Here is a 114,388-nt window from a genome sequence, read left to right as displayed (position 1 = left end):
CGTCCTCCTCAGCTCCGACAAGCCAACCAGCGGGCCCAGCCGCCCCCTCAGAAGCGGGCGGCGCCTGTCACCTCCCGGCGCTGAACGGAGACAGGAGGCGGAGCGGGAGGAGGAGGAGGCGGCGGCCCTCGAGCCTCCCTCCCGCCCCCTTCCCATGATGGCGGCGCGGCGGCGGCGGCGGCGGCCGGGCCAGCGAGCGAGGGAGGCGCGGCTGCGCAGAGGTGCCGCCCCCCTCGCCTCACACTTGAGCGAGCGCGCGAGCGGCCTCTGAGGCGGGCGACGGGCCGCCGCCGCCGCCTCTTTCCTCACACGACGACGACGACGACGACCACCGCGGCAGCCACGACGATGGCCGGAGCGGCGGGGCCGAGGACTTGGGCAGCGGCTGCGTTCCCCGGCCGAGCGGTACTGGCTCCCTCGCCCGTCGTTCTTCTGAGGGACTCGCCGCGGCGGAGGCAGCGCCGCCTCAGCGCCGGGCCCGCCCGCTGAAAGCGGGGAAAGGAGCGAGGGCGGCGGCGCGCTTTCGCCTACCCGGCCCCGCGCAGGGAAGCAGCCGAGCCTGAGAGGAAGCCCGACGGCGACGGCGAGGAAAGGCGGGCCATGGGCGCCAAGCAGAGCGGCCCGGCCGCCGCCAATGGCCGGACCCGGGCTTACTCCGGGGGGGACTTGCCTTCCAGTAGCGGCGGCGGCGGCGCGGCGAGGTACACGCACCTGGCCCCGGGCGGGCAGCACCACGCGGGGCCCGGCGGCTCGGCCAGCGGAGCGGCGGCGTCGGCGTCGTCGGCGGCGCCCCGGAGCAGGTCTCTAGGCGGGCCGGGCGCGTCCGGGGCTCGCGCGGCTCATTCTGCCTTCAACATCCCCAACAGCAGCGGCCTCTACGGCTCGCAGGACTCGGTCAGCAGCACCCCCGAGGAAGGGGGCAGGGAACGGGCCGCGGCCGGAGGAGGCGGCGGCGGCGGCGCTGGAAGAGGAGGACACGGCAGCGGCGGGCCCCGGCTCGTCATCGGCTCGCTGCCCGCCCACCTCTCGCCTCACCTGTTCGGAGGTAAAGAGAAGGCGGAGGAATGGCACACGTGTGGATGGGCGGATGCGTGAAAGAGAGGCGCGGAAAGGGGAGCCGCGGCGGACGGGGGTCGGGGCAGCGCGAGGCTCTGAAGGAGATCAGGGTCGTGGGTTCGAGCACATAGATGTTTGCATTGCAAAGGGGGGTTGGGCTGGATGACCCCCCGAGGTCCCTTCCGACTCCTACGATTCTTACAAAATGAGAGTTGACAGGATCGTAGAGTTGGACTGGACCCTGAGGATCAACTAGTCCAGTGTAGGAATATGCAGCTGCCCCGTACCGGGATCGAACCTGCAACCATGGATTTTTGTTGGGGGTGGGGCAGACCTTTGTTAGGAGTGCCAGAACCTCAGTTAGTTAAGGATTTTGTCTTGATTTGGGGGAGCAGCTGCCCCCCCCATGTTTGCAACCTTGGCTTCTCAGCACCATGCTCTAACCAACTGAACTAGTGCTTAGTCTAGACCAGTGGTTCCCAACCTTTTTTTGGCCACGCCCCACCTAAGCATCTCTAAAATCCTGATTGCCCCCCCCCCATATAATTCTTATTATTCTAAAAGTGTACTCCTATTCACGTGGAGGAAGCCTAAAAGGCCATTCACTGTTAATAACTCATTCTCAAATTGCCCCCCCCCCAAATCAAATTGCCACCCTGTGGGGCGTGTGTCCCATGTTGGGAACCAAGATTCTAGAGCGCCATTTCTCACCCACCCATGCCAAGATGTGCTTGATATTTGAGAGTGGGGGACTGCTAGTTTGGTGACTGTTAGTTAGGGCTTCCTGTGACTTTGTGCTTGCTGTTTTGACTCTACATCTTCTCTCTAAGCGCCACTGGTGGTAGAGCCACGCTACCCACATGTGTGTTGTAGTGGATAGAGTGCTGAAACATGGACACCCAGGTTGAAATCCTTGCTCAGCCGTGAAGCTCACTGGGTGACCTTGGGCTAGCCACTGACTCACCCCCAGACCTGCCACGCAGGGTTGTTGTGAGGAGGAAATGGAGAGGGGGAACCCCCTTGAGCTCTTGGAAGGAAAGGTGGGATATAAATGTAGCTGTCATAGGATTGTAGAGTTAGAAGGATCATCTAGTCCAGTTACAGATAGGTAGCCGTGTTGGTCTGCCATAGTCAAAACAAAATAAAAATTTTTTCTTCCAGTAGCACCTTAAAGACCAACTAAGTTAGTTCTTGGTATGAGCTTTCGTGTGCATGCACACTTCTTCAGATACACTGTGTATCTGAAGAAGTGTGCATGCACACGAAAGCTCATACCAAGAACTAACTTAGTTGGTCTTTAAGGTGCTACTGGAAGAAAAAAAAATTATTTTCCACCTGCAATGCAGGAATCTCAACCGAAGCATCCATGGCAGATGGTCACCCAGCCTCTGCTTAGAAACTTCCAAGGAAGGAGAGTTCACCACCTCCTCAGGGAGTCTGTCCCACTGTTGAACAGCTCTTACTGTCAGAAAGGTCTTCCTCGTGTTTAGTCGTAATCTCCTTTCTTCTAAAGTGAATCCGTTGGTTGGAGTTCCCAGCCTCCTAAGCAGAATAAAACAAGCTTACTCCCATCTTCCATGTGACAGCCCTTTAGATACTGGAAGGTGGTCACCTCTGTCTCCTCTTTATCATCTAAATGTATACAGAGGAGTTGTAAGTCCACTTGTCAAGCAGTAGCAAGGTTTCTATTGTGGGGGATAAAGCTGCTGCTGGTTCCATATATGGTTTGGAATAAAACCCACAGAAGTCAGTAGGGCTTGCTTCCTGTTAAGTTTGGCCAGGTCTGCTGACTTAACAGCAGCACAGCTCTATGCATGTCTGCTCTGAAGTTTCACTGAGTTGAGAGACACTCGCCCCCCAAGTAGGTGTGCCTAGGATTGCAGTTTAAGACAGTAATCCTTCGCATACATAGTAGGGAGCAAGGTCCATGGAATTTACTTCTCAGCAATGTGTGGAGCGTTGTTTGTGTTCTCACCTAATGGCAAGGTGCTTTGCATGGATTTTGCTTGCTAACTTCATCTGAAGAATGCTGCAAAGTTTCACTGTTTCATCGACTGATTTTCTCCTTTTTGTGCTTCACATATAACACAGCGTTACAAGGGTGGCAGGCAGGCAGGGGTGTATCTCACAGATTTTTGCTGCTTCCTGCTTCTTTGAAGTAACCACTGAGAAGTTTTTTCTTAAATTCAGCAGATTAGGAAAATTCTTTTGCTCTCTGACCAGTGTGTTCTTCTGCTTTGTTGGTTTGGATTTTAAAATGCCCTTGAAACAGGAACTGGAAAAACTAACTTTCAGCACTATACAATACCGCAAGTATTTATTTGGCCCACAACTTCAATAGCTGTTAGTAGTTCTATAAATTTTCCTGCCAGCCATTTATATAATTAGGACTTAATTGGATAATGTATTTGCACATCCATGCAGTGTATTTAAATCTGACCAAAGTCTCTATTGCTGATGCAAGAATAGAAGCAGTTTGTTTCTAATTTTATGTTAATGTTTTCGGAGGGTGTTTACAATTTTTTATTTTAAAAGGTTTTATTGGAGTTGCGGCAGATTTGAAACAAAGTTTCTGTTCATAGGCAAAAACATTCAGATGGGGTAAGAGCAGTTCTAGTAACAAAATTTGTACACAGATCTAATTCTGTAGTGTAATTATATAGAAGCGTAAACTATTGAAAAGAGGGTAAAATTGAAGATAGTGAAAGGTAAAAACTAATTGTGCCATTTTACAACAAAATCTTATGTGCATATATACGGTACTTGGAATGAAATCCAATTGAGTTCAGTAGGAATTCAGCTTAAAAATAATATTGGTTTTTAAAATTTACAAGGTAGCTTGTTATAATTAATATGACATGAATAAGAATAGGGCAAATTTTGGTTCCGAATTCATGCAGAAATACTACATTTTCTTGCAGCCCCATCTTTATAACAGTTCACCTAGCCTGGGGATGGGTAACATGTTGAACCAGTGAATCTCTATTTGGTTGTGTCTCTGGCTTTTAATGGTGCTGACCTGTGTGAGGTCTCTAAAACCATGATTGTGTGTTGAGGAGTCTGTGAGAAGCCTGTATGATAGCAGTCTTGTGTAGGCTTGCATAGGAGAAGCAGCAAGGTGCTTGTTTCATCTTGTGAGCAAATAGGATGATGTAAAATTCATGAGACATCCTTTTCAAAACTGTGGGGTTCCTAGGATAAATGATGGTAGGTGCAACTGGCTGGGTTAGTGTTGCAGCTATGTTTTAGGAGATACCCCTGATCAACATCCTAATGTCCAGAATGCTTTCTCTTTTTTTAGAAAGAGAAAATATAGAACCAGAAAATTAATAATATAATATAATATAATACTTAACCCACCAAAATTGGGCAATCTGTATAGGTAGGCAGTCTTGCTCTGTGCAGTGAGCTGCTTCGCATTGTAGTGCTTTGAGTTTCAAGGTTTCCCTTCTAATAAAACTTTGGAATGTAATTCTGTACATGTATATGCAGAAGTGCCATTTAATTCAATAGGACTTACTCTCAGGTAAGAGGTATAGGACTGCAGACCGAGGGTTGCTTATTTTAATGTAGTATATCCTGTGCTTTCCCTGTAGGCATAAAATAAACGATCAAAATGTAAGCGTTTCAATCAGCAGCTTTTATGCTTCTTAGCTATAATATAACTGTTTTTTTGTAGTTTTCTGGTGAATTGAACTGCTTTAATGATGTGTAAATAACTGCTTCTTAGGATATCTTGTTACTGGAGATATCCTTATTTTAAAGCTTTTGATAAGTGGAATAGGATTGTTCAAAAGTAGATCGGATGAAAAGCCTTTTCAACATCTGCTGACCACATACATGTGACATAGTTATTCAATAGATAGATTATAACGTTGGCTGCCTGGCTGTATGAAGACAAGCAATTTAGAATTCCACTTGCGACTGTGGTGGTACATGAAGGCTCCAATCTGATACTTAGGAATAGAATTCAAAGTAGAAGCCTCATTGAACTCAATGGGGCTTCTGAAGCAATGTGTTTAGGATCTTACTGTAAGCCTATGTTCGAAGGAGCAGTTTATACAAACCCTTCTATAATAAAGTGATAAGTGTGTAACTCATATTAGAGTGTTTCTGTCAGATTATTATTTTCTGCATTGAATAAAAGTTCTATAATTTTCCTCAATGTGTGTGGAGCAGCTTTGCCATGGAGGATTCCCCATTTCGAGGGATGAGTGTAAGGATGTTTGTTTTTAAATTTGAGCTGGGAATGGAAAGGGCAGGGGGCACTACTTCTGACTACTTAGAATCAGCAGTATCTTGTATCAAGGGAAGTTGTAGTGCTTTCCTACATATTCACAGGTATTGTGATTACTGTATGAGTATAATTGTGCAAGTACCACAAGCATATGCTCGTGCTTTTTATGGAACTTCACATCTTGCAATTTAGACGTTACTGCACCCATGTGAGCACTCTGAAAAGCACTTCCTTTTTGTGGAAACAGTAGCATTTTAATGAAACTGGTGCCCTAGTACTAATATTTGTACAATAGCATAGCAGTGCCTATTCCCTGCAAGGGAGTAAGAATGAAATAGGCCTTTAAGCCTTCCTTAAAGAGAGGAAATAATTGAAGTTATGCAGGGCTTTTGGAAGAAATAGAATTGGAAAATTTTCTAACGCCCCAAAGAATGATCTAATTTAGCATGCTTATTTTACTTGTATTTTATCAACAAAGGCTACAAAGTTTGAAACTGCTAAGCTTTCCTAAAATTTATTTGCAGTTGGCATCTATTCATTGTTGCTATTGAATATAAGAATCAGAAAATTTTCCACAGAAAAGTAAAGGACTGGAAAAAGTTTTCACTCCACCCGCCCACTCCACGTCACAGAAAAAATGTACCGGTATTCAAAATAGGATAAAACTGCAAGTTTTCCCAAAAAGTTTTAATTGAGTTCTTGTCATTCTAAAAAATAGTAGGATTTTAACTTTTTGTTCTAATTAAACAGTACCTTTATTAAACTTTTGTTCCCTTGTTTAAAGGAGATGTGAAAGAATCCTAATGGGAATAATGCATTTTACACTTGTTCTGAATGGGAGTATTAACCTATGGAATAATTTTCATCAATGTGTAAAATAAATCAGCACCTTATATCTCTTATTCTTTGGGACCAATACGATAAAAACAGTTTGTACTTTCAGTGAGTCAGAGGGCACAAGAGTGCTCTTTTAGTTAAGGTTCTGTCATCATAAGCCTCAAAATTCTATAGCTCATAAAAATGACATCTTGACGTAATAACTTGAAACTTGAAATATAGGGAATACCTGGTGAAGTGTACAAATGTGCCAAGGTTAAAACAGATCCAATAAAAATTTCCAGAGGTACAGCAAGTTTAAAGGTGCTGCAAACTGACAACTTACTGTTTACTCAAATTTTCAAACAGGCATATCATTTCTTTCCAATTTTGGTGAAAACTGCTGACATTCAGGGCACTGAGGGAAGCACACTATTTCATTGGTTTGGTCAGGTTATTAAGCTTTTCCTGCTCCATTAAACCTATGGCAGCAACTGCTGGCCAAGTTACAGTGCATGCTGAGATTAATTCTGAAGTGATTTCCCCCCCACCAGATTTCAGTGTTTGCAAACGGAGTCGTCTCTAGTGGATGCTATGTGCAATGCCTATTCTTTTATTTGTGGAGTGTGGCAAGGTGGTGCAGTGGTTAGACTGTAGTACACAAGGGATAGACTTCCTGGCTTGCTGGAGCTGCTGGACATGTTCATGATTCTTTCCCTGTTTTTAGTATACAGTGGTACCTCGGGTTAAGTACTTAATTCGTTCCAGAGGTCCGTTCTTAAGCTGAAACTGTTCTTAACCTGAAGCACCACTTTAGCGAATGGGGCCTCCAGCGGGTGCCACGCCGCTGGAGCACGATTTCTGTTCCCATCCTGAAGCAAAGTTCTTAACCAGAGGTACTATTTCTGGGTTAGCGGAGTCTGTAACCTGAAGCATATCTAACCTTAAGCGTATGTAACCGAGGTACCACTGTAACTGCAGGGATGGTGACTATGGCACTGTATCTCTCTGAGATGCATGCCATGCCTTTCATTGTGGGTTAAACCACAGAGCCTAGGGCTTGCCGATCGGAAGGTGGGCAGTTCGAATCCCCACGATGGGGTGAGCTCCCTTTGCTCAGTCCTTGCTCCTGCCAACCTAGCAGTTTGAAAGCACATCACAGTGCAAGTAGATAAATAGGTACTGCTCCGGTGGGAAGGTAAACGGCGTTTCCGTGTGCTGCTCTGGTTTGCCAGAAGCGGCTTAGTCATGCTGGCCACATGACCCAGAAGCTGTATGCCGGCTCCCTCGGCCAGTAAAGCGAGATGAGCACCGCAACCCCAGAGTCGGTCACGACTGGAGCTAACGGTCAGGGGTCTCTTTACCTTTAGAGCAGAATGAAGGCAGAAAGGGCAGCACAAAGTTTCAGGTCTCCAGGTTTGCTTTCCAGGAGGTGGGAGAAAAAAGTGGAGGGTTCATTGCCTTATACTGCCTTTCTGCAATGTAAGGGCTCTCATTCCACCCTATGTTTATGTTGGGGTAGGACAAGAAAGTATGGATTGGGGGCCTCATGCTGCCTTTCTGAAGGCATAAATGCAGTAAGTGCGCCCTGCTCACTGTTTCCTTCCACTGTGGTGGGGAAAACCCATGAAGGTCTTACACTTGGGCCTTACACTGTCAAGCTGTGATGCTCCATAAGGTGATACAGGACGAGGACAATGTGGAGCATCTTTGCTGGTCTCAGGCACTTGTACCTTCCCCCTTTGGATTTTGGCCAGAAAGACCAAGAAGTGGTTTGTGCATGGTGACTAAGTTGTAAGCAAGCAAGCACAGTTCTTGACATTGCCCATCATCATTGATGATGAGGGAGCAAGTCTGTTAAAGCATTGGCTTTAGCTTCTGATTTACCAGCTTTTGGGGGCTTGGCCAGTGTCAGATACACTTAACTCTGGGTTTAACTGACATATTTTTGAATGACATTAGGGCCTGTATCCTATGCTGTTCAGAAGAGCTTCACCTTTCTTTCGACTTGGCTATACCGCTCTGTGTGCCCCCCAGATTTTTGTGGGGGAGAAGTCTTGCTGAGCAAGCAGATGTCACAACATTGTACGTTGGATTCTACCCTGCATCTTTTGCTTTAATAATTGCTTTGGATTTGTGCTACAAGGTACCGAACAGTAATGTGCTATTCAGCAGAGGACTGCAGCTTTAGAAATTTCATTTTCTTTAAAATGGAAATGGCACTTGACTATTCAGACTTGAGTTTTTCTTATTTTTGTGTCATTCCCTACATTACCTTTGCACTACAATGTAAATAAGCAGTGTTGTAGTTTTAATCACAGGATTTTATTGTACTGCTTGTTTTTTACACATGAGCTCACAGTAATTCATATGGTAATAAAATTTGTCTTGGTGGTGAGTGAGTTGGAGGGCTGCTTTTAACTCACCCAAGCTTGACTAGGTGGGGCTTCCAGCAGTTGCCTTGCGTACTGTGAACATACTTCTGGTACATACTGTTTTTGCAAGCTGGAGTTTTAAATTAATTGTTCTTCTTATTTTTTTAAAAAGGCGTTATGCGACTTGGACTTTGATTCACATTGCAGCATTAAGTAAAAGGTTCGCTAATTAGACAGTTAACTTAAGTTGCTTATAGGGGTTGGTGCTGAATTAATTGTTCCTGCAGTTAATGTTGAGTTTGACTGCAGTTAATTTGTGGTTTACATTCTGTAATTACTGTATAAGAAAAAGATTTAAAAACCAATATTTAAGCCTATATGTAATTGAAACTATGATATGAGTAGCTACTTCTGTCATGAATCTACAATTATTTTCATTATATTTATAGGTTTTAAAAAAAATATAAACCGTACAATTATTCTTGTAACTTTATTTTATTTCTGCCTTGCCATGTTCTAAGACTTTAGGAGGATAACTACAGCACTATTTTAAAATGTGACTATTTCAAGTCCCCAAATGATTTGAGTTTTAAGTTTATGAGAAGATATGGATGGAAGACCTGGAGGAATCAAGCAAGATAGTATTCAAATTATAGCAGTGATCCAAAGCATTGCGGGAAGTGTGGTGCGTCCCTCCCCCTCACCTTTTTAAATTGAATTAAAAAAGGCAAAATAGACATGCTTGCACTAAGAGAGGAATTATTCTTGTTGACTTGGGGGAGAGTGTGATGTCTTCTTCACCTCCTCCATGTTCATATAAAGGGCAGCATGGCTACAGTGGCTAGATTCCCACTCAGCCCTAAAACTTGCTTAAAATGACCCCGGATAATGCTGAACTAGTCCACTATCTTTCAGCTTAATATACCTTTCAGAGCTGTTGGATAAAATAGGGGGCAATATATATGCTGCCTAGAGCTCCTTGGAGGAAAGGAAGGATATAAATTTAATAAGTTATTTTAAAACAAAATGAGTTAATGTTTTTCCTTTATTAAAATAGAGTCTTGATTTCATACATTGAGAGTGCTACTGTAGAAAGAGCTCCAGATGGATTTTGTCATATTGACTATCCTGGCTCTCATTCTAAGTGGCTTTGGCAGACCATGATGTGTTAAAAGATCTGTTAAGGTAACACTTTTCTCCTTTCACCAAATTTCCTGTTCTTCTCTTCCCCCTTAAAAAAAATATCCATGGATGCTAAATCTTCTTATTTCAAAAACTAAAAATTTCAGGAGGTGGAGACAGAAGCACTCCTAAAGTATTTTAAAATTTTATCTAATGGGATTTGAGTTACTTGGCAGTGCAGATATTTTGAGAAGTTAGAAGTGAACTACTTTCATCCCAATCAGATGAAATACAGGTGCCTATCTATGAGTGTGGGAAAAGTCATGGAGATGTTAGATTCTTCCCCAGTGGTTGCTATACAGGTGGTTGGGTTCATGTATGTGTAGGTATTACCTTCTGTGTTGGCCTAGAGTCTAAATTAGAGAAGAGTTCTAATAGAGTGGCAGCTTTGGGGAAATGCAAAAACCTCATAAGCTTGCCCTAGAGCATAAAAAAGCACATTTTCAGTTCTGGTGTCCTCTCTGTGGAATCAACCCTGCTCCGCCCTTGTATTAAGGCAAGCAATAACACTGAAATCATTTCTGTCCTTGCCAAAAACTCACTTATTTTTTTCAAGCCTTTGCTGGCCATTTAATACCAGTTTGTTAATGTCATGTCTGCCCTGGCCAATTGGCTGCTTTTTTGGTATTGTTTTTTTTTAAAACTGTTCACTGCCTTGTGATTTCAAATGAAAGGTTGTATATAGAATACACAAACACAAACGGATGTTGACACTATGTGTTTGTCTCTATTCCTGCCTTTTATTATATGAAATGAAAATAATAGAATACATAAATGCTGTTTCAAACAGTAAAATCACAATTTAAGATGGCAGCAAATGCTATCATACATACCTTGATCTAAAGAATGGAAGAATCCCTACCTACTCTCCAAAGCCTACAGAAGTGAGTGTAACAATTTTGCCAGCAGGACTCACACTAATTTAAGAAATGGAGATGCAGGGAGAAAGCATATACCTGTCTTTATGTGTGCCTGTTTGTTCCCTGTGAGCGATGAATGAAGGTCCTTGTTGGAGCTAGGAGTGCCACTTCCTTTATACTCAAATTTTAGGCTTCCTTTCTACTCGTTTGGTCAAGTCATGCCAATGGAGAGGGGAAGTGATAAGCAGCTAGTTTATTTCAGAATTCCCTGCCTGCTTTTCACCTCACCCATCTTGCAAATTAAGTGTTTGAATGAAAGTCATCCTAGTGGGCTGTGGCTGGACTGGCTATCTTGTGTCTTCTCTCTGCCTGACCATTACCTAGATGGGCCTCCATTTGCAAAACAAGAAATATCCTTCAACAAATAAGAACTTTCCATGTGCATACAAAGACTGAAGTTTGGAAATAAGTTATGTGAGGAAGAGGTTTTGTGCGTCTCCTTGCGAGTTTTCACACCAGTGTACTTGCCTATGTAGGAGACACTAATTCTCAGTTAGACGTTGAAGAAAAATCCTGCAATCTTTTAAAGTTGAAATGTTCCAGGATATTGTTCTGAGAACTCAAGACAGACCAATGAAGAAAAGGAGTGGAGCTGAAATTAAATTATTTAAATAGATAAGCAGATGTGTTAGGAATTCAGATAGATAAGACTATGTGTGGTAGAAAGGAAAGAGACAGGACCTTAGTTTTTAACTATGTAAGAATGTTATTTTTGCAGTTTGGCCTGGCTGTTTAAAGGCACAATTACATAAATCCTAATAAGTGAATTTATATTTTGTGAATATGTTATGTTTTAAAAAACATTGTGTATTGGGTGGAGTGGGACTGGAAACATGAAGGCCATGAAACCTTTGTTCATTTTTGACTTCTGGAATTCCTGATAAATTCTTTAAAATTAGGTTTTTTCCCTATTTAATGTTACTCCTTAAGACATGGTTGAAGACCCAAGCTAAATTCCTTTTAAATACATTTTTTTATCTCACTTGACATAAATTAGAATAATTCCCACAAAATTGTAGTTCATGAAAGAGCATTTAGCCTAATTTATGTCCAAAGTGCTTCATATTTTGCCTGTCACTGCTTTCAGCATATGCTCAATATGCTGTGCAGTTCTGAGTCACTATTTTTACAATACTGTATTTAAAGTTATTTTTTTCCTTCTATGGAAGCTTTTGTTGGAGACAATTAATTGAGTTGCTTTGGATAACTGTACTCCCAAACCATCAAATAGTAGATTATTGTCTTTGCACAAGAAAATCTGTTTCTAGTAAAAAATGATGTAATGAAAATATTAATATGGGCATGCTTAGGTTTCTATGGGCTCCTAGAACCTGTAAGACCTCACACTGGTTTGTCAGAAGCTTTCCTTAAATTAGTAAACGTTTGTGCCATTTACTTAAGCACATACAAAGAAGTTTGAGAAAAGCTAAAGTAAACCTGATTTGTAACCTAAATTGAAACACTGCTGCTGAAACCAGTATTTCTGGAAAAGACAGGAAATGTACTGGAAAATACTCTGGGGTGTGGGAGCTTTGATCCTAGGTTCCTCTTGTGTCAGATAGAAACTATTGCACCATATTTGAGTGCTTCATCTCTCCTGTCATCTTAGAAATGGACTTGCTTGGGAGTGGTTCTCTTCTTTCTTCCATATGCAGCCCAGATACCTGTTAAGTGTAAATAGGCTTTGGAGGGGTAGGAGCTCAACTTCCTTAAGGCCTTATGCGCATGTTGTTTTATAGGGTCCTCAAAACAGTAGTTATTATGATTATAACTGTCGTTAACATCAGTCTCTCTGAAGTTTCCATCAATTTCTCTAAGCTTTAAGATGCTTTTGCAGGGACCACTTTTATCCTTCACTGAGTTGTTAAATTCTTGTGTTTTAATATTGATCCTTCTGGGCTTTTGTTCTCACACCGGTAAAGAAGTATCAATTAAAAGAACTGTTCTCATACAACTTTCTGTCCTGGGGTGCACTCTTCTTAGACTAGTAAGAAAGAAGGATAGGTGTAGTTTAGGAGCCAAGAACTAATGTACCCATCTTTCTTTGTCTGCTGCTGTGGCTGATAGACTGCCAATGCCCATTTTGTGTTTCTGCTTCTTTCATATCTACTTTCTCCATACATACTGATCCCCATGCTGGAAAAGGGCAATAAGGCAGACTATCTATCCTACTGGGTTGTAGCAAAACTCCATGGATGTTGGAGACAGGGTGAGAGAGTTGGCTTTGGTCTCTTACTATCAGCAGTGTTGATTCCTGTCACTCTGTAGAAAGAAGGAGAAGTTTCTAATTTCAGAACCCAACATTTTTGCTATGTCCTGGCCGAAGGGAATCCTGCACACAGATCCTCCTCTCCCATTCTGGTATCTACCTTCATCGGGAACTGAAGTAAATATCATAAATAGTGTGTTATAGTGCTATATTTCAAACTGTTTGAATTCCTCCATGTGGATAAGGCAGAACATCACGTGCATACTTTCCGGTTACAACCTCTTTAACTGGTTCTTCACAGTACAGTAGGTCCACATCTTACACTTCTTTTTCTTACATAATCACAGTTTTAGATGAATCACAAATAAATACATAGTAAAGAGGAGGGAGGCCTTAGCTTATCGGGCTCTGGAGGCTCTCGCAAGATATTGCGGGGCCATCTGAAGGGTTTTCATTCACAGAAACAGCTTTTAAAGCCATGCGCCTTGCCTACGGGGCTCTCAAGTGGTAGTACAAGGCCCTCGTGGGGCTGTCCAAGACGTTGTGAGATCTTAAATGGCCGGGACGGTTCCTGGGTTCATTCTGGGTTCATTCTGACTTTGCATGCTTTTGCCCTTGTGGACCCCAGTGCTCTCCAGGTGTTGTTGGACTGAAGCTCCTGTTAGCTCCATCCAGCATGGTCCAGTGGTTAAGGATGGTGGAAGATACATAGTCCAACAACATCTGGGGCCCCCCACGATGGGGTGGTTGGTCTGCAGATTGAACTTGCAAGTCTTCTAAGCACCCTTGCAGCTATATTATGAGGAAGTCACTGTGGGCTGTATGTTTATGCATGGAATGTGGCAGAGGATAAGGATTGTGGAAAACATTCTGCATCTTGGGTTACCAGAGACCTAATGGTAATGAAACAAACTGGATGATAAGTAGAGTGCAGGATGTAGAAGATGTGCTGCAAAACTGACTGAACATGAGTGAGAACACAGAGCCGTGCCTACTGCATAACAGTGTAGATGGTGAAGAACACCCACTTTTCTGCTTTCTTTGCATCCTCAGTGGAATTTTGTTTTGTTTGTCTTTTTGTATTCTTTGGGGTCTGCTTACTTCTGATCCAGGCAGTGGAATTCTAGATCCTGTGGGATCCTGCTGTTATTTGTTTGCAAGACAATTTGAGGACTGCCCTTGAGGCTGACCCAGAAGCTGCAGTTATTGCAAAATGTGATGGCTCGACTGCTCACTGGAGTGGAATATCACCATCATATTACGCTACTGCTGAAAGAATTGCACTGGCTGTCATTTAGCTACCAGGCTATTCAAGGTGGCAACATTGGTGTACAAAGCCCTATGCAGCCTGGTACCAGAATATCTAAAAGATTATTTCATCCCCTACATACTCAACCTATCACTGTGTTCTGCAGGAGAGGGCATCCTTCAGATATCAGCCTTATCAAGAGGTCCATTCTGCACAATGTCTGAATCAGTGTGGGCACACCTACCTTCCTATTGTATATCAGACAGGTGATATGTCTCTTTGGTGCCTGCTAAATACCTTCCTCTTTCAAGAAAGCTTAAAAAACACCCAAGTTGGCATCTCTCTTGGATTTGAATTGATTTTATGTATGTGCTATTTCTAGTTCCATCTGTTTTGAATATGTTATACTGCCCTGCAAATTGCTGCTGAATGCCTCATGGGAAATGAGTAAAAAAATGAAATAATAAGGATTTGGCTCTATGACATTGTCAGTTTGGTTTCTGATTAGTTCCATTTATGCCTGGATAATGTGTAAAATGATCCATTATAAGAAAACTTTTTTTTTTAAAGCCAAACACAACAGAATAAGAATGTGTCATGTGCAAGAGAGTAAAGGATTAAGATGTGTGCTCTGATACAAGGGTTTGTCAGCATTAAGAGAAGAACTGCTTATTAAAATCTGCTGAAGGGCAGTACCACAGAAGTATTGAAGTAATTGCTTCTGCTAATGACTAAAATGAAAAGGAGAATAAATTTCTTCCTTTAGGATGTTTCATTTTGGGGGAGAGTTAAATATTTTTCCTGCTGTGAACAAGAGCAGACATAACTTCTTTGCAACCTCCAGCCCACCCTTCCCTCCAGTGCCACAAAGCATTTCCTTCCTCTACCATTTGCTTTGGTTGTGTTAGGGCTTTTGTGCTATCTATTTCATGACAACCACAATACCAGCTAGATTATTAAAAGTTCTGATTACGAATATCATTAGCCTTTTCTTTTGAATTGCGCACCTAGTGCTGTGTTCTCATCACATCGAAACTAAGGGAGCTGTATAACAGAACTGCCTTATTTCAAGAGAATGCCGTGAAACGTCTGAGTCCAGTTCCAGTCAACAGTAGAAGGGTGCATTGTCATTTTCCAGAATAGAGCCAAATCAAAAGAAAACTGAAAGTTTTAATTTGTGCAACTAGGAAAGTAAGGGAGGAAGCTGAAGCACTGGAAGTGGTGCGTGCAAGCTATCGACATATATTTCTGTCTGTCATGGCAGGAAGAATGAAAGCTGTCAAACAGAGTGGTATCACATACAGCAGTGGTGTCCAAACTTTTTTCAAAGAGGGCCAGATTTGATGAAGTGAAGGGCCGTGAGGGCTGACCAAGGGGCCGACCTTTTTTTAGGATTGAGGTTGTTGAGGGTTTTTTTAAGGATTTTACCCTAGGAGAAACACTGCAACGGGGCCGGATTAAACCGACCGGCAGGCCGGATTAGGCCTCCAAAATGGACTTTGGACATGCCTGACATACAGGGACTATATCTCCAGATGGCATAGAATCCCAGCCATGAAACAATGGTGCTGGACTGCTGTTTACATCTTATTGAAGCTAGGAGTGAATCGCTTATTCGGATTGCCCTAGAAAACATCCCAAATGCATTTGAAAGCATGGCAATTGGCGCAGATGGTCAGATGCAATCTAAAAAAAGTCACCACTTTTTTTGGCATAAGACGGAATAGCAAAGCAGAATAGTTGACTACAGTACGTGGAAGTTCCTTGTGTTTACACCTACAGAGACTACAATAAAGCTGAAGCGTAAATAATGCTAACCTCGGTTTGCTTCTGTTTATGGAGGAAGCTGTGTAACCTTGCTGAGTTTCTTATTCTACACTTTAAAAACCTGGAGATGATCTCCATTCATGTTCTGTTTTCCAAGCTTCATGAGTAAAATCCTTCCTAATTAAAATTACTGCTTTAGAAGGCTGATTTGGCATGATTCAGAATGGTGAGGTTTGTCCCTGTGCAATCCCTGCCTATTTAAAGCACTCTCACTCTTAGCTATACAAAACCTTACAGGGAAAAATGCAGACATAATTTTAAAAATAAAATTATTATACTGCATTTATATAGCTGTCCCTTAACAGTTTTGCTCTTCATTATTTTGTTCATTTTTGTAGGTCTTGTACTGATACATTTTCTTATTGTGTACTCTGGGGGGCGGGGGGGGGGAATCATCTTGTTGTTAAAACATATATACCCAAATGGTATGGAAAAATTGCACGTATGCAACGTTCTGGCCTGTCATTTTTTTGATTGAGGGGCATTGTTTTTCAAAATCTTTTCCTGCAGAAGCCCTCTTCTAATCCTACAAGTGCCCTACCCTTTTCATTTCATGCCTCCGCACGTTGACAAGGGAGTAACAAATAGTTTATACCACTCAAATTACATTTGACTAAGATTTCTTTTAGGCAAAAGTTTTGCAGCACAAAATATTTCTCATGCAAAATGCAGCACTGGAAGAAACTCAAGGGACAAGTGCTGACTCACTCTTTCTCTTCTCTCTCTCTCTCTCTCCTACCACTGAAGTTCATGTGTTCAAAGTCCAGTGGGGTTTACTGATCCGTAGAGCATAAACAGAAGGTGGAAAGCAGTCAATAAAGCACATCCTTAACCTGTAAGTCTTTAACTTTGTTTCGCAAGGAGTGCATCAGTTTTTTATACTACTGGCCTCAGTACGTATTTGCATTGGTGCTTTTCCAATAATACTGCTGTGCAGGTTCCACCTATGTTTATAAATAGTTACTGTAGGGAATGACTAGATAAAGCAGGTGCTCTGTTCCTGCATTTCAGATACTTGTGGTTGATTGACATATGTATGTTAGTTATTGGCCAGAAAGCCTGTAGCTGCAGGCACTGATGGAGACTGGCATGGGATGTGTGTTCCAGAAGCTGATTGTTTCATTGTATGTGATGAGAGGTGGTTTTGAGACTTCATGACCAAGTCGTACCTTGGAAGTCAAACCGAATCCATTCCGGAAGTCTGTTTGACTTCCAAAACATTCGGAAACCAAAGCTTCTGATTGGCTGCAAGATGCTTTTAGCTGCTTGGAAGCAGGTGAACTAGCAAGGTGTGTGGGGTTGTTGTTGTTGTTGTTGTTGTTGTTAGAATTAATACCACCCTATACCCAGAGGTCTTAGGGCCAGTTCACAGAACAGAGATAATTTCCCATTGGAAAGACTCCAAAGGACTCTGGTTATTTCTTGGTTGGATTGCTAGCTCCTGAAAGCACAAAATCTTGCTAATTCTATGTTCCACTTGCTTGCATTAGTTAAACTGGTCATTTTACCAGGCAGACAGAATATTCAACAATATCAAGTGGAACACTTTAAGAGGTGGAGAGGTGCCCCACTTAATGTCCCTTCTCCCCCCTAAAAAGTTGTGACATGGAGCTTTTCTGGTTGTCTTACACTTTAATAGGAAAATATATAAGCAGAACACACACACACACACACACACACACAGAGAGAGAGAGAGAGAGAGAGAATGTATCAATATATATTTTGAGATGAATTTTTAAAATCTGCACTTTGAGTCTACATTGGCTTACAAGGCTTTTTTTGTGTTTGTTCTGCTGCCCCACCCCCCATATAGCCTACCTGGCACTGAAATCAAAGCCAAGAAAACGTATTGTCACTCTATTTTGAACAGAATAGTTTCATGTATAGGATCTCTGACAGAGGTTTCCTCTGACTTCTATTTAAGATCTTTTAGTTGGTAATGTTAAGGACTGGTTCTGAAACCCCTTGGATGCCAAGCATAAGATTTTATCACTGAGGATTACGTGTGCTTGTCCTTCATAACAAGCTGCAGTAAGTTTGTGTGTCAACAAGGTACAAAACGTATTGTTCAAAATGGGCCTTTGGTGAAAGCCAGACTCTGGGTGTTTTCCTCAGAGGTCTGCCCTTTGCTTCTCTGTAGTGAGCTTCCAAGCACTAGAAAGTTTTCTGAAATGCATTTAATGGGTTCTGAACCAAGTTATTTCCAAGTATACTTTTCAGCTGATTGGGATAACTACTGATGTTACTTTTTCTCATGGCTAATTCTTCTGTGCTTGGGGAAAGCACATTATTAATGAAGTGTTGGTAAGATAGACCTCTTGAAAACCCAGTCAGATGCATTTGATGCTAAAGTCAGTTTAATGTATACATACTTTAATAAGAGTTAATTCCTCTCAATACAGGGGTATAGCTATACAAAAAAGTCCAATAGAATCTTCAGTGACCAAAGCGTTAAAAAAAAAATTCTTCCAAACATCAGAGGTCATCCTATGGGCCATCTGTATTCCAAAAATGCAGAAACTGTGTAAGGGCAGCTATAATATTGCAAAAGCAATGTTAAACTTTTGTCTGTTAATTTTTTTTCTCATGCTTCGTTGAGTTATGAAATCAGATGCATAAATTAGTTAAATAAGCAAATAAGAAATGGACACATTGTAAATTAAGCAGGAAAACACTCACAAATGGTTGAGAAGTTGAGCAGGTTAAAATACCACAAAATAATTTATGCTATCTATTTCTTCTTTTGACCTGAAATGGATTAAAATTCTGATTTCCCCCAGGAGCCAGTTCTTCAGCATTTTTAAAGTAGTTGTGTTGACACTCCTTAAGCACTTGTATGAGAAAATTAATTGATCCTTATATAGTACACGTCTGCCCCCCCCCCCCCCCGGCCAATAAATTTGGTCTCAAACTATTGTTATTGAAGATTGCATTTGCATTGGGTACCTGATGCTGTTTTCCTGCTTAGCATATGCCTTTAGCTCAGCGACAACCACAATATGAAGTAGGCCTTATTTGCATTTTGGCTCTGCTTCATTCAAAACTCCTTTACTCTGTGTTGTGCTTTACATATTCTGCACCAACGCACGTAACGAAATAGTGAATGTAAAGCGGTCAAGTGCTGCATTTTGTAGCTACTTCGTACCTTTGCTGATATAAAATGAAACATGCTAGCCTAAGGGCCAGCCTTACCATTCGTCATAGTGAGGCAATTACCAGTGTGCACAAAAATACAGGGCCGATCACCTGAACTCCTTGGCTATTCGCTTCTGTTAAAGATCAGAACTATGTGTGCCACGAGCTTGGCATGCACTCTCTGAGCTAGTCTGCTTCCCTTGGGTACACTGAAGGATGCTGTCCCATTGCCAGTGTTGAATCAAGATTCAGTTGCCAGCCCAGTCAGCTTCTGTCCATGGAATGGAAGGGGCAGCTTCGTTCTTTGCCTCAGGCAACCAAATGTTTTAGGCCAGCCCTGTGCAGCCAGACTGTTCTACTGCATGTAGTAATGAAGTGAAGTGGGATAACATTTCTTAAGAAATAAAGGTATAATGCTAAATACATTTTCAAGTGACCTTGGTTCTCTTTTATTTCTGAATAACTTTCAACAGAGTTTTGTGGTACCTTAAAACTAACAATTTCCCCCCCTGGTGTAAGCATTCATGGATTAGGGTCAATTTCATCAGACAAATATTTTGTTTGCTGCAGCAGACAAATAGAGCAGCCCCTCTGGTAAATAAATACAGTACTTTACCAACTTTCACTAGCGTATGTTTTTTCTTTGTTGTGTTAGCTAAAACTTGCTGCGGGCTCTGACAGTTCCGTTTCCTCTTTCCCTTTAGCGATCAAACTTGGTACAAAAACAACTGCTATCAGTGGAGATGCTTGATTCTTAACTGTCAGTTTTACTGTTGTTTGTTACAACTTACTTAAAAATAAACTATGTAGTGCTTGGTTGTAAGGGAACCTTAAAGTGGTTTACACAAAATACAAAATGAAACATTAAAATTATCAATAGACATTCAAAAGATGATTAAAATCAATAGTAACTGAAAAGAAATAAAACACATGAAACTTATAAATGTCTTCAATTTAAGCAAGGGCCAAAAAAAGAAAAGGAAAATACTGCAAAGGGGCTGCTTTCTGGGTGGAATGGGAGGAAACTAGTGGAAAAGCACTGTTAGGCCGATTTGTTCATTAGTTAGGGAGCTGTTTCCTAATAGGCTCGAGTAATGTGAGATCTGATTATCTGTAAGAGAAGCCATTTGGTGTGGGACCAGAGGGGGGGGGGAGAAGCTTCCATGCCATCCTGGTAATGCGTGATTACAGCTGTTCTTCCTTTACTCACCAGATAGAGAGTGCAAGTTGGCACTCTGTTGACTGTGCAATTCAAATGGATGAGTGTGCATCTTACCTTGTGTAGATGGTTTTCTCAGGTAACCCCATCTTCCCCCCCTTTTTGCCCCCTTTTTCTTCCTCAAGGTTCTTTCTTTAGAGACATCAGTATTGCCCTGATCCTCTGTTTCTGCTCTTCTTGTTTCTAGGCAGCATGCTGATGGACCATCTGTTTTTTGTTTGAGAACTATTCTCCCCCCCCCCCCTTGCATGACAGCTGTGGCTTTATGGTTAGACTGGCTTTTAGATACCTCACATTAAAGTAGATAACATATCTATTTTAGATACCAATATGGACCTTTGGGTAATTAAAGAATATTGGTTTGATTTACAAATAATTGCCAAGAAGGAGTGGGAAAGAAATGCATTATCATCTGTCTCACCTATGTGATCAGCTATGAAATATTGTGTTTTGATTCGACTTTAAAAGTAAGGTTAATTAAAGTTCTTGTTTAACCTACCCTATAGTTGTTGTTGGCATCTGTCTCGAGAGACTATGGATCACGCCTCCGGGGTGGGAGGTCAAAACTCTGGAGAATCACAGCGGCTGCTGTGACTGCAGAGACCCATAACTTGTAACTGGTGTGTCTCACATTATTTTTGCTGTATTAGCAGCACCAAAGTGACCCCTTTGGGCCATAAGCCTTGACAGTGTGTATGGAGGTTGGGGGCTGCCCAGACAACAAGATGCCCCCTAGCCTTGCTAATGTCCAAAAGAAAGCAGAGCAATACATTTGGGACCAGCTTGGCAACTATTGAAAAAGCCAACCCTGGAACAAGTAGATTGTAACAACTATCACCCAGTTGCAAATACATCCTTCCTGAGGAAGGGATTGAAAGAGTTGTGGCAGAACAACTGCAGACATACCTGCAGGAGACTGCCTATCTGGATCCATGCCAGTCTGGGTTCAGGCCTGGGTTTGGGGTCACATCTGCTTCGGTCACTCTGATGGATGACCTTTGATGGACAGTGGGAGTGCAATCCTGCTCCTCCTGCTCAATCTCTCAACTGTCTTTGATACCATGGTTGAAAACAGTATCCTTTTGGACTGACTCTGTGGGATGGATATTGGTCTCATGGTGCTACATTGGTTCCATTGCTAGCTGAAGGGTCATGAACAAAGTGTAGCATTGGGATACTGCTCTTCAGCCCCTTGATGTTTGCGCTCTGAGGTGTCGCAGGGCACTATTTTGTCCCCAATGCTATTCAACATCTGTATGAAGTCATTGGGAGCAGTCATGAGGAGCTTTGGAGCCAGGTATCAGCAGTATGCTGATGATACCCAACTCTACTTATCCATTTCATCTGAATCAGGAGAGGCTGGATTACTGTAACACACTTTTTGTGGGATTTCCCTTGTATCTGGTCCATAGACTAGTACAGAATGCATTAGCCAGGCTCCTCACAGGAGCAAATTACAGACAACATGTTACTCTACTACTGAGAGAACTGCACTGGTTGCCAATTTGCTATCAAACCAATTCCAAGGCTCCTTTGTGAATTCGCAAAGCCCTGAACAACTTAGGCATAAAGTACCACCTGATCTCTTGTACTCCACCTCAGTCACGGAGATCTTCTGGAGCTTTTCCATGACCTGGAAGTTTAGTTGGCCTTCATTAGGAACCAATCCTGTAGTGTGGCACATCCTTTTCAACAGGTTTTCACAATATGATTTTTTTCTTTTTAACCAACAGTATCTGTTGCTTTTTCATTGATGTTTTTAATATGTTCATTGATTATTATTTTTTGTATTTTATGATGTAAGCTGCCTTCATATATTATATGAATAGTCATAGTCAAAATTCAGCACGTTCCCTTCTAAACCAGAATTTGCAAACCCACTAAACAGTAGTTTCACATTTTTGTTAAGAAGCGAGTCTGGATGCTATTAATCATTTTTAGCATTGGTGCAGGTATAAGATTAAACTATGGTTAAATTGGACAAGGGGAGGAATTGCATGTTCCTGAGCATGATTTCTAACTCACAAACCCAAGTCTGCAGGAGCTAGCACTATTTCTGCACTAGGCCTGAAGCAAAAAGTTGCATCAGAACCTGACCTTCGCATTTATCTAACGGAAATTTCCATCACATATTTATGTATTACATTCTGACTTTTTTTGTCATTGATAAGGTTTTCCTTTCTTTCTTTATTGCTGCTGTGTTCCTCCAGGAACCATTAGCTACTGGTAAGTATTTCAATTAAATCAGATTTTACAAAGTTTTGCCTAGTGAGGACATTAGACCCTCGCTGACTTCAGTGAAAACTTTGTATCCGATGGACACGTCTGTTACCTTCAGTGCTTTCTCAGGTAGTTGCTATTACCCAGTTGAAGAAATTGTTGGAAGTAAGAATAATCAGGACACTGAAGTCTGTGTTTGGACTTCATGGTAGACCATGGTTTATTGTGAAGGGAACAAGCAGCACTGAGCTTTGGGCTTGCATGCTCCCCCATCCCCTCTCCTCCTTCAGTTCCTCTAGGTGTCCATTAGGAGAAGAGATTGGAAGCTTTTGCTTCCATTTTTTATTAACTTCAGTTTAGTATATATTTATGGAAACAGTACAAACAGTATTGTGAGCAGCTTAAATTATGCAAACTGTAGCTGAAGCCGTGGCAGAAATGGAAGGCTGTGCTATTTGTGTCAAGCTTTTCATAGTGAAAGGGGATGTCCTGCTTGATTCTCAGTAACAGTTTTCAAAGTACTTTTTAAACTATTTGTAGGGTGCTGAGAGTTCCCAAGCAGTGTTCACAACCAGCGTGTCCCCCCCCCCCCCCCCGTGGGATAGCAAAGCCAGTAACAGTGCATCCTAACTCATCTTTCTTTACCCCATATGCAGTGCAAAAGAAGCCAGTCTAGGCTATTGATAGAAAATTCTTGGCAAGCAAAGAGAGATAAAAATAGTAATTAATCCCTGAAGTCTCAAGAATCTCCATGTGTATAGTGTGTTTGTATGCTTTTCTCCTTTAGCATCCGACTGAAGGAAGTGATTTATTGTGGATTTTTCATCCCTGTGGCACTTTGGTGAATACTGGTGGCATGTTATGTGGTGAAGGCTGCAGTTACTTGTGTTTGAAATTGCACAAATGGCTTTACTTTCTCAATTAAACTCAACATCTTATATTTTATTCTGTGAACCACCCTGAGATCTTGTGACGAAGGGTGGTATACAAATTTAATAAATAAGATTGAAATAAGAATACTAACATAAACATACTGAATGCCTGAACATATCCATTAAACTTATTACATTCTTTTTTGTATTGCCACTTAATAAGCTTCTGGGTGAAGAGAGCAAATGGAGGTTATTAGGACGATCTGGAAACAAGATGTAGCCCATCTGTTGAGAAGGCCTGCACTTATATAATGCAAAACCATGGTTTGTTCAAGCCATAGTTTAACAAACCACAAGTTAACCATGAGTCAAAAAATGACTTTTCCCTCCATTTGCTTTATAGCTGCTCTTACCAGATGCCGTTATGGCTTGATGAACATTTGGGCTGGGATAGGCAACGGTCAGATGGCTGTTGCAGTTGCTCGAGAGTAATCAGGCAGGACTCCAACCTGTCTTTTACAGGCTTTATTTTGGTGCAAACTACTTATAGTGAAAAGCCCCAAAGCTCATGTCTGGCTCAATCACTAGCAGAATCCGGGAGTGGTCATCTTTTGGACCTCCCCCAACATAAGAGTTTCATTACCGCCAGCCTTCTCCTTCCCTCTTTGCAACTTAGACTACTGCGTAGGATGGGCAATGGCAAGGGCGTGTTTCCCTCCTGTCCGGCTTGCCCAGGAGTGGTGTTAAGGCTCCCACCAGCATCCTCTGGTCCTTGCACCTCTTCCCCACCGGAGGTGGGGCTTTCCTCCTCCCTGGAAGAGGAACTGCTTCACAAGATTTTCGGAGGCTCCCTGTAACACAACTGCCCTTCTATTTCTTGCCTCTGAGCCGATGGCAGTTCCCTGACAGCAATTAACAGTGGTTAAGGAAGAATGCTGTGTTAACTTGGCTTGTAAAACAGCAAACGGTGGCTCCAGAAAATGGTTTGTTGGCAATAAGCAAACTTTAGTTAAGCTGCTGTGCTCGGCTTGCATATAATGCTAAGCCACAGTATGGCTTAGTGGCTTAGTGTTTTTGTGAAAACCAGGCCATTCTTGCAAGTTTTTAGTTGTGTAAGTAGGAAGAACCACCTTTATAAACCACTTGGAGGTTTTATTCACAGTTAAGCAGTATACAGATTTTGTTAAAATAAAATAAAATGCTGCAATACATTCCTCAAAACTAGCTTTGACACTCTGCTCTCATCAGGTGTGTTCTGAACCAAATGAACCTTTGAAAACCAAGGGGTGAAATTTGAAGCTGAGTTTTTGAAGCAGCTAATGGGTCTGTTAGTGTGTGCGCGCACATGCCTGATCTCACTTTAACCATCTTCTGGTTTTTGGGTGAGCAGGATACACTGCTCTATATACCCCTCTTCTTCTTCTTCTTTTCTCTATAAGGGTTTAAACCTTCTCTTTTTAAATGAAAACTAAATTATCTAAATTGCCTGTGTAACTTTATCTAGAAGGCTTTTGTTTTATTGAAGGTACAGGATGGCCATATTCACACGTAATGCTAAGCCATACTACTGGCTCCAGGAGGAAGAATGTGCCCACTTTCCTCCTCCCGGGCCCCTTTAGCTCAGTGTGGTGTGGCAGGTTTGGTTCAGTGTGTTATCCAAACCCAGGGTTGTGCTTGAACTCTCTCCCTAACCACAATCTGTACTCAGGGTTTGTTTTTGAGTTCGCTGCCAAGATGCACTGCCTCTCCCCAAATGAACTGACTCAGACCCTGCAATCATCACCTGAGGCCCTTCTTCGTACGCCTCCTCTGAGAGAGGTCCGGATGGTGGCAGCACGAGCATGGGCCTTTTTGGTGGTGGCTCCCTGTTTTGGAATGCTCTCTCCATTGAGGCTCGCCTGGCGCCTTCATTATATATCTTTAGGTGCCAGGCAAAAACATTCCTCTTCTCTCAGGCCTTTTAAACTGTGTGTGCTCAAGTTATTGTTTTTGTTTATTATTATGATGTGTATTTTTGTGGTTTTATATTGTAAGCTACCATGTGATCCTTGGATGATGGGTTGTATAGAAATTTAACTGATGATGTTGATGATGATAGGACCAGGGAGTAGCAAGTTCCTCTCTGGGTTTAGCACATTTTCAGTAAGCCTACAGTTGTCAGCATGTAATAAATACTACTTCCCACTTTGAGTTTTGTTTGTATATTGCTTTGTTCTCATTCTGGTTCTGTTCCTATTACTAGTATAGAATAAGTATACTGGTCAAGTGATGTTCCTCTTTTGACAAGAAGGCTTTCTGGATTTGTTGGTTAGGCAAGGGGGCTGTTCACTTAAAGGAAATGTTGCCTTATTCTACCAGTTTTCAGATTAGGCATTCAGAAGACTTTGCCAATGTACACCTTCCTGCCCTATGTATCTTATGTGCCTGCTTGGTTTTTCCAAATGAAAAAGACACTTCCCTCTTTATTACATTGGACAAAATTGTGGGAGTTATTTTCATAAGCTAAACTAGAACAAAACTAGACGTCAATTCAAAACATCAAGGAGCTGGGTTCAGGAGATACTCAGGGGTCATTCTCTGCCATTTTTCACACATCATATCCCCCCCCCCGCCCCACAATACAGAACTTATATCATTGTATCATCATATCTGAACTACAACACAAGTAGATCAAAAAGCTATTGCAAGAACGTCCATGAATGTTCCCTTCAGCCAGGGATGGGGGAACATGTGGCCCTTCAGAGGTTGTGAAACCCCAATGAGCCCCAGCCAGCAGGACCAAAGGTCAGAGATGATGGGAGTTGTAGTCCGGCAACATCTAAAGGGCCCCAGGTTGCCCCGGCATCTTGGACTTTTTGTGTAAAATAAAATGCTCGTTTCTTCTTTTTCCTTCATGAAAAGTGGATTTGTTTAGAGTTCAGTAGCACGTTGCCTGAAACAAAATTAATTCCGGAGTAGTATTTTACTGTCTCTCATTCTGGTTTGTACTTTGTAGTTTCCTTGACCTCATGCAGCGACTAAAAACGGAGGTTTTGCCTTGATTGCCGGATTTATCTCAAACTGTAGCTTACCATGACCATGCAAACATGCTGACTTCCAGCAGAAGCTTGTACTCATCTAAAATATTCCCTGGTCCTTTTAATGCTAACAAGATGTAAGTGTAAAATCACAATTGTTGGTTGGTTGGTTGGTTTTTTAAATACGGTTTATTCCATTATTTTGTTTGATAATGCGGTTTGCCATGGTATCTAGACTTACAGTAACATTGCCATATCAATAATGCAGGATCATAGTATTTAACTTCTTTTCTATTTCTATGCCAAACGTGTTTTCTGTGGATCTCCAAGTTAGTATTTCTGATTTAACAGGAGCAATGGTGAATTTCATCTATTCCAATATTGGGGTTGTCAGACTTTTGTGTAACATTCAAAACAGCCTAATCTGGTGGACAGAAAGTCTTAAGCATATAGAAATATTTACATCTTCATAAAAATAGTTAGCATTTATTGGACATCTCACAAGTTTTAATTTGTGCATTTTTAATGTAAAAGTGGAGCTGTCTGTCTCATATTCATTTTATAAAGCCAGAAGAGGTTATTACTTGCTGATATTGTTCTTAAACAAAGCTAAGATTATCAGAAGTGAAGTATACAACAGATGTTGTACTGGAAATCAGACACCACAATTCACTGTGCAATTGTGGTCATGCAGATGTCTAGCCTCTCTGACCTAGTTTCATGCAAAACTGATTTAATCCTTCCTAGTCCTAATTATGGGGTTGCTAGTATGCGACAGGGATAGAGGGATTCCTACATATGTAGGGTAAGGTCACAACAAGGATTTTCAGAGACTACATTGTGATGAACTGGTTCCTTGGGCAGAGTTGTAGCTATGGGGCGTCTAGCTGGGTTTTTTACCCCTGGTGAAGCCGCCAGAGGAGGGCCATTGATGCTCCCAACGTGTGTGTGTGTGTGTGCGCGCGCGCGCAAATGTGCATGGGGGGGTACCAAACTGGGTTTTTGAATAAAGCCTAGTTTTGTCCCTGCCTTGGGCAATGTGAATCTGCAGTTATATAGTCCAGCTTTACATGAATCTTGATTCATTCTCTCTCACATTGGAAGTGAATATTGGCTAGGTTGCCATCTCTTGTCGTAGGCCACTACCAGATTTCACAAGGTGAAGTTTTAATTTAATTCTCCCTATTGAGATAAGAAATATCAGTGCCATATACAGTTCTCTTCTCTTGTCCATATTTATGTCATTTCCTCTGAACTGAGAATGTCCTTGTTGACTCTGTGTTTCTCATTGTCAGTGCAGTGCGATTTATTTTGAGCTGAGAGCCAACTTAGTTTAGCCCAGAACTGAACTGCTTCCACACACTCTCTTTTCCCAGTTTGTATCAAAATGAATTTGCAAAGAATAAAGTATGCCTGTATCATTAACTTGTGTTAAGCGCAAAGCACCTGTCCTCTAAAGCAGTGTTGTCCTTTAATACCTGTGTATAATGACACTTGCATAAACCAAAGAAATATTTTGATTTACATATCATGAAAAGATGAGCTATACAAAAGTTGTCACACTTCTCAATATTTTTCTCTCCTTTTTTCTTTTTTGCTTTAGGATTCAAGTGCCCTGTTTGTTCCAAGTTTGTCTCTTCAGATGAAATGGATTTACATCTTGTGATGTGTTTGACAAAACCAAGGATAACCTACAATGGTAAGAAAGTAAGCTAATTACTGCTTGTAGTACGTAACTGAATTAAGATCAGCTGTGAACTAAGTTGATACAATTATTTAAACCAGCAAATACAAAGAACTATTTACTAATGCTTACTTGACACTGATAAAAACCTCACATTTCTGCTGACCCATTCTGTTAATTATTTCATCCATTTCATTTCTAGTCTGCCCTTGATGCCTCTCTTAAATGTTTTTGTTTTCCTTTCATTCTTCAAGAGCCATAATCATTCTAGTTGGGAAACTAGTTGGGATACAATTATTGTTTGGACATAAAATCTTGGTATTTCAGTCGTGCAAGTCAGTCTTTTCTAGTTTCCTGACTTTTTGGTGTTGTCTGAATGGGGCACAAAAATATCTCCTTCCTCTGGAGTAGAGTACTGAAAATGAAAATTGGTTATATCAGAAATCCTGGCAATAATTGACCATCAAGGCTAAAACAAAAAAGTTGTGTCAATATAGCTGGTCATTGAAGAGCAGATACATTTGTGGGTCACAAACAGCAGATTTAAGCTAGTAAACCAGGAGTTAGTGGTTCTGTTTGTTTTGTTCCCAGATTCTTTTATCCAGATGCACACTTACTTAACTTCTCGTAAGAGTACAGAAATAATATAATTAACAAATAATATTTTAGCACTGAGCAATCCTGAGCAAATCCTGAGCAAAACCTTGGGTTGAGATACACCCCTCCCCTTTTGCCCTCTTTCTCCTGTGTGGCCAGAAGAACAACTTCTACTGAGTTTACTTTCAATTTAAAAGGATCTCTTCGTAATGTTATTTGGAAACCAGGAATCCTGGTTTAATACAAACAGTAGTTGCCAAACATTATAACTTGCATCACCCATGGTTTGAATTTGGTTTGTTTAGGAATTAATCATTGCTTTAAACTAGGATTCCTTGTTCACATAACGCCAAGTTGAGAATATTTGGAAATAAAAGTAAGCACTACAGAAGTCTTTCTTCTGGCTGCGTGGAAGGAATAAGGGGGGCTATGTGAGCCCAATGCTTGCTTGGGTTCAGTGTGTCTCATCCATATAATGTCAAACTATGGTTTAGCATTTTGTGTGATCCAGTGAGTCCTATTGTATGTACTTTTTACTTTCTGTGGTCAGACATTGGGTCCCTATCTTTTCCTTAAAACTACAATGTGGAGAAGTGTGTAGGCTTGAGGGGTATACTATATAGATATAGGAATATTTCTGTTGCATAGAACATGGGTTAGAACATGTGACAATTGGTTCCTTTTTATAACATCTGAAGTTCTCAGACCACACAAAATGTTGTGTTTTAGCTAAGTATTATATGTTTGTTTAATTTTGGGATACTTTCTGTTGTAATGTACATAAAGGTTTTTACTTATATTTGATAGTTTTCTAACATGCTGGTCAATCGGTGCAATTCATTCTCTCCCACAACTATTACCGTAAATTTCCATATTTTCCACTACACTCAATGATGTTTGCAGCCTTTTACAACTATGCTAAGATAATGTTTCAGGTCTCTTGCTGTCTTGCCCAGTATGTAAAACATGCTATTTTACAGGGTTTTAAAATTATTATTCCATTGGTGAAGGCATTTAGTCTAGAGAGAGCCTTGTCCTATTTGACTCTTTGAGAACTGTTGTGATCTTTTTAGATGGTTAGATATTAAATAAGCCATTGTGTAACGTGGATTTTAAAACAGATTAGAAATGTAAAGCTATTACAGTAAGGAAGTTTGTAAAGCTACTGTACAACCACAATAGTGTTTAGTATGATATTATTAGAAGACAGATCAAACCTGTTGGTGCTAGCAGTTCATGCAGAACACCAACCGTATCTATTTAGCCTCATTGTTGCCCCATGTGAAATATAAAGCCGCACTGGAAAGAAGTCATCCACCTCTGCTACTGTTGATTGCAAGGGAAGATGGACAAAGCAGCCTTTTCCAAGGAAGATTGCGACTTAGCATTTTGTGCATATAGCCAGGCATCTACAAATACATGTGTGGATTCTTAATACATCTTTCCAATGTCGAATGCTTCAAGCAGGGAAGCAGTGCTATCAGATCTCATTAGCACTGAGGGTTGAAGAAGGTTAAAAAATGGCACAAATCCATAAGGCTCTTTTATTTCCTTTTTTTGTGCCACACTGCCACTGGGCTGCATCAATAGGAGTATTGCATCTAGATCAAGGGAAGTAATAGTGCCACTGTATTCTGCTCTGGTCAGACCTCACCTGGAGTACTGTGTCCAGTTCTGGGCACCACAGTTCAAGAAGGACACTGACAAACTGGAACGTGTCCAGAGGAGGGCAACCAAAATGGTCAAAGGCCTGGAAACGATGCCTTATGAGGAACGGCTAAGGGAGCTGGGCATGTTTAGCCTGGAGAAGAGGAGGTTAAGGGGTGATATGATAGCCATGTTCAAATATATAAAAGGATGTCACATAGAGGAGGGAGAAAGGTTGTTTTCTGCTGCTCCAGAGAAGCGGACACGGAGCAATGGTTCCAAACTACAAGAAAAAAGATTCCACCTAAACATTAGGAAGAACTTCCTGACAGTAAGAGCTGTTCGACAGTGGAATTTGCTGCCAAGGAGTGTGGTGGAGTCTCCTTCTTTGGAGGTCTTTAAGCAGAGGCTTGACAACCATATGTCAGGAGTACTCTGATGGTGTTTCCTGCTTGGCAGGGGGTTGGACTCGATGGCCCTTGTGGTCTCTTCCAACTCTATGATTCTATGAGAGGAATCCTGTCTCTTCCCCACGCTCTCTGCGCATCCTGGAGGAGCTGGGATGGGGAAAGATTTGTGGGCAACCACACACCCAGGCTGGCTCATGTCAAGACTATCTTGGTCAATTGTTGCATGTAACCACCTCATTATTGCACTAACATACCTGATCAGAAATCTGAGAAAGTAGGAGGGTGCTTCATGTATCTTCACCACCCTGGAGGATGATTTGAACAACTGGGTTACTGAGTAGCTGCACATCATGGAAAGTTTCTACCTGCTCCTCCATATTCTCCCAGTCTCAGAGCCTGAAGCATGACACTTGCTACAAGGTATATTGTGCTGAAACTTTGGTTTCAGACTGCTTCTCTTCTTTCATTTCCTTGCTCCTCACAAAAAAAAAGACCCTGAAAAAACCCCTTACTTAGCAATACGGAAAGACTGTAGCCCAGCTTCCACTCAACAGCAAAAACAATGGCTTCATGATCCACTGTGTTCTATGAACAGGCAGCTGATCGCTGCCCCTTAAAGTGGCGATTCAGATGGCAAGTAATGATACCAGTAACAAGGTTCCCTATTTGGAGAATGCCCCCCCCCCCTTGCTTGCTTATTATACTGTGTGTAGCTATAATCTGTATAGCTTGTGCAATTCTCAAGAGTTTTCTACTTGCATATTACCCTTCTGATATGCCTACCTTGTGCTATTTCTGGCTTCTGAGGTAATGGCCTTTTAACTACAGCCTGGTGCTGAGGAGTTAAAACTATTAGTGATACACTCAGTACTGAAGAGATGGAATAGAGGGCAGGAATAGCTTTTCATTTCTACTCTGTTCGAGACACTGGTGTATAGTTGTGCTGAATTTCATTTTCTTTAAATGACATGGTGGTTATACTCTCTGCAAATTTTTTTTTAAAGTCAGTACTCAGAAATGCTGAGCTCCATGACCCTCATAAATAATAGAAATTGAGCCATGTGTGCATAGTTTTTCTTGATTTACATAATTGTTTCTACTGTTGCAAATCAAAGGACAGGCTAACAACCCAGCAACCCAGCACACTGAGTCCTTCTCAGTCAGTTTTCTTCATTCTGAGATTTTAGCTGGCACACTTTGCTACATTTTCTAAAGTTCTAGAAACTTTTATTTTTTTTTTTTTTTAAAAGAAAAAGCTGAGATTTGCAGGAAGCTGCTTTCTGCACACTCTGCCACATTGTAGAATTGCACCATATGGAGTCCTGACTGAGGGTGCGACACACATGTAGTAGTAATTCAATTGGAGGCATTCCTTCCTTCTTCAGGCCTACCATATATTTAATTTTATTTCCTGATAGTGGGGAGTGCCCAGTGCTGCCCAGGAATTTTTCAAAAGCAAAAAATATTGGGGACCAGCATCCAAGTATCTTTAAAAGCTGCTGTCCCCACCTTGGGAATCCTTGTACTTAGTTAGTGATGCTCTCTAAAGATGTGTCCGAATTGAAAAGAGAATGAACAGACAGATAAACCACTTTCCAAAATCCATAGTAGATGACATACTAATGTTGTGCCGTGCAGTGATGACCCACAAAGGGTTAGAGCCCCCAGAAGACTACATAGGCTCCTGGGAAGGTTTGCATAATGCACATCATATTGTGCTGGTTTGGATGATGTTTTCCACGTAGAACCTAGGTCCTACTAACTAATGATTGCCCTAAAAAGTCGAGAATTGGCCGGATGAGTTCCATTATCTAGGATTTTGAAATGGATTATTTAGAGGAGAAACTGCCTTCTGAACTCTGGAGCGGATAGTTACCCTTTTGTGCCTTACTTAAAGCTGTTTCAGTCTGTCTAAGCAATATCTCAAGCAGCTCTGTCGTGTGGTCTCTTGCCTTAGTGTAGTAAATGTTCTTGAGCATGATATGCTATACAGCATGACAGAAAACAGCACAAAACTCAAAAGAGAAAGCTCTAGGGCAGCTTGCTGTCTTGTTCTATTTGGAATGTTAATTCACTCACAGGCAAGGATTCAAGGTTATAAAAACCTGAGCACTGTGCTTTGTACCCCTACAAGTGAAGGTCCAACGTGCCTACACCAAATGTTGGCAGTCCAGGAATCACAAAATATTGTACTTTATCCTTTGACTCTTGGAATAACAACAACAACAACAACAACTTCTTCTTCTTCTTCTTCTTCTTCTTCTTCTTCTTCTTCTTCTTCTTCTTCATACCCTGCCCATCTGGCTGGGTTTCCCCAACCACTCTGTTCCCCAACAAAATATTAAAATACAGTGATCTGTTAAACATTAAAAGCTTCCCTAAACAGGGCTGCCTTCAGATGTCTTCTAAAAGTCTGGTAGTTATTCTTTTTGACATCTGGTGGGAGGGCATTCCACAGGGCGGGTGCCACTACTGAGAAGGCACTCTGCCTGGTTCCCTGTAACTTGGCTTCTTGCAGTGAGGGAACCGCCAGAAGGCCCTCAGTGCTGGACCTCAGTGGCCAGGCAGAACGATGGGGGTGGAGACACTCCTTCAGGTGTATTGGACCGAGGCCATTTAGGGCTTTGAAGGTCAGCACCAACACTTTGAATTGTGCTCGGAAACGTACTGGAAGCCAATGTAGATCTTTCAAGAGCAGTGTTATGTAGTCTTGACAGCCGCTCCCAGTCACCAGTCCAGCTGCTGCATTCTGGATCAGTTGTAGTTTCTGGGTCACCTTCAAAGGTAGCCCCACATAGAGCGCATTGCAGTAATCCAAGCGAGAGATAACTAGAGCATGCACCACTCTGGCAAGACAGTCCATGGGCAGATAGGGTCTCAGCCTGCGTACCAGATGGAGCTGGTAAACAGCTGCCCTGGACACAGAATTGACCTGTGCCTCCATGGAGAGCTGTGAGTCCAAAATGACTCCCAGGCTGCACACCTGGTCCTACAGGGGCACAGTTACCCATTCAGGACCGGGGAGTCCTCCACACCTGCCCGCCTCCTGTCCCTCAAAAACAGTACTTCAGTCTTGTCAGGATTCAACCTCAATCTGTTAGCCACCATCCATCCTCCAAGCACCTCCAGACACTCACACAGGGACTTCACCGCCTTCACTGGTTCTGATTTGAAAGAGGTAGAGCTGGGTATCATCTGCATATTGATGAACACCCAGCCCAAACCCCCTGATGCCCCCAACGGCTGCATGTAGATGTTGAAAAGCATGGGGGAGAGGACATAACCCTGAGGCACCCCACAAGTGAGAGCCCAGGGGTCTGAACACTCACCCCCCCACACACTTTCTGAACACGGCCCAGGAGGAAGGAATGGAACCAATGTATAACAGTGCCCCCAGCTCCCAGCCTCTCTAGACGGTTCAGAAGGATGTTATGGTCGATGGTATCAAAAGCCTCTAAGAGATCCAGCAGAACTAGAAAACAGCTCTCACCTTTGTCCCTAGCCCACTGGAGATCATCGACCAGTGCTACCAAGGCAGTTTCAGTCCCATGATGAGGCCTGAATCCAGACTGGAAGGGATCCAAATGGTCTGCTTCTTCCAGGCGTGCCTGGAGTTGTTCAGCAACCACTCGCTCAATCACCTTGCCCAAGAATGGAAGATTTGAGACTGGGTGATAGTTGGCCATATTGGCAGCATCTAAAGATGGTTTTTTAAGAAGCGGTTTGACCTGCCTCTTTCAGCAGGTCTGGGAAGGCTCCCTCACAGAGAGAAGCATTCACCACCCCGCGAAGCCCATCGCCCAGCTAGCTTTTATAAGCCAGGATGGGCAAGGATCACTCGTCCAAGCAGCCTGTCCACATCCTCGGAGGTAACAGATTGGAATTGATCCCACGCAACTTGACTAGACAGGACTCTAGCACTCTCCCGCCCCGGCCCTGCTCCCATGGTGGAGTCTACCTCTTCCCGAATCTGAGCGACTTTATCAGCAAAAAACTTTGCAAAATCATTGCAGGAGATCATGTGGCCCGTACTGGGCCCCGATGTAGCAGGTGGTTCCGCTAAATTGAGAGCCACCTGAAAGAGTCTCCTGTGGCTGTTTTCTGCAGATGCAATAGAGGCGGTGAAGAAAGTCTTCTTCGCTGTCGCTATCGCCACTTGGTAGGCTCAACATTGAGCTCTAACCCGTGTCTGGTCAGCTTCAAAATGAGTTATCCACCACCGGCACTCTAGCCATCTCAGCGATTGTTTCATTGCCCTCAGATCCATGGAAAACCATGGGGCTGTCTGGGCTCCATGCAATCGGAGAGGGTGCTTCGGAGCCAAACAGTCAGTAGCCCTGGTTAACTCCACATTCCAGCAGGCCACCAGGGAATCAGCTGAAAGGCCATCAGCATGGGATAAAGCATCCCCTACCACTCTTTGGAAACCATTTGGATCCATTAAGTGGCGGGGGCGGACCATCCAAATTGGTCCCACCTCCCTGCAGAGGGAAAGGGTCACGGAGAAGTCCAGCTGCACCAGGAAGCGATCAGGCCATGGCACTTCTTTCGTTTCGCTTTTACTTAGTGTCAGATCACCCACGTCACTAGAGGTGAACACCAGGTCTAAGGCATGTCCATGACTATGAGTTGGGCCAGACTTATTCAGGGACAGCCCCATGGAGGCCATGCTTTCCACGAAATCCCAAGCAGCCCCTTGTAAAGTTGTGTCAGCGTGGATGTTAAAATCCCCTAGGACAACCAAACTAGGTGTCTCCAGGAGAACATCCGCCATGACCTGAAGCAGCTCGGATTCCTCCTTGGTGCAGCAGGGAGGTCGGTACACCAAAAGGAATCCTGTACTTCCCCTATTGCCCAACTTCAGAACATGCACTCAGAGAACTAGGTCTTCCCAATAGGACGCCTGGTGCAAACTAATGACTTCCTAAAAATCTCTGCAAACCCCTCCCCCCAAGGCATGGGTTGCTGTGCGTAAGAGAAACCTGGTAGACAAGCAGCGGCAAGGACAAGCCCATCTGCTTCATCCAACCTAGTCTCTGTTACACATGCCAGGTCACGTCCTCCATCCATGATCAAGTCATGGATGGCAGTAGCCTTATGAATCATTGACCTGGCATTGCACAGCAGCACCTTCAGGTCATGTGGGTATCCCTTGCTGATTCCAGTATCTGTCCGGACAAGACCAGACCCGGAGTAAGGGATAGTCCTCAAATAACGACTAAACCTGCCTCCTTGGTAATGACATGGTCTCGTCTTAGCGTAACTCCTCCTCCAACCTTAGCGTAACTCCTCCTCCAACCCATGATCACTGAGATCAGTTGTCCCAGTTGGAACCTATTTTGATGGGCACAACAGGGCCCATTATGAGCAGCAGCTCATGCACACACAAATCAAGCAAAATAACAGTTGCAATTCTGGATCATTGGTGCTGGAGAAATGTTTTATATACTTAGGCAGCAGCATCCATATTTTGGAGCCAATATCGTACATTTAGAGGCAAGCTCTCTGAAGACAGAACAAACGTTCTGAACTTACTGGCACTAGCACAACATTTCTAGGAATCTGAGTAACTAGGCACCTAGGAGTTTTCTTCGGGTGCTGCATCTGCTGTCTTGCAATTAGTTGAGTCCTTGGAAAGGCATCACACATGCTATAAACAACCTGAATGAAACTCTGCATTTTGCATTTTATAAGTTTATATTTTGTAAGATGGAGCATGGTTGGGTTCTGCTGCAATTGGGAGCTTTGGCGTGCTTTGTTTTCATGCCAGATGCAAACCTTAGGTTAGGATGGTCTAAAATGTACACATGCAGTCGTGCATTCCACATGCTCTTAAAATATGCTGAGAGAAAGAAGTGGACCCAAATACAAGATTAATTTAACAAGGTTTGAATGTCGCTACTTCTATTTCTTTTAAAGCTGTCACATGGGTAAATGCAACTGATATAAGTTAGCTGCAGACTCTGACCCATTATTTTCTGCTTTGACTGTTCTTGAGGTTCTTATCAGAGCCATTAGGCTTAGTTTGGTTTTCCTTTCTCCTCATTCTCCAGTTGATTGTCTTGTTGTAGTTCTTGCCCCTCACAAGATCCATTCTTTGAAATTTTCCTGCTTCTGTTTTCATATAGCAGTATCTCTAGACTCTAAGGCAATTTCAGCCATCTCTAGCAATTTCAGCCATCTCTAGACTCTAAGGCAATTTCAGCCATCATGCAGACTAAAGTACAGTATTACAAATATGTAATTGGGCGACACTGCATATTCATTATTTGGGTGAGTCACCCTGACCTTGCTGCCCTGCTTTCCAATGACACTTGCTTCTTCCACTGTTTGCTAACCTTAGTTTCTTGTCTTGCAGTGTCTTCTATAATAACTCTTAAATTTGGTTTCACCATAATCATGTAACCAGTTTTTAAAATTGCACCTTTATAGGGTGATATTCAACTATGTTTTATTCGGAGATGTTTCTACATCTACACAATAAAAGGCAGAGTAGCTGGTCTGGTCTGTTAAGACTATTCCACGCAGGAATAGTAAAACAGTTGTATTAGAATTAACTGAAAAACCACAAGCTTGCACAAGTACGTTGTGGTTTTGGTTGGTACCAGTAAAGCTTTTGATTTACTAACCCTAGGTAGAATCCCACACATTAAGCAAATAATAAGCCCTTGAGCAAATGTTTTACTTTTGCCATTAACTGAAATGCTTTTGCCATTGGAATTGATAATCTCACAAATACGAATGAGTTGCTAAGAAAGGTATGCAAAAAGTCACTAAAAACAGTTCAGAGAAAAAAAGGGTGTGGAGCTTTTGCACGTGTAGATTTACAATACAGTATGCGTACATTTTCTTATGAGAAATGCACAGGGATTGTTTTCTGTACCTCGTGATTCTGCTGGATAAGAACTACCTGGAATGTCCTACACTTAATCAGTTTCTAACTTTAAAGGTCATTCCGAGGATGTCATAAATTGTGTCTGCAACTGCTGCAGTCTTATGACTTGCTAGGAACTGTACCTGAGGGCAAACCCTGAGCCTTATCTTTCACTATGTTTATGGAGCGATTTTATTTGATTGACCATATAAGCATCTCACAAGAGACCACAATTATTTTGTTGATGTAGCTCTTTGAATCAATAAAAGCAGTTTTCTTTTTCAGGGTTTCTCTGTCCTTATGACTGTATTTTGTAGGTTTGCAGTTGTTATACCTTACATTGCAGCCCTATGTATGTCTGCTCAGAAATCTGCTTAATGGGGCTTACTCCCAGTTAAGTGTGTATCAGATTGCAGCTTTAATCAACATTAGTCATAATTGGAGCAGACCTACTGAAAGCAGTAGGTTTAAGTTTAAGTCTGTTGCTTTCAAAGGGTCTAAGCTGAGTGTGAGTTTTTGGTATACTGTTAGCTAAAGTGTTTTGCTGTTTTTTAAAAAATAAATAAATCCTAAAGCTGTAATTGATCTCTCACAATGTGGATTTTGTTTGAAATGTGATGTGTTTGTTTGAAATGTGACTTCAGCATTTTCTGCAACAGCTTAGACACCAGATAGGGTTGCAATTTATGCCTGCCTCAGTCTTTTCCAGGGTTGCGACTCTGTGACAGAGTTACGCATACTGGAATGATCTTTTCTATTTCAGATGAAAATACCTGTTTTTGTTTTTGTTTTTTAAATCAATTTTCATTGCAGGAAGTGGTGTGTATGTGTTGCTGGTTTGTTTATGTTAAAATCTAAGTAGGAATTTCTGAACTATTGAGAAGGATTTTTGATTGAAAAATGCTTGCTGCGCCAAGACGGAGAATGGTGACATTGTTTAACATTGTAGCTTATTTCATACAGTGTTGACTGTTTACATTTTGAACAGTGGAAACACCCAGTGTTTCCATAATTTGTATAACAGTGTCATCTTACTTACAGGGGTTTAAGCTAATGTGTTAATCTTACCTTTGAAATTGTTTATTTAAGGGCCCTGGTTGCATCCTGTTGATGAATTATGTACAAAATGTCAGGCTGAGAGATATGGTGGAATACAGAACCTAACATCCACAATAACAATGGAAGAGGTGCCTGAACAGTTGGGTACACATGCAACTCAACTGGAGTGGTCTCCTAATGGATGTGGCTATGCAGGTTTTTACCATAGCAAGTCTACATTCAAATACTTCAGAACTTGCAGGATTACTGTACATCTATTCCTATTGGTCCCCATTTTCAACAAAACAACTTCAAAGGGAGGCTCCATTGTGAAATTTTTAAACTACAGTGGTACCTCTAGTTATGAACTAAATTCATTCTGGAGGTCCATTCTTAACCTGAAATGGTTTGTAACTAGAGGCGTGCTTTCGCTAATGGGGCCTCTTGCTGCTGCGCCGCCGACACACGATTTCCGTTCTCATCCTGGGGCAAAGTTCTCAACTCGAGGTAACTCTTCCAGGTTAGCAGAGTTTGTAACCTGAAGCATTTGTAACCTGAGGTGTTTGTAACTCAAGGTACCACCGTATAATGCATTAACAACTTTTTTGAGGCACCTTACGTTTTACTTGGGTGACAAGTAGCATTCATTTTCCTCTTCTAAGTCTGCCCTATAGTAGATTTCTTTCTGGCTACAACTCTGCGGAACTTTTATTTCACTGGATGGGTATTGTAGACTGAAACACCTGGTAGACTGAAACACCTGTGAGTCAGAACAGAGGCAGTTCTACACAAAAACATGTAGATATATATAGTTGTCAGTAGGTTTCCAACCGAAGGTGCTTATGTCCATAATGTTTTTCCACCGTAGTGTCTAGAAAATTGCTTGTTGATAAACTGGTCCAGGCTCACAATGATGGTGAGTTGAATTCCTAGTAGAATTTCCCACGTGTTTCCTTTCCATTAGTCAATCTGAGCCTGGACCAGTTCATTCAATGGGGCATTCTGGTCCTACTTCTTTCGTTTTATTTAATCACCTTCAGCACACATACCTTAAGGTGATATACAAAATACAATAAAAACAACGCAAGCAAATCCTAAGCAGGCAGGGAGCTATCCATCCTGCTGCAAAGCTTCCTTGAACAAAAATATATTCAATAGCTTCCAGAAAGTACAGTGTGTGTATGTCATATAACGTGACAGGAATACCGTTCTACAAAACTGGTGTAGCCTGCTCCAAGTTACTGTGGAGTGGACTTCTGATATCTTTGGAACTTGAAGGAGAAGCTCTTCTGAAGTCAGCAGCGACCCACTTAGTATATATGGCATGAGGTTGTCTCTCAAGTAACCTGGTCCTGAGTTGTAAAGGATCTTACAGTGGCAATGCCTTGAATTTGATCCAGTAGCAGAGTGGCAGTCGGTGAAAATCCTACAAGCCAGGTTTTATGTCCTGGCAGCAGTTTGCCCCCACAAGCCACCATATTCTGCAACAGATGAAGCAGAGTCCAGACCAAGGGGAGCCCCCCATGTATCCCCATTTGTTGGAAACCTCCTGATTACTACACACACACACACACACACACACACACACACCACTATCTTCCACTACTGCAATTACTCAGTATTCCCCCGTATATTGAGGAGCCCCACACCTGGCTGTGAGGGACATGGCTGTCATCGACATTGGGGGTGGGACTGGACTAGCTAGCATGGATCCCTTGTGCATGTTTTCAGTGCTTTTGGTTTCCTGTAAACACCCCCAAAAGTCTTCTTTCTAGGAGGATCAGATCACCCACCGGTGTCAGTATCTTAGTGGTTAGGACTCTGAACATGGGTGCTGCCTTAGCTTCTGCCTTCGTAGCTACTTCCCCTCATTGACTCTGTTTCCGTGCAACGCTAAATCAAACCATGACTTGGTGCAGGCTCCCAGAGAGGAGATTGTGGCTCGCAGCTGCTTTGCTCTTCCTCTGGTCTCACTGTTGTGAACCAAGCCACAGTTTGGTTTAGTGCATTGTCTGAACCCAGGCATGTGATTTGTCTTGCTCCAGGCAAGCCACAAGTTGTAAACCAAGAACAAATCTTGGCTACAGCTCATGACAAACCACTAGCCTGGGCTCAGATGACATGCTAAGCCAAACTTTGGTGTAACTCTCACAAGTGAAGACAGCTATGACACCTGAGGGCTTAACAGTGCCTACCAAGTGACAGTGAAGAGGGGTTATTTCAAACTACAAAAACTTGTTCTGCAAGTACACTGGTTTGTCTATAAGGTGCTAGAACTGTTTTGCCCTGAATCAGCCCATTGATGTATGTAGCTCAGTACTGTCTAACCTGGCTGGCCCTCCAAGGTTTAAGGTGGAGACATTATTCAGACCTGCCTGGACCCTTAATTGGAGATGCTAAGGTTTGAATTTTGGTCTTCATGTACGCAAACCATTTTTCTTTTGTGAAGTGATTTAGTGCTATATTTTTTGAGGTCTAAAACTTTCAGGGAAGTCATATGTCTTTTATATTGGTATTCCCGTCTTCATTGTGGCTCTATGTAAGCACTCAGAATGGGTAAACATCCTCAGAACAATGTTACATGCAGCATTGGCCACCTCCTGGAGTCTACCCTACTCTGCTCTCCATGTGTTTGCTGTAAATGTCTACTTTGGATGTGTGCTTATAGAGCCCCTCAAATGAAAACGTAAGATCCTAACTTAGGGTCATTTGAGTGAAAGGCAAGAGTAAATAACACCCTATTTTGGGAGGTACGGTTCTACAGGTACACATGCCAACAAAGAGAGGTTGAGGCAAGCATGACCGTATTAACTCATCACAATCCTTTGACTTACCAGGAAGAAAATGCATTGTTAACAGCCATATTGAAGTCTTGCTAAATGTGTAAAAATAAAGCTACAGACAGGTTTGAAGCTTGTCCTTTGTTAAGAGTAAAATCAAAACATCCAGAGCTTCTTGCCATAGCTTGATTTGAGACAGAATGCTGCTGAATCCCAGTTGTTGGAAATTTCAGGAGGAGAGAGTGTTATTTTGCTTGGGTCCTGCTTGTGGGCTTCCGATAGGTATCACTTTGGCACCCTGAGAACAGGCTACCGGACTGGAAGTGCCATTTGCCTGTTGCAGCAGGCTCTTCTTAGATTCTTCCGTAACTTTCATTAGGCTATGCCACTTGCCTTGTTTTACATTTTACTAATGTATCAGATTTTAAGATTGGTTTGATCATTGTCAAATTATATTTGTATGAAATCGACTTGACATACAAGATGTTTGCTTAATTTACCAGTATCAGTGACTGCAGTACATAATTAAAAAAACAACAACAAGCTTTCTCACTAATTTTACACACACTTTATTAAGCGTCTCTCTTTTCTTTGCATTCAATAGAGTTCTGCTTTGAGGACTTAAGCACTTGAGTCCATTGTTGCTTGCCCTGGCATGTAAAATAAGCACAAAGGAGATGAAGTTTGCGGGGGGGGGGGTGTCAAAATGTCAGGCACTTAAAAAAATCTACATGTTATGGAAATTAGAAGTATCTCTGCAACTTAGGGCAACTGTCACTGGCCTAGGAATAGCATTTTATTCTCGGCGGCTTCTGTACTATTACTAAAATAAAATCTATTATCACTCTTGATTTTTCTAGGGGAGTGCACATTGTGTGCTGCTTTTGTGATGGTCTGCTATCATTGAGGGTTCAAGAACAAAAAAGTATTCAGGTAACATGCCTGATCTTTCATCAGTCAAGTTGTAGTGCTTGTCTGTCTCTCTCCTTCCCTCCCCCTTTCCGCCCCCATTTCCACTGAAACAGATGAGTTGTTTTGGATGCTTCGTCTGAATGGCAAATATTTCTGTTATGAAGCAGAGCATGGAATCCTGTTGGATGCTTTCATTAAAACCAATATATATTGCAGATAACAGGTTTTTGTTTTGCTGTCTGCTTTACTCATGCTGCCTTGACCTACATTAGTATAGACGTTTACTAAGAAGAGCTTTTTATTTTGCATTTTGGGTGCATGAAAGCTACTGATTCCAGACTTGATATAAATGTCTACAGAAGCACCTCGTATATTGAGTTCACTGACGCACAAGCAGCATTTAATTGATTGGCCTTTAAATAGCTATCTCCTTTTCTCCAGTGGTAAAATCTTTACATACCCAGCTACTAAATATCAAAGCATATAATAAGTTATGCCTAACTAGCCTCCACCGTAAGCAGCTGAACCTGAAGTTGGTTTGAGGAAGGCCAGGCCAGATGTAGGAGAGAACTCTGGGGTTTCTATTTCTTTATCATAGATCTTGCTAAGCAAGGGTGTGACTAAGTGCTGTCTGCACAGTCTGGGTTGCCTTGTGGCAGCCGGTAGTGATATCATGGCAGTTATGGAAACCTCCACAGCAGTACAAATTGGTTTGCTCCAAGGTTCATGTACGACTTTGTTCTCTCTGTGTGTCATGTTCTCTTTGCATTTATCATGCCACACTGGTGATAAACCAGAGATGATTGGGTTGTGCTCAGAATCTGGCATTGATTCACTCCAAGCAGTTGCTTAGGGTATAGTTTCTCTGTACGTCAAGGTTACGGTGACAACATTTGCTATGCAGAAGAGGAGACTGAGGAGAGCCTTGTGGTATGTGAGTCTTAGTTTATCTGGCTGCCGTGGAGACTGTAGAGTAGACTTGTGGAAATGGCTCTTTGTGGGAAAGTCTGTAAATGCATTAGGCACTTACATCAATTTGATCTGAAACAAGACTTGAATTTTAAAATTGCTTCTAAAAATTATGCCTTCATAACAGTGGATTGTGCAAACTCAGAGCCTGCCAGGATGAGGCTCAGAGGTGATTGGGGATTGGACAGAAAATTCAGCATCTTTTATCTTGTGAACAGCCCTGAGATCTTGTGATGTAGGACGGCATATAAATCAGATAAATAAATATTTAGAGAAGATGCCTTTAAAGTGCCAAGTGAATCAATCGGTAAAACAAAGTGAGCTTCTTCATAGTGTAGGCATAATACACTTAGGCCTCGCTGTCCAAGCCAATCAGGTTTCCCTTGGTTTTTAAGTATCCCACAAAAGCTTGGAGTTCATACCCTGCCAACTGGCTGGATTGCCATAATTTTAGGTCATGGCTGTGTGCAAGGGGGTGGGGAACCTTTTTGACCTGGTGGACCAGATTTTTATCTGTCTCCATCACCACAGTCCAACTTTACCAGGCCAATAGCCAAACAACTGGCTGTTGGGTGCTTGGGAAATGCTGTGCAAAGCACACTGCAAGCTCTGTGTTTCCCAAGAGTTGAGCAAAGGGCCAGAAAAGCTGCTTTCTGCAGGGATCGGCTGCACAATCAAGTTTCCCCATGGGAAGTTAGATTGCACAGCCATTCCAGCCACATCTGTACCCATGAGCATGATGCGTGTGGTTTTAGGAAAACAGCTTAGTTGGCCAATTTGGGATGTAGGCCAAATTTGGCCTGCGGTCTGGAGGTTCTTCACCCCTGCTTTAGTGTTAGATGAGTTGGGGCAAGCACAAGTGAACTGCCAGGGTTGTGTGTTCCTTCTCCTATAGGGCCAGGGTTACTTTGGCAGAGTTTAGTTATGCTTTAATTAACCCCAGCCTTACTGTGTATTCAAACAAATAATCTAATTACAGTTGTACCTTGGAAGTCGAATGGAATCCGTTCCGGAAGTCCGTTCGACTTCCAAAATGTTCAGAAACCAAAGCACAGCTTCTGATTGGCTGCAGGAAGCTCCTGCAGCCAATCGGAAGCCTCAGAAGCCCCGTTGGACATTTGGCTTCCAAAAATAGTTCACAAACTGGAACAGTCACTTCGGTGTTTGCGATGTTCGGAAGCCAAAAGGTTCGAGTACTAAGCTTTTCGAAAACCAAGATACGACTGTGTTGTAATAAGCTAACTTGGTTTCAAGTTGGCATAGTATGAAACTTACCAATGTGTATGTTTAAACCAGGATCCTACCAACTAAAACGAAACACTACCAAAATTATTATCTTAGCTATTTGGGAAGAGGAGTACAGAATGGAGCATGTAAGCCCAGTTCTTGGCTCGGGCCTATTCAGGCATGTTTTAATTATTGACTAGAAACAGAAGGTTCATAAAGCCATGCCAGTATAGGTAGAAATTGCTTCTTATAAACTGCGGACATTTTAATTTGACCAGCTTCTGCGAATTTTTCATACTGTGGAAATAGGAAGATCTGTTACCTTTCATGTAGCATACTGAAATTGTCTGAAAAGTATTTCATAAAGATTTCACAGGAACAAATAAGAATTTGTTTCCAGCCCTAGTTCTGTGGAGAGAATTAGCAATTCTGATTTTTCCTTACTGATTTTTATCTCAACACAGAGAGATCAGTTTATAGTAAATCTTGACATTAATTCAAAGGATTCATCACAGAATTGTTGTCGCATTGGTATTACAGCTTTGTCACCTACAAAAATATCCCCGTTTGGGGGATCGTTGTATCTACTACTACTAGTAATTTACTAAGAAAATGCTCCATTTGGGTGGGAGGAACCCCTTCTTGGCTGTTTTTGTCTGGTCAAATAGAGAGCATGCTTGAAAAGTTATTCAGTTGTATGAATAATTTACAAACTTTTTACTCTTTCATTAGTTAAGAAGTTGTAAACTTCCAGTTTCTGCTTCTTCAGTAGAAAAAAACAATTTAAGGTATCTATGCGCCATCATTCATAACCTACTTTGAAATTAAATTCTGGCGTGTTGTCACATGCCTTTGTTTTTACACCATCAGAACTCACTTTCGCTCCACAAAAAGAGATGCCTCCAAATTCTGGAGCTGATTTTCAACTTCTAATCAAGTGGAAATAGACATGGATTGCAAGGGGAAAGGGAAGGTCTCACTGGTTCTGGAATATCCTTGTTATTTAGATATGGCAGGCATAGATTTAGCCATCCCTAGCTTGCACAGGTAGAAAGAAAGGCCAATCCACTTCTTGTAAGAGGCAGTTTCTAGGTGCAGCATACATGGATAGGCACTCAGCACAATTTAATCCAAAATTGGCAATGCTGTGCAGAATTTAAACCTCTTTCACATTCATCAGCTGCTTCAAAAGCCTGGCAGGTGGTGCCCGTGGAACACTGCTTTCCAGGTTCAGCGCAGGAGTAGTAGTTGGCTCTGGCAAACCTCTGCCAGTTTGAGCGAAATCTGGTGAGGTAAAGCTACAGAAATCAAGCGCATAGGCTTATTTTTCAGAAATTCTGCCTCAGGTTTTGTCCAGCCCTATGTCATCTGGAAACCATATTGCACAACTTGCAATCTGGAAGCGAATGGGTGTATCTAGTGTTGATGTCTAATTACTTTTTATGATCACCACTTCAGCAGTAGGGATGTACAGAATCTAGTATGTCAGAGGTGCTTCTTTTCCATGTTCAGGCTTCAGGTGATAAAGGTCTCTGTTCCATAAGGAGGTATATACTATAAATATTGATCTTTGAATTATGGGGAAGGCTGAGAGAGCATTTATATTATTTTCTGTATATCTGAGTTGAAATATATTTTATACCATCAAAAACAACTCATTTTCCAAGTGTGGATCCTTAGTAGCCAAGTGGGTACCATCAATTTAGAACACGAAGGTTAGTAGGCTTGGGGAGAAACCCCCAAGCAACCCCCCCCCCCACAAAAAGGCTTTGGAAGAAATCCCTAAGAGGTGGAAAACCCCAAAAGACCCTGTGAGGACCAAGCATGCTTAATGGTCACAGAATGCTGTCGAAGTGTTCAAGGGTGGAAAACTGAGAGAACATGGGATGCATTGGAGTTTACTGAAAGAGGGCATGGCTGGCTGACTGGCTGGAAAGCTTTGATGCAGGTCTTCCTTGTTGTTTTCTATCTGCACAAGCATGTGAGGTGTTGTAATCTTTAGCCCTACATTTCAGTAGCTTGTTTCACAACAGTATTCCATTGGACTAAATCAAACCACAGTATGATTTGATTTTGTGACTGTTAACTTCATTGAATGTTAAACGTGATAGATCTCATCTTCCTTGCCATTTCTTTAAAGGATATTGTCAATACTAGGAATGAAATATATATATTTTTTGTCTCTGTTGTGTTTTGCCTGTGTCTGTAGAGGACGTGCTGAGTAAAGATGCTGGGGAGTGTGCAATATGCCTGGAAGAGCTGCAGCAAGGGGATACAATAGCACGATTGCCTTGTCTATGCATATATCATAAAGGGTAAGTACATGCGAAACAGAATGCAGCAGCTGGGACTTGGAATCATAGAATTGTGCAGTTGGCAGAGACCCAAAGGGTCATCTAGTTTAACCCCCTGCAAGGCAGGAAATTCAGCTAAAGTATCCATGACAGGTGGCCATCCAACATTTGCTTAGAAACCTCCAAGGAAGGAGAGTCCACAGCCTCCCAGGGGAATCTGTTCCACTTAACCATTCTAATAATTCACTGAAATAATTTTAATAGGTTTGCATTTAAAAACTGTCAAAAATGAGATTTGACAAGGTGGGATTTCTAGAGCTAATCCCGTCAGCGTGCTTACTTTTCCTGTTAATTGTTTTTCTTTTGAAATCTTACTTCATAGAATGCAAGGACCCTCAAAAAGACGCCTTTACTGAGGTTTTCCAATATATAGCTTATTGATTGATTGATTGATTGATTGATCACTTACAAGTCTGTTAACCATAGATAATCTCAGAAACAACCCAGACATTATAATTAAAGAAGCGGACAAAGGTGGAGCTGTCGTCATCATGAACAAAACTGACTACATTCAGGAGGCTCACAGACAACTTTCCAATACCGCCTTTTACATAAAATTGGACTCAGACCCCACACAAGAATACAAAAAAGAACTGAACAAGATTGTTAAGGAGCTACCCCCACACATCTAAGAACAGATCCTCACTAACACACCAACAGAACCGCGACCAGGAACTTTCTATCTTCTACCTAAAATACACAAACCAGGCAATCCAGGACACCCCATCATTTCAGGTATTGGCACTATTACAGTGGGTGTCTCCGGTTATATGGACTCTGTTCTGAAACCATATGCCATCAGTGCTCCCAGCTATGTACGTGACACCACAGATTTTCTGAGGAAAATACAATCTTTAAATAATCTTCCCAACAATACTATACTAGCTACTATGGATGTGGAATCTCTGTATACCAACATCCCACACAACGATGGTTTACAAGCTATAAGGAACACCATTTCAGATAAAACCACAGCGGACTTTGCCACCAAACTCTGCCAATTTGTCCTTACCCACAACAACTTCAAATTCGGTGATGACCTGTTCCTTCAGATCAGCGGCACAGCAATGGGCACCCGCATGGCCCCACAGTATGCCAACATCTTCATGGCAGATTTAGAACAACGTTTCCTAAACTCCTACCCACTCAAACCTCTCTTGTACCTGCGATACATTGACAATATTTTTATCATCTGGACACATGGTCAACAGACCCTGAACACCTTCCACCAGAAATTCAATGATTTTCACCCCACAATCAACCTAACAATGAATCAGTCTATGCAAGAAATACATTTTTTGGACACTACTATAAAAATACAGGATGGGCACATAGACACCACCTTATACCGTAAACCAACTGACCGACAAACATATCTACATGCCTCTAGCTACCATCCCAAACATACCAAACAGTCCATTGTATATAGCCAGGCACTACGTTACAGCCGCATCTGTTCCAATTCTACAGACAGAGACTCTCACCTAAGAGATCTACAGCAAACCTTTTTAGAACTAAAATACCCAACAGATGAAGTTAGACAACAGATCAACAGAGCCAGACTGATACCCAGAGAGAACTTGCTGCAAGACAGATCAAAAAAAGAAAATAACAGAACACCTCTAGTCATCACATACAGCTCCCAAGTTAAAACAGTACAACGCATCATCAGAGATCTGCAACCTCTCCTGGACAATGACAGTTCTCTTTCTCAAGCTCTGGGAGGAAGACCTTTCATTGCCTGCAGACAGCCACCCAGTCTTAAACAACTCCTAACCCACAATAATACTACAACCAGACCTAACACGGACACTGGCACCAGAGCCTGCAATAAACCCAGATGCCAACTTTGCTGCCACATACACCCGGACAACACCATTACTGGCCCCAACAACATCACACATACCATCTCGGGACTATTTAATTGCTCATCGTCTAACATTGTGTATGCCATAAAATGCCAACAGTGTCCTTCAGCTCTCTATATTGGACAAACAGGCCAGACCTTACGCCAAAGAATAAACGGACATAAATCGGACATCAGGAATCACAAGACAGAGAAACCAGTAGGAGAACACTTCAGTCTCCCAGGACATTCTATACAAGATCTCAAAGTAGCTGTTTTACTACAAAGGAATTTCAGAAATAGACTGGAAAGAGAAGCTGCTGAATTACAACTTATCACCAAACTTAAAACCATGGAGAAACCTGGTCTGAACAAAGACCTTGGATTCTTATCTCATTATACATGACAAAGCCATTTTTCACCTTTTCACCCCTTGCTTTTTCCTGTAAGACCTATTGCAGTCGTTAAGAGTCGTCAACAGGCTCATCACAGCTATCTGCCAATCACCCATTCCTACCACCCTTCTGAGTAATACCCCTCCCCACCTTCTCACTATATAGAAGGGTCTGGAAACTTCTGTTTCAGTGTATCTGAAGAAGTGTGCATGCACACGAAAGCTCATACCAAGAACTGACTTAGTTGGTCTTTAAGGTGCTACTGGAAGGAATTTGTTTTGTTTTGACTATGGCAGACCAACACGGCTACCTATCTGTAACTAAGTCTGTTAACTGTAATGGAAAAACCATTTCTGAATGATTGCCCTAGTTAGCATGATACTTTCATTATAACGAAAGCATTTACTTGAAAATATTTTTTTTCTGTTTCCGTGGAGCTGACTGATAAGCAAACTTCTCTTTGTGTTTCAGCTCCAGTAAAGAAATAATTCTTCTCTCTCTCGCTCTCTCGTAGATGCATAGACGAATGGTTTGAAGTAAACAGATCTTGTCCTGAGCATCCCTCAGATTAACGTCAGAGTTTCCTGTTTCGTGTAGGTAACTACTGTCATATAGGTTGCTGTCCCCAAAGACCAATATATAAAGCTGAGTAGCTTTCAATATCTGGCTGTAGCACAACGTGAGTTCTAGTGCTCCAGTAACCTTTTGCTCCAGCTACTTTTCTTAATGGTACATTGGCACAATAACTTCTGGGATTGGACGCAGTTGTTAAATGTATTTGATTCTTGCACATGCTAGAGACTTCAGACCATCGATCCTGTCACAGATGATGGGGATGAATGCTGAATCCTTACAGCCTGAACCACCTACTCCCTACTCTTGCCATGGGGATTTTTGTGTCAAGAAATTCCTGCCTTAACCCGATAAACCACCTTTGTTACTACTTTAGGCTTAGGGCCCTCGTATTTACGGGACCACCTCTCCTGGTATGCCCGGCAGAGGACCCTAAGGTCCACGAATAACCATAGTTTAGAGGTCCCAGGCCCTAAGGAAATCAGACTATCCTCTTCTACCAGGGCCAGGGCCTTTTCAGTGATGGCTCCCACCTGGTGGAATGCTCTGTCCCATGAGACTAGGGCCCTACAGGATTTAACCTCCTTTCGCTGGGCCTGTAAGACAGAGCTATTCTGCCTGGCCTTTAATTTGAATTCAGCCTGATCTTTTATTTCCCTTCACATCCCTCCCCCTCCCCTTTTATGAAGATTCCCCACTCTGGGACCCCACAGCTTATTCTCCTCTGGCCTCCTCGCTGGCCCAAGTAGGACTAATTCAGCCAGCTAGCCCCGGTGACTAACTAATGTTTATTGGATGGATTTCCCCCAAATTGATTTTTGAACTTTGAATTTTATTGTCATTCATGCTTTTATACTGTATTTTATGCTGCTTCCATGTCGTATTATAATTAAGTGTTTTAAATTTGTTGTTAGCCGCCCTGAGCCCGGTTTTCTGAACCAGGAAGGGCGGGGTATAAATAAAAATATATTATTATTATTATTATTTATCCAATTCTGCTGGAGTCATCTTAACATTCTGGGCAGCAGTGCTGGCCCAAGACATTTTGCTGCCTGAAGTGGCATGTAAATAAAAGGCATTTTCTGCACCATTCAGACACCAGTTCTTACCCTGTGTGTCCCAGATGTAGCACTTAGCATCTTGGTGCCTAATGCTTAGTAATCACAGTGGTAGGCTGTTTTTACTAGACATTAAGCAATGTGGAACTGGACATTCTGGCATGCCCTTTGTAGACCAGCAATCGGTGCCATTTGAGATGCTCTTTAAAGAGTTGTCTCTTAGCATATTCAGTTCTGACTTGCTGGAACTAGACATGTTACTATTCAGTAACATCTTTTTCATGACTTTTATCCCCACAAGGAAAAAATATTGTGTGTCATATTTCAGGCATATTTTTTTTAAACTTGAAAACCACAACTGTGTTAGAGCAGGGCAGCAATACTTTCTAAACTTCCTATTTTTAAATGCCTGCTGGCATTTGTGTCAAGTTATTTGAGTTGGCACACAATACAAGTAACTCCTTTAGGCCCGCAGGTACCAGGAAGGCTTTCCTCTCTACACGCACCCCGAACAACAGCCCTCACATGCTGTATCAAAAATTGCTCTTGAAGCATGATTAATTTTTCAAAAATGGTTTTTTTGTGTCCCACAATGAATGTCTGTTTAATGGAAATGTATAGTGAAAAGTCTCACTGTGCCCATAGTGTTACTCATGTGGTCTCTTGATTGTTAATCATCATAGTCTTGATCAAAGAAGGCCCTTTCTTTTTCCTTCCCTGCCCCCTTTTTACTATTTACCAGGTTTCATCTACTATTTCTGCATTCTTTTCTTTTTTTCTTTTTTTTCTTTTCTTTTTTTTTAGAAGAAGAAGTTTTCATGCCCAAATGAGTTATGGAGCTCACTACTTTTTGGCCAAGCCCAGGAACATCATATGGGCTCTGAGAAAATGGTGGGCAATAATGGGGAGAATTTGCATGGCAGCTTCCCTCTTATTTCTCCTTCCTCCTGCCATCATGTGAAACGCAGAAGGGTTTAGCTTCCTGCTGCTCTATATGTGGGACGGGGGTAGATTATGGGAAATGCCAAGGAGAACAGTATTCCTTCTCAAAATCCCCACTACACCACTACTACAGGATAAATAAAAGTGAATCGTTTTCTCAGTATCAGCTGGTTCTTATGGCTGTTTATACACACAAGGGCAATTTATTTTTAAGTGGTGTCCAGAGAGACTCATACTTTCTCCCTCCCCAACCCCCCCCAAAAAACCCTGCTGTTTATAGAACACACTCCATTTCCAAGAAAGTTAACTTCCTTCTCTGTGAATTTCTTTCTAGTCTCTCACACTGATCATCACGTGTAAAGGATTTGGCGTTCCGTCTTCAGATGCCGACGTGAGACCGGACTTCTGTTCACTTTGTACTGGAAAGAGGGAGACGGAACACGACACGGGACAAGTGATGCGAAGCTGGAAGCTCAGTGTACCGACACTCAGCTTAAAGGAGACACAGGGATTCTTGAAAATGCTGCACATCCTGGAAAAGTCCTCTTCCCACAGACTTTACGGACAACATTTTGTATCTACAGGCCAAAGTTACTAACTTTCATTTAAATTGTTTTTTTTAAAAAAAGAAAACTGTCTACAGAAGCAGTTTGTTCTCACATTCTTTCTTGAATGGAAGCTGTGTGCTCCGGATCAAGATTCTGGGACATTGTACAAGGAAAATGCCATTTTGGAGTTGGAATCCGCCCCACTCCCACTGTGTACCATGAGCTTGGGACTGGGGGTAAAGGCAATCTATGAAGTACATACAGTTAAGCGGTATGAACTTCCTCATGAAATTTTGCACCCTTTATGCTGTTCACATTTTTTCTGTGAAAGAATGCAACATTCCTTGACTTAGGATTTTTATTTTTATTTTTTAAGTAAAGCTTTGCCAGAGTGCAGCCCAAAGAGCAAAATGTAATCAAGGCAGATCATTAATTGACGTCGTTGATCAGGCTATAGAGTTAATTGAAATCCGCATACTGTGTTCATTTACTAAAATTCACCTTTACTGCTTGTGGATATCAATGCAGCAGCAAAACTTAAAAAAGAAAAGAGAGAGAGAGCATAATTTAGCAGCTATGCAATATTTTTTAAAATAAATTATAGGGAAATAAGAATTACCATCTCAAGTGCTGCCAGTTAAGGTAATTTAACGGGTATTTTTTAAACATGTTTCAGGTAGTTATTTTCTTGTACTACTTTAATTTCCAGGCTGTTTCTACAAAGGTGGGCAAAGTGAGACATTTCATGGGGATGGGACCTGGATTGACTTTTGTGTGGTTTTTTTAATGATTATTATTCAAGGTTGTCTCAGTGACAGATCATAATAGTTCACGTTCAGTGCTGTTAGCCAGGCTTTTGACAGTAGCTATAATTCTGTACCCAACTGCTCATCCTTCATCCCATTGATATAAATGGGTTTAAACATACATAACTGTGAGCATACATTTGAAGGAACCACCTATATTTCTTGAACCAATAAAACTTTACACTACTGTGGCTTACCATAAATTGAAAAATGAGGGGTATGGGATAGGGAAGAAGCTCATTAAGTAAAATTGTGAGCTGTTAATAATATATATATATCTGTTTCCACCAAAAAAGGGACCCGTTTTGGAAGCTGTTAAAAGTACCTTGTAAAGTTTGTAACAAAAGCGTTAAATAAAGGTGATTGAAACTTTTCACATGTTTATATAGCAAAAAATAAGATCTATTTCACATTATTTTGTTCTTAAGAATTAAATTATGCTTTTGTTAAGACTCCCCCTCCTCCCCAAAAAAGTGGCAAATGGAGAAGGTTTAAGTAGCCCACTTCTATGTCTGCCCTGCAAATGTCTCCCTCACCCCACCTTGCAAGGCAACCTGTCTTTGCAACCCAATACCTACTTCTGTCAAATGAAAGGAAGCAATATGGTGGTTTCTTGTAGCTTTAGGATATTGGATAGAGAGAAAAGAGTTTTATTAGCCTGTAGGCAGCCTGTTACTCCTTCCTGGTATCTCAAGTTCTTTTTACCTTTTGACAGTAAAAACTTGCATTCATTGGCTTTAAATTATGTCTCCATCTCATGTAACAGCACTGTGTCGTACCATTCAGGGACTTTTCCCTCCCTTGAACTTAAATCAGATCTTTTGCTGCAGCTGCTGGGATTCAATGATTATTTTTTTCAGGGATCATTACTGCTGGTACCAGACACTGAGGTTGGGACAATATAAGCAAGGCAGTAATTTAAATGTAAATGTACTTGCGATTTTCTGCACTAACTTATGTTCTCCACCTTTCCCAGTGTCCTGTTGGTACTTTACATTTTTAGATTTACATGTAACACTGGTATACAGGAGCTCTTAGGAGGAAGAGTTAATCAATATACCTATTCATATATCAGGGAGCCAGGATTGGCTGTGACTCTTGAGCAACCTGGAGTTTGATTCCATGTAATTTGTAAATGGCCCTGGAATGTGAATATTTCAGACTGGGCACTTTTCAGTCGGGTTTCTTCACGTGTCTATTAATTGAAGTACCTTTTTCCTTTAAGGCCTCAAAAGCTTTTATTCTATTCAGTCTCCTTACACACACAAAAGCAGGTGAGTCCAGAAATATATGTTTATATTGCTTGCTACTCCAGTACACTTAAAAAAAGAAAAGAAAAGAAAGAAACCTGTCTTTTACTGTCATTTATTCCCTTGGCTGGTTTTGAGCCAGAGTGGGATTTTCCAGCTGATTTTGCTTTGTCAAGCAGACATGCTGGTATGGAAAGTCCCGACTCTGCATTGCCAATGAGCTAATCTCAGTGCTGATCTTCTTGATAGCATAACTTGCTATTTATACTTCCTTGTCTTAGACTTTAAGCTTCAAATCTCTTTCCTCCTTACTTCCTCCTTCTAAGACATTGCACACTGCAGTCTTGAGCCTTATTCTGCCCTGCTTCTTTTATTTGAGCAAACTCTTTTGTTGACCTCAATTAGCACTCCATTATACAGATTTCGCCAGAGGAGGAGCTTTTTCCATCATTTTGGTCCAACCACTTCCTTGTGTCAAGTAGTAGCGGCTTTCTTTAGATGGCTCCTGCTTCTGATCCAGCCCTGTGCAATGAAACTGAAAAGCTCCAAAGTGCAGCCAGCCAGGTTCAGTTCTTAAGTATGGTATCTGCTCTGTGTTCTGCTGGATATATTGAAAAGACAGAAGTGCATTGTTCTAAATTAACTCAGTCAGGAGGCCAAATTTGCGGTTGCAGTTCAGAAGCAGAACAATGTAAGTTGCTGCTGTTGGAAAATTCTCAGGCTGCTGGAAGGCATTCTCTAGAGTACATTGGTATGTTTCGTGCCACAGTGGTGGAAACTGCAAAAGTAATGCAAAGCAGTGCTAAAGACTCAAAGCTGCCCGTGTGTCCAGCATTTATGTGGAAAATTGACTTGCTTTTGGTACTACTTTTTTGTGTCTCTGAGTTGCAAATAGGCAAGAACCCCTATCTGTTTGAAAGAAATGGCATCAATGATGTGCAGACTTTGCTTGCTGTCAGTCTAGTTCTTTATATATGTGGCATCTGTTTAAGTGTTTCAGAAGTTGCTTCAGCAAAGATTTTGCTTTGCATTCCAGCCTGCAAACATGAATTGCCAGATTAGTTGGCTACAATATTAGTTGACTGATTGATGGAGGTAAATGTTAGATCTACTGGAACAAACGTTAAGCAGAGATGCAGAGGGTTAAGGGTACTGTTGCTCATTTTTGAGGCTATTTTTCATTCTGGAGTGTGATAGGGGGGAAAGGGAAATATTTTAAAGATGGCCTTCTAATAAGTCGAGGCTTTTTAAATGAAGTAGTTGGTTACTTTGCACTTCCCTTAAACATCTCAAAAGATACCCAATACTGAATTTTTCATGTTTCCAGATTCTGTGGATTTATCATTCAGAAGGCATCAAACAACTAGCAAACTGCTTGCCCTTGTTCCTACACACGGTGACATACAGAGTGAATCCTCATTGAATCCCTAAACCCCTTTTTGTTAGGCAAAACATTTGCACTTTTTCTCTTTTAAGTGTTGTCAGTGGCAAACTATTGTTCATGCAAGCTGCAAAAAGTGGCTCCTTCACAAATTGTATGGTCTGCGGTTTCAAACTAAAAACCTTCAGGGAATCCTTTTTCTGTTGTCTTTTTCCCCCCTTTTCTTTGCCACCAAGGAGCCACTGTGCTTTGGAAAGAATTCTGAAAGAGTGTACTAAGACAGTTCACATGAGGTACTGGCCAGTCTCGTCTGGTCTCACCACACCTTCTGACGAACTGAGGGAATGTCCTCTAACACACCCAGAACTTTATGGTAGGGCAGGATTTATAGTGGGTGGTAACAGTGTCTGAACAGAACTTCTCTGCCCATATCTTCTCATTGTAGAACATCTAACAGACTTCCCAGTATTTTCTGAAGCATAGCATGCAAACCACCGGGATAAGGGATGCACTCATTAAACAGGGACTGAAATATTCTATTTTGATGTATGAAGCAAGATTGTACCTCCCACCATCTCCCCAGCTTTGAGAAGATGCAAGAATAATTTGAAGAATGGCGAGGGGGGAACTAAGCAATTAGAAGGCTCATTTGAGCATAGATAAGTTGGAAGGCTATCTTTTTACCAAGCAACGATTCAGGACTATCTGTACTGACCAAGAGTGTGTGCTCTTCAAACCATTAGATTCATGCTATGAATCAGCTGTTTGGACTAACTCATTTCCACAACACGTTAGATGGAACTGTGAGCAGGGCGCAGCTTAACGTTTGGTAGTGGCAGTGGGCAAGAAGTTTTCCTCCCTTACCCTGCTAATAAACCAGAATGCAATTAGTGATGTCTAATGTAACACGTTTGTAACTTTTTAAATTGAGCTTGTATGGTTGGGGAAATGAGGATTTTTTTAAAGGTTCATCATGTACTTGGTCTGCCGGTAAATGATCATTGATTCCACCCCCCCCCCCTTTTTTTAACTGATCTAGGTTGTATGTTTTAACATTCCATTTGTGTAAAATAATGTACAAGAAGTTAATAAAAAAAATTGAAGCACACTTTCCATTATGACTGGGTGTCTTCTGGGCTTTTTAAAACAGGAAACTGAACTCTCTGATTTTCTGTTGTGTTTCTGGATTTTTGCTGTTAGAAAAACATGTAATGAAAGAAAAGTGGGGTGTATCTTCAACTGCGCCCTAATTCATTCTGGTCCCTATTCACCAGCTGCTATGGGGCAATGGCTTAGTTGTAATTACTATTACTATTTATTATATTTGTATACCTCACTATACCGACAGGTCTCAGGGCAGCTCACAACATAAAAGCACAATATAAAAACACAAAATGCTTAATAAAAATAATCCCTCCCAAAGCATTTTTAAAGGGCATTGGATGTCAGTCAGCCAAAGCCAAGGTTAAAGAGGAACATTTTTGCCTGGCACCTAGAGATGTATAATGAAGGCGGCAGACAAACATCCTGGGGGGAGAGCATTTCAGAAATGGGGAGCTACTGTAGAAAAGGCCTGTTCTCATGTTGCCACCCTCGGGATCTCTTGTGGAGGAGGAACATGCAGAAGGACCTCAGAAGATGATCTCAGGGTCCAGGTAGGTTCATATGGAGAGATTCGGTTCCTGTATTTCTGCCGTCGGTTCCAGGTGTTCAAATCCTGCCTTCACCCTATGCCAAGAGCCCACACTGTCTAGTACTGGGGTTGGCAAGGCTTACCAGGCATGGGACAGATCACTCCCACAGAGATCCTCCATGGGCCGGGCCAGTGCAGCGCAATGCCGAAAATCATGTCTGCGCATGCCCAGATGCCGGAAATTGCGCCTGCGCAGAAGCGATTTCTGGTGACGCAGACATGCACAGACACAATTTCCAGTGTCTGGGCATGTGCAGAAGCAATTTCCGGAGCCACGGAAGAGAGTTGCCACACTGCACCAGTTTAGTGCAGTGCGTGGGGACTTGCCGAGCAGGCGGCTTGGTTCGGGGGTGGCTCGTAGGCCAGTTAAACGGTCTCTGTGGGCCGGTTCCAGCCCATGGGCCTGGTCTATAGACCCCTGGTCTAGTACCTTTGGGGGACAGCCCTGTTTAGGGAAGTTTTTAATGTCTGATGTTTTATGGTGTTTTTAATATTCTCTTGAGAGCCGCTCAGAGTGGCTGTGGAAACCCAGCCAGATAGGCAGGGTATAAATAAAAAAATACTATTATTATTATCATCATCATCATAACTCAGTAGTAGAGCACATGTTTCAGCAGTGTAATCCTATGCATGTTTTTTAAATCAGTAAGCATTGTGTTTTTAGGATCGCAGCCTAATCCTGGATTTAAGGCCCCAGATTCACTTCCTAGTGTCTGATTTAAATATATGAGAGAGAGAGAGAGAGAGAGAGAGAGCGCTGTGAAAGAACATGAAGAGGAGTTAGAACAGGTGGTGAGCAACCTGGTCCAACTTGGTAGAAGGCAGTTTGGAACAGAAGACCTTCGAGGTCCCTTTCGACTCTCTATGTTCTAGAATTTTGAATCTGTTTTGATAAATTAAAAGCTTTGCAAACCTTGCTCAGCAGTTTTGCTAGACACCTTCCAAGTTTGCTGACCATAACTTGCTGCACTAAGCTCTGTTGTCAAGGAGGCAATGTGATCACACAAGAACCGAATCCGATTGGAGCTGGATGGGTGGAGCTAGGAGCTGGCTTTGGGATTAGTGAGGAATGTTACACAATCTCCAGTTCATCTGCCTCATCTGTGCCTCTGATCTCTCCCCTGTTGTCTGTCCAAACAGAGTCCTAGCAGAAAATAATTCGTTGAAGAGCGTTCTGTGTGAACGGGGCCAACTTGTTAAGATTCACTCCTTGTCTGTTTGTTAAATGCAAGCCTGCAAATGTTCAGTCTCTGCAGCGCTTGAAGAAAGGTAATATGAAAACTGTCACAAGGCAACTTAGCATAATTAGAAATTAATTTTTTTAATTGCATTTGGATAAAACAAACCCTTTCGTTTGCTCGACTGGCTGACTTCTGATCTTTAAATTCCCCTCCTTGCTGAAAATGTCACAACCCCACCACAGTTCTTCAGACAATGCAGAGGCAGGGGAGGAACCTATTGCAACAACATAGAACCATAAAATTGTAGAGTTGGAAGGGATGCATTTGTCCCACACAAAGATGGAACATGCATTGTTGGCACCACACTCTTAACTCCCACAGTTCTAATGCTGCATGCATTGTGTTGGAAGGATTTGCAGAAATAACGATTTGAAGTAGAATACAAAAATGGGAGGTGTGAGGAAGTCAAGGAAATAAGTAAAGGAAGAAAGTTATGCAAAGGTTTAATCTGGTGTTTTTTGGGGGGTTTTTTTCAAGTGAGTGTATTTTTTTTGCTGTTGGTGTATTTTTTGTATTTTGTATTTTTCTCTTTTTTTCTTTTTTCTTTCTTTCTGTAACTTTTAAATTTTGAATAAATATTGTTTTTAAAAAAAATGCTGCATGCATTGAATTCACCCTTATATCCTCAAAAGAAAACTTACCTCTTAGCTACTGTGAAACCTTTTGAAACTACTAGCTTCCGCTGGCAGCCAACATTATTATTTATTTATTTATGTATCGCATTTGTATAGGGCATAAGTGGGTGTCTTTTATTGCCACTGGCTATGGTTCCCCGTGAAAATCAACTGTGGGTACCCTCGGTAGTCGGGAGTAGCCACGTTCCGACTTTGCAAAAGGAAATTATTCCGGTCTAGTAAGTACAGAAGTTCATGTGTGGAATTTAAATGAGCACCTGCGGGCTCCTCACCATCTCTCTCTCCTCTATGTATTGGCCTTCGAATTACGAGGGTTGTGCTTCATTGGTCTAATGTAGTGTACGTGCCTGTAGACTTGCTTAGATATTACATTCCTTATCCCAGGGATGAAACGTGGCCTGTTGGCTGGACTTAATCGGCGTATAACGGGAAACCAGGGACAGATGAATAATATCGCTCGGGGTGCAGTCAGCCGGAGAGTTTCCTGCCTTCTCTATCAAGCACTAGGAGGGGAAGATCAGCAAGCTATCCTTCTAGGCCTGATGGGATACGGGAGAATCTTTTTCGGTGCAACTTGCCCACCCCTCCTGCCTGCCCTCAAGCAAACTGTGGCATGCAAAACCAAAGAACTTCAAACGGCTTGCAAATTGCTGTTCAGCAAAAGCACTCCTGAACAAGCACAGATGTGTCAAAGCCACAAAGGTTTTCTACCCTTTGCTGTCTGTGTGCAGCACTTTGGAGCGGCAACCAACTCGGGTTGCACCCTCCGAATTGCGCTGCCTGCTTTTTGTGAATTGGGTGGGACCTGGAGAGGTGGTCAAGTGATTTACACATCACCTGGGAAGACAGGCGAACTAATGCCAGTGTACGCGGGTGGCGCTGTGGGCTAAACTACAGAGCCTAGGACTTGCCGATCAGAAGGTCGGCGGTTCGAATCCCCGTAACGGGGTGAGCTCCCGTTGCTCGGTCCCAGCTCCTGCCCACCTAGCAGTTGAAAAACACATCAAAGTGCAAGTAGATAAATAGGTACTGCTCCGGCGGGAAGGTTTCCGTGCACTGCTCTGGTTCGCCATAGTCACGCTGGCCACATGACCCGGAAGCTGTACGCCGGCTCCCTCGGCCAATAAAGCAAGATGAGCTCCGCAACCCCAGAGTCAGCCACAACTGGACCTATTGGTCAGGGGTCCCTTTACCTTTTTTTACTGGAAGAAGCAAAGATCACCAATGTCAAAGCACTGATTATTCAACATCAACTTCGTTGGACTGGTCATGTTGTGTGGATGCCTGATTATCGTCTTCCAAAGCAACTACTCTATTCTGAATTTAAAAATGGAAAGCGTAATGCTGGTGGTCAACAAAAGAGGTTTGAAGACTCAAGGCAAATCTAAAAAACAAGTAGTATAAACACCAACAGCTGGGAAACACTGGCCTGCAAGCACTCCAATTGGAGAACAGCCTTTACCAAAGGTGTCATGGACTTTGAAGACACTCGAATTGGGGACAAAAGGGAGAAATGTGCTAAGAGGAAGGCACGCTTGGCAAACCTTCACCGTGATCAACTCCCGCCCGGAAACCTACGTCCCCACTGTGGAAGAACCTGTGAATCTGGAACTGGCCTCCACAGTCACTTCCAGACTCACTTTTAAAACTGTGTTTATGGAAGACAATCTTACTCGGCTGCGAGTGCTTGCCAAAGAAGGACCATGTGAATTGTTTGAAGGCTATCATATCAGCTTTGGCTGTGCAGCTTAACTATCCTGACCAACCTGTTGTGCGGTTTAACTCCACGCAAAATCAACACTTTATCTCCAGGAACAAACTCCCTCAAGGTAGAATTTCTACCATGAAGAAGTCATGGTATTCTCACCAGACTTTGCCAAGGAAATTTCTGCTGACTCACAAACTTCATCAAACTGATTTACATTTCCAATGACAGGAACTCAATTCCTCGACACATTGGCTAGACATTCACCAAAAAGTTAACCCTTTAGGGTCAGGCAACAGCTCTTTTTGCTGCTGAGCTAAATGCTGTCTAAAAGCAAGATCATTGTCTATAAGGCAAGGCGCAAACATATCATTTTCATGTACTAAAACTGGTAAGGACCCTTTAAAATCTTTGTTTTCACAATCCACCTAGGCTAGACTGGTTTTTACTGCTTGGCCCCCATAGGGAGATTAGACCCAACCCACAGTTCTGCTACTCCTTAATTGCCTAGCTACTTACAACGGTTGGGTGGTGAGGAGCATGTTGAAGAATGATTAGCTTTGAGCAAGTGGTTTTGAATCTGTCCTAATCCCTCTGTTGGTTACTAAGTAATGGGTAAAAGTGTAGCTGTGTTTCAGGTTTGAGTGTGGAGCAAAGTGGCTTGATGTTTTTTCTCCACAAGGCTATGCAAAGGATTTGGGGTGGAGGTGGGGGTTAGGGGTGCCCTGTCATTTGTCTTGGCCACACCACTTCCTGTGCCTCTCTAGGAGACTGGAACTTTAACTAGCTAGAACTGTTGGTTTGCAGGAGATGCCTTGATGTAGTACAGTGGTACCTCGGGTTACATACGCTTCAGGTTACAGACTCCGCTAACCCAGAAATAGTACCCCAGGTTAAGAACTTTGCCTCAGGATGAGAACAGAAATTGTGCTCCGGCGGCGCGGCGGCAGCGGGAGGCCCCCATTAGCTAAAGTGGTGCTTCAGGTTAAGAAAAGTTTCAGGTTACGAACGGACCTCCGGAACGAATTAAGTACTTAACCCAAGGTACCACTGTACATGTGTCAGGGGACTGCCATCGAAACAGGGGAGGGAGGCAGGGGGGCCATTGGGATACAGAGTGCCTCCAAAACTCCTGAGGAGCAGTTCTTCCAGCGGTGGGCAAAGCCACACCTCCAGTGAAAGAGAGAGGGAAGGGGCCAGCCAAGCGGGGAAAGGGCTTGAGGTTCCAGCTGAGAGCCCCAGCGCCTCACCTAGCCAGGCTGGCCAGGAGGGACGCTTTCCATCGTCCAGCTTGCGCAGAGAGGTGAAATGTAAGGAGGGGAGGAGGAGGCTTGGGGTGCCGAAGTTCTTATGTTGGGGGAGAAACCGGAAGGGGCCATTCCCGGATTCTGCAAGTGACTAAGACAGACATGAACTTTGTGGTTCTGCCTTGTAAATAGTTTGCACAATAAAGCCTGTGAAAGACAGGTCGGAGTCCTGCCTGGTTACTCACGAGCAACCACCACCCGCATCTGACAACATGTTTTGTTCCATTTCTGAAATATACTCAGAGTCGCAAAGTGATTTCATGCTCTTTATTCAGCTCATAGTGGTGAGGAGGAATGAATGAATGTCCCCTCAAAGTATCTGCTTTATATACATTATTTACACAATGGGCTGCACGTGATTGGCTAATTCCAGGATTCTACTGTAGGCCAATCAGGTTGTGGATTCACTTCTATCTGGAGCATGATTGGGTGGTTCCTGCTAACCAATCATACTGCTGCATTGTTCTAGGACCAATCAGACTGCTGCCTTTTGGAGCCTATTGTTCTAGGACCAATCAGAAAATTGACCACCTGAGGACGCGAGGAGACAGCACTTGGGGGGTCTGCTTTTCGGGGGCAAACAAGCCAAGCAACGGCTTGTGGTCAGTCACCACGGTGAAGGGCCGCCCGTACAAGAAATCATGGAATTTTTTTACTCCCTTCACGATTGCCAGACCCTCCTTGTCGATTTGCGAGTAGTTCCGCTCGGTTTCGTTGAGTGTCTGGGAAAAGTATGCTACCGGTACCTCTCTTCCATCCGGGAGTTGGTGTCCCAGGACAGCGCCGATGCCATAGGGCGAGGCGTCGCATGCTAGCACCACCGGCAGCCTCTCGTCGAAGTGTGCCAAGACCGAGTTTGAGACAAGCAAGTCCTTGACTGCCTGGAATGCGGCCTCCTGGCGCTGGCCCCACACCCAAGGGGCCCGCTTGTCCAGGAGTCTGTGTAGGGGCTCCGCTACCGCCGCCTTGTGGGGAAGGAAGGAATGGTAAAAGTTCAATAATCCCAAGAAGGCCTGAAGTTCAGTCTTGTTCTTGGGCGCTGGGGCATCACAAATGGCCCGTACCTTGTCCCCAGTCGGGTGAACCCCTTCTGCATCCACCATAAATCCCAGAAAGTCCACTTGAGGCACTCCTAGTAGACATTTTTCCCGCTTCACCTTGAGACCCGCCATCTGGAAACGGTGCAGAACAGTGCGGAGGCGGTCCTCAAACTCCTCTGGTGTGGGCCCGGCAATCAACACATCATCAAAGAAGGGGGTGACACCAGGAATCCCTTTAAGGAGAGAGTCCATTAGATTCTGGAATATGCCTGGTGCCACGCTGACCCCGAATTGCAGCCGCTTTACCCTGAACGCTCCTCTGTGCGTCACAATCGTCTGTGCCTCTGCTGTGGCCTCATCTACTGGCAGCTGTTGATATGCTTGGGCCAAGTCCAGCTTGCCAAAAATTTTCGACCCAGCCAGGGTGGCAAGGACATGGCTGACCACTGGCACTGGGTATGCATGGGCCATGAGGGCCTTGTTTATGGTACATTTGTAGTCTGCGCAGATGCGGACCGAACCATTAGGCTTGACGTGTGTGACGATTGGGGTTTCCCAGGGGGCATTAGGCACCGGCTCCAGCACTCCTTGCTCCACGAGTCGGTCCAATTCCTCGTCTATACGGGGTTTCAGGGCGAATGGGACCCGGCGGGCCTTGAGCCTGACTGGTCGTACTGCGGGGTCAAGCTGTAGAGCAATGGGGGGGCCCGTATACTGTCCCAATTTCCCATCGAAAACCCCCGGAAACTCCTTGCATATGGCGTCCACGTCCACTTGTAAGCTCATGTGGTTCACCCCGGTGATGGCTAGTCCCAGTGGTCCAAACCATGCCAACCCCAGTAAGCTAATGTAGGGGCCCTTGACCACAAGCAAGTCCAGTTGCCGCGTCCGCCCTCGGTATTGCACCCTGAAGGTCCCCACCCCCATTGTGGGGACCTTACGTTTCTGGAAGTCCCGGAGGGTGAATGGGGCCGGCCTGAGTTTCAGACCCCCAGTAGGACACAGTTTCCTTAAGGTCCTTGCCGAGATTATGGATAGAGTTGAACCCGTGTCAAGCTCCATGCGGCATGGGGCCCCCTCTATCTGTACCTCTACATAAATTTTCTCTACGTTGGGGTGGGGCAACTGGTATACCTGGAAGTCTGTGAGCTCCGTCGAGTTGCCTTGGTGCGTTGGGCCCCGGGACCTGGGGCTCTTGGATTGGTCATCTGATGCCTGGCTTCGGGTGGGCCGAGCCCGACACACCCGGGCGATGTGTCCCAATTTTCTGCACTGCCTGCACTCTGCGTTGCGGAAACGGCAGGTCCTCCTCTCGTGACTTTCTCCACAGCTTGCGCAGTTCCCTCCTTCTCGTCGAGGCAGCTGTGGTATGTGGGCTGCTTGAGTGCGCTGCTGTACTCGGTGCACCTCCTCCCTGTCGGATCCCGAGTCGTTGGTGAGGTCTTCGTGGTGGACCCTCGGTTGGGACGGCTGGCTCAGCCGTGCCTCTTGCGTCGACCTCTCAGCAGCTTCCGTTGCCAGGGCCTCCTCCAGAGCGACCTGGAACGTTAGGTTCTTCTTAGCGTAGAGGCGTCGTTGCAGCTTCTCATCCTTCAGGCCACCGACGAGGCGGTCACGAAGCATGTTCTCCAGCTCTGAGAAGTTGCAGAACCGGGCAGCTTGGCGGAGAGAGGTCACAAACCCAGTTATGGTTTCCCCAGGGGCTTGCCGCTTTGCGTAGAAGGCATTTCGACGAGCCACCACTGAGGGCTGTGGCGAAAAGTGCCCCTTCAGCTGTTCCATTATTGTTTTGTATGGAACAGTAGCGACGTCTTCAGGCGCAAGGAGAGCCCGGGCGATTTCAAATGTCTCCTCTCCGCAGACGCTGAAGAATATTGCCCTCTTCTTGGCGTCTTCTTCATCGGTGACCCCTTTGGCTTCTAGGAGGAAGGTGAAACGGGAGGCGTACGCTTCCCAGTCTCCAGATGCTGGGTTGAATGGCGAGAAGCTGCTGTCAGTTGCCATTCTGAGTTCCTTGTGTCCCGGAGCTGAAGCCTGGATACACGGTGCGAGGCAGCGGTGCGGCAGGTGGCGGTGCTGCGGTGCTGTGTGTGGCAGTCAGCTCAGCGGGATCCCACCTTCGTCGCCAGTGAAATATACTCAGAGTCGCAAAGTGATTTCATGCTCTTTATTCAGCTCATAGTGGTGAGGAGGAATGAATGAATGTCCCCTCAAAGTATCTGCTTTATATACATTATTTACACAATGGGCTGCACATGATTGGCTAATTCCAGGATTCTACTGTAGGCCAATCAGGTTGTGGATTCACTTCTATCTGGAGCATGATTGGGTGGTTCCTGCTAACCAATCATACTGCTGCATTGTTCTAGGACCAATCAGACTGCTGCCTTTTGGAGCCTATTGTTCTAGGACCAATCAGACTGCTGCAGTTTGGATCCTATTCAACTCAGTACATAACAATTTCAGACTTTGGATCAAAGCACAGTGTCTTTCTTCCCGTGACCTGTCTTTGTGTACAGTGGTACCTTGGTTCTCAAATGTCTTGGTACTCAAAACAACTTGGAACCCAAACACTGCAAACCTGGAAGTAAGTTTTCCGTTTTGCGAACTTTGTTCGGAAGCCGAACGTGCTCCATTTTGAGTGTTCAACTTTCAATTTGAGTGCCACGCTTCCAATTTGAGTGCCACACTTGTCTGTTTTTGCTATTTATTTTGCGTTTTTGCTTTTGCGGCTCTTTTGTTTTGTTTGTGTGACTGTGTGGAACCCAGTTCAGCTACTGATTAATTGATTGATTGATTGATTGATTGTGCTTTCATTTTATGGAACAATGGTCTTGTTAGATAGTAAAATCCATGTTAAATTGCTGTTTTAGGAGTTGTCTTTAGAAGTCTGGAACGGATTAATCCATTTTGCATTACTTTCTATGGGAAAGTGTGCCTTGGTTTTTGAATGCTTTGGTTTTGGAATGGACTTCTGAAATGGATTAAGTTTGGGAACCAAGGTACCACTGTATGTGACTGGTTCTTTTTGAAGCCCTTTTCTCCCTCCCCTAGCCGATCCCAATGACAGTTGTATCACTTTGCCCATCCCACCCCGGAGCAAAATGCTCCCGTTTTAGGCTATGCTAGCTGAATTTCTTTAGATGTTTCAGAATGACTCCTCTCCCTCCCTCCCTCCATCACCCGGGTGAAACACAAACACATCATGCCTGTCGTCATTGCTCCGTTTCCCAGCAAGAGCATGCAACTTACAAGTGTGATAAATGGTTGTTCTGTGAGTCTTGACATTTCCTGCCAAGGCAGAATTTCAGAAGCCACATCGCCTCCCTGCCAGTGTGATGGGAGTTCTATCACACAGTTATCAGCACTTTGAGGATCTGTAGCAGGCAGTGATCTGCGGTTTGATGGTGAGGTTTGCAGAGGGCTCTCCTCACCAGCAAACGGAATATGGAATCTGCTGACTTGGGTAGTTCTGCATTAACCTGGTAGCTTTATTTTGTTGTTGAATGCTTTCTTCAGAAAACTGCTTTGTAGATTTGTGCGGCATACTGGATTGGGGTGAAGGAGGAGCTAGTAGTGCAAGTTCTTAAAAGGATTGGGAGGGCATCAAATCAGAGGAAATGTGGGGCATTTATTGTACTTTTGCTCCAAGGAGCTCAAGGTGTCATGCGTGATTTTGACCTATAAAGTCTTAAACTGCTCAGGACCGCAATACCTCAAGGACTGCCTCTTTCCATATGAACCTACCCGGACCCTTCTGAGGCCCTCCTTTGTGTGCCTCCTCCTCAAGAGGTCTGGAGGGTGGCAACACAATAACAGGGCCTTCTCTGCAGTGGTTCCCCAACTGTGGAATGCTCTCCCCGGGGAAGTCCGCCTGGCGCCTTCATTATACACCTTTAGGCGCTAGGCAAAAATGTTCCTTTTTAACCAGGCCTTTGGTTGATCTGTTTGACATCCTATACAAAAAATAATAATAAGGGATGTGGGTGGCGCTGTGGGTTAAACCACAGAGCCTAGGACTTGCTGATCAGAAGGTTGGCGGTTCGAATCCCCGCGACGGGGTAAACTCCCGTTGCTTGGTCCCTGCTCCTGCCAACCTAGCAGTTCGAAAGCACGTCAAAGTGCAAGTAGATAAATAGGTACCGCTCCGGCGGGAAGGTAAACGGTGTTTCCGTGCGCTGCTCTGGTTCGCCAAAAGCGGCTTAGTCATGCTGGCCTCATGACCTGGAAGCTGTACGCCGGCTCCCTCGGCCAATAAAGCGAGATGAGCACCACAACCCCAGAGTCGGTCACGACTGGACCTAATGGTCAGGGGTCCCTTTACCTTATACCCTTTAAAATTGTGGCTCTGTTCGGGGTGTGTGTGTGTTATTGGGTTGTTGTTTTTATTCTGGTTATATATGTTGTGATCTTTTCTGTGAACCACGCTGAGATCTCTGGGTATAGGGTGGTATATAAACATAATAATAATAATAATAATAATAATAATAATAATTGCCCTCCCATTCCCTGGTTGCTCAGAACAACCCTCTGTGATACAATAGGCTGAGAAAGTATGACTGGCCCAAGTTCAGTCCCTCTGCGAGCTTCACGTCTGAGATCAGAATTTGAACCTTGATCTCCTGGTCCTAGTCTAACATTAACTACTGCTACATGCAGACTGTGTACTATGTTTGGAGACCATGTCCAGGTAATCTAGCGATATGCAAAACTTGACCCTTAGAAACTCCCTGTATTTTACTGCTTGACAACTTTGGGTCTCCGAATGTTGTTGGACTCCAACTCCCATCATCCCCATCCAGCTTAGCCCAAAGGTCAGAGATGATGGGAGTTGTAGTTCAGCAACACCCAGAAATCCAAGGTTGAAGAACATTTGTTTTGACGGCTTGTGTCAGTTCCCAGTTTTAGCCATCACTAAAGACCAAGATAAGATTAGAACGATAATGAGTACATTTGGATGTCTGTAATACAGTCAAGATGGGACGCGGGTGGCGCTGTGGGTTAAACCACAGAGCCTAGGGCTTGCCGATCAGAAGGTCGGCGGTTCGAATCCCCGCGACAGGGTGAGCTCCCGTTGCTTGGTCCCTGCTCCTGCCAACCTAGCAGTTCGAAAGCACATCAAAGTGCAAGTAGATAAATAGGTACCGCTCCGGCGGGAAGGTAAACGGCATTTCCGTGCGCTGCTCTGGTTCGCCAGAAGCGGCTTAGTCATGCTGGCCACATGACCTGGAAGCTGTACGCCGGCTCCCTAGGCCAGTAAAGCGAGATGAGCGCCGCAACCCCAGAGTCGGTCATGACTGGACCTAATAGTCAGGGGTCCCTTTACCTTTACTAATACAGTCAAGAGCGATTTGCTTAATACATTCACTTGAAACAACAAACACTAGTACAAATGTGGCAACTTCTCTCAGCCAAACAGTATGAAAAAAGCAAGCAGACCCAAAATGGCGCATGCCATTTCAGTTGATAGAAAGCCCTTTAAAAAGACAGCAAAATGTTTTTCTTCTACAACCTGCAACAGTAGATAAATAGATATAACAGAAGTGTAAATTTTAACGCGATTTTGGACAACCTACGCTCTTGTCAGAAGACTGACCAGAGTACGTTCCCTTCCTCAGTTATACTATTGATCTTCCAAGCCTGGCTTACACCTGAGTAAACTGTATCTAGGAGTTACCGGACATTTTACAGATGTTTACTTGCTTGCTTTTAAAAAATATATAACACATTTTTAGACATTTATTTATTTCAGGTCCAGGATAGTTTACAAGCTCGGTATCAAATCTCTCTGGATAAATATGTCATAAATTCTGGTTTAAACCCCTCCTTAATCCCTTGGCAGGAGTCCTAATTCGATTAAAGCAAGCAAGTGGGTGGGGATGAGCATGTTAGCTGCCCCCCCTGCTTGTCACTTTATGAATGGCAGAGATCTGAAGAGGGAAGCATTGGTGGAGGTTCCCTGCATGCTTTATTGCACTGGTTTTTTATCCAGTGTGCATAGATGGGGGGAGGCAGAGAGTCTCCATGGTTTTTGCTGGCTCCCCAGTTCAGACCTTCCACAGGAATGGTGTTAGGTGAGCTGATGAACTCAATTTAACTGCCCTCGCCTCTTATGTGTTTACTTTAACCCAGTTTAATGCTTTAAAAGGACTTTAGCCTAATCACAGTCACTCTGAAGGGACACATTTGGCAGTATCTAGATTTCTGGAGCTTTTGAATTATGGTGCTGGATGAGACTCTTGAGAGTCCCATGGACTGCAAGAAGATCAAACCTCTCCATTCTGAAGGAAATCAGCCCTGAGTGCTCACTGGAAGAACAGATCCTGAAGCTGAGGCTCCAATACTTTGCCCACCTCATGAGAAGAGAAGACTCCCTGGAAAAGACCCTGATGTTGGGAAAGATGGAGGGCACAAGGAGAAGGGGACGACAGAGGACGAGATGGTTGGACAGTGTTCTCGAAGCTACCAGCATGAGTTTGACCAAACTTTAGGAGGCAGTGGAAGACAGGAGTGCCTGGCGTGCTCTGGTCCATGAGGTCACGAACAGTCGGACACGACTAAACAACAACAACAACAGATTTCTGGAGCAGGCTGATTATGTGTCATTACCAAAGCGGAAAGGGTCCTTTGCAAACTTGTTTCAAGTAACACTTTTTTAAAAAACAAAAATAATTCAGATGCTTTTGCTTTTACAGTTGTACCTTGGATCTCGAATGCCTTGGCTCCCAAACAAATTGACTCCTGAATTATTGAAACCCTAGAAGTGAGTGTTCTGCTTTTCAAACGTTCTTTTGGAAGCTGAAAGTTCGATGGGGCTTCCGCGGCTTCCGACTGGCTGCAGAAGCTGGAAGTTGAACAGACTTCCAGAATGGATTCCGTTCGACTTCCAAGGTACAATCAGCATAAAAAATGTACATAGCCATAGGACACAATGGGGTTCATCTGTAATTCCATTTCTGTGGACAGATAGTGGGCATTCTCTGACAGATGCAGAACAAAGAGACATTTGGTCTTTCAATATGGAATTGCTCTCTGTGTCTCTTATTAAAACAAATATTCTGATGTCTGAAATAAGCATGCTTTTCAATTCCTGTTTTCTTTATGCTACAGATTTAATTGATTAAATACTGACTGCCTATCCCTGGGGTTTAAAATAATAAAAGCAGCTTCACTTTAACTTTTCTTTTTTTAAAAAAAGATCTTGCTGGGCCCAGCATCAATGCCTGGCTCAAGATAAAGGTTTGTATATTCACGTGCCAATGAAAAGACAACCCAGTTCTAGCAGGAGACTATTGCATGACTGCATTCTTTGCTCGGTTCTCTTTGAGATCATATTCCCTTGGCTCAGGATATTCTGGCCTTTTTGTTTATAGAGGCTTTCCTATATAGAAGGGGCTCGCTCTTAAAAAAATAAAATAAAATAGAAAGGTCATAATAATGCGCTCCACTGCAGTGCAGTTTGAGAATAGCCTTGCTGGGCAGATTAGGTATTCTCTCTCAAGGATGATATGTTATCTACCCTGTCTGCTCTTCTGCTTTGTGCCGAAGTCAAAATCCATTTGCAAAGTACAACATCCTCTTCTTGGATTGCAGCCCACCACTCATCTGTACACGGATCAATCTTTGGATCTTGGCCTGTTTCTTCTGAGGGAGCTAGGGCTGTCGTTTTTTTGGCCTGGCATATTATGGATCCATGTGTGACAGCACAGATTTATGAATCTGAATCAATGCAGAGTACCCCGAGCGATTGTAGATGCCAAGAAAAAGTGGCAGCAAGAGGAAAGAATGTCCTTAAACGCTTCATATTGAACTTTCAAATCCATCCATACCTGGTAAATCAGATTTTTGCAGAATCCTACAGTGTGGTAGGAGACCTCTGTTGTAAACAAAAATCTGCCCTTTTCCCTTATGGGGTATCCAAGAGCCCTTACTTAGGTTCCCTATTGGTAGGAGAAAATAACAGAGGCCAACCAGAGAATATTGAGAAGCAAAGCAGCTAGTAAGCCTGCTCTTTATTGATTTGTTGCAACAAGGTCCTCACTCATCATACGCAGGAGAGAGGAGGAACTCAGAACAATGGTGTGCAAGCCCTTATATAGACTTTTGAAATTGCCACCCTGTAGATCAAGACCACCCCCAGAAACATCATACATACATCACAGAAGGGGTGTAGCTCAAGACACCCCCCCCCCCCAGATACATCATACCTACATCACAGAAAGGGCGGTCTACAGGAGAAATCTGTTTACCTCCTGTCTGCCAGATTACCTGTTTAATGGTCACTTGATTGGATTCCCTGGGGAGCCTGGCCAGTCTTTTGTAATGATAAATACTTAGTTCCTGAGCCAGGTCAGGCTCACACCCTATTCATATCTTAAATGTGCCCTTCAGACTCTAAGGGTCTATGATATGTTTCTATGACATGTATGCAGTTTACAACTGTAGCTTGTACACCTCAAGACAACCCAGCTGTATATTCCAACCCTGAAAGAGGAGATGTATTGGAGTGGGTGTGTAATCCATTGTGTGGTAAAACACTCTCTATCTCAACCTTTTTTCTTAAATCCTGCATGGGAAAATTGAGGTACTGCTGGATGTGAAAAATCCACACCCTACACTGAAGGCAACATGGCTTCCCTCAATGAATCCTGGGAACTATAGCTTACTAAGGGTGCTGGAAATTGTAGCTCTGCAGGGGGTAAACTACAGATAACTTTGTCCTAGCCTTGTGATGGAATCAATGCAGAGAGCAAATAATTCCGCTTAGTTATTATGCTCTTTGGGCGCAGGAGTTCAAAGGGCATTTTATTAAATTGCTCTTCACATTTGTTTTGAAATGAGGTTGCTGCGTAATGGACTCTTACGTTTGTTGGGGAAGATATTGGGAGGGTTTGTGAAAGACTATAATCGAACCTCCCTGCCTGATTGCGGAAAGTGGTTTTTTTTTTGGTTTTTTTAATAATATTTTTATTAGGTTTTCTCAAGGAAAAAGGCCACAGAAACAACAAAAGAGAATAGACATCAAAAAACAAAAAAAAGGAAAATTACAAAAATCAAGAATTCCACACAAAAAACAAAAAGAAAAGAAAAAGAAAGATCCCTCCTTTCAAATTCTCAGCATTCTTTTACTTATTTTCCTGACTTCCTCTCACCTTCCTCTTTGTATTCCAATTAAAAATTAATTCAGCAAATTCATAGCCTCTTATCTTACCCTTAATTATATGTCACCATCTGATATTACCTCATATTTTCATTTATAATCAAACCATTCTTACAAATTCTTATTTCACCTTATCACTCAAACCACTTCATTTTTTCTTGTGTTAATTTCAATAATTTTATCTTGTCCTCAAATCTTTAAAATTCTTAAATTTAAACCATATTTAACCTTTCTGCTAAAACCAATTACTTCCTTTCCAGCATCTCTTAATATTTCATTAGATTTACACTAATTCCATAAATATAAATTTATTACAAAAAGCGTTTCTCATTCTAGGCTTCTCCAACATCCCTTTTCCTGGTTCCGGATAATGTCAGTCCTTAAGTCATTAATCCTTGTCAGTCCGGTGTTCTAATATCTGATTGCGGAAAGTGTTTTGAACCCGGTGTGTTCCAACCTGAGAAGAATGATGCTTTACTGCGGACTAGGCTGACAAAGAGTTTAAAAGGCACATCCCACTGGACAGGATCCCTTAACCTTTCACCACACAGCTTTCTTGCTTAGTCTGTGCTGCAGACATGCTTCAAATGACTCATCCACTAATGTGGATTTCTGCACCGCACCTTATCGCTTCTTTGTGTTTCTTTCTGTTCGGGGTTGGACCTTCAAACAGCAATGGTTCGATAGATCTTGCTGTCTGCGTCTAAGGACCTTGCGCCAAGCTATCAGCGAGGTCCGGAACTTGTCACCTAGCCTGCAGCTTCAGCTGTCAGGTTCAAGGCTAGAAGAAGCTAAAGTGTAAATAATGCCAGAGCAAAGCACAGAAATCTCCCTGGGCAGGCAGCTATCCTCTAACAGCTAATAGATGGAGCCCTCTAGCAATAGGTTCCCAAAGTAGTACTTCATCATTGCCTCTTAAATGAGTAATGCAGGAGAAGATGGACTTTTTTTCCCTCTACAGGGATACTGCAAGATGAGTTCCTGGTACGCTTGAGGAATCTGGCAGACAGCAGAATGTTGCATTTAATTAATAAACCTTGGATGTGCAGAGTCCAGGCATTAATACATTTTTTGCCTGTGAAGATACAGATCGTATTAGACTGTTCCTTTGCCCTGGTATAAATGAGGGCACAAACTGCACTACCAGCACTTTAACGGGCAAGGGAAATGAAATAACCAGCTCTCTTCTCATTGGGAAAAAGCTTCCCTTGCTTACAAGCAATTCTCACTTGCCCTAAGCTATAAAGCGTGTAGCTCTTTGCTGGCTTGAATTATTTACTGTGTGTAAATTGCATTCAGGTAGCCAAACGCATTTGGGTATATGAGAAAGAAGGCAGGATAAAGCTTTCCTTTGTCACAAGGATGCTCCTTTGTATCCCCAGAGGATGGCCTGTTCCTGTCCTCCACCTGTAACGTTTGATGCCATTTGCGACGTGGATCTTCCCAAGTTGCATGGAAAGCTTACTCCCTAGTGCCGATGCTGCTGTTGGTGTCGAAGCTCCACACAGGGAGGAAGGTGTCAGTGGCAAGCTGTACTAGACATCACTGCCAGGACATCATACAGGGGGCGAAAAGCAGGGAGATGAGTGACTCGTTCTCTGGGAGCTCTGCAAACAAGGTTTTAAAGACTGCCCTAAGGTAACCCAGGGTGCGGGTGGCGCTGTGGGTTAAACCACAGAGCCTAGGACTTGCCGATCAGAAGGTCGGTGGTTCGAATCCCCGCAATGGGGTGAGCTCCCGTTGCTCAGTCCCAGCTCCTGCCAACCTAACAGTTCGAAAGCACGAAGTGCAAGTAGATAAATAGGTACCGCTTTGGCGGGAAGATAAACGGTGTTTCCGTGCGCTGCTCTGGTTCGCCAGAAGCGGCTTAGTCCTGCTGGCCACATGACCCGGAAGCTGTACGCCGGCTCCCTCGGCCAATAAAGCAAGATGAGCGTCGCAACCCCAGAGTCGGTCATGACTGGACCTAATGGTCAGGGGTCCCTTTACCTTTACCTTTACATCAGAAAAGCTTCAGGTTCCCCACCGTTGCTTTAAAGCAGTGTTTCTCAACCTTGTGCCTCCAGCTGTTTTTGAACTACAACTCCCATCATCCCTGACTAGCAAGACCAGTGGCAAGGGATGATGGGAATTGTAGTCCAAAAACAGCTGGAGGCACAAGGTTGGGAAACACTGCTTTAAAGGGATGCCTCAACAGTGCTTATTTTTATTTGCCCAGGCCTTTGGAAGTTATTGTTTCGGTGAGGCTTCTTTTGGGTTTTTTGTATTTTGAATGTGGTCATCTAGCATCAGCAATTCCATCAGCAGAAGGTTGGGGAGAAAGGGAGAGAAAGAGAGAGAGGAATATGGCTGAGTCTTTTCATCAGCTCAGCAACTTTTATCTCTTCCTCCCCTTGCACTCTTTCCATTCCAGCCGATCTTTACAAGAATCCTGTAATTAAGAACCAGTGCCTGAGTTCACATCTTTCCTTCTCCCCCCACAATCCTCTTTCCTTTTGAGCTGCTTTTTTACACTGTACCGCTGACTATAAGCAGGGACTTGTCTTGTAAGTTGCTCTGGAAATTCTTTTTTTAAGAAGCAGGGTTATTTTAAAAAAATAAATGCTTCCAATGAATAAATATTTTATGCTGGGTTGTTTCGGTTTCTTGTTTAGATTTAATGCTCTGCTGTACTAATGGTTTTTCTTTAATGGTGTCGCGGTCCACTGGTGGGTTGGTATTTAGATCTGAGCTGCAATTCAACTAAAGAAATTTCTTGATGGGGCTGGGAACAAGTCCATTAGCTTCACATGACAATAGCACAGATAGTTCTTTGGTTACAACCTGATTACAGAATTATCCACCTTGTTTAAAACCCCAACCACAGTGTTTATTTGCAGAGAACACGGCTACATTGCAGCATGTGATAGTTTTTCTTCAAATCCCCTGCATGCCTCTTTCAGAGTATTCATCTCACGCGTCTTTGTTTCTAAGGAAGGATGCTACTTGCAGTCGTGGGGGGTGGGGTTCAGTCTTTCTTGGGGAATCTCTCCAAATAGCCCCTCCTCCTCAGCTTTTACTGACTGTCGGAGAGACTAACTCACTAGCAGTCTGTTGTGTACTGAGTTGAATAGGATCCAAAATGCAGAAGTCTGATTGGTCCTAGAACAAAAGAAACCAAAATGCAGCAGTCTATTGGTCCTAGAACAGTAGGATTCAGAATACAGCAGTCTGATTGGTCCTAGAACAATGCATCAATATGATTGGTCTGCAGGAGCCACCCAATCCGGCTCCAGATGGAAGTGAATCCACAACCTGATTGGCCTACAGGAGAATTTGGGAATTAGCCAATCACGTGCAGCCCATTGTGTAAATAATGTATATAAAGCAGATACTTTGAGGGGACTTTCATTCATTCCTCCTCACCACTATGAGCTGAATAAAGAGCATGAAATCCACTCTTGGACTCTGAGTATATTTCACAGTCCTTGGGTCATCTTCCATTTGTCTTAAGCCTTCTGTCTTCATGCCCTGTTCTATTTTTTCATCTCTGATTCAGCAAATGCTTGCTGGCTGGCCAGCCAATTAACTTTTATCAAAACACAGCCCTCTGGGTTTCAACCCCGTTAAAGGTTCAGGAAAACCCTTGCTCAAAATATATGCACGGGCTGGGTCTGCAAACAAGTCATAGGGGGCAAACATCATCTTTAAACTGCGCCTGGGCGTAACAAAGCTCCTTCTCCTTTGCAAAATGTTCTTAGGAGGCTGTGATCTGTGTTATAAGAATTTTGAGGTCTCAAATATAGAATAAATATTCATAAATGCACACATATCTAAATATATGAACCATGTGTGAAATATACAATGGTACCTCGGGTTAAGTACTTAATTCGTTCCGGAGGTCTGTTCTTAACCTGAAACTGTTCTTAACCTGAAGCACCTGTTAGCTAGTCTGCTGCAACAGTTTGATCCATGTCAGACGTATTAGCAATTTAAGAAACATCCACCCACATTGTATATTTAATCTGCAACTGCAAGCACACTCAGCAAAAGTTATTTGTTCCTTAAACTTTAAAAGAGAGTGCCGTGCGAAATTTTTATAGGAGGGAAAAGAGAACAAATTAAAGGGTCAAACGACCCACGGCTGTCTTCCTTATATTCTGCAAATGGGAACTAGAGTCTGTCACTCCCACAACTTTCCTCCTCTCCACACCCACCGTATTCCAGGTCAGTTTAGGAACAAAGCTTCCATGCTCTAGTTATCTTCCGCTTGGACTACTGCAGTGCACTCTACGTGGGGCTACTTTTGAAGGTGACCCAGAATGCGGCAGCTAGACTGGTGACTGGGAGCAGCCGCCGGGACCACATAACACTGGTCCTGAGAGATCTGCATTGGCTCCCAGTACGTTTCCGAGCACAATTCAAAGTGTTGGTGCTGACCTTTAAACCCCTAAACGGCCTCAGTCCTGTATACCTGAAGGAGCATCTCCACCCCCATCGTTCTGCCCGGACACTGAGGTCCAGCGCCGAGGGCCTTCTGGCGGTTCCCTCGCTGCGAGAAGTGAGGTTATAGGGAACCAGACAGAGGGCCTTCTCGGTAGTGGCGCCCACCCTGTGGAACACCCTCCCCTCAGATGTGAAGGATATAAGCAGCTATCCTATCTTTAAAAGACATCTGAAGGCAGCCCTGTTTAGGGAAGTTTTTTAGTATTTAATGCTGTACTGTTTTTAACATTTGATTTGGAGCCGCCCAGAGTGGCTGGGGAAACTCAGCCAGATGGGTGAGGTATAAATAATAAATTATTATTATTATTATTATTATTATTATTATTATTCCTTTGGGAATACTTGGCAGAGGTAAAATTGGATTGGCAGACAGGTCCCAGGGGAAAGAAAACATCTCTGGCAGGGAAAGGGTTAAACATGCTCTTCTTGTCTTCCTCCCCACCCCCCAGCTAAGGTGTGTACACACTGTACCTTTAAAAATCATTCTTCCCCTCAAAGAATTCTGGGTACTGTAGTTCAGAGGAGCACTTCAAAGCAACCCTTAACAAACAATAGTGCCCATAATTCATTGAGGGAAACAGTATGCTCTGAATGCCATTTAAAGGTCTAGCGCAAATCACCGCCAACTTGTTTTGCAGTGAATAAGAAGCTACTGTGGATTTGGATATGTACACTGAGTTTAATGTCTGTCATTTGAGTCCTTTGTTCCACATAAGCACACATGGAAAAGTATTCATTGTTCTAGTTGCCATGAGGAACTCAGTCATCATGCAGGCAACCCAGCAGCCTTTATGTGGCTGTCTGTCAGCACAGCCTGTCCAGGTTTGTCTTGATAAGGAAAAATCCTGAGGTGTGGATTAACTCCGCTGCCCAGCTCAACTCCCCACAAGTCTCTCCAGTCAGCAAAAGAGAGACTCCAACCAAGTTAAAGAAGCAAACAGCAGTCTGCAGACCTGATCTTTATTTGTTGTGTCGTAAACAAAAATTGCCCTTTTCCCTTATGGGGTATCCAAGAGCCCATATAGAGTCCTTACATAGGTTCCCTATTGGTAGGAGAGAATAACAGAGGCCAACCAGAGAATATTGAGAAGCAAAGCAGCTAGTAAGCTTGATCTTTATTGATCTGTTGCAACAGGGTGCTCCCCTCATCCACAGGAGAGAGGAGGAACCCAGAAAAATGGCGTGCAAGGCCTTATAAAGACTTTTGAAATTCCCACCTTGTAGATCAAGACCACCCCCAGAAACATCATACATACATCACAGAATGCTTTTGAATTATGGTGCTGGAGGAGACTCTTGAGAGTCCCATGGACTGCAAGAAGATCAAACCTATCCATTCTGAAGGAAATCAGCCCTGAGTGTTCACTGGAAGGACAGATCCTGAAGCTGAGACTCCAATACTTTGGCCACTTCATGAGAAGAGAAGACTCCCTGGAAAAGACCCTCATGTTGGGAAAGATGGAGGGCACAAGGAGAAGGGGACGACAGAGGACGAGGTGGTTGGACAGTGTTCTCAAAGCTACCAACATGAGTTTGACCAAACTGCGGGAGGCAGTGGAAGACAGGAGTGCCTGGCGTGCTCTGGTCCATGGGGTCACGAAGAGTCGGACACGACTAAACAACAACAAACATCACAGAAGGGGTGTAACCTAAGACCACCCCCCAGATACATCATACCTACATCACAGAAAAGGCGGTCTAAACAGAAATTTGAATGTTGTTTTTCTCATGTCATTGTTTATCTCCTGTTTGGCAGGTTACTTGACTGGATACCCTGGAGAGCCTGGCCAGTCTTTTGTAATGATAAATACTTAGTTCCTGGGCCAGGTCACAGGCTCACACCCTATTCATATCTTAAATGTGCCCTTCAGACAGGATTTGTGAGGAAAGAGACAATGGGAGGTTTCCCACTTTGACCTTGCAGAGAAAACATTTGCTCAGTTTAGGAATCAAAATGGTTCCAGGTCGGTCTTCCTGTACTGATCTATGTAGGTGCTTGGTTGGTACACTTATGAACATTACCATATATCTAAGACCATAAAATCCCTATCACAGTTGCAAAAAGGTTCAAACACACAAAGAGTGTGAACATGGGGAGCATGGGGTTGCGTGAACCTTTAAGAGCTATTCCCATTTCCCATAGTACATTTTTCAACAGCATCATCAATACATCACAAATATGTCACAAAGCAGGGGTGCTTGCCATGTAGAAACATGAGCCCATCACCCACCCCTGTCAATAACCCTACTGACACCTTTTAACACATCCCCCTAGCTGCAAGGTTTTCCTGCGCTTATCCTCTGAAAGTATCAGGATTCAATCCACCATCCAGATGGATTTCTGCCTGAGGTATGTGCTGCCCTTGATCGCCTCCTGCCTCCTATTGTGAGGCTAAGTTCACACCTTGTGGAGGGGCAAGGAGTATGTGACCTTATGCTTAAGGGATTATGGAGGCAGGGGGAGCCCTTCCAGAGGAGTCATTAGCCGTTGAAACCAAGGAAATCGGTCAAACCGTTGAATTTTGGTGATTATTTGATTCTATGTTGGATAGTCAGAGGAAACAGTACGATGCAGGATATCCTCTTATTGCTACAATTTTATAGTTTTTCTGAGCCTCTTTGCTGTTGTGTATGTATGGTGCCTGACCTTAGTTAGAGGCTGTGGTGGGGACTTGGGATTTTTGGGGAGTCATTTAAGTGCCCCCCATTCCTGGTTTTAACAGTCTCCACCTGCCTGACACATGACATCTGAAACGACATCATGGGGGAAAACAGCTGCTTGGGCCAAACTGGGACCTTGTTGTTGTTGTTGTTGTTTAGTCGTTTAGTTGTGTCCGACTCTTCGTGACCCCATGGACCAGAGCACGCCAGGCACTCCTGTCTCCCGCTGCCTCCCACAGTTTGGTCAAACTAATGCTGGTAGCTTCGAGAACACTGTCCAACCATCTCGTCCTCTGTCGTCCCCTTCTCCTTGTGCCCTCCATCTTCCCCAACGTCAGGGTCTTTTCCAGGGAGTCTTCTCTTCTCATGAGGTGGCCCAAGTATTGGAGCCTCAGCTTCAGGATCTGTCCTTCCAGTGAGCACTCAGGGCTGATTTCCTTCAGAATGGTTAGGTTTGATCCTTCTTGCAGTCCATGGGACTCTCAAGAGCATAGGCGCTGACTCCATGGGGCCTGAGGGGCCCCGAGCCCCCTCAAAAATTCGTTTGGGGGGGCTCTGCCCCCCCCAATAATTTAAGAAAATTATTAGTTATATTATGCTTTGTAAAATCACAAAATTATGTTGGTATTTTTTATTTTCCTTGTTTGACGATAGTTACCTTTTAAAATACATTCAGTAATGAGTTAAAACAAAGCCACTCCCGATCTAGAGAGGGGGTGGGGTTGCGGGCTCTCGACCCATCAACAATCTCGCGGGGCTGGCGGTTTGGAGGTCTTGGCCCCCCCCAATATTTTTTATAAGTCGGTATGGGCCCCCGCCCCCCCATATTTTTTATAAGTCGGCGCCCCTGCTCAAGAGTCTCCACCAGCACCATAATTCAAAAGCATCAATTCTTCAGCGATCAGCCTTCTTTATGGTCCAGCTCTCACTTCCATACATCACTACTGGGAAAACCGTAGCTTTAACTATACGGACCTTTGTTGGCAAGGTGATGTCTCTGCCCATGAGCCAGAGCTTCCCCAGCCCTGTTCTAGTAATATGGATATTTCTGACTCTTCAATGTAGGATTCATTGTATGTGGTGAACAGGGCCGCCCCACCCATGAGGCAAGATGAGATAACTGCCTCAGGCTGCAAGGTCCACTGTGGCAGCAGATCCCAATTTAGATCCTTCTTCCCTTGCTTCTTCCCGACTAGATTTTCTTTCACCCCTTTTTACCTGGCAGGGAGGGGAAAGCCATTTAGGGATCTGCCTCAGGTGGCAAAATGTCTTGGGCGGGCCTAGGCAGTGAATGCTTTTACAGTCGTACCTTGGAAGCCGAACACCTTGTGAGTCGAACATTTTGGCTCCCGAACGCCGCAAACCCAGAAGTGACTGTTCCGGTTTGCGAACGTTCCTTGGAAGCCAAACGTCTGACGTGGCTTCCGATTGGCTGCAGGATTCTGTTCGGCTTCCAAGGTACGACTGTATTTTTAATTGTAGCATTTTGCTTCTTTGTTGCTTGCCTCCCTGGGCTATTTGGGGACGAAGAGTGAGATAGAAACATAACTGCTAGTAGTGATATTTGCGTCCAGATTCCTTACTCGCCATCCCTAGGCCCGCCGCTTTGGACAAGCATTTTGAGAGCTGCCTTATGCTGTTGTACATTTGCTGCCCACTTCAGCCCACACAATCTGGAACCAAAACAGCAGCAGCTAAACCCGCCAGCAAGTTCCTTTGAACGACGCCATCAACCTTGGGTTCGATCCGACGCATTGTCTGGCACGGCTAGCAACCGAAGCCAAACCGGTCAGCTTCCCCTTAAAGTCCTTAAAGGTGAATTTATAAACAGAGTCCCTTACCTCCGTGGAAAGTGCTTTTCAGCAAATTAACGATCCCTGTGACGTACCGGTCTATTTTAACTTGGAACGTAAGCCTATTTTTATTTCCATAGACCTGAATTCTGGCGAACAAGGTCCCATTGTAGGCTGCCAAGCTCCATTCATTGGAAAAGGTCTATTCCCCCCGTGTTGTTGTGCCAAGATGCCAGGCTCTTTGAGACGATTAAAGGGGTCCAGCTGTATTTTCCAAGAAGCACAGTTTAGACGGAGCTGGTGAAATGACCACAGAATTTTTAAACAGATCGCTCAAGCTCTCCACTCCCCAATGACCTGGGAGAGTTTGGTGTTCCTCTTTAAAAAGCTAAAGCGTTATTTTAACTCCAGATTGTTTTAGCTCTTATCTAGACCAGGTTTTGACATAGCTGGGCTCTGGCTGAAATCATCAAGCGCACAGAACATGTGGTGGACATGCAAGATAACAAAAGCATTCTGGGAAATGATGTATAATGAGTTGAAAAAAATGTTTAAAATAACTTTTGTGAAAAAATCAGCTTTTAAAGGAATTTTAGACGCAGAGATACCAAAAGAGCAGAAACGATTGTCTATGTATGTGACGACAGCAGCACGGATACTAATGGCCCAGAGATGAATGACTGATGAAGATGATGGACTACGCCAAAATGGCGAAAACAACCGGGAAAATCAGAAACCAGGAAGATAGAAACTTTAATAAGGAATGGGAAAAATTTACAATTTACTTAAGAGAACACTGTAAACAGCTAAAAACTTCGGCAGGATTTGAGTAGCGCTTTTAATGTATTAAAAACGAAGGAGGAAATTGATTATTTTAAGAAAATAGAGAAAATATATGATGCAGTAGAAATAGAGAAAATATATGATGTATGGCCAAAGTTTGCGGTGATGGCAGGAGCAACCCAGCAATAGCTGGGGGGTGGTGGTCAAATGACTCCCCCCCTACCTTTAACCTCTCAGATTTGCTGACACTGAATTGAAAAGGAATGCTTTCTTCTGTAACCAGGACGACAAAGAATGTAAGTCTTGTATATACATAAAATAAGGGATAGAGGTAGAACCTCCTTCGTGTTCTTGCAAATATACAGTATTTTTCCATGTATAAGACGTCCCCCATGTATAAGACACCTCCTATTTTGGGGGACTCCAAATTAAGAAAACACGCCTCAGCACTATCCGTGTATAAGACGAGCCCCAATTTTAAACCTAATTTTTTGGTTAAAAACCCCCTAGTCTTATATATGGAAAAATACAGTAATCAAATTTGAATCCTGTGGCAGCAGCTATTTATCCCCTATTCCCCCCCCCTTTCTAGTGAATTAGCTCTTATCTACACACTTACCCAGAAGTTAGCACTGCTGATGTGTACAAGGCCCCTTTAATTACAGAACAAAGGCACAGATTGTGACCTAAGGCTATGTTCACACCATAAAGCACTACGATGCCATGCTAAACCATCATGGCTCCCCCCAAAGAATTCTGGGAGATGTAGTTTAAGGGTGCTGGAAGGTGTTAGGAGACCTCACAGAGCTACAGTGTCCAGAGTCCTTTAACCATCTATCCCACTTGAAAAATTTACAATTTACTTAAGAGAACACTGTAAACAGCTAAAAACTTCGGCAGGATTTGAGTAGCGCTTTTAATGTATTAAAAACGAAGGAGGAAATTGATTATTTTAAGAAAATAGAGAAAATATATGATGCAGTAGAAATAGAGAAAATATATGATGTATGGCCAAAGTTTGCGGTGATGGCAGGAGCAACCCAGCAATAGCTGGGGGGGGGGTGGTCAAATGACTCCCCCCCTACCTTTAACCTCTCAGATTTGCTGACACTGAATTGAAAAGGAATGCTTTCTTCTGTAACCAGGACGACAAAGAATGTAAGTCTTGTATATACATAAAATAAGGGATAGAGGTAGAACCTCCTTCGTGTTCTTGCAAATTGTCAGGGTTTTAGGGAGAGAGGAGACAGAGAGCGAGGGCGAGGAGGAAGAGGACGACAACGAGCCGAGGTTGTCCCAAAGTCCGTCTAGCGAATCAGAGGATTCCCAGAAGGGAGCCCCCCTGGTCAGGCCAAGGGGCAATAGAGAGGGAATCAGTCAGAGAGAGGGGAACGAAGAGGGAATCCCCAGTGGGAGTGGCAAAGCGGGACCAGCTCCCCCGTCGGAACGGAGTAGAGGGGGGGGAGTTGCCAGTGTGTCAGAAAGAGCAGGACAGGAAGGAGGAAGGGGGAGGAGTTCGGAGCAAGACGTCCTGCCTGAAAGGGAGGAGTGTAGTACCGAGAGCAGCGTAACTGTAGAAAGGAAGGTCAGAGGCAACGTACGCGCGCCAAGTTCAAATATAGAGGCGCGCGGAAATGAGGAGAGCTCTGAGGAGGAGCCTGGTGCCAAAGCACGAAGGAGGGGGGAGCAGGCGGGAGAAGACTCAGCCTCTGGGGAGTCCCGGAAAGAGGGAAGACAGGGGGGCAGGAAGACCCTGCGGAAAAGGAAAGAGAGGAAAAGGTGGAGCAGTACAAGCCTCTTAAATTGGTGCAGGGGAGGGACGGACTCAGAGGGGACTTCTAACATCTAAGGGTAACAGATGCGGAGCCACGGAGTTTGGATGTAATGACGACAATGATCTTCAATAAAACCTTTTGTATATAGCTTGGACTGGACTTTGGTCTCTTGTGAGCTGGGACCCAGGGTGGCTCTGACAGAAAGTCCCCTCTCTCTGAACGCAAAATTTTTTTTTTTGCAAAGCTCACGAACGGTGACAGCCATGACTGCGGAGGAGCAGTTGACAGCGCTGCGAACTACAGTTTCCGAACTCACTGCTGCAGTCCTTGCGTCTCAGAAGAAGCATGACGAAATGGAGAAGCGCTGCCAGGACCTGCAAACAAGGTGGGAACGTGCAAGCAGGGAAGGGTTCCCAGGGTCCAGATCAGAGGGGATTGGACTTGGACGGAGGGGGGGCAGCCTAGTCACCCACTTCGATGGGAACCTGAAGCACTACCCCAGTTTCAGAGCAGACGTTTTGTATGCATTGCACTTGCTTCGTCATGACTTTAAAGATGAGGAGGAGAAAGTGGGGTTTATTGTTTCTCACTTGCATGGGCCGGCCAGAGACTGGTTGCGCAATTTGTGGCGTGAAGATGGCCCTGCCCGCCGCGATGCAGATGAATTCATTAAAGCGATGGATGCCTGCTTCCAGTCTACTGTAGATGTGGATCTTGCACGCAGGGAAATTTTTGGATTGCGGCAAGGCAAAGCCACTGTGCGTCAGTACCATTCTAGATTTTTTGCTTTACTGACTGCGCTAAGCTGGGAGAAGGATTGTGCACCTGTGAGGGATTTGTTCTGGGAGGGGCTCAGCGGTCCCATTAAGGATGAACTTGCCAGGGGAGACAGACCCCAGACCCTGGAGGAGCTTGTGCAGAGGGCTTTGGCGATTGGGATACGGCACGAGGGACGTCCTTGGCACACTGAGGAAGAACGTCAGGTGCGTCCACCAGCGAGGACGTCTTCTTTCATCCCCAGGGAGTTCAGTCAGTCACATCCTTCGCCACTGGGAAGGCAGGGGGAGGAGCCCATGGAACTTGGTGGTGCTAAGGCTCAAGCAACAGCCAGAGCCCCAGCTTCCGGTGCAGTGAAGGCAAAGCCTCCTAGAGGGACCAGGAAGTGTTACATTTGCGACAGTGCACAGCACATGGCGAAAGAGTGTCCCCAGAGGCTGCAGAAACACACTGCAGCTTTAGCAACTGTTGCAGCAGAAATGATGCAAGCAGAGCAACCTCAGGGAAACGACAGTGCCTGGCTGGAAGCAGAGCTGCTGGGGCTCAGCCAGGCGAATCTGTAGAGCAGTCCCCAGCGCTTTTGCAACGCACAGACCCTTTACCACCCAAGCCAGCGGTGCAGCTCACTGCAACACTTCAGTTGCCGAATGGAACCACCCTGGAAGTCCCCATCACGATTGATTCTGGGAGCAACGCAGATTTTGTGGGGACGCACTTTGTCAAGCAGCATCGCATAGCGCTTCTGCCAGCGACAACACCTCTGAACGTAGTCATGGTGGATGGCAGGAAATTGCTAGGAGGACAAGTTGTGCAACAGACGCCTCCCATGGTGATGAGGATTGGAAATCATCGAGAAGTCATCAGCTTCAATGTCACCCGCCTTTCAGACACGCCTATAGTATTAGGCATGAGTTGGCTGGAGAGACACAGTCCTGCTGTAGCGTGGTACCAACGGCAGATCACCTTTTGCTCATCGTACTGTGCTCAACATTGCATCCAGTCCAGCCAGGAGGAGGGAGCTGAGCAGCAGTTGCAACTTGGCATGGTGCAGGCAGTACCCCGCAAGTACGAGGGGTTCCTGGAGGTTTTCTGCGAGAAGGAAGCTGACCAGTTGCCGCCCCACAGGCCTTATGATTGTGCCATCGACCTGGTGCCAGGGGCGCAGTTGCCGACTGCAAAGCTGTATTCCATGTCTGAGGACGAGATGCAAGAACTCAGGGAGTTCATAGAGCACAATTTGAAGCGCGGATTCATCCGAGAATCGAAAGCGGTGGGGGGCAGTCCTGTTTTCTTTGTAAAGAAGAAAGACACGCCCCAGAAAAGACTCATTGTGGACTATCGATTCATAAACAGTAAGACCAAACCCAAGGCCTTCCCCATGCCCAAGATAGATGATCTCCTGGCAACCGTAAGGAAGGGGAAGATCTTCACCAAATTGGATCTGCGTGGAGCGTATAACCTCATACGCATCCGGGAGGGCGATGAGTGGAAGACGGCCATGTTCACGCCTCTGGGCACGTACGAATACAGAGTTATGCCATTTGGTCTCCAAAATGGATCTCACGTCTTCCAAGCATTTATGCATCACGTGCTAGCGGGACTTCTCTACAAGAAATGCGTGTGTTTCCTCGACGACATCCTGATCTTTTCGGAAACGGAGGAGGCCCATGAGAAGGACGTAAAGGAAGTCCTGCAGAGACTACGGGAGAACAAGCTCTACGCCAAGTTAGAGAAGTGCCAGTTTGATGTGACGGACGTGGATTTCCTAGGCTACAAGCTGTCCGACAAGGGGCTGGCCATGGACAGCGCCAAGGTCCGCGCGGTGTTGGACTGGAAGAGCCCTCGCAATCGGAAGGAAGTCCAAAGATTCATCGGCTTCGCCAACTTCTACCGCAAATTCATCAGAGGTTTTGCAAAGGAGACGGCAGCGATCACGGACACTCTCAGTTCCAAGAAAAAGAGGTTCGTGTGGACGGAACAGGCGGAGCGCTCTTTTCAGAAGCTTAAAAGCCTTTTCGCCTCCGAGGAGCAGCTGCTGCACGTGAATCCAGGCAAGCCCATACGACTAGAGACCGACGCGTCAGACAGAGCGGTTGGAGCCGTACTCCTGCAAGAAGATCCACATGGAAACTGGAGACCCGGTGCCTTTTACTCCAGAAAGCTCAGCAAAGCGGAGCAAAACTACACCATATGGGACAGGGAGCTGTTAGCCATTCACGCAGCTTTCAAAGCGTGGCGACACTTCCTCATAGGAGCCAAGCACACAGTACAGGTCCGCACGGATCACAAGAACCTAGAGTATTGGCGCACGGCGAAGCTCCAAAGCCAGAGGCACATGCGCTGGGCGGAATTCTTCGCGGATTTCGACTTTCGGATAGAGTACGTCCCAGGAGATTCCAACGTTATAGCCGATGCGCTATCCAGGAAACCGCAATATCTCGATGAAGCGGCGCCTGTAGCAGCCAAGCACATTTTCGCACCGCAGGCGTGGTCGTGCGCTGCCGCCACAGTAGATCTGGACGCGGTGCGACGCGCGTTGCAAGTGGATCAGTTCGCACAGTCCAAGATGGAGGAATTGCGCAGAGGTGTGCAGAGTGGCGAAGAGTTCCAACTACGCGACGGGCTGCTAACTCGCAAAGGTGCCCTCTACGTGCCAAGCGACGAGCTTCGCGCAAAGGTTCTGCAGCAGTTGCACGACGCCCCCAGTGCGGGCCACTTCGGTAAGGAGAAGACAATAGAACTGGTGGCAAGAGACTTTTGGTGGCCCCGGATGCGTGGAGAGGTAGCGGATTACGTCGCCAGGTGTGACACTTGTCAGAGGTTCAAGCCAGTACACCAGAAGCCAGCGGGGCTGTTGGAACCGCTGGAAACGCCACAGCAACCGTGGGAGAGGGTAGCTCTGGACTTCGTTACTGACCTGCCCAGCTCCAGGGGGAAGACGGCGGTACTGGTGGTTGTGGACCTGTTCACCAAGATGGCGCACTTCATTCCATGCGCAAAGGTGGCGACGGCGGAACAGACTGCCAAACTCTTCATCGATCACGTGTTCAAGGTGCATGGGCTGCCGCAGTCCATCCTGTCCGACAGGGGGCGCCAGTTTGTTTCCAATTTTTGGCAGAAGCTTTTAGGTATCCTGAACGTCAAGATCAACCTCACGTCGGCGAGACACCCGCAAACCAACGGCCAAGCTGAGAGGGTCAACGCGATCATGCAGCAGTACCTGAGATGTTACGCCAACCAGCGACCAGCAGTTTGGGTGGACTACCTGCCGATGGCAGAGTTTGCCTATAACAACACGAAGCACGCGTCCACGGGGGTGACGCCGTTTTTCGCGAACAATGGTCGTCACCCCAGAACCTTCCCGGGGTTCGTGGCACCGGGAGAGGGGGTGCCGCAAGGAGCCGACCAGTTTGCAGCGGAGCTGCAGGAGGTGCACGAAGAGTTGCGGAGACATTTAGAGCTGGCCAAGCAAGCATATAAGGTGCAGGCTGACAAAAACAGGAGAGAGGGAGAGGAGATCCAGGTGGGGGACTGGGTGTGGTTAGCGGCCCAAGCGATGCCAGCCAAGTCGTTGGCCAAGAAGAAGCTGGGGCACAGGCAGTTAGGGCCGTACCAGGTGGAGGCTAAAATCAACCCTGTAGCCTTTCGACTAGCCCTCCCCGAAGGTTCCAGAGTGCACCCGGTCTTTCATAGATCGGTGCTCACTCCCTACAAGGCACCGCACAGGTTTCAGGAGTCTGACACAGTCACGCAACAACACACTAAGTCACAGGAGAGGGAGAGGGCGCCTAGGGCCGAACCACTCAACGAGGTCACAGAGATCCTGGACTCGAGATGGGGGCAAGAGGGAGTAGAATATTTTCTAGTCAGAGAGGGTGCCCCAGTCAGTGCCAATGGTTGGGTGCCGGGCTACGCCTTAGACGAACCTCTTTTAAAAGACGAGTTCCATGCCCTTTTCCCTCATAGACCCATGCCAGCCGAGTACTTTGATGACTGGCTCTTTACGCCCACATGTTCAGGCAGCACTTTCCACGGCTTTTCTTCAGCTGAAGAAAGGTCGCCGGACTCCAACTCGCCCAGGGGATCGTGTTCGGGGGTGGACACAGAACCCTCTTATTGGTGGGACGAGCAACCAGAGGAGGACTGGCGCAGGAAATGGCTGACGGGACCTTGGCAGGCAGCACCGGACCAGGTACCAATGGAGGAGGGAGAAGAGAACACCTTGGGTCAAGAACCCGAATTCGAACACTCGTACAACGAACTGCAAACAGAGGAGATGGAGGTGCAGAATCTGTATCCTGCGTCCGCCTCCGAAGAGCGGCAGCTTCCACAACCTGCACCCGATGAGCGGAAGGGGGGAAGGGGGGGCTTCGAGGGGGGGATGGATGTCAGGGTTTTAGGGAGAGAGGAGACAGAGAGCGAGGGCGAGGAGGAAGAGGACGACAACGAGCCGAGGTTGTCCCAAAGTCCGTCTAGCGAATCAGAGGATTCCCAGAAGGGAGCCCCCCTGGTCAGGCCAAGGGGCAATAGAGAGGGAATCAGTCAGAGAGAGGGGAACGAAGAGGGAATCCCCAGTGGGAGTGGCAAAGCGGGACCAGCTCCCCCGTCGGAACGGAGTAGAGGGGGGGGAGTTGCCAGTGTGTCAGAAAGAGCAGGACAGGAAGGAGGAAGGGGGAGGAGTTCGGAGCAAGACGTCCTGCCTGAAAGGGAGGAGTGTAGTACCGAGAGCAGCGTAACTGTAGAAAGGAAGGTCAGAGGCAACGTACGCGCGCCAAGTTCAAATATAGAGGCGCGCGGAAATGAGGAGAGCTCTGAGGAGGAGCCTGGTGCCAAAGCACGAAGGAGGGGGGAGCAGGCGGGAGAAGACTCAGCCTCTGGGGAGTCCCGGAAAGAGGGAAGACAGGGGGGCAGGAAGACCCTGCGGAAAAGGAAAGAGAGGAAAAGGTGGAGCAGTACAAGCCTCTTAAATTGGTGCAGGGGAGGGACGGACTCAGAGGGGACTTCTAACATCTAAGGGTAACAGATGCGGAGCCACGGAGTTTGGATGTAATGACGACAATGATCTTCAATAAAACCTTTTGTATATAGCTTGGACTGGACTTTGGTCTCTTGTGAGCTGGGACCCAGGGTGGCTCTGACACAAATATACAGTATTTTTCCATGTATAAGACGTCCCCCATGTATAAGACACCTCCTATTTTGGGGGACTCCAAATTAAGAAAACACGCCTCAGCACTATCCGTGTATAAGACGAGCCCCAATTTTAAACCTAATTTTTTGGTTAAAAACCCCCTAGTCTTATATATGGAAAAATACAGTAATCAAATTTGAATCCTGTGGCAGCAGCTATTTATCCCCTATTCCCCCCCCCCCTTTCTAGTGAATTAGCTCTTATCTACACACTTACCCAGAAGTTAGCACTGCTGATGTGTACAAGGCCCCTTTAATTACAGAACAAAGGCACAGATTGTGACCTAAGGCTATGTTCACACCATAAAGCACTACGATGCCATGCTAAACCATCATGGCTCCCCCCAAAGAATTCTGGGAGATGTAGTTTAAGGGTGCTGGAAGGTGTTAGGAGACCTCACAGAGCTACAGTGACCAGAGTCCTTTAACCATCTATCCCACTTGACAAGGGACTCTGGGAGAGGAATCGGGGTCTCCTAAGAACTCTCGGCACCCTTAACAAACTCCAGTTCCCAGAATTCTTTGGGGGAAGCCATGACGGTTTAAAGCAGCATCGTAGTGCTTTGAATGCAGAGTATGACTGTGACCCAAGATTGGTGCAGGCTGATAGGTGTTGCTTGGCATTGTGGTCATGAATAGGGGTAAGGCAAGAAATGCAGCTGTGAGAGAAAGTGAAGAGACAGAGGAAACTTGGGGGAACAGACTGTTAGAATTCCTGCTCCATGATTGCAGTCATGGGATTTTTGTCTATCACATAACGATATGTTTTGACTCCCCAGAGTGGGACGTGACAGAGACAGGATGTTTGTGTTACTGTGTTCTGTGAAGTGGGACTATTGTCCTTTGTTCTTTTTCTCTTTGCTGTCTGATGTTAGAGAGAGAGGGAGCCATGTTGCAGTGCTCCGTGTGTTTTTATATGTATATAAAGTAGATTAGCCAAAATGCTGAGTTGCTGAGGTCTGTTATGCAACTGCACAAACTCTGCGGATCCCTAAGTGTGCCGATGTCGGTTGGCATCGGTCGCTGTGATGTTCGGGCTGAAGAAAGCTTTTGAAGCTCCCAAACGAACGACCAGGAGGGAGGGAACATGCTAGTCGGGCATGTGTCTCTGCCAGAATCCTACTCGAGTGTAGGCCGGAGTTTGGCAGAAGATGTTTGCGCCTAGCATTCCAGGTCAGTGGATTTCCCACCCCACCCATTGCCCACTTGGTCACATTCAATCCCCTGGTTGATGGTTACTTGTCTGGGTTAAGCTGGTCTTTAGCTGGTATGGCTGTAACCATGAGGATGGCAACTGTGTGACATCACAGTGCAAAACTGTTGGCATCATAGTACCAAAAAAAAAAAAAAGGCCAAGGGAAGAGGCTACAGAAAGGCAGTGCTGCATTCATTTTTCACACCTGAATTTTGCCATTTGAAAGAGAATAAGCCAGTGGCACTGGCTTATTCTGCGGACTGCAAGCTGAATACTATAGGATGCCTATTACGTAGAATGTGAATGTTAAAGGCACCCATTCATCCTCTTGTCAGGATGCTGTTAGCGGATCCTGGCCGGTTGTGCAGGAAAGTACCGTATTTTTCGCTCCATAAGACGCACCTTTTCTCTCCTAAAAAGTAAGGGGAAATGTGTGTGCATCTTATGGAGCGAATGCAGGCGGGAGGCTCTGCTCAGCGCTCCCTTTAAAGAATTTTTTTTCTTGCATTCCCCCTCTAAAAACTAGGTGTGTCTTATGGTCAGGTGCATATTATGGAACGAAAAATACGGTATAAAGACAAGGGAAAGTTTCTTAGCGTCCTTTTTTATTTCAATCTCTACAGAGGGAGGCTATAAAACCCAGCCTCTCGGATAAGGGTGTTGTCCCAAGTGACTCTCCACCCCCCATTTCCTCACTCATCATCCTCATCACCTCCTCTACGGGTGATCTATGTGCCCTCTGTCTTTGCTCTCCTACTTTTAAGGCTCGCTGGGTTCTGGGAGAAGGAGGGTCTGGAACGCTTTCTAATGACGTTGAGTGTTGTTCTGGCTCTCCCATGTTTTTCCAGCTTTCCCCCTCATCTGCCTCTGAGCTGTGACCTCCCTCAAACTCCTGTTGTAAATCTATATTGTCTTCCTCTTTCTCCTCCCTGGAAGGGTCAGGGTGGGGGGGCGGTCTCCACCATTTCCCCTCTGCCCAGTCCCCAACGCCTCTGCACAAACTCTGTTGCTCTTTTGCTTGGCCCCCAAAGGGATGGCTGCACTGCTTTTAATACGACCAAGGACCTGGGTTGCTTCTAAACCGACCTGTTTGCTGAGCATTTGCCCCAATTTGTTTGCACAAAGTCTGCAAGGAGGTGATATGACTGTCACTGTTTGTGGAGCCTTGATCCTGATTTGCTGGCATCATGTTTGCATCTGTTTCGTTCTGATCTGTTTGCAAGTGGAACACAGACGAAGGCAAAGCCGCCTTCCAGGTATTTTGGACTACAGTTCCCATCAGCCCCAGCGAGCTCACCTGGAGAGCACTGTGGCGTTTGCCTCTTAGGATGGGTCATAAGGAAAGGGTTCAAATAGGTGTGATGTGATTGGCCAGTGAGAATGCAAGGGGGGAATAAAAGTTAGAGTGGGAGGTTTTGAAAGTCAGTTGGGTTGAGGTTTGAGAGTTGGGAGTTGAGGTTTGGGAGTTGAAGAAGGAAGAGGGAGGTTTAGGTGTGGGTTGGTAGAGTTGTATTGTGAGAGAGTGAGAGGAATTGTTAGGTGGAGTCAGATAGATAGTTGGAATAATCAGTTTGGAGTTGTTAGGAACTAAGAATAAGAAACTGCCAAGTAAAATTAACTGTAACCATAAGCTTGTTTCTGCATTTAAAAATAAACTTGATTATTTGTTTATGTTAACAACTGACTGGACTCCGTGTGTCCCCTTGAAATACGGGGTGGTGGCAGCGGAAAAAGCAATTGCAGTGGCGGCACAGGGTCAATAGACCGTCAAACGTCCGGGGGCCCTGTGTGTGATCGCCACAAACACCAACTTGGAAAAGGCTGGGACTAAGGCACTAATGCAAAGCCTTTATCTCCTGTTTCCTGCTGAACGAGACTATGGAGGTGGCAAGGTTGTTAAGTCCAGTCAAAGGCGACTATGGGGTTGTGGCGCTCATCTCGCTTTCAGGCCAAGGGAGCTGGCGTTTGTCCCCAGTCAGCTTTCCGGGTCATGTGGCCAGCAGGACTAATCTGCTTCTGGTGCAATGGAACACTGTGACGGAAACCAGAGTGCACGGAAACACTTTTACCTTCCCGTCATTGTGGTACCTATTTATCTACTTGAACTGGCGTGCTTTTGAACTGCTAGGTTGGCAGGAGCTGGGACAGAGCAACGGGAGCTCAGACCATTGAGGGGATTCGAACCATCGACCTTCCAATCAGCAAGCCCAAGAGGCTCCGTGGTTTAGACCACAGCGCCACCTGCACCCCAGGAGGTGGCAAGCAATGACAGGCACACACAGCCCTTGCTCGCTAGAGGTTTGTTGGCATGGCGTGAGGGGTTTCTGCCAGCCAAAGTGGAGCTTCCGCTTAGCCCTATAGCATGGTGTTTGTCTCCTTTCTCTCCCCCTCCCACTTCCCTGTCCCTCTGCCGTTTGGACTCTCAACCCCTTCGGCCAAAGATCATGAACAGATCACATGCGAGTCAAGGCTGATGAAGCCTCAAGTCAAGAAAATCCTGTCATTGCAGATAGAGCAGAAATGAACTGAAAATAGAATAATCGAAAATAGAACCAAAGAACTGTAGAGTTGGAAGGGACCAAGAGGGTCATCAGGTCCAACCCCCAGCGATGAACATGGGGCTCAAACACATGACCTTGAGGTTAAGAGTCTCATCCTTTACTGAGTGAGCTATCCCAGACTTGGATGAATGATATTCACTTGCTCAACTGCCAGGTGAGATTGCTCTTAGCTTGTGAATGTCCTACATACTTTGTTTTTAACCACATCGGTTCATAAATCTCCCTCTCTCTTTCTCTTTCTCTCTTTCTCTTTCTCTCTCTCTCCCACACACACACACACACACACACACACACACAGAATTTTTAGCATCTAGGTAAAGGTAAAGGGACCCCTGACCATTACTCATCTCACTTTAATGGCCTAGGGAGCCGGCGTACAGCTTCCGGGTCATGTGGTCAGCATGACTAAGCCGCTTCTGGCGAACCAGAGCAGCGCACGGAAACGCCATTTACTTTCCCGCCAGAGCGGTACTTATTTATCTACTTGCGCTGGTGTGCTTTCGAACTGCTAGGTTGGCAGGAGCAGGGACCGAGCAACGGGAGCTCACCCTGTTGCGGAGATTCGAACCGCCGACCTTCTGACCGGCAAGTCCTAGGCTCTGTGGTTTAACCCACAGCGCCACCCGCGTCCCTTTTTTTAGTACGTACATACCGTATTTTTCCCTCTATAACACGCAGATTTTTTCTCCTAAAAAGGAAGGGGAAATGTCTGTGCGTGTTATAGAGCGAATGTGTGGTCCCTGGAGCCGAAAAATCAGGCAAAAATCAAATCGCCAGGCAAAAATCAAATCGCGGCGCTTCACGGAGAAGGGAAAACTGAAAAGAGGAAGCGGCTGCTTTCCTGCATTCTGCCTCAGGGTCTTACTGCCCACCCTTCTCTGTTTCGTTGCTGTGTTTGCTGAAACGGAACAAAGAGCAGGGAAAGCCCCTCCCCTCCAGGCAAGCTCCGGTGCTGCTGGGGGAGAGGGAGAGAGAGGGGGGAAGGGAGAGGGAGAGAGAGAGGGGGGAGGGAGAGAGAGAGGGGGAGGGAGGGAGGGAGAGGGGGGGGAGGGAGAGAGAGAGGGAGGGAGGGAGGGAGGGAGGGAGGGAGAGAGAGAGAGAGAGAGAGAGAGAGAGAGAGAGAGAGAGATGGCTGGCTGGCTGGCTTGGGTGGGGGAAAACTTTTGCCTTTCTTTCCTCCAACCCGTTAAATCCCTATCCTGCATTCTTAGCCAGCTGCTTCTCTGCACACCCCTCTAATGTCCCTTCTTTGTTTTTCCTTCGCTCCCCACTTAAAATGTGGTTACAAACCATAGATCCACATGGATCCTCAGGATCTTTGCATTGGGTCACCCCAAATTCACCATCAGATCACATAGCATGTCCATGGCTACAGCCTGCCCCCCCCAAATCACACACCCACTGTTGCCTGGGGCTGCAATGGTGCAGAAATGTGGTTAAAAAGCATGGATCCACAGGGATTCTCAGGATCCTTGCATTGGGTCACCCCAAATTCACCATCAGATCACATAGCATGTCCATGGCTACAGCCTGCACCAAAAAAATCACGCACCCACTGTTGCCTGGGGCTGTAATGGTGCAAAAACGTGGTTAAAAAGCATGGATCCACAGGGATTCTAAGGATCTTTGCATTGGGTCACCCCAAATTCACCATCAGATCACATAGCATGTCCATGGCTACAGCCTGCACCAAAAAAATCACGCACCCACTGTTGCCTGGGGCTGCAATGGTGCAAAAACGTGGTTACAAAGCATGGATCCACAGGAATTCTTAGGATTTTGGCATTGGGTCACCCCAAATTCACCATCAGATCACATGTCTGTGGCCACAGCATGAAGCCCAAAAATGATACATCCACTGTTTCATTCAGAATGTTTTTTTCCTTGTTTTCCTCCTCTAAAAACAATGTGCGTGTTATGGTCAGGTGCGTGTTATAGAGCGAAAAATATGGTAATAAAGTAACAACAAATGGTTGTGTCGGTTGATGCACGATTCCCCCTGTGAAGTAGGGTGCAAATGGTTAGTTTTTAAGGCAACAACTACCGTCAAGCCTCTGTTACAAGATGTAAAAACAGCCCCAAGGAGATATTTTATTTTTTTAAAGCACAATGTAAGGCACACGTCTTCCACCCTCGAGTCAACTGGGCATCACATTCGGGCTTCAGCCACCACTGTTCCACAGGCCTGGCATCTTGACAGCCGTCCAACCCGTTCTCTCCCCCCATCTCAAAAGAAAACAAGCCTCCTTTCATCTTCAAACGTTTTTGCATCCTCTTGGCTTATTAGGTTTCCATTTAAGCTGTTGGAGGTGGAAAGAGGGAGGGAAAGAGAAATTAAAATAAAGCCGCTGTTTCTGCAGGTTCTCTCACTCTCTTTCCTTTGGTGCTCTTCCTCTTGCCTGTTTGTTTTGGGACGAACAGCACAAGGTAGTCCTGGTTTCTGACGAGGACGTGAAATTTCCACCTAGAGAAATCCAAGAGCTGTTCATCTCTTGGGAATGCTTAGCCCGTAGTAAGGTAAAGGTAAAGGGGCCCCTGACCCTTAGGTGCAGTCGTGACCAACTCTGGGGTTGCAGCGCTCATCTCGCTTTATTGGCCGAAGGAGCCGGCGTGACTAAGCCACTTCTGGCAAACCAGAGCAGCGCACGGAAATGCCGTTTACCTTCCCGCCAGAGTGGTACCTATTTATCTACTTGCACTTTGACGTGCTTTGGAACTGCTAGGTTGGCAGGAGCAGGGACCGAGCAATGGGAGCTCACCCCATCGTGGGGATTCGAACCGCCGACCTTCTGATCAAGTCCTAGGCTCTGTGGTTTAACCCACAGGGCCACCCGCATCCCCTTAGCTCGTAGTAGGCAATACTAAAACATATTGAAAGTCACACACAGCCCTTTAGATCACAAGATATAAGCTAAGGCTCTCTTGTTTCTGCTGCAAGAAGTTCACCTAGTTGATGTGTTCTGGGCTCAACAGAACAGGGCAGATATTGAAGCACAACTATCTGCAAGAATGCCTTCTTCCACATCTATCAGGGCTTGTGCTCTGAGGTCAGAAGGTGAGACCCTCCTGGTGGTCCTTTCTCAGGATGAGGCCTGGGAAATGGCCTCTTCAGTGGTGGCTCCTTTAAGACATAGAACTCCCTCCCTACTAAAATGCCCCAGGCCCCATCTCTGTACAGTTTTAGGTGGCTAGTTAAGACCAGTGTTTGAAACTCCCATTGTCCTAGGCGTATTTTGCAACAGGGAATTTCATCAGCGCAAGGAGCTTCTGACCTCTGGGTGCAATACTACGCCTAAGATTTTGGGTTAAAACTGAAAGAGTGGGAGGAAAGGAGGACCTTTTTCTGCCTCCCCACTTCCAGCTACTCTCTGAAGACTGGAGAAGAGACCCTCTTAAGAATATTAGGGGAGTGGGCAGGGGAAGGACTAGAACATGTGAAAAACCAACATAATATTTTAGCTGCAGTTCATTCATTTTCATATTCTTGTTATAAAATAGCGTGCCTAGACATTCTGTTGTTGTGCCCATAACCTCGGTTTAAGGTACCATTTACCTCCCAACTTTCATATCTCGGTTTCTAACACTGGTTAAGGCGCATCTGGAGAGACTTGACTGATGCGGCAATTAGTAATTGCTCTTTAGTGATCTGCCACCTGCTTTCAAATATTGTGTGATTTTTATGGATTTGCCTGTTTTAAACGGCCCTGGGGCTTATGTAAAGGCAGTACAGTTGTATCTCAGAAGCCGAACGGAATCTGTTCTGGACGTCCGTTTGACTTCCAAAGCATTCGGAAACCAAGACGAAGCTTCCGATTGGTTGCAAGAAGCTCCTGCAGCCAATCGGAAGCTGCAGAACCCGTGTCGGAAGTTTGGGTTCCAAAGAACGTTCGCAAACCGGAACACTCATTTTGCATTGTTCCGGAGCCAAAACGTTCGACTCGCAAGGCGTTCGACTTCCGAGGTACGACTGTATATTAAACTAACGAAATGTACTTTATTTCTGAAATGGCTATGGAGACAATCACAGAATTGTACAGTTGAAAAGGACCGTGAGGACCATCAAGTCCAACCCCTGCAAGTGCAGGCATCTTTTTGCCCAGTGTGGGGTTCGAACCCACAACCCTGAGGTTAAGAGAGGAGCATCTCCTGCACTGAAACGAACGGGGGCTGTGTAAGTCCTACGGCACCGGCTCATAAACCAAGAGGCAAAATTGACAAACGCTGATTCTGAGCCAGCTAAAATGTTAAGTGTCACTGTGCGTTGGGCCTGAATAACCTGGTCCACAGGTTTCTATGGGACTTGGTTACAACTACTGCTAGCCACATTGAGAGACTCATGATTTAAATGCTAATTAAAGATGTGGCTAGGCAGTTAAGGTCTAGCCAGCTGGTGGCCCACAACGGCATGCAGGGCTCCCAACACGATTGTTCCTGATCTCTGCTATTCCTCCCTTAGTTAGACTGCGCACACAGGGCAGGTTTAAAGGTAAAGGGACCCCTGACCATTAGGTCCAGTCGTGGCCGACTCTGGGGTTGCGGCGCTCATCTCGCTTTACTGGCCAAGGGAGCCGGCGTACAGCTTCCGGGTCATGTGGCCAGCATGACTAAGCTGCTGCTGGTGAACCAGAGCAGCGCACTGAAATGCCGTTTACCTTCCTGCCGGAGCGGTACCTATTTATCTACTTTGACATGTTTTCAAACTGCTAGGTTGGCAGGAGCAGGGACTGAGCAATGGGAGCTCACCCCGTCATGGGGATTCGAACCGCTGACCTTCTGATCAGCAAGTCCTAGGCTCTGTGGTTTAACCCAGTGCCACCCACGTCCCCCACAGGGCAGGATTATTTGCTCCCACCTATCTGAATGATACAGACTCCTGATTTGCGTTTGAAGGATCCCCATGTTCAGAAGTCAAGGTGACTGTGGCGGGAACAGCGGCCCAACTCAGCTCCACAATCTCTCTTGGCACCTTTGCCCTCTTGGCACCAGAAACAGGTGAAATGTATTTGGGGGCACATTCCATCGCCAAAGCACGAAAATGGCCAAGGCGCAAGGCGTTTGCCACTGTCTCGTGTGCGAGAACATCCCACACACGTTTTGTTGTACATCAACAACAGCATGTGGCTCTCTGGATGTTAGGCCCCAGCTCTCATCGCCATCAGCCTCGCTGATGAGACTTGAAGCCCAAATGGCATCTTACGGGCCACAGGCTCCCCGTCTAACTAGGCAAGATCCTGCACATGGGTCTAAGCAGACAGTTGGAGTGTGACTGCCACACTTTGGAAAGCTGCACAGCTGTCATTCTTACCAGATCTCTTTAATGGCCGTATTGTGCTTGAGAGCATCAGCCAGGCACTTGGCACCTCTGCTGGTAATCTGATTCTGGATAAGCCTAGAAGAGAAAGAGAAAAGGAAAGGGGAACACTCAGCGCCGGAGAAAACACTCTCTGTTTGCGCCCGGTCCACAGCGTCCTGCCTGTCACGCACTTGGCTTGGGCATGGTGCGTCTGAAGTGGAAAATCAACACTCCTTTTTGCTGAACAAGGCTGGGGTCTTGCCAGGAACTGGTGGTTTCTGATTTCCATCTGCATGGCTGGCCTGCTTGGCATCAGACAATCCCCCCATAGAAGCACAGCCAAAAGGCTCCAAGCCTCTTCAGTCTAAAGTGCACGGACGTCTTTCAGGGTTACTGAGCTTAATTGTATAATTGACCACACAGCTGCTCTCTGATCACAGGAGAGCAGCTGTCTGGGGGATTATTCATGACGGATCCAAAGCGCCGGCCGGAGAAGGCAATTCACTGGCCACTTTGGGCTGGCACCGCAAGAGAGGAGGCAGGAAGAGACCGGCTCAGAGGGGCCAACCATCAAAAATATGTAAAGTCACCTTGGAGTTCGATCTCCCCCGTTTTCCTTTGCCCAGAACACTGCAATTTATTTTATAAAAAAACTTCAAGTCATTTATTTCTTTAGCATTAGTCACTCAAGGGTAATTTGTTATGGAAAAACACAACACACGGACAAAAGGAAATGTCGGCGTTACTGACAATGAGGTAGATCCCTAAACAAACGAAAACCAAGTCTTACATTTTGCTGGTGCTTTGATGGTGGTGATTAAACTAAACACTGTGTACATGGGACATCTGTGTCCAGGGCAGCTATCTACCAGCTCCATCTGCTACGCCGGCTGAGACCCTACCTGCCCGCAGACTGTCTCGCCAGAATGGTGCATGCTCTAGTTATCTCCTGCTTAGATTACTGCAATGCGCTCTACGTGGGGCTACCTTTGAAGGTCACCCGGAATCTGCAACTAATCCAGAATGCAGCAGCTAGACTGGTGACTGGGAGTGGCCGCCGAGACCACAGAACACTGGACCTGAAAGACCTACATTGGCTCCCAGTACATTTCCGAGCACAATTCAAGGTGTTGGTGCTGACCTTTAAAGCCCTAAACGGCCTCGGTCCTGTATACCTGAAGGAGTGTCTCCACCCCCATCGTTCTCCCCGGACACTGAGGTCCAGCGCAGAGGGCCTTCTGGCGGTTCCCTCCTTGCGAGAAGTGAGGTTACACGGAACCAGGCAAAGGGCCTTCTTGGTGGTGGCAGCCACCCGGTGGAACGCCCTCCCATCAGATGTCAAGGAGGTAAAGAACCATACAACTTTTAGAAGACATCTGAAGGCAGCCCTCTATTGGGAAGTTTTTAACATTTTGACACTTTGCCACATTTTTATACGTGTCATCTGCATAGGAATCCTTCAAAAGTTCAACTGATTCCTCTCCTAGTCACTGGTTCAGCAACTCCTCCCGGGAATTGTGAAGAATGAGGCACTCAAACTTTAGATCAGCATGAATCTGATGCCTTGATGCAAATTAAGGGCTTCCGGTGACCTTTCTGTCAAAAGGAGCCCAAAGCTCAGGGTTGGGTCCTTGTGTAGAAAATGTACAGTGACTGAAATGTGACTCATAGCCTTAGGCAGTGACACAAGAGTCCCTGCTCCGCGAGGCAACACAACTCACCATAGATGACCCAATCGCTTGTTGACCTTTACCATTTCGGCAAAGCATTCGGCTGCTTCGTCATCCAGCTCATTCTTTGTTAGCCTGGTGAGAGAAACGAACAGGATTTTTCTTTTATTTTTTTCTTTAAAAATTTATATATATATATATATATATATATATATATATATATATATATATATATGCTTTCGTAGATTTTCACGGGTACAGGAATGCAGGTTTTGGTGTCCTCGGGTGTCTTCCCGTGTAAAAGTTGGGGTGTCTAGGCGACGTTTCGACTAGAAGACTTGAAGATGACGAGTGAGACCTCGTCGAAACGTCGCCTAGACACCCCAACTTTTACACGGGAAGACACCCGAGGACACCAAAACCTGCATTCCTGTACCCGTGAAAATCTACGAAAGCAAATATCTTACCTCTACGGGGAGGAAACCTTCCAGCTGACAAGAACCTACGAGAAACTAGAAGTCCGATGAAGATGACGAGTGAGACCTCGTCGAAACGTCGCCTAGACACCCCAACTTTTACACGGGAAGACACCCGAGGACACCAAAACCTGCATATATATATATATATATATATACACTTTTCAAGTGTATATATTTAACTAATTTTACAATCATTTTGACATTTCAAAACTTGACTTCCTTCCCCCCCTTTCTGCAGTTCCTTAAATTTATTTTTAATATCTTCTGCATATCCAAATTAACTTAATGTGCTCATTTATTCATCTTCTTTAAATATATACTCTTATGAAACTGCAAGTTATTAGAATTATCCTGCCAGTGTTTTTATCTCTTTGAAATTTATCTGTAAATTTTCCATAAACCATTGCTATTCTTTTCTAAAAAGTTTGTTATCTTGATTTCTTATTCTTCTGGTAGGTTTTGCCATTTCTGCATATTCCATAAGTTTTTGTATCAAGTCTTCCTTTGATAGGACTTCTGCTTCTTTCCATTTTGGGGCAAGTAACATTCTGGCCACTGTAGTCGCATACAGGACTATGTTTCTATATACAGTGGTACCTTGGGATACATACGCTTCAGGTTACAGACTCCGCTAACCCAGAAATAGTGCTTCAGGTTAAGAACTTTGCTTCAGGATGAGAACAGAAATCATGCTCCGGCAGCGCAGCGGCAGCTGGAGGCCCCATTAGCTAAAGTGGTGCTTCAGGTTAAGAACAGTTTCAGGTTAAGAACGGACCTCCGGAATGAATTAAGTACTTAACCTGAGGTACCACTGTAGTTTAGGTAGTTCTGTCCCTATAATTGCCAAAAGAAAAGCTTCTGGGGTATTTTTTTTTTTACAAATGTTATTTTAAACATCCTTTCCATTTCATTATATATCATTTCCCAGTAAGCTTTAACCCTACTACAAGACCACTACATATGATAAAAAGAACCTCCTTTTTTCAGTCCTGAGACTGTATGGCTGTCCCATGGTTTGGAAAAAAAATTGAATTTCTTCTCTGCCAACATAGGTGCAATTTTATTAAAGATCCTGGCTGGCCAGGAATGAAATGGAAACTCTTAGATGCGCATGTCTAAAAGGTCTGCCAAGTGATTGACAGTACAGCCATTGTGGGCATCATTGCGTTCAAGCAAACTTACATTTTGCTAAGATTTCAGCATTCATTTGAAAAAGGGTTTGTTTGTTTTTAATGCAAGTGAGATGAAGACCCACTCACCCCCCACATACCTAAGGCATTTCCACATGATCAAGGAAGGGTTTCTGGTTTTGCTTTTTTAAAATGAAAATAAAAATGCTGCCATGGAAAGCATTCATGGGAATGGCTGGTGGAGAGGAGGGCAGCTTGGAAAATTTCCAGTGAGGACAGAAAAACAGGATTAGCCATTAGGACCACACCAAAACTGGTCTTCCACCTTCTCTCCATAGAGATTAAAGGCATTTATAGCTCAACGCTTGACCAAGCAGCCCCAGGCTGGGTTAATGGAGAATTATTGCCCTTTTTAAGTTAGTCTTTTATTTTATTTTGTAAGCTGCTATGTATGGCTCTCCCCTTCTTTTGGGGTTAGGAAGAGGAAAGTGGAGCATATATACAGAAGCTACAAATACTCAGGATGTCCACAAAGCATTTTAACAAGCTCAGGAGGCTTGTTGCTAGCTGCAAATTATTAGTTAGTTAGTTAATCAATCAATTAATTAAAATTTTATACTGCCCTTATATAATGAATTGAAAAAAATGTTTGAAATAACATTGTTAATAAACGAAACAAAAACTGGAAGCTTTTCTGTTAGGAATTGTAGGTACCAATATTCCAAAGGAGCAGAAAATACTTTTTATGTATGCGATGACAGCTGCACAGATGCTACTAGCCCAGAGATGGAAAGAAAACAAAGTCCCTATCAGAGAGGAATGGCAAACTAAGCTGTTGGACTACAGTGGTACCTCGGGTTAAGTACATAATTCGTTCCGGAGGTCCGTTCTTAACCTGAAACTGTTCTTAACCTGAAGCACCACTTTAGCTAATGGGGCCTCCTGCTGCCACCGTGCCGCCGGAGCACAATTTCTGTTCTCATCCTGAAGCAAAGTTCTTAACCTGAAGCACTATTACTGGGTTAGCGGAGCCTGTAACCTGAAGCGTATGTAACCTGAAGCATATGTAACCCAAGGTACCACTGTATGCCAAAATGGCAAAACTGACTGAAAAGCTCAGGAACCAAGAAGACCAAAACTTTTAACAAAGAATGGGAAATATTTATAACTTATCTGGGAGACCACTCTAAGCAGATGAAAACATTAGCAGGATTGCAATAGCACCTGTAATGTAGCAAGTACTATGGAGACAATGGAGTGACATAAAATATGGATTACTGAATAATATGCAGTTGAAAATATTGACAATAGGAGGAGGAGGAAGTCCAGAGATTCAAAGGAATTTCTAAATATGGATATGTACTTTGTATTGTTATAATCTTATACTTGTCAAGCCAAATACAAATTATTTAAATAAAAATAATTTATCCACATGTCTCAGGGCAGATAAAAACCACAATATTAAAAACGCAAAAGACATAATAAAAACAAAAACAAGAATAACCCCCAAATCCCCTCCCTGACATATTTTAAAAGGGCATTGCATGTCAATCACCCAAAGGCCTGGTTAAAGAGAAATGTTTTTTTGCCTGGCGCCTAAAGGCATATAATGAAGGCACCAATCAAATCTCCCTGGGAAATGAAGAAATGAGCTCTCTAACAATAGGCAGCGAGTGCTGACAGAAATGAAGACAGAGGAGCCGCTGAGAAACAAGGTGCGGTTGTGATGTATGATGTGGCTCAGGGCTGGCTGAAGCACTTGATTTGCATGCAAAAGGTCCTGGGTTCAAATCCCAGCATCTCCAGTTGGGCTGGGAGAAGTCCCTGCCTGAAACCCTGCAGGGATGCTGTCAGTTAGTGTAGGCAATACTGAACTGGATGGATTTTGATTCACGGTTCAAGCCATCAACAGCGTTGCGGCCTGCCGTCTTGCATCAGATCCCAGGCAGCACTTGGGACACGATCCAAAGTTGCCTCCCCTTTACCGTCAACGCCGGGACTGGCTGTTCCAAAAGCACAATAATTTATTGTCTCCAGAAACGCGGTTGTTGTGATCAGCCAGGCATTGTGAGAACGATGATGGAACAAAAGAGGGCTTGGCGTTCCAGTGTGTCAGGTGGGGTGTTTAGTGTCCCTGCTTCAAAACCGGTTCAAAGGCGCAGGAGGGAGAATGTCTGGGGCACAAATGAGTCGCAAGATATTCCTTACGATAATTACGGGGTGTCTTACAGGTGTGCTACAAAAGGCCGTGCGAACGCACCTGGCTAATGCTAGATCGCTTGCTGCTTGCTGATGTTTGTTGTCATCTGTGCTGGGATTTCTTTTAAATGGAGAGTGGAATAACAAATAAAAAAGAAGTGCTACAAAAGCTCCTTTGGTCTGCCCTGTACGTTAAGGCAATGGGATGAAGACTTATCTACCTGGATAACTCAGTTTGGGAGGAGGAAATGTCTCTTGCTCTCCACCGAAGATCCCTCTTTCCTCCAGGGATCTGTAATTTAGGGTTCAAAAATCTAGCTATACACCCCCTGTTTCTCTCTAGCCTTCCATCCCTTTCCACATTTACCGTATTTTTCGCTCCATAGGACGCACTCGACCATAGGACACACCTAGTTTTAGAGGGGGGAGAACAAGGAAAAAAAATTCTCTCCCTCTCTGCGCAGCGCCCCTTCAGCAAAGTGGCAGGAGAAACGGAGCCCCTTCCATTTCTCCTCCCGAAGGGGCGCTGTGCAGAGAGGGAAAACTGTGCAGCGCCTCTCCAGCGAAGCGAAGCCAGGAGAGCAAGAGGGATCAGTGCGCACCGACCCCGCTCGCTCTCCAGGCTTCAGTACTGTGTCCAGTTCTGGGCACCACAGTTCAAGAAGGACACTGACAAACTGGAACGTGTCCAGAGGAGGGCAACCAAAATGGTCAAAGGCCTGGAAACGATGCCTTATGAGGAACGGCTAAGGGAGCTGGGCATGTTTAGCCTGGAGAAGAGGAGGTTAAGGGGTGATATGATAGCCATGTTCAAATATATAAAAGGATGTCACATAGAGGAGGGAGAAAGGTTGTTTTCTGCTGCTCCAGAGAAGCGGACACGGAGCAATGGTTCCAAACTACAAGAAAGAAGATTCCACCTAAACATTAGGAAGAACTTCCTGACAGTAAGAGCTGTTCGACAGTGGAATTTGCTGCCAAGGAGTGTGGTGGAGTCTCCTTCTTTGGAGGTCTTTAAGCAGAGGCTTGACAACCGTATGTCAGGAGTGCTCTGATGGTGTTTCCTGCTTGGCAGGGGGTTGGACTCGATGGCCCTTGTGGTCTCTTCCAACTCTATGATTCTATGAAAGCAATGCGAAGCCTCCGGAGCGCGGTGGGAGTGCTCCCACTGCGCTTCAGAGGCTTCGCGTTGCTGTCGCTGAAGCCATGGAGCCTGCATTTGCTCCATAAGTCGCACACACATTTCCCCTTAATTTTTGGAGGGGGGAAAGTGTGTCTTATAGAGCGAAAAATGCAATAAATCTCTCACCGTACGTTCCCGAGTTCATTTTGGATTCATTTAATCATCGGGTTTAGTCAACTTAATCAGCTGCTTTTAATACCGGGGATACTTAAAAGTGTTTACTTTTTAAAAACTCGCTGCTGCTCCCTGGGGCTGGATGTGGTCTCAGCTCTGATGCTGGTTCTTGCTAGCTCAGACATCCTTGGGCTGCTGGAACAACCCCGCAGGGTCTTAGCAGCAGAAGGCAGAAGCGACAGCAAAGACATTCAGAAGCCAATGGCTGCCGCTGCAGAATTACTCTTAAGGAGGACGTGGAACCAAGAATTGAAACCATACGAATGTGGAGGTTGGGGTGGTGAATTATTCTCCCAAAACTACTTGGAACACACTGAAATGCTAGGAAAACCATGGTGGGTTAAAAACCACACACACACACACACACACACACACACACACACACACACACCATGGCTCAGGGCCACAGTACCTCAAGGACTGCCTCTTTCCATATGAACCTACCCGGACCCTGAGATCACCTTCTGAGGCCCTTCTTCATGTGCCTTCTCCTTGAGAGGTCCGGAGGGTGGCAACACGAGAACAGGGCCTTCTCTGCAGTGGCTCCCCATCTGTGGAATGCTCCCCCCCAGGGAAGTTTGCCTGGCGCCTTCATTATACACTTTTAGGCGTCAGGCAAAAACATTCCTTTTTAACCAGGCCTTTGGTTGATCTGAGGAGATTTCACCCCTCCCATATCCAAGAATCTGCTGATGTTCTCTGCTGATTCTCCAGAGAGGAGGGGGCGGTTTCTGCTCTCTACTTATTCCGCTCCAGCCTCACATCAAAGAGAGAGAGACTGAGGGTTAGAGAGAGATCGTGTGTATAGATAAGGTTGCTGCTAAGAGCAGCTGCAGACACTCAGCGCAGCTCAGCATTTTCGCTTAGACCTCATTTAGCTCTGTACATAGTTGTGTATTATAGTTGTAGATAGAATAAAAGAAGATATTCTACAGAGCTGCTCTCCGAGTCGTTTATGCTCTGCTATACTCTGCTATACTCTGCTGTACGACGACTGTCTTCTTGTGGAAGTGAATCCGGTTCTCACAACTCTAAGCTGTGAGTCCACAGCACTTTTACCTGTTCCTGTCCAGAAGGTGGTCTCTGGAAGTGCTACCCAGCTCGCCTAGTCCAGTTGGTGGCACTGGCTCAAGGGCGATGCTGACATCCTATGCCCTTTTAAAATGTATTTTTTTGGGGGGGGCTAGTGGGTTGTTGTTTTCATTTTCATTATGTACAGTGGAACCTCGGTTGTCAAACGCTTCAGAAGTCAAACGTTTTGGCTTTTGAACACCATAACCTGGAAGTGAATGCTTCTGTTTCTGAACGCGCCTCAGAAGTCAAACAGCTTCTGAGGCGCGTTTCTCCATTTTTTCAATGGATTTTGCCGACCAGCAATTGCAACTCGGTTGTCGAATTTTTCGGAAGTTGAATGGTCTTCCGGAACGGGTTACATTCGACAGCCGAGGTTCCACTGTATTTTGTGGTTTTATATCTTGATTTTATTCTGTGAGTTGCCCCGAGACCTCCAGGTATAGGGCGGTATATAAATTCAATCAATCAATCAATCAATCAATCAATCAATCAATAATATTTGGTCAGAGTCTCAGGCCCTTCAGAGCTCAGCAACATGGCATTGGGAGGATATACTGGCTTTTCTAATTCACAAGTACAAAGCTGTTGGATCACTGCCAATTCCAACAGGACCCATGGCTCACGCTATAAGGAAAAGGGAGGTGATCTCCAAATGCAAAACTCAACCTATCCGGCTGCAGCAGAGGGAGATAGGGGAAACAGGGCAGCTGTTTCCGTTCCAGCTGGTCATCGTAGGAGCTACGTCATAATTCGGGGGTGGAGAACATGTGGTCCTCTGGGTGTCGTTTGACTCCGACACCCAACAGCCCCCTGTCGGCGTAGCCATTGATAAAGAGGAGTTGCCCCCGACCACGGCTGGAGCGCCACCTTGTGCTTCAGCCTGGATGTAACTTTCTAAGGGTTTGCTTGTTTTCCTCTTCCCTCCTCAAACCTCTTTCCTTTTGCGTCATCTTTTCGACTGTCAGCCTAGAGGGGAGGGGCCGCTATTGGTCTCACGCGATAGGGTAAAAATGCCCCAAACAAAATCCGAAGAGTTTCCTGCTGTGGTTTATTTGTTCTCCTCACATTTTTGGCCTTGGCCTCTTCTGCGCTCAAAGTGATCCTTCCAGTTCCCTCATGTACCTCGCACAGAAATCTGCCACTCCAACCTAGGCCTACTCTGGAATCTGGTACGGACTGAGAGAGGGAAACCCACCATGTAAAATCCATGTCCCCTCTCCTTGTAAGGAGAGGTGAGCCCCGCGAAGCTGCCCCCCTTCCCAGAATCTGCCAACAAGCGGATCCTTACCAAAATATATTCACGGTGCTATTGTGCTTCATGGCTTCTGCGATGCTTTTCCCCCCTTCGGTGGTGATGCCATTAAACGCAAGACTGCGAAGCAAAAGACAGGAGGGGAAATATTTAAAAGATGCACGTGGGCGCACACACAGAAGAGCAGCAAATGTTTTCTTTCGACAACCTCGCAACTGGATGAGACTTTGCGGAACCGAACAGTATACAAACAATGATTCACATGGACGTGCCACAGATAAGAGTGCATAGGGCCCTTCTTCCTTCTGTTTCATACAGTAGTGTCATAAGGGGAGGACATTTGGGGCAAGGACCCTCTCAGCACTCCCCCCCAACCACAGTAGGACTAACTTAGCCTATGTCAGACGCACCAAGTGCCCTTATTTTCCAGGGGCAATCGCCCCAGTTTCTGATTTGATCCTGGAATGTCCCGCTTTTCCTTAGGACGTCTCCTATTTTCATTGGAGAAATGTTGGAGGGTATGGAGTTATCCGCCCCCCCCCAAGCCATCTGAAGGCAGCCCTGTACAGTGGTACCTCGGCTTAAGTACTTAATTCGTTCCGGAGGTCTGTTCTTAACCTGAAACTGTTCTTAACCTGAAGCACCACTTTAGCTAATGGGGCCTCCTGCTGCTGCCGCCGCTGCACGATTTCTGTTCTCATCCTGAAGCAAAGTTCTTAACCCGAGGTACTATTTCTGGGTTAGCGGAGTCTGTAACTTGAAGCGTATGTAAACCGAGGTGCCACTGTATAGGGAAGGTTTTTTAAAAATGCTTTTAATGTTCATTATGTTTTTGTGTATGTTGGAAACCGCCCAGAGTTGCTGGGGTAACCCAGTCAGATGGGCGGGGTATAAATAGTAAAATAAATAATAATAATAATAATAATAATAATAATAATAATAATTTATTAATTTGAATAGGATGTCCCTATTTTCATTGGAGAAATGTTGGAGGCTATGCATTTTGAAATCAATGAGAAACCACTTGGAGATTAGCAATAAGGAAAATGCAGAGAAGGTGAAGAAGAAGAGAACAAACAAACACAGTCACACAAAAACCACATTTGCAATGCCTAGATATCTGCCCCAAAGACTTCCTTCCTGAAATTAAGCATTAACTAGAGGACGTTTCCGTGCCGCCCGACAGCCTTGCTCTGCCAATGGAGGAAATGTTTGCAGGCAAGGAAAGCCCCACCCCCCACGATAATTGGGTCCGGAAATTCTTCCGAGTAAAATTTGAACCGTTTTGAGTGACAACTCCTAGATAATGAAGCCGATTAGAAAAGCTGTTCGTTTTGGTCAGGATCCAAAAAGCAGAGCAGCTATTTCCACACGTCTCAGAGCGGTCGTCCCCCACCCCCCGGCTCTTAGATTTCTCACAAGTTTTTCCCTTGCACCTGTATCTGGTGAGTGGGTGTTTCAACAGCCGTTTGTGCCGTGGCACGAAGGGCTGCTGCTGTTCAAAGTGTGTAGAGGGAGGGAAAATCATTTTGGGCTGAAGCAAGCCTTGGCATGCTCTTTGCATGCCAACCTCCCTGGCTTTCTCTTCACCTGCCTCTCCTCTTCACATGTAGATCCGTCGACGTTATTCCCAGAGGTATCAACACTGTTAAGATCCTTCCAAAACAGGCAAAAAACTTCCACTTTAACAACAACAACAACAACAACAATTGATTATTTGTACCCCGCCCATCTGGCTGGGTTTCCCCAGCCACTCTGCGCAGCTTCCACAGAGACCAAAAATACACTAAAATGTCACACATTAAAAACTTCCCTGAACAGGGCTGCCTTAAGATGTCTTCTGAATGTCAGGTAGTTGTTTATCGCTTTGACATCTGGTGGGAGGGCGTTTCACAGGGCGGGCACCACTACCGAGAAGGCCCGCTGCCTGGTTCCCTGTTACCTCACTTCTCGCAATGAGGGAACCGCCAGAAGGCCCTCGGAGCTGGACCTCAGTGTCGGGTTGAACGATTGGGGGTGGAGACGCTCCTTCAGATATACTGGACCGAGGCCGTTTAGGGCTTTAAAGGTCAGCACCAACACTTTGAATTGTGCTTGGAAACGTACTAGGAGCCAATGTAGGTCTTTCAAGAGCGGTGTTATGTGGTCTCGGCAGCCGCCCCCAGTCACCAGTCTAGCTGCTGCATTCTGGATTAGTTGTAGTTTCCGGGTCACCTTCAAAGGTAGCCCCATGTAGAGCGCATTGCAGTAGTCCGTTCTTCTTCTTCTTCTTCTTCTTCTTCTTCTTCTTCTTCTTCTTCTTCTTCTTCTTCTTCCTCTTCTTCTTCTTCCTCTTCTTCTTCTTCTTCTTAGGTAGCTCAAGGTGTCTTGAGCATTCGAAGTGCCCCAAAACATGGAGCTTCGTCTCTCTCGCTCAAAGCCAGCAATTTGAACAGCTAGTACAGCCGTACTTTTGTTGCTGAACGCCTTGGAACTCGTACATTTTGGCTCCCAAACGATCGGAAACCGGAAGTGAGTGTTCCGGTTTTCAAATGGTTTTCGGAAGCCGAACGTCCGGCGCAGCTTTTGGCTGAGTGCAGGAAGCTCCTGCAGCCAATCGGAAGCCGTGCCTTGGTTTTTGAGCCGTTTCGGGAGTTGAACGGACTCCCAGAGCGCATTCTGTCTGAGAACCAAGGTACGACTGCACCTCATCAGGGGGATAAATGATGCCCCATGGAGACAGCAAAATGGAAGGGTGGGAGGCAGGTTGGGCTTGCAGTGGCAACCAAAAACTTGGAAGCAGGAGAACCCGCATATTCAAGAGAAAAGATTCACCTGTGAGTTTCCTCCTCAAATGGGAGTCTTAAATGGAAGCGAGGAAGGAACTGAGGCTTGCAGAATCCGTGCTGTAACTGTCTCCTAGTGAGACCAGTAAGCATTTTTGGTCTTTAGGGAGAAATGCCACATCAACAAATGGCTTTTCACGCTTCTCCGTTTCAAAATGGAGTTTGCGAGGTGGCATGGAGAGGGGTGCTGCTGTTTTACGACGCTTGAACCCGAGGCCACTCATGTAAGGTCCTGGCTCTGATGCAGGTGGATTCCCTGAGCACAATCCTGCAAGGCCACTCTTATACTCGCTCTGCTCAAGCCTGTTTTGTAAGAAGACAGTGCTTCCCATCAGGTCCCTTAGGTGCAACCAAATGAAGTTTCTGGGGAGGTTTCACAAAGCAAGCTCAGAACTGGGATGCTGGCTAGGCCAGCTGCCCTCACTGAGCCTCCAATGGCTGCTGCCTGCATAGACAAGCAATGAGCCAATCAGGTAAAGTGTTACTGCGGAGCGTGGACAACTGGAAAGGGCCTTTTCGGTGACAGCCCCCTAGTTATGGATTCCCTTCCAAAAGAGCTTAGATGAGCACCATTATCCCTGAGTTTCCTCAGGCAGGCAGTGAAAATGTTTTTATTCCATCTGGCTTCTAATTCAACGCGGGACATTTCAACTGCACAAAGCCTTGGATTTTAAGCTTTTGAAAACATTTTTATTCCAATTGGCTTCTAATTCAACATTGGACACTTCAACTGTGCAACGCCTTGGATTTTAAGCTTTCGCTGTGTATTAATTTATTTATTTATCATCATCATCATTCATTCATGCCCTGCAGCTGCCTTCTCCTCAAAGAGATCAGAACCTTCCAAAACCATTGCAAAGGCAAGGCATGGCAGACAGGGATTTTTGACCAAAACTAGCCAGCAAGGATCACTGGCGAGTTCAACAGAGATTTCCAAACAGAAAGGACTCAACGTTTTCTCTGGTTCTCAGCTGTTTCACACATTCAGCATGGGGAGACATGGGTCTGCCATGGTTTGTACTTCCAGAAAGAACTAGAAACAATTATGGCTTCCTTGTATGTTATTTTAGTTTTGCATAAATCTGTGCTGTTGTTTTTTCGTGGTCACACGTTTGTGTGCAGGTGGGGCACTCTCAAAAAAATTGCGTTGCAAGAAGCGGCCCTCTCTTCTCACCCAACTAAACAGACTTTTGAGATTTTCACTTGATGAAGTCTGCCATCTTGTGGGAGAAGGAAAACGGCCATTCTCCTTAGCCTAGAATCGTCAAGGTTTGTTTGTTAGATGAAAGAAAAGTGATTGACAAGCTTTTGCTTTTTCCCTTAAGGAAAATTGTGTTTTAAAAGCGTCTCTCCAAATTCTGAGAAGCTGCCAATGTCAATTTTATTTTTTAGTGCTTTTTATAGCCAAATATGGACTGACAATGCTGTTTTGGTACTGTAACGCCACCATTTAAGACATCAATCATCTTTGATTTTTTAAAAGGTCTTTGCTCTAAATTAGGCTCCCTGGTTCTCTGCCAAAAACCTATTGGTATTGCTTGACTACAACAGACTCAGTTGCTGCCCAAGACAGATCCTGACAACAACCGACTCCATTTACCTAGGCCTAGAGTGGGGCCGGTCCACTGTCCCTCAGACCTTGTGGGGGGCCAGACTATATTTTGAAGGGATAAAAATGAATGAATTCCTATGTCCCACAAATAACCCAGAGATGCATTTTAAATAAAAGGGCACATTCTACTCATGTAAAAACACGCTGGATTGTCTGTGGGCCGGATTTAGAAGGTGATTGGGCCGGATCTGGCCCCCGGGCCTTAGTTTGCCTACCCATGGCCTAGAGCATCCCTGCGAGGCATTGTGGGAAATTCAAAGGATGGCCGGGTCCAATCACCTGAGGCAGTTATCAGTTGTGGACCACGCCAGAGGGGGCTCAGGCCCCAGCACCTATCCCAGGATGCTGGATGGTTGACTCCAGCCTCACCAGCCCCATTTAACAATCCTAAGGTGCCCCATTGTTCTGAAATGTGGGGTGCTTACTCTTCTGACATGAGGATAATCCTTCATGATATGGGTCTAAGCCATCGTTCGCTGCTCAGATATGGTCTTACCTGACGTTTGTTATACTGGGGTGATTCTGCAGTGCTTCTGCAAAGGCTTTGGCGCCTTCGTCTCCAACCTGATTGCCCCACATCCTGTCAAAAAGAAAGAGATGGGACATATTATTATTATTATTATTATTATTATTATTATTATTATTATTATTATCACCAGCGCTTTATTATTATTATTTTTTTTTTAGGGATACTCTCATTTTGACTCAAGAAACAAATCGCCATTTTATAGTTCAAACTGGGGAAAATAAATACAGTGGTACCTCAGGTTACATACACTTCAGGTTACAGACTCCGCTAACCCAGAAATAGTACTTCAGGTTAAGAACTTTGCTTCAGGATGAGAACAGAAATCGGGGTCCGGCAGCGCGGCGGCAGCAGGAGGCCCCATTAGCTAAAGTGGTGCTTCAGGTTAAGAACAGTTTCAGGTTAAGAACGGACCTCCGGAACGAATTAAGTACTTAACCTGAGGTACCACTGTACAGTAAATGGACAAAGATTCACAAAACGTTTAGGGGTATGTGTACCCCTGCGTCCCCCCAGAAATTAAGCACTGTTTATTACTATTACTATCGTCCACCAGTAGGTCTCAGGACAGGTTAGCTCAGCCGCCATTTTAAAATGTGGGGTTTTTGTGTGTGGGGGGGGAACTATTGGGTTGTTGTTTTTATTTTTATTATGTATTTTGTGGTTTTATCTCTTGATTTTATTCTGTGAACTGCCCTGAGACCCCTGGGTATAGGGCGGTATATAAATTCAATAAATAATAAATAAATTAAATAAATAAAACTTGCATTAGCAATGGACAAAAAGAAAAAGAAAAAAAAGGAGCGCCCTCTGAATCATCAAACTGTCACTAAAGTGTCCAGGATCCTTTGTGGGGTAGGGGGGGAACCCCCAATTATTAAAAACCATGAACAAAAGTGATCCAACTTACCCAATTTCATACATCGTTTTACTCTTCCGGATGGCATCAGCGAGACATTTCCCTCCCTCTGTGGTTATTCTGTTTGCTCCTATTCTGCAAAGAAATACCATGTGGGTAGATCTTTGTTTTTTGATTTGCCAGAAATCAAGTCAACAATGCAATGGAATTCCTTCAGTGCCATTTTAGCTAGTGGTTTCTTTCTGCACTTCTAGAAAGAAAACCAGATTCACTTGTGTTTGCTGTTTTGTAACCGGAATGTCTCTCGTTGGAACAGCTATTAATGAATTGGTTCCAACAAAGGGATACTTCGCTGAATGCTTTACAAAACAACATAATAAGCGGATTAAAGAATTTTTGGTTGCCCAATTATCTGCCTTTGGGATCCTCATATTTAAATAACTGCATATTTTAAAACCTCCACAGGGCTAGAGATACTCTAAAGAA

General features: G+C 44.6%; 2 protein-coding genes across 5 annotated transcripts in view; one reads left to right on the top strand and one right to left on the bottom strand.

Moving 5' to 3' along the window:
• The first annotated feature begins 498 nt into the window (after positions 1–498).
• On the top strand, positions 499–56,733 carry ZNRF2 (zinc and ring finger 2). Of its 2 annotated transcripts, none has more exons than XM_081833922.1 (5): positions 499–1,045; positions 27,938–28,033; positions 46,682–46,787; positions 49,582–49,660; positions 51,975–56,733. In XM_081833922.1, the coding sequence occupies exons 1-4, from the start codon at positions 601–603 to the stop codon at positions 49,637–49,639; spliced, it is 705 nt and encodes a 234-aa protein (XP_081690048.1). In that variant the 5' UTR covers positions 499–600; the 3' UTR covers positions 49,640–49,660; positions 51,975–56,733. The 2 variants fall into 2 exon arrangements, with proteins under 2 accessions (XP_081690048.1, XP_081690049.1); XM_081833923.1 differs by having other exon boundaries at positions 49,582–49,664.
• A 38,950-nt stretch (positions 56,734–95,683) lies between these two features.
• Positions 95,684–114,388, bottom strand: part of NOD1 (nucleotide binding oligomerization domain containing 1) — a 38,487-nt gene continuing 19,782 nt past the window's right edge. For all 3 annotated transcript variants that reach the window (XM_081881968.1, XM_081881969.1, XM_081881970.1), the window contains 6 exons: positions 113,954–114,037; positions 113,014–113,097; positions 108,117–108,200; positions 100,641–100,724; positions 98,932–99,015; positions 95,684–95,926 (listed from right to left, as the gene is read on the bottom strand). In XM_081881968.1, coding sequence (XP_081738094.1) covers positions 95,854–95,926; positions 98,932–99,015; positions 100,641–100,724; positions 108,117–108,200; positions 113,014–113,097; positions 113,954–114,037 — 493 coding nt within the window. In that variant the 3' untranslated portion in view covers positions 95,684–95,853. The remainder of the gene's footprint in view (positions 95,927–98,931; positions 99,016–100,640; positions 100,725–108,116; positions 108,201–113,013; positions 113,098–113,953; positions 114,038–114,388) is intronic.

This window comes from Podarcis erhardii (assembly GCF_964252035.2).
Source record: "Podarcis erhardii genome assembly, chromosome: 12".
Taxonomy (NCBI): Eukaryota; Metazoa; Chordata; class Lepidosauria; order Squamata; family Lacertidae; genus Podarcis; species Podarcis erhardii.
This window is presented reverse-complemented; position numbering and strand designations above follow the sequence as displayed.

What these genes read in the sequence shown, in the direction of transcription:
- ZNRF2 (XM_081833922.1), top strand. Translation starts at nt 601, where the DNA reads ATGGGCGCCAAGCAGAGCGGCCCGGCCGCCGCCAATGGCCGGACCCGG. An exon ending in CTCGCCTCACCTGTTCGGAG is followed by an intron (nt 1,046 to 27,937) that starts GTAAAGAGAAGG and finishes TTTTTGCTTTAG; the next exon opens with GATTCAAGTGCCCTGTTTGT. An exon ending in CTATGCATATATCATAAAGG is followed by an intron (nt 46,788 to 49,581) that starts GTAAGTACATGC and finishes GCTCTCTCGTAG; the next exon opens with ATGCATAGACGAATGGTTTG.